The following is a 144,179-nucleotide window of genomic DNA, read 5'->3' on the forward strand; positions in this document are numbered from 1 at the left end:
GATGGGTGATTCTCCACCACATCCAAGCCTGGAGTGGGACATTTGGTGGAGAATCTTTATGGACACCAACCTCGGAGGCATCTGAGTCAAAGTCCTCAGGGACCTGGTCTGAGGATGGGGAGAAGATGTCTCAAGCCCGTTCTGGTCAATATGCATCAGGTGGGAGGCAGTGACTTTCTCTGCCTTCCCCTTTAGATCTTGGTAGGGGCAACATAGGCAAAGCCAGAGGTGCGGAGGTGGAATCTGGTTGAGACCAATGGACCAAGGCTGGCGTTGGACGAGGCCTCTTCAACTGAGCAGGAGGCAAAAAATCATCCGGGGCAGGTGGCTTAGTGTATCTCTGTGGCAGCAGCTCAGGCCCGTAGTCCTCCTCTGGGTAGCGGTAGGCCTCAGCACACCTTTGATACCGGGGTGGGTGGGTGAGGGCAAGGGTGAATACTGTCCATAATAGCACGGTACCTGCTGGTGTTGGTAGTAAGGCTCGGGTACATACAGTGTCGCATATTGACGAGGCTCAGATTCGAAGCCTTCAGTCTCATAGTAATGATGGGAGTCATACCAACAAGCCTTTTGAAAAACTCGATAGGAAAGGTGTTCCTCCAGGAGAGGCTGCCAATACCGATAAGCCTTGGGCTCGGCCGTGGACTCCACATGACAGGTGTTTTGCTTCCTCTTCCTAGGAGTCTCAGACAACATGGAGGTGGGCGGAAATATCAACGCCTGACCTGTCGCTGAGCCTGGTAAGGAACATGGGCTGGCTTGTGCCAACTGCCATACCTCAGCCAAGGTGTCTGCCCAGTCAGGGGAAAGGCATAACTGTGGTAATGGCGCAGTCACTGGCCTCGGGGGAGGCATTTCCTCATCTCCCAGCAGTATGCTGAGGCATACCGAGTTGCGCCGGGATTGAGCCAGAGACAGAGGAAATGGCAAGGCCTTGGCCATGGGCCAGGATGGCTTTTGAGATGGCTTCTTCTTCTGTACTGAGGCTGGAGACGGCTTCAGTATAGATGCCGAGGCAGTTGACCTCAAGCCCAAGGAAGATGCCTTTGCCGCCTTAGGCGAACTGCTGGCCATTGAGGGAGACTCAGAGGGATGAGCCAGCAGTGGGTCCATAACTGAGTCTCGAGCAGGGCAAAGAGACTTTTACCACAGAAAGGAATGAAGGCGCTGCAATCTTAGCTTAAGTGCCGGCTTGGTAAATTTCTTGTAAGTGGCACAAAGGGCTGGCTGGTGTTCTTCTCTCAGGTAAAATAGGAATGGCCATCTGATAACATTATTTTATTTGGGCAGGTGGTACAATGTTTGAAAGGACCTGAAGCGGCCATAAAAATGCTGAAAATGAAAGAACGAAAAATAACTCAGTTTTCCGCTTCTTTCCAACTCGCAGATCTGAAGGGAACATCAACAGTCTGAAGTCGAAAGTACCAGGAGATCCAAAGGTAAGTTTAAGTTTATTTTTTGAAGAAACGAACGCGGGAGCTCCGAAGCCGAGAAGCTGCAGCAGTGGGGGCAGAAACAGATCTGAGGCACTTGAGGCTGGGGTGGGGTTATGAGTAGCATGTGGGAGGTCCTGGCACAATGTGCTTGAGCTCTAGAATGTTCCAAGGCTGCTCTGCACAGGCACAGATTAACCCCATTAGTGTGCATTCACAGAGACCACAAAGAGCCAACTTTTTACTTCATTTGGGTGGCATAAACAATACTTATTATTTATTTATTTATTAAATGTATACCCCACCCATCTAGACACATGTCTACGCTGGGCGGCTAACAATAAAAATAGAATAAAAACAGTATAATAAAATAAAAATCAACAATAATAATATAGTTCAAGGTGGGGAAAAATAAAAAATAATCAATTGATGACAGGAGGGAAAGCCTGCCTAAAGAGCCAGGTCTTAAGTTGGCTCTTAAAAACACCCAGCAAGGGAGCCTGACAGATCTCTGAGGGGAGACTGTTCCAAAGGCCACTGCTGAGAAGGCCCGGTTTCTTGTTCTTTCTCTCCGGGCATCCCTCGGTGTTAGGACCGTCAACTGCCCTTTCTGGCTAGAATGAGTGATTTGGGTAGACCTAGGTGGGAGGAGGCGTTCCGCTAGATATCAAGGTCCTAAACCGTTTAGGGCTTTATATGTCATCATTAACACTTTGAAATCAATGCGGACATGAACAGGCAGCCAATGCAAGGCAGCCAAAGTGGGGGAAATATGCTGATATTTTCTCATCCCACTAAGAAGTCTGGCCGCCGCATTCTGCACCATTTGAAGCTTCCGCATCAATCTTAAAGGTAGCCCCACGTAGAGTGCGTTGCAGTAGTCTAATCTTGAGATTACAAGTGCATGGACCAAAGTGGTGAGCGCCTAAATATAAAGATAGGGACGCAGCTGGGCAATCCGCCACAGATGGCAATAGGCGGAGCGGACCACTGACGCCACCTGGGTTTCCATAGTGAGCGCCGGATCCAGATGGACCCTCAAGCTGAGAACCTCACTCTTCACGGTGAGAGTCACTCCACCAAAAAAGAGGGGGAGTTTCCCAAACCACCAATGGAGAGGCCACCCACCCTCAGGACGTCCATCTTATCTGGGTTCATCCTCAGTCCATTCTCCTGCATCCATTGCAGTACAGCCTCCAGACAGTGCTGAAGGGATGGAACGGCATCCACTGTGGTTGGAGAAAAGGAGACGCAGAGCTGGGTGTCATCAGCGTACTGATGGCACGAAGCCCCACGCCCCCTGATGACCCCACCGAGCTAGACATTTCTTATGTAGAAATACAATTCTTATTAAACTGGCCTGTTTTTTTCCCCTCACAAGAGCCAAAAGGACCTCTTCTTGGGATTCCTCAGACCTGGTTCAGAAGCCTCGAAACTAAGTCTTCCACGAGACTCTAACAGGTAACCACTTCTTAAACCACAGATTTTGACCCCCTTTCCCTCCAGACTCAAGAAAATTCAATTTCATACTGAATTGTTTCAGATCCCACCGCTGCTACCAATTTGTCATGTTCTTGCCTGTCCCTTGGTTGTTTCACTAAGCAAAGGCACAAGCTACATGTTGTTCAGCTGCCACTAGTTGATTACATCAACTTTATTCACTATTAATGACAGAGGTCTGGGCAACATATCATTTAAGAACGAAGTAGAAATTGTTTACTGTTACGTGACAAAAGTCCAGTCAATGTTGCTAACTCTCAACTAAGCAGCCTCCTTTCTCCCCTCTCAACCACCTCTCTCCCCCTCTCTCTCCTAAACGCCCTCCCCAGCAGAGATAGCCCTTCACCCCAGTTTAACCAGGAGCTGCGATCAATGAAGCAAAATAGGAGAAGGCTAGAGCGTATATGGAGGCACAATCTGACAGAAAACAATCAAATAGCTGTCAGGATCGCGACCAACCTTTACCAGTCTAAAGTGAAGGCTGCTAGTCGAGCTTACTTTGCTGTCTGGATAAGCGAAGCTTCCAATCAGCAGGCGGAACTCTTCCGTATAGTCCACAATCTATGGTCATAGTGACTGGCCTCCCACTAGGATCTCACCTGACCAAGTTGCAGCCTTTTTAAAATCAAAAGTGGAGGCCATCTGCCAGGATCTTACCTCCTATTTGAAATCAGTGGATCAAGCAGAGACATCCAGTGCTCCATCTTGCCCGATGAGACTTATCCACTTTCAATCTGTAATGTCAGACATGGCAGGCAGAGTGCTTAATTGCTGTTGTGCCACCACCTCCTCCCTTGACCCTTGCCTGGCCTAGCTAATCAAAGCAGCCAGGCCTATAACATCTGAATGGGTCATGGCAATAATTAATGGGTCTCTCCAGGAGACACTCATTTGGCCCATTAAGAAGAAACCGAGCTTGACGGCAGACGATATTGGCAATTATAGGCCCGTTGCCAATGTTTCTTTCCTTAACAAGGTAGTTGAGAAGGTGGTGGCCGACCAGTTGCAGACTCTTCTGGATGAAACCATTGCTCTGGATCCATTCCAATCAGGCTTCAGGCCACGGCACGGCACAGAAACAGCATTGGTCACCCTGTTTGATGACCTATTGAGGGAGGCTGGCAGGAGCAAAAATGTCTCTGCTGGTCCTCCACAATATCTCAGCCACCTTTGATACTGTCAACAACAGTATCCTCCTAGGGAGGCTCTCCGAGTTGGGAATTAGTGGCCTGGCTTTTGCCTTCTTGTAGGACCATTTCCAGAGAGTGCATATTGGAGAGAGCTTTTCGGTCCCGTGGAGCCTCAATTGTGGGGTTCCGCAGGGCTCGATAATCTCTACAATGCTGTTTTAAACATCTATATGAGGCCAATAGGGGGATAATCAGGGGATGTGGGTCTTCATGTCATCAGTATACAGGTGATAATTCTACATCTCTTTTTTTCCAACAACCGTTAATGCTGTTTTGTCCCCTGAGCGCTGCCTGGGGGGCATTCAGCAATGCATGCAGGAGAATAGACTGAGGCTGAAAACGGGCAAGACGGAGGTCCTTCCGGTGGGTGACCCAGACATCAGTGGTTTAAGAAACTCCCTCTCTTTTGGGTGTGTGTGTGATTCTTACAACCAAGAGTGAGGTTCGCAGCTTGGGTGTACATCTGGACCCACCATGGAAACTCAGGTGATGTCAGTGGTCCGTTCCGCACACTTCCATCTTCAACGAATTGAGGAATCAGCAATATGGGGTTCCAAACTAACTTCATGATGCAGTCTAGACACTCCCTACAGCAGGACTTCAGGAATAATTTCTTCTTCCACATTGTGTGTGTGTGTGTGTGTGTGTGAGAGAGAGAGAGAGAGTAAAAAGGAACAGAGCAAAAAAGGATAGGATAAAATTAACAGAGCAGTGTAACAGCAGGCAGTAAATTATCTGCAAGTGATTGATTCTAACCTATGTAAATGAGAGAAGACAAGGAAGGGAAAAATAGAAATGGACAGAGATGAAAGAAGGAAGCAACATGATGGTGTTGGCATCACTGCAAGTCCTGCCCACTTCTGGCTCTGGCCACACCCACCACCAGCATTGAAGCTTCAGTGGGTTATCCAAGAAGAAATGTGTGTCTTGACAGAAAAGTTCCTGACTCCTGATATTATAGTTTTTAAAAATTCTCAGTCTGAGAACATGCCACCTTGGACAACTCTTCCATCTCAAGCTAGCCAACATCACAGTGTTATTGTAAGGCCAAAATGAATAAACACCACTTTAGCTATCCTGAACTTCCTGCAACAACAAATTAAGGGGGGGGGAGCATATACCAGCAGGTTTCATAGCAGCAGTCATTCAAGTTCACAGCATGGGGTGAGCAGCTAGGAAGGAGAGTTAAATCACAGAGATACACAATATGTTTCAAGGTTTCTGAAAAACATTCACAAACACGGAATTACTTTCAGTGATTTACGAAGAGCACAATATATGGTCTCCTCAACCATAAACACAGGCAAGAGCAGGGAGTTTAGAAATCTACTTCTCTAATGTAATCCTGACATAAACTGGAAAAGATGTCAGGGAGATGTCTGCAGCTATTGTATCAAGTGCTCAAGTTTTTATTAGAAAGGCCAATTTTGACGATCAAAGAACTGAGTAGCTTTAGTTCATTATTTTTTTTGACCATGCAAGGCCATCCATAAGACCAGCTCAAGACTGCACTACAACAAGGCTTCCTGTGTCTAAAAGAATATGCAAAGGTGTTGACTACATGGTAAGAGATAACTCACTATCAGCTTGAAGCCAAAATCTGTGAGGAAGATCTTCTGCTAACCTGTGTTGTCATTTTGTCAATTTTGCACTCATTTACAGAGACTGGAATGTCAACAGGGCATGACAGTGTGGAATATCATCCATTGTTTCAGTTGCAACATGCAATAGAAGCCATTTATAGCCAGTTGTTTATTCTAGAATGATAAAACATATGAAAAACAATGGTGGCATGTTAGAATACTCTTTGATAATCACATTCGCAGGAAGGCACTGGAATCACTTTTAAAAGCCATCTATGGTTTTTAAATTCTATGTCATGCCTCTTTTTCCTGGCACATATAATGCCAGGATCCAAATCTTGTGAAACAGAGGCTTCCTCCCCCGCCCCATCACAGCCATGCATGAAACAAACGAAATGCTAAATGACACAAACCAAACCAAATCCCACCAACCTGTTCCAGAAGGTTTCCAAGCTATTCCTAGTAGGTGTATTAGATATAGAAGGGACTGCAACGAGTAGAAAGGGTTGTTGATTCTGGTGGAAAGAATGGGATACAGTGGAAGTATACCAGTGGATTCCATCCAGTATTCACCAGTGCTGTAAACGTCAGAAACATTTGAAACGAAATTCAAAATGTCAGGTTTACATGACATATTCTAAATCTAGAATTCCATTATATTTAACTTTTTAAATAGGTAAAATGACTGGATAGCTCAGTGATGGGGTTGGGACTTTGATTCCCCACTGTGCCTCCTTGACAGGGGCTGAACTCGATGATCCATAGGCTCCTTTCCAGCTCTGCAGTTCCAAGATTATCAGACTGCTCTAATAGCCTGTGACAAGGTTCGCTTAATACTTTTGACAGTTCTTCTTGTAAATGGAATGACAAGGAAGGAGTTTCATTAAAACAGCTTTTATTAACACAACTCGTAGTTTTGTCTTTATTTTACATAACAGTTTCATTCAACGATAACTTGGCAGGAGAACAGTCCCATAATAACAACGATTTTTCTGCATTTTCCTCTTTCAACGATACGTCTCCCTGAATTTCTTTTGATCTGTTGGAGCCCTCAGAAAACTGCTGTGGATGGCACAAATGGTCCCACAACATGGATGTCGGGACAATTCTCCTTCTGGAGGTTTCTCACCTGGTGATGGAGTTTTTGGGTGATGGACATATTTCACTGGACCTGAGCTCTTTGGGTCCATTCCTCCGGCTCCAACCCTTCAATAATCGGTTTCCCTCTTTCCTTCACATTTATTTTCTCACTGACACTTTCTTTATTCTTCTTGAGATAAGGTGAAGGTTCCCCTTGACATTTAGTCCAGTCATATCTGACTCTAGGGCTCAATGCTCATCCCCGTCTCCAAGCCGTAGAGCCAGCGTTTGTCCGTCGACAGTTTCCATGGTCACGTGGCCAGCGCGACTAGATACAGAACTCGGTTACCTTCCCACTGTGGTGGTACCTATTTATCTACTTGCATTTACATGCTTTCGAACTGCTCAGTTGGCAGGAGCTGGGAAAAGCAACGCGAGCTCACTCCGCCACGTGGATTCGATCTTACGACTGCTGGTCTTCTGACCCTGCAGCACAGAGGCTTCTGCGGTTTAACCCGCAGCGCCACAACGTCCCACCACGTAGTTTAGATAATTTTTACTTATTTCTTTCCTTGGTACAACTTAGGATCCTCTATTCCTTTTTCTTCCCAATCTTCCTCATATACTACAACTTTTTCAGTTTCTGTAGGCTTTTCGTTTATTTCAGTGGTAAGGAAATATCCACCTTCTTTTTACCCGGATTTTCCTTCTCCCTTTCCATTACTTCTAACGCCTCCAACACTTCTAACGACTCTCCCGTCTCATGCTCCTCTCGATCTCCATTCCCTTCTCCCTCACACCTTTCTGGTTCTGGACTTTTCCCTCTTGAGCTTGATTCTACCCCTTTCCTTTCCCCTCTCCCTTTCCTCCTTTGACTCTCCTTTATTTTCATCATCTCCTTTTGATTCCTTTCTTTCCCCTTGTTTTTCTCTAGACAGCTGAGGGGACGGCACACTCTGTCTTTTGTTATGACTTCCCTTCACAGAGCCCTTAATCTTTATTTTCTTGCAGCAATCCTGTCTTTAGAATTTTTCATCAAGGTCTAAATCTTGTGAATTGAACATTGTGAATGACTATGAAAGGAAAAAGGCAACATCTCAGAATTAGCAACAAAAACAAAAAAACTGATGTAGTTGTGTGGTTCATTAGTTTATTAAACTGACATTCCATGAATTAATTTGTAGAAATAATTTGGCAGCCAATGGAATCAGATGTCTCCCAACCCCGCAAATCTCAGACATGATTTTCCGTCAAAAGATGAGACAGTTCTATTCAATGTCTTCCACTGATCTGATGAAACTCTCCACAGTTAATTATTTTCTGGATTTTTAAAACACTAGTTCCTTTCACAATGGAGAGTGCAGGTGGAATAAAAGAAGCAGCTATCCAGAAGCAATCCAGTATAATCATATATGGCCCAACCATAATTCTTTAGTCAACAACTTCTCAGAACTTCTTTCATAGTGAAGAGATGCATTAAGAACAGGTTTGTCTACAAACTTCACCATGCATTTCTCACTGATAGAGGGAGACTTCTCTAGTTCCAAGAGTGTAATATTGTTTGGAGAGGATGAAACAAGAATGTCGCTTGGAACAAACAGTGTTAGCTGAGGACCACGGGCTGGCCAGTAGCGTCCTAAGTTAAAGCCATTGATCCAGACTTGTCCCTGTAAAGAAACAAACCTTTAGAAGGGATTATGCCTAGGGTATAGTTTAAATTTTACTTCAACCAAAACTGAGAAACAGGTAATTCTGCAGTATTTCTTTATTTACTAATTATCAATATTTCCTCCAGTGAACTCCTTTCAGTTTTATCCTCCTAACTACCCTGTGAGGTAGGTAAGGCTAAGAAAGGCAGGGTGACTGACCCGAGGTCACCCAATGAGTTTCATCACTCAGTGAAGAGAAGAACCCATGCCTCCTCAGGTCATAACAATGCTCTATCTACTGTGTCGCACGTGTTCTCTCCATTCTACTTTTAAAAATATAACCTGCATCACAGTGACACAAGCAGGGCATTAAGACAAACAATTAATAGATTCTGTCCATTCCATATCACAACTTAAGTTTTAAACTAGTGACTAGAAGGATATCAACCAGAGCAATCAATAAAAATTTAGACACCCTGTTAGTAATATAAGTGGACGCACCCTCAAAACAGGACAGTAGTAAATCTATAGGGCTACCGTGCAGAGAGACACCTATTAGTGGAGAGATTAACTTCTTTCTGCAATCATCATACATTCTTCAGTGAAAAATAACATGTACAACTGATTCGATTTCTCCATTTCCACAAGGACAAGTTCGGTCATTAAACAGAATTTCCCTAAATCACCCATAGCTGATGGCAATACATTAAAGCGAGCTAACATAAATGCTCTCCTATATTTTGGAATGGACAATGCATATAGGTATGGAGCACTGAAGAGTCTGTAGTTATTAATTTTACTATAGATCAATGGAGAGCAGCGTTTATTAGCTGCAGTTCTTTTTAAAATACATTTTATTAGTTTTTCAATCTACCTACATTCGATTTGTGCTTGTCAAACATTGTGTTACGTGGGTTGCTTACAATTATTCATTTTTTGCATCTTGGTGTCTTCCCAATTGTCCCCCCAAATTCCACACATCTTTCAAACATTAAAACCATTCATATATGTATTTTAGTATACAATATTCGCTACTATCATAATATTACTCTCATAGTATGTTCTCAAAATCCTCTAATCACATACTTAATAAAAGTAATTCCAGTTCCAAATCTATATAATTTGAGATGATTTAACTGACAAACTTTGTATTTTATACCAATGACGAGTAAGTTCCTAACACATAATAGATGTTATCTAGAGCATTTTATAAACATTTTCTTTGTATAATTGTTTAGCCATTTCTATCTCCACATTTTCTATCCTATCTATAAAATATCATATCTAATGCATGTTCATTAAGTACTGTTTGTTTGCCCCAACCTTATATCTAGCTTCAACTATCCTTGGACTCCCGAGTTGTGTGCCAAATGTACTTTTATGACTAGAAACAGGCCAGATGTTGATAGAGTCTCGGGCATGGATACTTAAGCTGAATTTTTGGCTAAAAATGTTCTTCACCCCTGTGGGGTTGGCTCCCCTCGTGCTAACTGATAAGTTTCAGTCCAGATGGAAAAGATCTATGAATGAGAAATTAAATAATTTGGGCCTCTCGAGAAGTGCTATTTTGTTAATGGGCTATACAAAAGCAAAACAGGAACTACGCCAGCACATCACAGACAATGAGCTGCAACACCATGTCAGCATAGCTACGACCCATCCTGGCTTTAGAGATTATGGTCAGGCATTTTTACCTGCAAGCTATTTGAATATTCTGACCCTTCCAAAATATAGAAAAGCTTTTACATTAACAAAGTTTAATGTACTCCCTTCAGTCCTGCTGGGAGGCAGATATAAGAACATTCCCTATGAAGAGGCTTATGTCCTTGTGAGGCTGGTGTGGTGGAGACGATTGGCCATGTTCTGTTGTATTGCTCCTTCTACATGGGTTTCTGTGACACTTTTATTTGTCCAATTTTGCAAAGCATCCCTGGAAGAGATGATGAATACTATACATGCTATCTGCTGGCAGACCAGTGTCCATCAGTAACGATTAAAGTGGCCAGTTTCTGTGCAGCAGCACTAGTCTGCAGGCAAGAAATGGTGCCTTAATCCTCTAGATATATACATCTATGTATGCATATATGAATATGTATGAATTGGGGGTAGGGGTATGCTCCTAACCATTATTTGTGGAATTTGTTTCCCTAAGAGTCTGCCACACATAATGTATATTATAGTTGTATTGATTGTTTAATTCCTTAATTCCTACCTTAAAAAACCACCATATTATGCCTTTACCCTGATTAGTGCTCCCTTAGTTCAATTTAATTGTCTTTTTAAATATATAAGATATGCCCCTTTACAATTCCCAAAGTTAGGTATATACATGCTCTTCAACATTGAGGGCAACCTTCCTATTTTTCCCTTTTCATCTTTCTAATTAATTCCTTCTCTTATTTGTCTTTTTTCAATTTTTGTTTCTGTCCCTCTAAACATTCTGCCATCTTTTGTGTCCTTTGAAACCATTTTGTGCATTTGATTTATCTCCAATAGATCTTTATACACTTGGTCTATCTCCAATAGATCTTCCAGGCTATTTTTAATTAATTCTGCTGGTTTTCTCCCCTTATCTTCCCTTGAAACTCTCATCGGCTCCAATGTTAAAATTGTTTCTCCTAGGTTTTCCCCATTAATTTCCTCCAACCCCTCTTCTGGTTAGCATGCACCATGCACCACCCTCTAATTTCCTTGTTCATTATTCCTTGTCTCCTGTTGACTATAATTCTTCTTCAACTGCTCCTTGAATAGTTTTGCCTCTTCATTGTGGGCTATCACTATTTCTAATATTGCTTCAAGAGTAGATTTTGTTTTCTACCAAAATTGTCCTTGTTGTGTCATTATGTTCCAGCTGTCAAAAAATGTTTTCCAAGTTAAAGTTGTCCAGATGCTTAAAGTAATCAGTCCAATTCCATTAAGCTTGAATCCAGTCTTAGACATAGATAGTTTCCCCCTAAATGACCTAAATGCTCAAGGTCCCATCCAGTTCAGCACCCAGGATACAGTTTATAAATTCCACTTTGGCTAGATTAGGCTTTCTAGGGTTAATTTGTCTGTAGTTCAGTTCCATCTTCAAAGAGAAAGAGAATTCCAAACATCCATAAAACGTTCAAGGTAATTGATTCTAGGCTTTTTCCAGTGCCTTAGATAGTTGTTACACATAGCATAAACAGGTTTTATTTCCCAGAGTTGTCGCCCATAGTGTTTTCAGGAGAAAGATTCTTAGGTTTACAATGACAAATTGATACCGAACTTCCTTCTTTTAAGTATAATTAAATTCCTAATTAATGTCCAATTTATTTTCCTTGCACCTCCTTGTGTCTCCTCCTCTCTCCAGCTTCTCCGCAGCTCAATCAGTGATTAAGAGCTTTTGTTGTTGTTTAATCGTTAAGTCGTGTCTGACTGTTTGTGACCGCAGATGAAGAGCTATGAGACGCTATTTCTGCTGCATGAATTGTCTCATCCAGGGATAGTAAATGAATACAGTTTAAAAAATGTTTCTCACCCAGTGGTAACATGATAAAATTAGGCTGATTTATTGCTTCTTCATTCCTGGCTGCCGACGATTTTCAAGCAAGCTAGTTCAGCTGCTTGTTTCCGCCCGCTGGTTGATTGGGGATTTCCTGGATCAAATGTGGGTAACCGCCGTTCCCCAGTGATCAACAGGCTTCTCCCCCATTTTACCACCTCTTCATGGTGGTTTTAACATGCTGGGGGTCCCAAATAGGTCGGAATTCAGTCCAGGGGATGGAGCTCCGTCCTCCTGCTGCTGTCTCGTTGCATCAAGCCAGAAGTCATTAGCTGCAGTTCTTAAGTGCTGTAGGTACAAATCTATTAATTTCTGAACCACAAGGGATTTAACCACATCTTCTACTGGAAGACCTAACTTAAATAGCTTCTTCTCCATCTCTCTTGACCATTGGGCAATATAGGTAAGCAGTACAGAGAGATAACTACCAGGGGCTGCTGGTAGTTATCTCTCTCTATTGCTTACTTATAGCCACCTTTTAAAGGCCGCAATCCATGCCTTGTATTCAACTAATTGAATGCCCAGTTCCAGATAGACAGCAGAATAACCCACACAAGATGGTTCTATGATTCTATGATTCTAAGATGGAAAGTTCAAGAGTTTCCTTAAGAAGGTAGACTGAAGTTTTTCAACTTAGGCATTGAATCCCAGTATCCAAATAGGGATATGATAAATAAGTTGGGCCAGAGTCTTGGCCTTGTAAAATTGAAATTTGAGATAGTTAAAATGTATATTGCAAAGGAAAATGGGAGATGTTCTTGACAACAGCACTGAGAAACTAAGTTCCCTGATCAAGTTATGCTGCATACTTTCCCTTTGTAAACCATACATAAACCTTTTATAAATTATCATGTCAAAACATTTCCTCCATACATTTTTAAAAAAACATTCTGGTTATAGGCCTACAGTATTAGACTGAGATATTATCAGTCATTTTTCACAAGGTGATAAGAGACTTCAAACCTCAAAGCATTCTTAACAAAACAATTTTCTGCTGTGGCTTTTGGAAAGGCAAAACACAAAAATACTCTCTCCTCTGCTTCCACATGAGTAAAAGGAAAGCCTTTTGCAGCGCTGTTTACTGCTGTAGTGATTGAGGCATTCAGTACTAAGGTATGCTGTATTCTTTGCTATTCATAAAGCAACTAAAACACACACAAAACTATTCAAACCACAGTCAAACCATTTAATAGTATTATTGCACAACCACATTAACTTAATGATTTTATACTCTGCCTTTAAACTATGTTTGGTTAACTGCAAAAATGGCCAGCATCCTGTTAGTTATGTTTGTCAGCATAAGGGCAATGACATAAATCACAATGGTGAATTGCCATTAGTTAAGGGGTTACCACTTATATTCCCCATTGTGTTCCAAGTCCCATAACTGGCATGCAAGCAGGAATAGAAGCAGGGATTCATTAACTAGAAGCAATTAGCCACTGTGATTTATACCACTGCAATTCGGCTGGCGTAAATAACCAATGGCCAATATGATAAAAACAGAAATTGGCTGAATGTTTTATGAAAACAAAACTTACTTTTGTCCATCCAGGAAATGAGATATAGGTGTCCTGAGGCAAGTCAGGGATTCCACTGGGAATGGAAAAATTGCCAATGTAAAAAGAAGGCTCTTGACAGGTTGATATACTCTGGATACTAGATATATCATGATTGAGGCCCTTGCCCACAGCTCTGTCAATGTCCAGGGGATATATCTCCCAACCGGTGAGTGTCTCTTCAGCCAGAGTTATGTTAGATATCAGGCCCTGCAAATAAATTTATCATAAATGTAACAGATAAGGAAGAGCAGAAATTGTTCTTTTAAATATATCCACTGCTATTAGTGTTTGGTATACAACAAAAACATGAAGAAAATTCAGGAAATATTTGTCAGGCAATCACTTTGTTTAACAAGAATTTGTCTTGTTTGAAATTGTCTTAATTTGCACTATTCCTGTTAGGATTTAATTACAGTACCATATTATAAATCAACATTTTGAAAAACAAACAACTCAAATTCATTTTCTCTACTAAAAGAAAAATAATCAGAATTTGGATCTGGATCCATAATTTCTTCTAGGACTACAAGAACACTATCGGAAATTTCTGGAAACAGCTGTGTTGGGCTTGATCTTCTCCAACAGGTTTAGCAGGGTTTTTTTAAAAAAAGGTAAAACAATTATTTTTCAGCTGATTATGCCTTCTACAGATGCAGAATACTGCCATCACCTAAAAGCACTACTGTATACTAAGAATCATACACATCAACAAAAATGTAAATCTTGTTCAATAAGGCTTAATAGCAAAGACGTGGGTATAGAACTGTGCTGTAAAACAAGAAGTAACACAGTCCACGCACAGGCTATAAAAGACACATTTTCTCTTGCTGGCCCCAAATAACATTCTGTTTAAATACATCGAACAAAATGACATTTTTCAAATGCTTAAAAATGGCACACATGAATTTTCAGGAAAAAGAAAAACACAAAGTACATTGAACACAAAACAGTCCCCTCCCCTACCACTATTTTGCCTACTCAACAAGAACTGGAATTATAGGAGAACAGCAGGGGCAGAATATTAAGAAGAACCGTAAATGCAAGTGCAGTCACCCAGAGGTTTTCTTCCCCTCTAGCAGAGTGTGGTCAAATCAGCTGGACAACTAGATTCACACCTAATTTTGCAACCAGTGTATGAGAAGAGCTTGATGGGTGGAAGAGGGGGTGCTCGCGTGATTCCTATTGCACTTCTGAATTTCCCCAAAAAGATTCTGGTCCAGGAGTAAATTTATGCGATTTTGCTCAAAGTTTAGATTATTCAATGACAGTTCAGTCTTAACTCAAAAATAGACTCTAAAAGGGACTTGTTTGTTTGGATAGCACACAGGCTTGCCAACATTCACACCTGAAGGTATTTTAGCAGATCTATGAAACAGAGCACATGTGTAAAAGCTGGCTGCTTAGTACCTGAGCATATCCTTTTTGAAGCTCCAGTTTCAGAGATCCGTTGTGAGATAAATTAATCTAGGATTCTAATCTCACCTTTATGATGCACAGTGTTGCATATGCATAAGTTTCCACATCCTGTAGAAGAACTGCAAAACACTTGAAAGCTAAACTTCTAAAAAAAAGTTATGGCTCACTGAAAAAGCTTTTTTGCATTCTTTTCTAACAGCTTGCAATGTTACTGCAAACCCTTCTCTATCATCTTTTTCTACATAGGTTAATTTTCTTTGTCTAATCCCTTTGGTGTACTTGATCTTACAGAGCTTCTACACTAGGCAAAAGTTAGTATTTCTTATTATTGTTATGGCTGCGGGGAGGTAGAACATGCTGTTATGTGAGACTAGAAGTTGCGATGTCTCTGCTCTTTCTCCCTACCCCCTTAAGCCAAAAAGAAACTCCATGTTTCAAGTAGGCAGTATTGGGGGGGGGGGGAATAGCAGAGTAATTGGCAGCCTTTTGGTCCTAAGAGCAGGGGTATAAAAATTCAAACCAGACTTCAAATTTGTTCATGACAGCAGCCTCAAGAGGGCTAACCTAACCTCTCACAGACATGTACCATCAATTTCTGGACTTTTGAAGAAGTGGAATTGAAAGCTTGCAATTTGTTTAAATGTTAGTGGTCCCATAAAAGGTATCACTCACTTTTACATTTGTCCAGTATTAACAGTGGGAGTTCAGGGAGCACAGTCTTCCACAGTATAACAAACAGGAAAGAATGAAGGGCACAGATCCATACTATACATTCTGGTTTAACTCAAGATATTTGTAAATGTGGAAAGGTGCCAGGCATGCCTCTATATCACTGTAATAGTCCCCTGGATACCTCGCACCACCTAACCAACTGCTAATACCTCCAAGGAGAGGCATTGTTTGAGACAGCCTCTTCTACAGTATGGTGTATGCCAAGGTTTTGATTCCAACAGCCCAATGGTAACTGTACGTCAATAGTAACTGTACATATTGGTAATCTATCAAATCACACGATGTACACACTGGTAAGCATCAACCCGTCTCCCACCATTTTCAACATAAGCAGATGTGATCTGTAGCATCTGTATCTGTATTACCAATCAACAGCTGTGTTGGCATGGCACACTCCATCTCTAGGCATTTTAAAGGACTACATGCTATGTCAAAAGTCTTCCCTCACACTGGGCCTGCAAGAACAAACACCACAAGCACACACACATTTAAAATGCCATTTTATCCTTAGGATGGTTATGTTTATTCCAGGCAGAGGTATACCTTGAAGTCATTGTTGAATCGTCCATAATTGACTCGGCCCATATTTTCTACCAGTAAATCCAAATATGCTCCAGCATTCCCAGTAATGTTTAGCTGGAGTAGCGTGCTCCTTTCAAGGACTCCTTGAGGTACCTGCATGAATAGCAAGACTTAAAATCTGAATCTGTAATGGAGCAGAACACAAGCTACTTTTCTATGTTTTAGCAGGTCTCTGTTTTTAGACATATCTGTACTTCAAAGGAAAAAATTAGAAAGAACTTATTTTGCCCAAATTTCTGTTAGCTCATAATTTGAATTAGGTGAATACAATGATATTTAAAGTAAATCTTTCATATTTCAAGATTTTTTTCTGGGTGAAGAAGAAATAACTATTTCTGAGGAACCTTGAATTCTTTATTTTCTGTGGTCAGGAAGTTTAAACGGCTGACAAAAAGCTAATAATAAGGCTGGCGGGTGTAGTCAGAAAAGTACTGAAAACAACTTTTTGAGTATTCTAATCTTTCTTTTCAAAAAGGTCAAAATACAGTTGAAATGGAGGGGGAAATTGCTCAATTTCCCCCTCCATTTCAACTGTATTTTGACCTTTTTGAAAGTGTCTTTATTACGTCCTAATTTGCTGGCAAATGCTCCTAATATACAGTGGTGCCTTGCATAGCGATGTTAATTGGTTCCAAAAAAAACATCGCTATGTGAAACCATCGCTATGCGAAACACCATTTCCCATAGGAATGCATTGGAAACCAGTTAATCCGTTCCAATTGGAACGGATTGCCGTTGTTAAGCGAAAAAACCCATAGGAAACATCGCTAAGCGAAACAATGTTTCCTTCATTGGAATGTATTGAAGCTGACTCAATACATTTCAATGGCTTTGCGAAGTCAATTTTTGCAAAATTGAGTAGTAGGCATCCTTCAGTCTCGAAAGACTATGGTAGCGTGCTCTGTATGGAGGACTTGGAACAGCGTCTAGTGTGGCTGAGGAGGCCAATTCGAGAGTGACAATCCCTTCCACACTGGAGACAAATCCAATCTGTCCCCTGTCCAGCTACCTGGTTTTGCTTCCTTTGTGACTTCCTCTTTGCCTCAGCCTGCTGGACAAGGGTCTCTTCAAATTGGGAGAGGCCGTGATGTACTGCCTGCCTCCAGGCTGAACGATCAGATGTCAGAGTTTCCCATCTGTTGAGGTCTATTCCTAAGACCTTCAGATCCCGCTTGCAGATATCCTTGTATCGCAGCTGTGGTCTCCCTCTGGGGCGATTTCCCTGCACTAATTCTCCATATAGGAGATCCTTTGGAATCCGACCATCAGCCATTCTCACAACGTGCCCAAGCCAGCGTAGACGTCGCTGTTTCAGTAATGTATGCATGCTGAAAATTCCAGCTCGTTCTAGGACTACTCTATTTGGAACTCTGTCCTGCCAGGTGATACCAAAAATCCGTCGTAGGCAACGCATATGGAAGGTGTTCAGCTTCCTCTCCTGCCGGGCACAAAGGGTCCAGGACTCGCTGCAGTACAGGAGAGTGCTCAGGACACAGGCTCTATAGACCTGGATCTTGGTATGCGTTGTCAGCTTCTTATTGAGCCATACTCTCTTTGTGAGTCTAGAGAACATGGTGGCTGCTTTCCCAATGCATTTATCCAGCTCGACATCTAGAGAGAGGGTGTCAGAGATGGTTGAGCCAAGGTACACAAAGTCATGAACAACCTCCAATTCTTGTGTGGAGATGGTAATAGAGGGAGGTGAGTCCACACCCTGGCCCATGACTTGTGTTTTCTTCAGGCTGATTGTTAGTCCAAAGTCTTGGCAGGCCTTGCTGAAACGATTCATGAGTTGTTGGAGGTCTTCAGCAGAGTGGGCAACAATGGCTGCATCATCTGCAAAGAGGAAGTCCCGCATGCATTTCAGTTGGACTTTGGTCTTCGCTCTCAATCTAGAGAGATTAAAGAACTTTCCATCTGATCTAGTCCGGAGATAGACACCTTCTGTTGCAGTTCCAAAGGCATGCTTCAGCATGACAGCAAAAAAGATCCCAAAAAGTGTTGGTGCGAGGACACAGCCCTGTTTCACTCCGCTTCGGATGTCAAAGGGATCTGATGTTGAGCCGTCAAAAACTACAGTGCCTTTCATTCCATCGTGGAAGGACCTGATGATGTTAAGGAGACGAGGTGGACATCCAATCTTGGGAAGTATTTTGAAAAGGCCATCCCTGCTAACCAAGTCAAATGCTTTTGTAAGGTCTATGAAGGCCACTAAGAGTGGCTGTTGTTGTTCCCTGCATTTCTCCTGCAACTGTCGGAGGGAGAATACCATGTCAGTGGTGGATCTATTTGCTCGAAATCCACACTGTGATTCCGGATAGACTCTGTCTGCAAGCACCTGGAGCCTCTTCAGCACAACACGGGCAAGCAGCTTCCCTACAACGCTAAGAAGAGAGATACCACGGTAGTTATTGCAGTCACCCCTGTCACCTTTGTTCTTGTACAACGTGACAATGTTTGCATCCTTCATGTCCTGTGGTACTCCACCTTCCCTCCAGCAGAGACAAAAGATTTCATACAGTTCGGTGATGATGATCTCCTTACCGCATTTCAGCACTTCAACAGGGATGTTGTCCCTTCCAGGTGCCTTGCCAGAGGTGAGGGAATCCAAGGCCGCATTTATTTCTGCTAGGGTTGGTTCGCTGTCCAGCTCTTCCAAGACAGGCAGGCACTCAATGTTATTTAATAATAATAATAATAATAATAATAATAATAATAATAATAATAATAATAATAATAATAATAATAATAATAATAATAATATAATTTATTGTCATTGTAAGTATATACACAGTATATCATACAACGAAATTCACAGACACCCAGAGACCAGACACATGCACACACATAACATTCCCCAAACACTCCCCACCCACTAGAAATCCCCCACTAAAAATACAAACATCTACACCTCAGTCCAAGTAACACAGTCCAACTAATTATTCACTACTGGTGGTCATTATTATTAATTGCAATTATAGCTCTAGGATAAAAACTATTTAGAAAACGTGTGGTCCGAGTCTTAATTGTTCTATATCTTCTGCCAGACGGTAACAGTTCAAAAAAGTTATAAGCAGGATGGGAAGAGTCTCTCAGGATGCTGTGTGACTTCCTCAGACAGCGGGATGTGAAGATGTCATCCAGGGTTGGTAGCTGGAGCCCGATGATATTCTGGGCAATTTTAATGGTTCTCTGTAGAGCTTTTTTGTCCGCTACAGAGCTACTCCCAAACCATGCCAGAATGCCATAAGTTAGGACACTCTCAATGGTGCTACGGTAGTAGGACAGAAGCAAATGCTGTGATAAATTTAACTTCCCGAGCATTCTCAGGAAATACAGCCTCTTCTGTGCCTTCTTTATTAGCATGTTGGCATTTATAGTCCATGAGAGGTCCTCTGAGATGTAAGTGCCCAGAAATTTAAAACTACCAACTCTCTCCACTTCCTCACCGTTTATGTACAGTGGTAAATGTACATTTCTCTTCCTCCTAAAATCAATTATGAGTTCTTTAGTTTTTTTGATGTTAAGTGTGAGATGATTTTCTTTACACCATAGTATCAATCTTTGTACTTCCTTTCTATAAGCAGACTCATTGTTCTTATTTATGAGCCCCACCACTGTCGTATCATCCGCAAATTTAATAATTGCATTGGTGTTATATAGTGGGGTGCAATCATGTGTGTACAGGGAATAGAGGAAGGGACTCAGCACGCAGCCCTGGGGAGCTCCTGTACTTAGTACCAGGGTAGAAGAATGGTGGGATCCCATCCTTACTGACTGTGGCCTATCTGTCAGAAAATCCTTTATCCACATGCAGATCTCCTGAGGTAATCCCAGGTTGATCATTTTTAAAAACAACCTATTTGGTAGAATGGTGTTAAAAGCAGAGCTATAATCCACAAACAACAGCCTTGCATAAGTTCCCTGTTGTTCTAAGTGGCTCAATACAGTATGGAGTACGATGGACACAGCATCATCAGTAGATCTATTTCTCCTGTATGCAAATTGCCATGGATCCAAAGAAGGTGGAAGACTAGCCTTAATGTAATCCAGCACCAATCTCTCAAAACATTTCATAATAACAGATGTTAAAGCTACTGGTCTATAATCATTGGGAGATACCACAGCTGACTGCTTCGGGACTGGCACTATAATAGATGTCTTCAGGCAAGTGGGGACAGAACACTGCAACAAGGATAGATTGAAAATATCCGTAAAAACTCCAGCTAATTCTGCAGCACAGCCCCTAACAACTCGTCCCATGATTCCATCTGGTCCAGCTGCCTTTCGAATATTAATATTCTGGAAAGCGCGTCTCACATCTGAAATCTGCAGTACTAGTGGTTGTCTGTCGATGGTAGATTCTAGTGATGTATTATGGACAGTAGGTGCTGGAATAATGGTTGTTCCTGTTTCCACCTCAAAACGGCTGAAAAATTGATTTAACTGCTCAGCCAAAAAATCACTGCTGCTACACAGACTGTTTTTGTTACTCTGACCAGTGATTTGTCGTAGGCCGTGCCACACTCTGCGAGTGTCAGAACTTTCAAGGTGTTGTTCAATTCTCTGGCTGTACATAGCTTTGGCATCCCTAATGCCCCTTTTCAGTTTAGCTCTGGCCTCTCTATACTGTAGTTCATCACCAGAATGAAAAGCAGTATTTCTGGCTTTTAATAAAAGGCGCACTTCTCTATTTAGCCAAGGCTTGTTGTTAGAAAACACTCGTACTTGTCTTGTAGTAGCAATAACATCGATGCAGCTTTTGATATAAAACAGTACTGTCGAGGCATAAGTATCAACATTGTCCTCCTCAAACAGTGTCCAATCAGTGCTCCTAAAGCAATCTTGAAGTTGCTCAGTTGCATCCACTGGCCACACTTGTATTTCTCTAATTGATGGTCTGATTCTTTTAACAAGGGGTCTGTACGATGGAATCAAAAAAAGAGATATATGATCTGACTGTCCCAAGCTAGGCAATGGCTTCGTCTTATATCCATGCATGATGTTACAATATACCTGATCCAAGGTATTTTCCCCTCTAGTGGGACAGTCCACATACTGATAAAAGTTAGGGAGGACGGTCTTTAAATTGGCTTGATTGAAATCACCTGCTACCACCAGCACTCCATCTGGGTAGGCCTGCTGCTGTTTGCTGATAGCAGTTAACAAACAACTCAAAGCTGTGGTTGTGTTAGCATCAGGAGGTATATATATTGCTGTTATTATAACAACATTAAACTCACGAGGCAGGTAAAAGGGGCGGCATTTCACTGCCAAATACTCCAAATCAGGAGAACAGTGAATGTCCATTATTTTAACATCTGTGCTCCAATTATCGTTTGTGTAAACACAAACCCCTCCACCTCTGCTCTTCCCAGATTCAATAGACCTGTCTGCTCGATGTACTCTGCGTCCTTGTAGTTCAATTACCTCCCCTGGGATGGAAGAATCAAGCCATGTCTCTGTAAAGATCATAACGCAACAGTCTCGAATATTTTTCTGTAGGGAGATAGTAAGTTCCAACTCCTCAATCTTGTTGGGTAGAGATCTAACATTTGAGACAAAAAGACTTGGCAATGCAGGCTTGTGAGGATTTTTGCCTAACCTCACTCGTAGACCAGCCCTGCAACCTCTTTTCTGCTTGCGTTTTCTCCGTGTTCTTTTCTTCCTGACAGGGAGAGCAGGGGGAGTAACCCCCCGATATGCAGGCCGTCTTAAAAGCTCAGCTGGGATGTTGTAAGTTGAGACCCTCGATTCAAAGTTGCAACAGTCTCTGCCAATAGATAATAATTCTTGTCGACTGTAAGTTACTTGTGCCTGAGCACGTAGAGTCCATAATAAGGACCGATCTCTGGAATGCCTAGCCGCTGCAAATACTTGCGCCGCCATCTTGACCAACAGTTTAATGCTTCTTCGGTTACTACATTCTTTCTGGAATATAGCTCGGAGTAGTGCTGCACCCAGCGTTCCATCTGCTGTGCTCGGTCCTGGATGATCACACCTGTAGTAGACTTCAAGGGAGCAGATTTCTTCTGTAATGGACCTAAGGCCTGCTTGATACCATCATACATTCCTTTGATGTTACCTGTGTCCGCTGCTATCTGTATCTGAGAGCAAAGCTGAAGCCAATAGTCATTGGAGCATCTCCTGGCAGCCTGTTGGACTTGGCTACGAGCGGCTCGAAGAGCTTGCAGGTTGTACTCGCTAGGACAGGCTTTGTATGCTGCTAGAGCTCTTCTCTTATCCTCAATGGCTGGCATTAACTCCTCCGAATGGGCTTCGAACCAGTCAGCCATCTTTCTGGTCTTCTTGCCGAAGGTGGACAAGGCGGTGTTGTAGACAGTGTTCTTGAAGTGTTCCCATCGTTCAGGTGCATTTACATTAGCTGGACCTGGAAGGGTTTCCTCAAGTGCTTGGGCAAATTCCTTCACTTTTCTTTGATCGCGAGTCTTGCTGTTGCAAAATTAAGTGTGTCATAAAAGGGTCAAAAATGGTTTTAAATGCTTGGATTAGCTTCTGCACCCTCTAAAACGGATGCAAAAGTTAATTTGGCTTTGATCTGACTTTTCGTTAATTTTTTCTGAATTTTTCCCCCCAACTTTTGACAGCTGTCAAAATCTGACAGCTCCATTATTTCCTATGGGGGAAGAAAAAATTCACAAAAAATTAATGAAGACTCAGCAACTGTTCTAAATTCTTGGGTTCGTTAGAGGACCCCCTAAGTCATGTGCAAACCTGATTTGGCTTTGATCTGCACTTTCGTTAATTTATGGTGAATTGTTTTCTCCCCCATAGGAAAGCATGGAGCTGTCAGATTTTGACAGGTCCATTGGTTCCTATGGGCCAAAAAAAAAAATTCACAAAAAATTAACGAAAAGTCAGATCAAAGCCAAATCAGGTGTGCACATGACTTAAGGGGTCCTCTAACGAATCCAAACATTTAGAACCGTTTTTGACCCTTCTAAGACACTTTTTAAAATGAAAAAAGAAACATCGTTAAGTGAAGCAGGGGACCTAAAATCGCATTCGTTATGCGAAGCATGGTCCCAAACTTCGCTAAGCGAAAATCGCCCATAGGAAACATCGTTATGCAGAGCATATTATTTTCTAAAAAACACATCGTTATGCAAATTCATCGCTAAACGAGGCAATCGTTAAGCGAGGCACCACTGTACTGTGTTCTCATTCGTCCCTTGACTTCCCCTAATTAATATTGTCTCTTGTCATTGACATTGTGACACACCTTCAAAATATAGTGCAAGGTTAGGGACAATGGCGGGTGTGATGATCGCTCCACATCACTCATGCCATTCATAGTCATGAGCTGATTTGCATGAGCCTATGGGAGGACTGGAGAGGCAGAGTCAACAGCTACATGAGGTTTGGTGGGAGAAGGAGGAGTCAGAGATAAAGTTAGGTTACCTACCTGTAATCATGGTTCTTCTCGTGGACCTCTGTGAATTCACACAAATGGATTTAATTCTGCACCTGCGCAGGATGTTTGGAAAATTCTAGAACTTAGGAAAAAAGAAACAATTTAGTTCCTCCCCCTAGGGCATGGGCTCCGCCTCCTCAACCTTCCTTTCAGTTCCCTAAGTCCACCATTACCAAGAGTAGGTACCAAAAAGAAAGGCAACATGATGGATAGAGGGGAGGAAGAGAGGGATGTGTGAATTCACAGAGGTCCAATAGAAGAACCATGGTTACAAGTAGGTAACCTAACTTTCTTCGTAGTGGCCTCTGTGAATACACAGAAGTGGGTGAATAGCAAGCTTAGTCACCAGATGGAGGGCTGTCACGGTAGCAAAGATGACAGTATCACCCTTCCGAATGCAGCATCATTTCTGGCTCTGACATTGAGGCAAATGTCAGAGGGTTAGATCAAGTAGCTGCTCTACAGATGTTCTGTATCTGTATGCCTCAGTGAAGAGCGGTCGATGTAGAAACTGCTCGGGTAGAGTGTGCCTTCAAATGGTCTGGTATCAGCTTGCCTACAAGTTGGTATGCTAATGGAATTGTTTGTACTATCCATCTCAATAATGTCTGAGAGGAGGCATGAGCACCCTTGTTGGGTCCGTGATAGCATAAGAATAGTTTAAGAAAACGTCTAAAGTGCCTTGTCCTATCAAGGTAGAAAGCGAGGGCTCTTCTCACGTCTAGTGTGTGAAGCTTTCACTCAATCGGTGTGGACGGAGATGGGAATAATGTTGGAAGTGTAACAGACTGATTTAGATGAAAGTCTGATACCACCTTAGGTAGGAAGGAGACGTCCAGGTATAAGGTAACTTTGTCCAGATGCATCTGTAAATATGGAGGGTCTGATCTTAGAGCGGCCAATTTGCTGGCTCTTCTCGCAGAGGTGATTACGATGAGAAAGGTGGTTTTGAGAGAAAGTAGTTTCTCATTACAGGTGGCCATGGGTTTGAATGGCAGTTTGGTAAGCGCTTCCAAGACCAGTTGAAGGGAACCACTCTGGTACAATTCGTTGTGATGGAGGCCTGATGTTTTGTAGGCCATTGAGTAATCTTTTGACAGTTGGATGAGACAAAAGTTTAATAGACCAGGAGCCGGTAGGTTGGTGGGCTATAACAGCTGAGACATATACTTTGATCGTAGAACAGATGTAGGATGAAGGTAAGTATTTTTTTAAGGGAGGTTGGGACTGGTGTGAGTCCCTTGGATTGAGTGAATTTGATGAAGGATTTCCACTTGTTTGATAGAGTTGGGAAGTGGATGGTTTCTGACCATGGTCTAGGATTGCCCGAAACTCGGGAATATCCTCCACGCTGTCAGGTGGAGAGATTGGATGTCTGGATGGAGAATGAGCCTGTCGTTCTGGGAGAGGAGAGTCGGTATCGAAGGTAGGCGAAATATTTCCCTCGTTATCTCCTTGAGGTGGGTGCACCATGGTTGTCACAGTCACAATGGTGCAATGAGTATCGCATCTGCGCAGTACTGGATGATTCTGATGACTGTTTTTAATAGCATAGGTGTAACAGGCAGCCCTGACCTCACCTGTCCGTCACAGCTGGGCAGTGAATCATCAGCCAATGGGGTGATGGAGGGTGGGGCTGAAGAGGGAGGAGTTGGAAGAAAAAGGGGTGTGAAGAGAGTGTGTGAGATCAGAGCAGGGGTGTGTGAGAGAGAAAGAGCTTGTTTAGAGGCCTGCGTGCCTAAGTGGTCAGTGAGGGAAGTCTGTGATTGATTAAATAAGATACAGTGATTGACATCTTGATTAGCTAATTGTGATTTACATATTTTATTTTGTTATCTCAATAAACCTGTTTTGTTTTGAAGGAAACCTTTGTCCTTCTTAAATAGTCATTACAATTGGTGGCAGCGAGAGTGAAGTAGTGTGGTGGGCACTCTGAGAGGCCTGAGTTGGCAGTGACATCAGAGTGGCCTGCTACGTCACAATAAAATTGGTGTCCAGCAGCGGGATTCAAAGATCCAGTGAAGCCTTGACTGGAAAGGTGCCCAGAGCAGGGGTCTTTAGTTAGGGAGGTCTGAGTGAATGTGTGGGTAACCTTCTAGGACTTGTCTCATGGGGAGCGAGTCTAGTAGAAGGGCGCGGGACCTCAGATTGGGGACTAAGACAGGGAAGCTCTGTGGTGACCATTTCTGTGGAAAGAGTGGCCCAAAGCTGAAATCTGTGGCAGTTTGGCTAGCTTGTCCTGAGTTTAAGGGAGAACTCTGAGGGGACAAAGCGGAGCCAAGGGCAGTGAGGTTGAGGGGACTCAAAACAGCTAAGACTGGGGCAGGGGGAAGCTGTGTGTTTAAAATTTTGCTGCCTGAGGCAGAAATAGAAAATTCTGTCTTTGGTGGGAGGCCTAGCTGGAGGCTGAAGCCTAGTAACAGTAGCTAGCTTGCCAGTGGATGAGTGCTGGAAGCTAAATTGTAACACAGACACTCACTGACAGGAGAAAACGTGGACTTTTAAAATCAAGGCTTTTAAAAGTGAATAATAAGCCTTAAAAGAGGAAAATGCCTTTGACTAGAGGCAAGAAAACTGAACAGGTGCCTTGTGCAACAGCAGTTGGATCAGATGAGGAAAATGGGGATTTTGAAGAAGGATTTGCCTCAGCTCAGGAGGGAGAACCCTCAAGGGAAGACCCAAGAGATTTCAGAAAATGGAAATTGGAGCTGGAGATGAAGGCCAAAGCTGAGGAAAGGGCCTTTAGACAGAGGGAAATGGAGATTGCCTTAGAGAAAGAGAGAATGGCTTTTGAACTCAGAAGGTTAGAATTGGAAAATCAGAACAATAATAACAATAGGGGAGCCAACTCTGAGGGGAGTCAGTTATCTAAGGCAGACCTGAAGAAATTCCCAATTTTTAGGAAGGGAGATTATCCAGAATCATTCCTTGTGATGTATGAAAGAGCATGTGAGGATTTTCAAGTGAGGGAATCTGAAAAGATGATTATATTGAGATCCCAAATTAGTGGAGGCCTGGCTGAGATATATGCAGAGATGCCAATCGAGTTAATTAAAGATTATACTGAATTCAAAAAGTTAGTGTTTGCCAGGTATGGCATAAACTTAGAACATCTGAGACAAAAATTGAGGTCACTAACTAAGAAGTCTGAGGAGTCTTACTCACAATTAGGAGCGAACTTGTCCAGATATTTAGACAAATGGCTGTTACAGGAGGGAGTTCAGAAAGTTCAGGATCTGAAAAATGTGGGGTTGGAGCAGTTTTATTCTCTCTTACATGGTGAACTAAAATATTTGGTCAGGGACAAGAAACCCCAGAATTTGAAAGAGGCAGGGGAGATTGCTGATTTCATTTCCCAGATACGAAAAACCAGCTTTTCTGAGGGAAAAGGTGTGAGGAAAACTTGGGAGGACTCTAATAAATATCCCAAAGGACAATTTAAAAACCAGCAGAAGGTTGGTGGCCATTTTGTGGGAAAGTCCAGATGGCAAAATTTGGAGGGAAAAGTAGGAAAAGGTGCTGGAAATGATCAATGGAATGTTAGAACCTGCTTTATATGTAATGAAAAAGGTCACATTGCGTCCCAGTGTGGTAAAAACAGAGAAAATAGAGAATTTTTACCACAAAAAATAAATTTAAGCAAACCTAAAGCTGTTTACTGTGTCCAGCAGGGACAAGATAATACACAAGGGGAGGAGTCAGTAGCCATGGCAACACAAGCAGAGCTCTCTACACCGACTGATAATATTGAATCTTCTCTTCCTTTGGCAGAGATTAGGCACTGCTTTCTAATTAAAACAGATCAAGAATTATTTAAAATGGCTGGGGACAATATTTGTGTTTTAGATAACAAATACATGGCTCTGAAAGATTCTTGTTCAGAAGTAACTCTATGTCACCCAGATATAGTACCTCAGAAATACATTTTGAAAGAAGAACCTATGGCAGTGAAGGGAATAGGACAAGAAACTGTTATTTTGCCTGTGGCTGAATTACCCATTCAATATCGGGGATGGCAGGGAAATTGGCGCGTAGGAATTTCCTCACAGTTGCCATCGGCCGTTTTGATTGGTACAGACCTCTCTGAGCATATTAAGAGAGTTCTAGTTCTAACATGTTCACAACAAGAGCAAGCAGAGGCAGCTGAAGAAGAGTGACAGTCAGGGGAAGGGAGTGACCGACAATAGAGACACAGCTGAGTTATTTACACTTGATATTCCCCAAAACAATACTTTTTCTCAAGAACAACAAGCAGATTCCACGTTAAAATGCTGCTTTGAGAAAGTGTCTGAAATACAGTTAACCCCTGAAACACCTGAAAGGTTCCACAGTGAACAGGGATTATTGTACAGAGAGACACTGGTAAACCCCATGAAAGGAGGGGAAGATATTCAAAAGCAGTTAGTTCCTGTAAAATACCGCCAGAAAATATTAGAAAGAGGACATTCAGATATATTTGCTGCTCATCTAGGAATTAATAAAATCAAACAAAGAATAGCGCAAAATTTCAATTGGACCAGAGATTACAGCTACTGTTGTATGCATATAGATCAGTACCCCAAGACAGTACAGGATTTAGTCCTTTTGAGTTGCTGTTTGGGAGAAAAGTGAGAGGACCCCTTGATTTAATTAGACAGAATTGGGAGCAAATAAAAGAAGATGATCCTGAGAACGTAATCTCATATTTAGACACCCTGATGAACACCCTGAAAAGAAATTTAGAACTAGCAGCTAAGAATCTACAAGTGCAGAAAAACAAAGAGAAAGTGTGGTATGACAGAAAAGCCAGAGAACGAGGTTTTAACCCTGGGGATGAGGTACTGATGCTGAGACCTCTCAAAGGGAACAAATTACAAGTGAATTGGGCAGGACCATTCAGAATTATTGCCAAAATGAATTATCTTAATTACATAATTAAAGAAGATGGAGAACCAGGCAGGAGGGTGGTTCATGTGAATATGATTAAATCATATTATAGAGAGGAAAATAGGGTGTTATTTGCCATGAAAGCAGCTGACAAGGAGAAACACGATTTGCCTTATTGGGAAGGGAGAGGAAAAGTTAGATACAACCCTGAAGAAGTCAAAATCAGCCCTTTACTTTCCCAAGAGCAGCAGAATGAGTTAAAATCCATGTTTTCTCTAACAAGCCTGTGTAAGCAGCCCCTTATTTCCAAAGAGATTTATGGGGGTGCCGGAGACTGGGATGAGTACGAAATCCAGACAAACCTCTGACTGCTGAGCAGAGCCACTTAGATCTCAGCCAGGTCCTGTCTAAACCTCTTTCTCAAAAGCCAATCTCCTTTATTAAGAAAGCAACACACACAGACAAATCCATGAGCTATACTCAGAATAATCTGGCTCTGGAACTTTGGTAGCAAACACACATGGCCAATTAGACATTCAGCTAGTCTGTGCAAGAACTAATACATGCAGATTTAATCATTACTGCTTTATTGAAAAGAATTGCTTTAGAAAAGATTTCAGTTGATAGTAAAATAGTTTAGTAGGTACATTTTCATATCAAGACCAACGGAACACTCCACTCCCCCACTCCAGCTGGAAAAATAAAGAAATAGAATTATGCTAACTAACAAAAAGCATAACATAGTCCATCTCACGTGTCTTGGGTCTTCATAGGTTGATGCTAGATGAAAACCAGTTGACTTCCATCAGTCCATGGTAGGAAAAATAGTCCATTATGGGAAAAGCACGTGTCTACCCTCTCTCAGTCTAACTCCATCTTTTTCCAACTCCTCACCAACTTCCTTCTTCTTCCCAGAATGCTTCATAAGGAACACCCCCTCCTGGGTCTTGTTGTTCCGCCTAACTTTCTCATGAAGCTTCAGTTGTTATCATACTTTGTGGCAGAATTATTTTGACTACGAAAGTCTCTGCTCTCTACTCAGCCTAGCAACGAGATAACCAGAGAGCGAAGCTTCTCTGAAACAGCATGTAAAACTTTCCTACTACAGAGCAGAATTTAAATCAAAATGGATGCTATTGGGACAATCTTAGGACTACATATCCCATTCTAATACACATAAAAACACAAATCATCACATGCCCCCCCTGATTATCGTTAAAATTCAGAGCAGTTAATCTGATCTAATTTTTCGTAATCAAGTATAAGTAACTAAAAAGTAATTCAAAGTAACTAACTGGTTATATATCAAAATTCAACTACAGATTAACTATTACAATACTGAAACATAGCACACTGTTGAATACATTGTTTCAACGTTCAGGTTCATAAGAATCTTCACAGTACATTCTAGAAAGACCATCTGCCACAACATTCAATTTTCCAGGAATGTGTTGAACTTCAAAATCAAAATCTTGCAATGCTAGACTCCATCTCAACAATTTTTGGTTGTGAGATTTCATCTTCTGTAACCAAACTAAAGCTCTGTGATCTGTTTGGAGTGTAAACTTACGGCCCCATAGGTAAGGTCTAAGTAAATTGAGAGACCAAAATATAGAAAGAGCCTCTTTTTCAGGTACTGCGTAACTTCTCTCTCTATCCAAGAGTTTTCTAGAGAAGTATGAGATAGGGTAAAGGTTCCCATCTTCTCCTTGCTGTAACAATACTGCTCCAAGGCCTAATTCAGAGGCATCTGTTTGTAGAACGAATGGTTTGTCAAAATCAGGGGATTTCAGTATAGGTGCATCCATAATCTTAGCTTTTAAAGCATCAAAGGCACCTTGACACTCTGGTGTCCACTTTACCTTGAGAGCTGTCTCTTCTTAGTGAGCTCTGTCAGAGGTGAAGCCAAATGACTGAAATCAGGAATAAATTTCCTGTAGTAGCCAACTAGGCCCAAAAACGAGCGTACCTGTTTCTTAGTTTTTGGAATAGGCCAATCATTAATAGATTGTACTTTAGCTTGCAAAGTCTGAATTTCTCCTTGCCCAATCAAATGACCTAAGTACATGACTTTTCCTTGCATCCATTGACATTTGCTGGCTTTGACTGTCAGTCCTGCTTGCTGAAGTCTGGACAAAACAGTTTCAATGTGAGACATGTGAGAATCAAAATCAGAACTGAAAATGGCAACATCATCAAGATAAGCACTTGCAAAAGGTAAACCTTGTAAAAGTTTGTCTATCATCCTTTGAAATGACGCACCAGCGTTCTTCAAACCAAATGGCAATCTTCGGAAACGGAAAGTTCCCACGTGCGTGATGAAAGCGGTCTTATCTCGTGAATCTTCAGCCAAATCGAGCTGCTAATAAGCATTGTTTAGATCGAGAATGCTGATAAACTTAGCCTTTGAAAGATGTTCAATTAAATCATCCATTCTAGGCAATGGGTATGGATCTGGAACAGTAACACTGTTTAACTTTCTGTAATCAACACAAAATCTTACTTCCTCGAGAATTTCACCCAGAGCGTTACGTTTTGGCACCAGAACCACCGGAGAAGCCCAAGGGGAGAATGACGGTTCAATCACCCCCAAAGATAACAGCTTTTGTATCTCTTGTTCAATCTGGATAGCATGATTACCAATTGCTCTATATGGGCTAGACCGTATGGGCTGGGCATTGTTCTCAGTAGTTATCACATGACTGATCAATTTGGTGTAACCTGGTTTATCTGAAAACACATCTTGGTATTGTTCTAAAATTTGAAATAACCTTTCTTTCTGATCAACGGTACCTGTTAAAACAAGATTATCAGACCATGTACCTGCATCTTGCAATTCAGACAACATATCAATAGGTTCATTTGCAGCATGAAAATATTCAGCATGACATTGGAAAACCATTGCAGATCTATCTTTGTACAGTTTCAAACTATTGACATGGTAAAGAACAGGTTTCTTATTAGAATCCAACATTTTGACAAGATAATTGACATTTCCCAATTTTTGAACAATTTCACCTGGACCTTCCCAGACAACTTCTAACTTAGAAGGTCTGAGTGGGTTCAGAACAAGTACCAAATCACCCACAGAAAATTCCCTGTGTCTGGATCTCTTGTCATGGAACAACTTCTGACTTGCTTGAGCGTCTAACAAATTGTCCCTAGCCAACTCCTGGACAGCCAAGAGTTTCTCTTGAAGTTTTCTAACAAAATCAGCAACTGGCACAGTACTACTTTTAACTACACCTTCCCAATCGGATTTCAGGAAGTCCAATGGTCCTTGTAGATTTCTTCCAAACACCACCTCACTTGGAGAAAAGCCACCTAGTGAAGAATAAGCTGAGCTACGGAAAGCAAACAAAGCAAAAGGCAAAAGATCATCCCAAATGTTTCCATATTCTTGGGTCAAAGTTTTAATCATCCTAAGCAAAGTTTGTTGACCTCTTTCCACCATACCATGAGATTGAGGATGATGGGCCGCGCTAAAACTGATGGTTATTCCACTTATCTCGCAGATCTTACGCATAAGTTCACTTGTAAAGGCTCCTGCTTGATCACAAATTATTTTGGATGGTACTCCAATACGCGAGCACAAGTCCACGATGATTCTAGCTATGGTGGTAGCTGTCAGGTTGCTAATAGCGTAGGCCTCGATCCACCTACTGGCAGAACAGATGAAAGAAATGATGTATTTCTTCTTAGATTTAGTAGGAACAAAAGGTCCTAGCACATCCATTTGCAAACACTGGAACACTTGGTCAGGAATTTCCATAATCTGCATTTCGGCCTTTACCTTGTCAGTTTGATGGCCTGTGCGTTGGCAATAGTCACAAGAACTGACATAGTCCTTTACAGTTTTTGTAATACCAGGCCAGTAAAAATGTTGAGAAATCCTCTTTAGGGTTTTTTGTATTCCCTGGTGCCCACTACTCGGATGGTCATGAGCCATTTCTAGTATTCTCAGTCTATATTCAGTAGGCACGACTAACTGTTGAACAGGTTGGGCATCCATATTGGACTTGGGGTAGTACTCTCGATACAACAGTCCATTTTCTCCCCACAGGAAACTAACTTGCTGATGCGCAGGACGTTCAGCATAGTTGTCTGCTTGTGACCTCAAAGAAGCTAGAGAGGGATCATTAAGTTGCTTCAGTCTAAAGTCCTCTGATCCCTTAGGTATCACCTCCTCTATTGTAGTTTCAGTTTTAGCTGCATTATCAGGTTCGGTCACAAGAGGCTGCTGTTGGGTAAGGTCTCCATCTGAGCTATCCTCAGTGGATTCCTGCTCCAGTTCAGGATTATGCATCTCCCTACTTTGAGAACGCGTAACTACCGACATCGAAGTTGCATTTTGACTCTGCATGTGATCCAAAAAAGCAAGATCATTTCCAAGAAGAAAATCAGGTTTTCCCTCATGGGTTAAAATATGTTTTGCACCTGACCAGGACTTGTAGGTAATTTTTACATAAGCTAGAGGACTGAAATGCTGATCAGTCTCTATAGATCCATAAGTTTTTACTGGACACCTCAGGTTGTTCAAGATCAAGGTGGGGTCTAGAAAATGTCTGCTTATCGAAGAAATGTCGGCACCCGAGTCACGAAAAGCACTTAAAGCCATATCACCTCCAGGTGTGTGAAGAAAAACCACCTCAGAAAATGTGCAGGTTGCCCAGTCCCTTTGTGTAGTTGGTACTATGCAATCAGGATCCATAACAGAAAACCTCTCTCCTGATGCAGTCTCTTTTACAATTTCTGAGGAAATTGAAGCAATTTGTAAGTCCAAAACTCTAGGCACATATTGGTTTACTGCTGCCTGCATTCCACTGGCTTGCGAAGGGGTTACAGTTAGGTTAACTCCTCCCTGACTCTGAGAAGGCACAATGCTTGACTGGTGAGGCACAGAAACTGCATTACTGGCAGCTGGCACTTGCTGAGTTCCCGCTGGCACAGAACTTACATACGCCATCTTGGGTGTGCCTGCTTTAGATCTGCGTGGAGCTGGGACAGGTGTTTTTCTAGCTGGCTCCTTAACTTGGCTAGCTGGCACATTCAACCTTGGGCAATCTCGTCGCAGATGAGAGCCACCACATTCAAAACATTTAAGAGGCGTTTTACTCTGGCTAGGAGCTAGGCTCCTGCGTTGCTCAAATGAACTTTGCCTGGGCTCTTGAGAAAAAGACTTTCTAAATTCAGGCTGACTCTGTCTCTTAGGCACTACTGGTGCAGTCTTTGCCCTAACAGGTAGGTCATCATGGTAGTAAGGTAGATTGCTTCTATCCACACTGGCTATTGAGTTCTCAAACTCCTCTTTTTCCTTCAGCTCATTAACCAAACGCTCCACCTCTTTCTCTCTGTACTGCTTCAATAACTCATCAGCAATGTTCTGATTATGAATAGATTGAGTGTGACAAGCAACAAAATCTGCAAACATCATTGTTAACTTATCCACTGGTGATAGACTCTTGTTAGGATCAGGACCCTCAGCACCGGCTACTGCTGCTGCTGCTCCTGCTGTTTCATCAGGAATGTCCCTGGCTGGCACTGCCCTCCCTGCTGGAGTGCTGGCACCCGCCATTTCCTCTGCCTGATCCATCTGTTGCAACTTAGACCAAGTCTGATCTGGATCAGATCCAAGTAGATCCTGGATATCCTCAGTTGTGAGACTGTACTTAATTCCACCTGTTCGCAATCCCTTAATCTTAATTGTCCTCTGAGTCACAAACTGCTCTCCAGGCAACTCCAAAAATTCTTCTCCTTCTAAGTGTTGCTCCATGCAAGCTGCAACTAACGCAGACGCCAAACTGACCCAAAAGGAAAAATCTCTCCCTGCCCTTGTAGCCGAAACTGTAGGGCGAGGGCAAAGCCATAAAACACTTTGGCAGAAAACAGCCCTACCCTGGAGCTTCAGAAGGGCGACCGTTTACTTGCATGAAAATGCCCACTCATTAAACAGCCCAATTACATAACCAAAGCATTAGTTCTTACAGACTTGGCTTAAAGCTAAGTCTTTTCATTAAGACCCTTAGCTTAAAAGAAAAATGCAATATAGCTAATTTATAGCTCTTCAAAGTAAATAGCGTGGAAGAAACCCCTTTGCCAAGGCTTGGGATTTTCCAGTTGTGAAAAGCACATGCATCGAGATGCTTGCTGCTTTCAACTTAAGCCAAAGTAAACACAATAAATCAAAGCCCGTGTTTCGTGTCACCGCTGCCAACCATGTAAGCAGCCCCTTATCTCCAAAGAGATTTATGGGGGTGCCGGAGACTGGGATGAGTACGAAATCCAGACAAACCTCTGACTGCTGAGCAGAGCCACTTAGATCTCAGCCAGGTCCTGTCTAAACCTCTTTCTCAAAAGCCAATCTCCTTTATTAAGAAAGCAACACACACAGACAAATCCATGAGCTATACTCAGAATAATCTGGCTCTGGAACTTTGGTAGCAAACACACATGGCCAATTAGACATTCAGCTAGTCTGTGCAAGAACTAATACATGCAGATTTAATCATTACTGCTTTATTGAAAAGAATTGCTTTAGAAAAGATTTCAGTTGATAGTAAAATAGTTTAGTAGGTACATTTTCATATCAAGACCAACGGAACACTCCACTCCCCCACTCCAGCTGGAAAAATAAAGAAATAGAATTATGCTAACTAACAAAAAGCATAACATAGTCCATCTCACGTGTCTTGGGTCTTCATAGGTTGATGCTAGATGAAAACCAGTTGACTTCCATCAGTCCATGGTAGGAAAAATAGTCCATTATGGGAAAAGCACGTGTCTACCCTCTCTCAGTCTAACTCCATCTTTTTCCAACTCCTCACCAACTTCCTTCTTCTTCCCAGAATGCTTCATAAGGAACACCCCCTCCTGGGTCTTGTTGTTCCGCCTAACTTTCTCATGAAGCTTCAGTTGTTATCATACTTTGTGGCAGAATTATTTTGACTACGAAAGTCTCTGCTCTCTACTCAGCCTAGCAACGAGATAACCAGAGAGCGAAGCTTCTCTGAAACAGCATGTAAAACTTTCCTACTACAGAGCAGACTTTAAATCAAAATGGATGCTATTGGGACAATCTTAGGACTACATATCCCATTCTAATACACATAAAAACACAAATCATCACAGCCTGGGTTAGCCAAGGGAGTGGTGCACAAGATAGATACAGGAGATGCACCCCCACAAGCAGTAACTCCATATAGAGTCACTGGGCCATATGTTGACAAGGTGCGCAAGGAGCTAGATGAGATGTTGAAGGAGAATATTATGGTTTCATCATCAAGCCCTTGGTCTGCTCCTATAGTCCTGGTGGACAAACCAGATGGAAGTATTCGGTTCTGTGTTGATTATAGAAAGCTTAACCTCGTAACCAAGCCGGATGCTTACCTTATGCCCAGATTGGACAACCTGATAGAGACCATAGGGGGATGTCAGTATATTTCCTGCCTAGACCTAACCAAAGGGATTTGGCAAGTGAGAATTTACCCCAAGGATCAGGAGAAAACAGCATTTTGTAGCCCTTTTGGCCTATTTGAGTTTCGTGTCCTAAGTTTTGGGTTAAGGAATTCACCAGCTACGTTCCAAAGACTTATGGACAAGACTTTGCAAGGGCTTAGCGACTTTACTGTAGCTTATATAGACGACATAGGTGTCTTCAGTCACACCTGGAAGGATCACCTTTGTCACTTAGAAATAGTGCTGCAAAGAATAAAAGCAGCTGAGCTAACCGTGAAAGCGTGCAAATGCCAGCTGGGTAGCCCTGAAATGAAGTACTTGGGTCATGTAGTAGGGGGAGGTAGAATAAAACCCCTGGAAGCTAAAGTAGATGCTATAAGTAGTTGGCCTAGACCCACCATCAAGAAGAAAGTTAGATCTTTTCTTGGGCTGGTAGGCTATTATAGGAGATTTATTCCTAGGTTCAGCGAGATAGCAGCTCCACTGACTGACTTGACTCGCAAGAAGAGTGCTGACAACATCCAGTGGTCCAGTAGCTGCGAGGAGGCGTTTGGGAAACTGAAGAAGGCGTTGATCACCAACCCAGTGTTGCGAGCTCCGGATTTCCATTGCGAGTTTACCATCTTCACAGATGCGTCTAACTCCAGGTTAGGAGCCGTGCTGTGCCAGAGTGACGACTGCGGAGATCTTCATCCAGTTGCTTACCTGAGCAAGAAGCTGCAAAAAGGGGAGAGACACCTGTCCACCATCGAGAAGGAGTGTCTTGCCATTTTGTTTGCGGTCCAGAAACTGAAGCCATATATTTGGGGGAGACATTTCGTCTTATGTACTGATCACTCCCCACTATTGTGACTAAGGACTACCAAAGCCAACAACAGTAAACTGATGTGGGCTTTGATTTTGCAGGACTTTGACTTTGAGGTTCAAGTGGTCAAAGGGACTCAGAACTGTGCTGCAGATGCCCTTTCCAGAAGACCCGAGGATTGAAAAAAGAAAGAAATAATTGGACTTTTAATTTGATATATGTAATAAAAGTTTGATGGGCTTGTACCATGTAAAATTGCTATTGGTTATGTGAACAAATGTTTAAATGTTATACCTAATTGTTAATAATATACATTAAGGTGTGATGAGATGTGTTTTTATGGATAAGCCTGTCTCAATAGAATCCATTTTAAATTAGGATTTCTGTGTAGTTTCTGAGATGAGCCACCGTGGCTATCTCTTATCTAGTTGCTAAGGAGAAACATTCCTGGTAGCCAAAGCATTTCTGTAGCTCTCGTGGGAAGATGGGGCGTGACCTGTCCAGAGGTTTCTTGCCTTTGGGAACTGTGAAGAAGAAGCGATGGGAGAGAGAAAGTAGTGTGTGTTCCATCATGGATTACAAATAGTTTCCTCTGCCATGGACTGAGGGGAAACACCTGGATTGCATCTACAACAGCTTGTGAACCCAGGACACGTGAGATGGACTATGTTACCCTTTATATTAGTTAGCCTAATTTCATTTCTTTATTTTTCTAGCTGGAGTGGGGGAGGAATTATCTGTGCCTTGTATTGAAAATGTACCAACTAAACATTTGGTGTCTTTACTTTAACAACTTTTATTAATAAAACAGTAATGATTGATTTCTATCTAGAAGCATTGTTTCTTGTTCAGACTAGCTGAGGAATATTAATTGGCCTTATATGTTCGCTACCAAAGATTTCTAGAGCCCAGATTAATCTGAGTATATCTCATGGTTATGTCTGTGTTGGCTATCTGGCTTATTAAAGGAGTGTGGCTTTTGGAGAAGAAGGAATAGACAAGACCCGGCTGAGATCCCCTGGGCTCTACTCAGCAGTATTGTGGTTTGTCTGTCTTTCGGATCCATCCCATTCTCCGGAACCCCGCGAACATCTCCTTGGAGATATGGGCGGTGTTTTCGCATGGTGGCAGCGGTGGGACGGAACGCGTGCTTTAGTGTGATTTATGGATTTATGGTGCTTGCTTTGTAAGTGAAGCTGCAGGCATTCTTCCGGAAGCCTTGGCTGAGGGAGTGCGTGCATGCTGACAGGCTGTAAATTAGCCAAATTGCTTTTCTCTTTCCAGCTAAGGATCTTACAGAAAGACTTAGCTGCAGTGAGGTCTGATAAGAAACAGTGCTTAGATTTTAACAGACATTAAACTCTGTTTAATTTGGCTATGAGTGGGCATTTTCAGGCAAGGTAGCGATTGCCTCTTTTGAAGCTCCAGGTAGGGATGTTTTATGGCTTGCCCACACCCTACAGTTTAGGCTGCAGGAGTGGGGAGAGGATTTTTCCTTTTGGAATTGATTGGCGTCGGTGTTGAATGAGGCTTGTATGGAAGGAGACGACTTTCTGCAGTTGCCTAGTCAGCGGTTTGTGACTCAGAGAACAGTTAAGATTGGAGGGACATCTGCTGGTCAGCCTGGCATTACAGTGAAGAAGGCTTTACACCAGGAAATTTTGGAGGCAGTTGAGCATAGCATTTTGACTCGGAGCAGACCTAAGCAAAGGGTCAGTTACAGTTCTCCACATCTACGAAGGGAATTGCAAAAGGGCAATTTGATGGCTGAGTTACCACCTGAGGGAGAGGAGCTTGCCTCTGATTCAGATCAGGCTGAGGACATGGAGGATACCAGCACAGGGGAAGTGCCAGACAGGGGAAGGCCTGATGAAACAGCAGGAGCAGCAGCAGCAGGTGCTGCAGGGCAAGACCCCAATCAGAGTTTGTCAGCAGTGGACAAGTTAATCCTGATGTTTACTGATTTTGTTGCATGTCACTCTCAATCTATTCGTAATCAGGACCTGTCTGAGAGATTACTAAAGGAGTACAGACAGATGAAGATTGCAAATTTAGAGGCTGAAAGGAAGGAAAAGGAAGCTTTTAAAAAATCCATAGCTAGTGTTGACAGAAGTAACCTGCCTTATTACCACGATGGCCAAGATGTCTTAGCATTTTTGGAGCTATTCGAAAGATCGTGCAGAGACCTTAATATTCCTGAGGACTGGTATGTAAAATTAATATCTACCCAGTGCAGTGGTCAGCTTGCCAACATCGTAGCTAAATTACCTGATGAAAGAGTGAAGTGGCGTGTTTTTAAAGAGGCAGTGAAGAAAAAATATGGTTTTACTCCTGAGATACTTCGTCAGAACTTTAGAAAATTAAAAAAACAACCTAATGAGTGTTATTCTGCATTGGCTGATCGGTTAGAGCAACTAGGAGATCAATGGTTGGACTCATTAGGCGTGAGAACCTTCAAAGATTTGAGAACAGTGATGTACATGGAGCATTTTCTTAGTTTGGTACCTACAGAGATAAGGAGTACTTTGTTGGAGAAAGACTTCAAAGACCTGCAGGCCCTGGCCTTAAGAACTGACGAGATTCTTTCCTTTAGGAAGCCTGAACCAGCTGTTTGAGCAAAGACTGCTCCAGTGGTCCCTAAGAGACAAAGTCAGCCTGAAGTTAGAAAGTCTTTTTCCCAAGACCCCAGACAAAGCTCATTTGAACCACGAAGGAGCCTAGCTCCTAGCCAGAGTAAAACACCTCTTAAATGCTATGAGTGTGGTGGCTCACATCTGCGACGTGATTGCCCAAGGTTGAATGTGTCAGCTAACCAAGATAAGGAGCCAGTTAGAAAAACTCCTGTCCCAACTCCACGCAGAAATAAAACAAGTACTCCCAAGATGGCGTATGTTAGTTCGGAGCCAGTGGGAACTATACAAGCGCCAGCCACCAGTACTGCAACTTCTGTGCCTAACCAGTCAAGTATTAGGCCTCCACAGAATCCAGAGGGAGTTAGCACATCTGTAACCCCTTCTCAAGCCAGTGGAACACAGGCCAAAGTAAACCACTATGTGCCTAGAATTTTGGACTTACAAATTGCTTCAATTTCCTCAGAAATTGTAAAAGAGACTGCATCAGGAGAGAGGTTTTCTGTTATGGACCCTGAATGCATAGTGCCAGATGCACAGAGGGACTGGGCGACCCGCTCGTTCACTGAGGTAGTCTTGCTGCACACACCAACAGGCGATATGGCTTTGAGCGCTTTTCGTGACTCGGGTGCCGACATTTCTTCGATAAGTCAACAGTTTCTAGACCCCACCTTGATTCTGAACAATCTGAGGTGTCCAATAAAAACTTATGGGTCTATAGAGACTGAGCAGAAGTATGTTTCTTTGACATATGTAAAAATTACCTACAAGTCCTGGTCAGGTGCAAAACATATCCTAACCCATGAGGGAAAACCTGATTTCCTGCTTGGAAATTATCTTGCCTTTTTGGATCACATGCAAAGTCAAAAGGCAGCTTCGATGCCGGTAGTCACACGTTCTCAAAGTAGGGAGATGCATGATCCTGAACGGGAGCAGGAATCCACTGAGGATAGCTCAGATGGAGACCTTACCCAACAGCAGCCTCTTGTGACCGAACCTGATAATGCAGCTAAAACTGAAACTACAATAGAGGAGGTGATACCAAAGGGATCAGAGGACTTTAGACTGAAGCAACTTAATGATCCCTCTCTAGCTTCTTTGAGGTCACAAGCAGACAACTATGCTGAACATCCTGCACAGCAGCAAGTTAGCTTTTTATGGGGTGAAAATGGACTGTTGTATCGAGAGTACTACCCCAAGTCCAATATGGATGCCCAACCTATTCAACAGTTAGTGGTGCCTTCTGAGTATAGATTAAGAATTCTAGAAATGGCTCATGACCATCCTTCCAGTGGGCACCAAGGAATACAAAAAACCCTCAAGAGAATTTCTCAACATTTTTACTGGCCTGGTGTTTCTAAAACTGTAAAGGACTATGTCAGTTCCTGTGACTTTTGCCAACGAACAGGCCATCAAACCGACCAGGTGAAAGCCGAGATGCAAGTTATGGAAGTTCCCGACCAAGTGTTCAAGTATTTGCAAATGGATGTGCTAGGACCATTCGTTCCTACTAAAACCAAGAAGAAGTACATCATTACTTTCATCTGCTCCGCTAGCAGATGGATAGAAGCTTATGCTATTAGCAACCTTACAGCTACCACCATAGCTAGAATCATCGTTGACTTGTGTTCACGTATTGGTGTACCATCCAAAATCACTTGTGATCAAGCAGGAGCTTTCACAAGTGAACTCATGCGGAAGATCTGCGAGATAAGTGGAATAACCCTCAGTTTCAGCACGTCCCATCATCCTCAATCTCATGGTATGGTGGAGAGAGGTCAACAAACTTTGCTTAGGATGATTAAAACGTTGACCCAAGTCTATGGAAACATCTGGGATGAACTCTTGCCTTTTGCTTTGTTTGCCTACCGTAGTTCAGCACATTCTTCACTAGGTGGTTTTTCCCCAAGTGAGGTGGTCTTCGGAAGAAATCTACAAGGACCATTGGACCTCCTAAAATCTGAATGGGAGGGCGTGGTTAAAAGTAGTACTGCCCCAGTTGCTGATTTCGTCAGAAATCTTCAAGAGAAACTCTTGGCTGTCCAGGAGTTGGCCAGAGACAACTTGATGGACGCCCAAGCCAGCCAGAAGTTCTACCATGACAAGAGATCCAGACACAGGGAATTTTCTGTGGGTGATTTGGTACTGGTTCTGAACCCACTCAGACCTTCTAAGTTAGAAGTTGTCTGGGAAGGTCCAGGAGAAATTGTTAAAAAAATGGGAAATGTCAACTATCTTGTCAAAATGTTGGGTTCTAACAAGAAACCTGTTCTTTATCATGTCAATAGATTGAAACTTTACAAGGATAGATCTGCAATGGTTTTTCAATATCATGCTGAATATTTTCATGCTGCAAATGAACCCATTGATATGTTGTCTGAATTGCAAGATGCAGGTACTTGGTCTGACAATCTTGTTTTAACAGGTACCGTTGATCAGAAAGAAAGGTTGTTCCAGATCTTAGAACAACACCAAGATGTGTTCTCAGATAAACCGGGTTACACCAATTTGGTCAGTCATGTGATAGCTACTGAGAACAATGCCCAGCCCATACGGTCTAGCCCATATAGAGCAATTGGAAATCATGCTACCCAGATTGAAGAAGAGATACAAAAGATGTTATCTTTGGGGGTGATTGAACCGTCATTCTCCCCATGGGCTTCTCCGGTGGTTCTGGTGCCAAAACGAAATGCTATGGGTGAAATTCTTGAGGAAGTAAGATTTTGTGTTGGTTACAGAAAGTTAAACAGTGTTACTGTTCCAGATCCTTACCCATTACCTAGAATGGATGATTTAATTGAACATCTTGCTAAAGCTAAGTTTATCAGCATTCTCGATCTAAAGAATGCGTATTGGCAGTTAGATTTGGCCGAAGATTCACGAGATAAGACCGCTTTCATCACGCACGTGGGAACTTTTCGTTTCCGACGATTGCCATTTGGTTTGAAGAACGCTGGTGCTTCATTTCAAAGGATGATAGACAAACTTTTACAAGGTTTACCTTTTGCAAGTGCTTATCTTGATGATGTTGCTATTTTCAGTTCTGATTTTGATTCTCACATGTCTCACATTGAAACTGTTTTGTCCAGACTTCAGCAAGCAGGACTGACAGTCAAAGCTAGCAAATGTCAATGGATGCAAGGGAAAGTCATGTACTTAGGTCATTTGATTGGACAGGGAGAAATTCAGACTCTGCAAGCCAAAGTACAAGCTATTAATGATTGGCCTATTCCTAAAACTAAGAAACAGGTACGCTCGTTTTTGGGCCTAGTTGGCTACTATAGAAAATTCATTCCTGATTTTAGTTATTTGGCTTCACCTCTGACAGAGCTTACTAAGAAGAGACAGCCTGTCAAGGTGAAATGGACTCCAGAGTGTCAAGGTGCCTTTGATGCTTTAAAAGCTAAGATTGTGAATGCACCCATATTGAAGTCCCCAGATTTCGACAAACCATTCGTTCTACAAACAGATGCCTCTGAATTAGGACTTGGAGCCGTTTTGTTACAGCAAGGAGAAGATGGGAATCTTTACCCTATTTCCTACTTCTCTAGAAAACTCTTGGAGAGAGAGAGAAATTACGCAGTACCTGAAAAAGAGGCTCTTTCTATATTTTGGTCTCTAAATTTACTTAGACCTTATCAATGGGGGCGTAAATTTACTCTTCAAACAGATCGCAGAGCTCTAGTTTGGTTGCAGAAGATGAAGTCTCACAACCAAAAATTGTTGAGATGGAGTCTAGCATTGCAAGATTTTGATTTTGAAGTTCAACACATTCCTGGAAAATTGAATGTTGTGGCAGATGGTCTTTCTAGAATGTATGGTGAAGATTCTTATGAACCTGAACGTTGAAACAATGTATTCAACAGTGTGCTATGTTTCAGTATTATCATATTTGCTTTGTAGTTGAATTTTGATATATAACCAGTTAGTTACTTTGCATTACTTTTTAGTTACTTATACTTGATTACGAAAAATTAGATCAGATTAACTTCTCTGAATTTTATTTGTAATCACGGGGGGCATGTGATGAGATGTGTTTTTATGGATAAGCCTGTCTCAATAGAATCCATTTTAAATTAGGATTTCTGTGTAGTTTCTGAGATGAGCCACCGTGGCTATCTCTTATCTAGTTGCTAAGGAGAAACATTCCTGGTAGCCAAAGCATTTCTGTAGCTCTCGTGGGAAGATGGGGCGTGACCTGTCCAGAAGTTTCTTGCCTTTGGGAACTCTGTGAAGAAGAAGCGATGGGAGAGAGAAAGTAGTGTGTGTTCCATCATGGATTACAAATAGTTTCCTCTGCCATGGACTGAGGGGAAACACCTGGATTGCATCTACAACAGCTTGTGAACCCAGGACACGTGAGATGGACTATGTTACCCTTTATATTAGTTAGCCTAGTTTCATTTCTTTATTTTTCTAGCTGGAGTGGGGGAGGAATTATCTGTGCCTTGTATTGAAAATGTACCAACTAAACATTTGGTGTCTTTACTTTAACAACTTTTATTAATAAAACAGTAATGATTGATTTCTATCTAGAAGCATTGTTTCTTGTTCAGACTAGCTGAGGAATATTAATTGGCCTTATATGTTCGCTACCAAAGATTTCTAGAGCCCAGATTAATCTGAGTATATCTCATGGTTATGTCTGTGTTGGCTATCTGGCTTATTAAAGGAGTGTGGCTTTTGGAGAAGAAGGAATAGACAAGACCTGGCTGAGATCCCCTGGGCTCTACTCAGCAGTATTGTGGTTTGTCTGTCTTTCGGATCCATCCCATTCTCCGGAACCCCGCGAACGTCTCCTTGGAGATATGGGCGGTGTTTTCGCATAAGGAACGTTGGAAATGGTAAGGTATGTAAGTGTAAAATATAATGCAGGTAAGAGGTTTATTTAAGGGTTATGTAATTGTTTGATATATTGATTGTTTAATTGATATGATGTATTGTTGTTGTGCTCTGTGTTCATGAGAAGAAAGCACTTTAGCTTTTCTCCCATGAAACAACTTATTAAGGGGGGAGGTATAATGTAACAGGCAGCCCTGACCTCACCTGTCCGTCACAGCTTGGCAGTGAATCATCAGCCAATGGGGTGACGGAGGGTGGGGCTAAAGAGGGAGGAGCTGGAAGAAAAAGCGGTGTGAAGAGAGTGTGTGAGATCAGATCAGGGGTGTGTGAGAGAGAAAGAGCTTGTTTAGAGGCCTGTGTGACATATAACAGCTGAGACATATACTTTGATCGTAGAACAGATGTAGGATGAAGGTAAGTATTTTTTTAAGGGAGGTTGGGACTGGTGTGAGTCCCTTGGATTGAGTGAATTTGATGAAGGATTTCCACTTGTTTTGATAGAGTTGGGAAGTGGATGGTTTCTGACCATGGTCTAGGATTGCCCGAAACTCGGGAATATCCTCCACACCATCAGGTGGAGAGATTGGATGTCTGGATGGAGAATGAACCTGTCGTTCTGGGAGAGGAGAATCGGTATCGAAGGTAGGTGAAACATTTCCCTCATTATCTCCTTGAGGTGGGTGAACCATGGTTGTCACAGCCACAATGGTGCAATGAGTATCGCATCTGCGCAGTACTGGATGATTCTGATGACTGTTTTTAATAGCATAGGTATCGGAGGGAACAGGTAAGTGAGTTCTCCGGACCAAGGTGTCATGAACGCGTCTCCTAGTGATGATGCGTCTATGCCGGCTCTCGATCAGTACCTGAGGCACTTGGTATTGTAACGGGATGTGAAGAGGTCTATTGTCGGTTGTCCTCATCTGAGGCATATGTCTTGGAAGACTGTCTCATTCAGGGACCATTTGTGTGTGCGAGGGGGGAGTCTTCTGAGGCGATCCACGAGATAGTTGTCTTCCAATGAGATACGGATTGCTTGAGGGAAAATGTGATGCACCAATCCAAAAACTTTATGGTTAGACGAAGAGGGGTGGTGAGCGGGTTCCTCCCTGTCTGTTTACATAATGCATAGCCATAGTGTTGTCTGTTACGAGCTGAACTGCTTTCCCCTCGATACGCGGGAGGAAGGCTTGAAAAGCATTCATGATGGCCAACATTTCCAGTTGATTTATGTGAAGCGGGTTTTTTTCCTTTTTTGTCCACAAGCCATGTATCCGAAGTTCTTGGCAATGAGCCCCCCCTCCCAAGGGGCTGGCGTCTGTTATCTGTATTGAGAGGCAAGGTGGCTCGAATGGTCTGCCCATTGATAGGTTGTGGATGGATGTCCACCAAACAAGTTGGTCTGTCAGGTGTGTTGGAATCAATAACTTCTTCAGCGAGCTGTCCATTGAAGGGTCGAATTGAGAGAGGAACCAGGATTGGAGTGTCCTCAACTTCAGTCTGGCATGGATGTCATGGATGCCTTAAGACCGAGAGGGTGTTGTATGTCGTGGGCAGTTACGAGCTTGTAAGGCTGGAACCGTTGTACTGCCTTTTGGATTTTTAAGATTCTTTGGAAGGGCAGGAATGCTTTTACTTGCATGGCATTGAGTTGTGCCCCGATGTAATTGACAAGTTGGGAAGGCTCTAAGTGGGACTTTTCCCGATTTATTTTCAGGCCGGGTTTGTCTAAGGTGTCAAGTGGCTGTGATGGCGTTGTGGCAGGATTGGGCAACCAGGAGCCAGTTGTCGATGTATGGGAAGAGTTTTACTCCCTTGGTATGGAGGTATGCCACCACGGGAGCCATACACTTTGTAAATGTTCTGGGGGCTGTTGAACGCCCGAAGGGGAGAGCAGCAAATTGATAAGTGCATTTTCAAACCTGAATCTGAGGAATTTCTGGTGAGACAGATGGACTGATACATGGAAATAAGCGTCCTTGAGATTGATGGTGACAAACCAGCTCCCCTGGGATAGAAGAGGGAGAATGGAGTCAAGGGTTAACATACGGAACTTTCTACAAAGTATGTATTCGTTAAAGTCTCTAAGGTCCATGATGGGTCAAATACTTCCATCCTTTTTAGGGACTGCAAAGTATTGAGAGAAATATCCCTCACTTAAGTCAGAAGATAGAACTCTGACTATAACACCTTTTCTGAGGAGGGATGATATTTCCTGGTGCAAAAGTACAGAGAGAGGGGTGGGCCTAATGGAATTTGGTGGAGGGATTTCTGAGAATTCTATTAGGTAGCCTTTTTTAATGATAGCTAGAACCCACTTATCAGTTGTAATCCTCCGCCATTCTGGGAGGAATGGGGAAAGTCTTGTGGGGCTATTGAAGGAATTAGGTGAACTGCTTACCCCTGCGCTGAAATTTGCGAAAGGGTTCTCTGGAGCACTGGTTCTTAACCTTGGGTTACTCAGGAGTTTTGGACTGCAACTCCCAGAAGCCTTCACCACCAACTGTGCTGGCTGAGATTTCTGGGAGTTGCAGTTCAAAAACATCCGAGTAACAAAGGTTAAGAACCACTGGTCTGGAGCCTTGGTACTGTTGCTGTTTGAATTGCAGGGGGTTGGTTTGTGGTGGCTGGTAAGCCCGCTCATACAGCTGTTACTTCGTGTATTGAAAGAGCTGATACTGCTACTGCTGTTGGTAGGGGGGCCTCTTGTAAGAAGGCTTCTGGTATTTGTATGGTTGGTACAGTATGTATGATTTGGCCGTCTTTCTCATCTTGTGGATGTTTTCCATTACGTCATCCATTTTTGAATTAAACAGCCCTGCGGCGTCAAAGGGGAGGTCTTCAATCTTATTCTTGGTATCATCCACGATGTTAGCCGCCCTGAGCCAAGCATGTCGCCTGACTGCTACCGAAGCTAACATGGCTTTAGAAGCTGTGTCAGCAGCATGTTTCGTCACAATCCTCTGTTGCTTAGCAAGAGTATTGGCCTCTGTGTAGATATTCAGAGTTTCAGCCTTTGATGGTTCTGGTAGGGCTTGCAGCACGGGGAGAATCCTGTCCCACAGATGTTTCTGATAGTCGCCCATCGCTGCCTGGTAGTTGGAAATTCTGATCATCAGCTCCACTAGAGAGTAAAGTTTTCTCCCCAAGGAGTCAATTTTTCGTCCCTCTCTGTTTACAGATGTTGTAAAGGACCTGCTGCGGGACTTGTACTGAGTGGCCTTGACCACTATGGAATTAGGGATTGGATGTTTGACTAAAAAGTCTGCGTCCAATCCATGCGTCAAATCGTGGGATTTGTAGAGTAGAGGGCAGCTTATCCCATGACTCTTTAATGACCTTAAGGAGCGCTGGGATGAGGCTCAAGTTAGGTGGAGGTGACTTGTCCTGGTCCATGTTATGGAATACGAGCTCCTTTTCGTGCTGTGCTGATAACTGAGCATTTTTTTAAAATTTTTTAATTTTATTTTCAAAACTATTGGGTAATGGGGAAGGAATACAAAAGGCAAAGGGCAGTGGGGGGGATGGAAAAAGGGTTTTGAGAATAAGAAAACATCAAATGCATAATCATTCAATCTTACATATCAAATATATAAACATCTAATCTATTCATGTTCCAATAAAGGTTCATCTTTCTTCTTCTTTTTCTTCTTCTTCTTTTGACTATTTTGTCTATGTATTAACCTCTTTAGCTTTCAACTTATACGTGTAATACAGCTTAAATCTATGTTATTCCCACAGCATCAGAACACCAAGGCCAATTGTGAAATATATCCCCTCTTTCACCCTCCTTTTTTCTTGAGAATGCACTCAGCAGACCCAAAATAATATAAATCCTGCTCTCCCCTCCCCTTTCCTCCCTGTGCTTGTTTTGTTTCTGCGACTCTTTTTTCTTCCATATTTTAAAAGGGGAAACAATATCATTCAAAGTTTGCTTTTCAACCTCAATCGCTACATCTCTTACTGGGTGGTCCTCCATCCCTTGTATATTATCTGATATCTTCATCAATACAGGCGGTTCTGAGATCTCTTTTTGGTGTAATTTAACCTCTGCTACCTTCCCTCCCCTAGAGCCTCCAATCACGTCTTCCATCTGGTCAATATAATAATTTACCTGCATAAATTTTTGCAACAGTGACATCTGAAAAGAAGTTTTCCAGTCTAGCCACCGATCTGTATTTTTCTCAGGGGGAGGTTCCATTTTCTGTTCCACTATTTTCACTTAAAATTCCCTCTCCCCTTTACCCCAGTACACATCCAATATTTCTAATATTTCACCTTACAACTATACCATATTAGCAATAAGATAGCAGGTACATTCAAGTAAGAGATGGAATCCAAAACATAAATCTCTCAAGTGTCTTTGTAGTCGCTAATATCTTCAGACCGGTTGCTTCTTTTTTTTCCCTTCTTTTCTCTTCTCCAAGTTTGTTTTAACCTTCACCCGGCAAGACTCTATTATTAGAATGTCATTTGTCAAGATCCCAGTTCAGTTCAAACCACATAGCCCCCAGTTCACAGCTCACAGTCCGTTTCTTCCTTTTACTTCCAAAGACTTCCTTCTCCTCCCCCGAACAGGGAGATCCAGCAGAGTCCCGGCAATATATTATTCATGGAAAGCAGAGTCCCACACAGTCTAAAAATATATAACCACGGAGGAAAAGGGGTCCAAAGTGAACAGTTTGCAACAGAATTTATTTTTTCAAGGCCCGTCAGTTGATTCTTCAAGAGTTATTTTTCCTCCTTTAATGGAGACACGAGCTATTTCTGCCTGGCTGTTCCTTTCGAAATAACCCGACCTTCAGCTTGGGTAAAGCTGGAATGCTAGGAATGCCGCTCCTTATCTCATTTGGTCATAAATTTGCACACAATCACTTGTTCTTCATTTAATGAGGTTTTTCATAGAACAAGGGCTTCCACTTACTTTGATGTATACTTTCGCCGTGCTTCTGTTTTCTTATTCTCGGCGAACGGAGCTGTCTTTGGCTAGTTGCCAAAAATGGCGCCCATCTTCGTCTGTGCTGATGTGAATTTCCAGAAGAAAGACAAATCGAGTTGCTACCCAATCTTCTAACTTCTGTGGCTCACCAGCTGCTGCAGAAGGGTCTCTCCTGACTCTTCCTTGCCCCCCCCCATTTCTGGAAGGGTCCCAGACCGAAGTGGTTCTAGCTTTCCCCGGGAGCTATTCCCGAGAGCTGCTAGCTTCACCAAGATGAAGCTCCTCCTCCCTGATAACTGAGCATTGAGTTGCACGGTCCTCGCCATATGCAGTATGACTTGGGTGTAAGATATGTAGTCTTCTGAAGATGAAAAGGGGTGACTGTTCATGATATCCTCTGGGGGATGTTGAGTGTCGGATGCCCCTGACGAGGATGAGCCTTCCTTATTGGAAGAAACAGAGGACCTCGAAGGTGAATGGTGGAAACTTTTCACGCAAACCCTAGGGTGGGGTTCGACATCCGACTGTGTGGATGCCGAGAAAGGCTCAATATCAGGCGCCTGGCGGCCAAAGTAAAGCGTGGTTGTGTCTACTGTAGGACGTTGTTTGCTGTGCTTAAGGCGTTTACCCAGTACTATGGTTTCTGGTACCATAGTTCTCTTTCATGATGGCTTGACTTGGGGGATAGGAACATCCCCTCAATGTCAAGTACGGGCTTCCGGCAGAGGTGGCATGGAAGGGTACCAAGGTGGTGGAGGATAATTAAATCCCCTGTATTCTTCTTGGTATGCGTAGCCATGGTACGGGTATGGCTGGTATCGATCATAAGGATAGCTGTATTGTGGCGACTCCTCGGGATGGTGGTATTGGCCCTCATGGCCCCATGGTTGGTATGGAGAAATATGCCTTTGTTTCTCTGTTCTCTTTTTTGGAGTGCATATAGCGGACTCCTGCTCAGATTCGGCATCGGTATCTGCCCGCCCTGAGGATGGAGGGCTAGAATGGGCTACAGTCAGGCTGGATGGTGCATCAGCCTCACCATAGCCTGAACTTGGAGAGAAGCTGAGCAAAGCATGAGGTGTTTGAGCTGGAGGAATGGCACGTCTCTTGAAGATTCCTCCAAATGCACTGGAGCTGGAGGGAGAGGAGTAATGGCCGGTTTAACGGTTGTCTTTTGTTTTTTTAATTTTCTCTTTATCTTTTCTCTTTTTTGCAGATTCAGCTGGCCTTAGAGGAGAAAGATGTGGCTGATTTTTGAGAGTTCTTGGACTTGGTAAGTTAAAGAAGTCTTGCTAGACAAAGATTGTGCAGCTGGGCTAGGGGCAGACTTTGCAACCTCCGATCGTGGGGGGGGGGGAGAGAAGGAATAGGCTGCCCTTCCATGCTGGGATTAAGGGTCTTTTCATAGAGAAAGGACCTTAGACGTTGCAGTCTTAGCTTAATAGCTTGTTTAGAGAAGCTTCTGCATGCGAAACACGACTGGGTCTGATGGGATTCCCCCAGGCAAAAGAAGCACAAATCGTGTCCGTCAGTCAAAGGAATTTTCTGAAGACAAACGGAGCACTTCTTAAAACCGCAAGGGGCCATAAACAGGGGAAACAAGGAGCAAAATAAAGGAGAGGGAATCCGGGCGGTGGGAGGAAAAAAACAGTGAAAGAATGTAGAGTGATTCTATTGCTATAAAGAAACAATAATGTCAGAAATAAATTAAATTAGGAATATTAAAAAGCTATAATCACTTTCCTTAATCACTCTACTGTTCCTTACATCCTATCCTAAAGGCGAAAAAAAGGAACTGAAAGGAAGGTTGAGGAGGTGGAGCTCGCGCCCTGGAGGGGGAACTAAATTCTTCTAAACGTCCTGCACAGGTACAGAATAAACCCATTTGTGTGAATTCACAGAGGCCACTATGAAGAAGGACTGGTTAGTCAGAGAGAGGGGGAACAAATACTGAGAGATAAAGCTGGTTAAGAAAATAGGTAGAGAAGGTGGCAATGATATAGCAAAAGAAGTATGTACTGAAAGAACTGTTAATGATTTGCTTGTGTATAATGTGTATCTGAAGGACTTCTGTTATTATTCAATCTGCTTCATGTCAATAAATAAGTTCTGTTTGTGTTCACAAGACAAGTGTCCTGACCAACATCATTTATATTGTGGATTGAGGTAATCCACTGGTGGCAGCGAGAGGAAAATGTGATGGGAGCCTTTGGGAGGGCAAAACATGCAGGTGCCACAAGGGCGAATGCCACAGTGGGCTCTCCTCCTTGACTACCAGGTGGGCCCAAGTGAGAAGGGCAACACCAAGCGATCAGTCATGCTGCATTTCCAAGGTACTTCAAGTCCCTCAGAAGCACGGTAGGAGGACAGCAAGCCCTTGCCATCCTCCTAGTTTTGCAACAAGGATTCTTTGTCCCACCACCAGCTGATTGGTGCTTCTAAGGCTCTCTAAGCAACATGATAGCACAACTCAAGTGTGGAAATGATTTCTAGCTTCAAGCTTGAGAGGAAAGCTAGGGTTTGTTCCTGTTATGTTACAAGTTATTTCTTTTGTAGCAATCCTGACACGACCAGATAGGCGGGATATTAAATAAATAAATAAATAAATAAATAAATAAATAAATAAATAAATAAATAAATAAATAAATAAATAAATAAATAAATAAATAAATAAATAAATAAATAAATTTAGATGTGCAACTCTGATGACAATACTCTGTCCTTCTCCAGACCCAGCCACAAGAGTGGGAGTGGTGGTGGCTATTCGGCGGCCAGATTCCCACACTCAGGTACTCCAAGGGAATGGGATGCCATCAAAAGGCATGTCTCTCTCTCTCTCTTGTGAAGCCCTCTTCTCCATTCCACTGAAGCCTGTCCCCTTCACTATCAGTTTCCAGTTCAGCTGCTTCAGAAAAACTCTGAAAGATCTCTGAAGCACTAAGCAGTAGGAAGCTCAAGCTTTGACCTCTGATTGCTGACTTTTCTGCAGTACATGTTCAGCGTTTCGGGGGAAGGCATGGGGCCTTGTGGACACATGAGTAATCACTGCTGGCCAGCAGTTTCCCACCCTATCGAGGAAGAAGACAGGTGAAATATATATATTGTTCTTCATCAAGGTCACAGAGGTGGGTGGGAGTAACTCATGCACCACAACAAGGGAATGGTGGATCAGTCATGCCCTCCAAAATGTCTGGAGGAGAAAAGCCAAGCAGAGCAAAACGGCCCCCAGTAATAAGAGCAAGAAAACTGGAGGTTCTGACATCTTGACCCTTACCCCATCCACAGAGACATAAGCACGATCATGAATTCCATCAAACATTGAAGAGAGTGGAGTTTCCTCACTACAGTTTCTTGGTAACTTCGTTCTATACAATACAAACCCAAAGTACTGGAAGAAAAAAGAGAGGAGAATGCCAGGTGGAGAAAATTTTGCTCTGACAAATCAGAAACAAATGAGAAAACAGACAACAGAACATTCCCAACTTTAATATAAATATTTCATACGCTACATAGTAAAATATGTTGGTTTTAAAAATTCAGGTTAACAAAAGTAGAAACATTAGCCAGAATCTTACTGGGAATTTACACTATTATGTATGTATAAATCATTGTGGCAAATTGCCACTAATTAATAAGATGCAAGTTGCATTCCTGGTCACTTAACTAGGGATGACAGCAGCATTAATTAAAAGCAATCCATTACCACAATTTATATAGTTACACTTATGCTGAAATCTCCAATGGAATTATGGCCAACAGGTGCATAATGTTCAATTATTTTGTTCATCCCCTGTGCAGCCATATTTCCGCACAGTAATTTAAGTGAAAACTGTTTCATTTTCAGTTTTTGTGTTCATGTTTATCTAACCATAAAGATGGCACTACAAAGGTTTATCTAATGAAGTAATATAAGACAATTATACAGGTAGAGGGTACTTTGCATATAAACTTCTTGTTGTTTGATCCTCTTTACAGAAGATGAAGTACAAATAAAGTAACTAACAATTTTCTGCCCTTTTATGACACCCGAAATCTGCTTCTAGGTGAGGTTGCCTCATTCTGCTTCTCTGTTGAGATACCGTAACTGTCTATTCCTCATATCTAGTCTTCCCTCTTGGTAATTAATGTTACCTTCCAGGCCCAGAAAAGTACACTGATTAGAATCCTGTCTCCCAACCTCCAAATTCTTGTTCATTTGGTCCGTTAATGTTTATTTGTTTGTTTGCTTTCTTCCCTATATCCTGAGATCTCAGGGTGGAGTACAATAAAAATAATTTAAAACAACTGAATACTTTAACACCATTACTTTTTTTAAATAAGTAAAAAAAAACTTCCACAGCCTTGTTCAATCATGTTTTAACTTGGTGCTAAAATGAGGTTAGTGTCAGTGTGATTCTAAGCAAAGAGCATGCCATAGCTGAGATGGTACAGTTGAGAAAACCCCCAGCATGTCTCCAGATAGTGGATCCTTCTCCATGGTTGGACACCGAGGAGGTCCCACTTCAGCAGATCTTAGTGCTGAGTCAGGTGTATATAGGAAGAAGTGTTCCCTCAAGTATCCCAGTCCCAAGCTGTTTAGGGCTCTATCCTTGTTCTCAAGGCACTCACACTTGCATCATCAATCCCTTCTGCAACAACAACACACCCCACTTTCGTATTTCTCCCTTCAGTCCATCCAAAAGCTATGCTTATCAGAGTTTAATCTCTCACTCTTTGTGGAGGGCACAGAGGATACAACAGAACCAGGTCTTCTCAATGTATTTACAACCTTGACTGAAAAAAACTATAGTGCAGGATGAAACAACAAGCCAAATTCACAAGTGATGTAAATAATCAGTTTTTATTTAGATGAATTATTATACTTAACATAGTAATTTAATAAATGATAAAAATGCTGACTCAACACTCTTCTAGAACACATGCTTACCTGTTTCACTTGAACAAATTTTAAAGGGTACATGCTTTTAATTGGTCCAGATGGTGATAAGTCATTTAAAAGTTCCCTCACAGCACCCACCTATAATGCAGCAATGACAAGCTATAATTTGTAACTGAAGTGAATACACAGAAGAAAACAGCATTTCAAAATTATTACCCTGGTAAGAGATCTGCTTAAAGATTTTTAAAAAGCATATATAATAACAATAAATCACCATCCTCATAATCAAAAACAGCTCCATCAATACTGGTATATGAAGTATAGTGCATTATATATGAAAAAGGAAAAATTTAGTTATTTTGCATATTAGTGCTCATTTCACATTTAATTAGGCTAAAATCCACTACCAGTTGGTTCCATAGAGTGTTAATCCAATAAGTGCATAAGATTAAAAAAATCTGAGCACTTTATAACCATCCTTGCAGTTTGTATACATGTTTATCTTTCCAAAATCTAGAAGATGTGCCTCTTTCAAGAATTATTTTAAAGACATTGACATTGTAACATCTAATGCAGGGATAGACACCACATCATCCCCCAAATGAGCAAAACATTAAAAAAAAATCAAGGATGACTGTTACCTGGAAGCACATTTCTGGATTCCTTTTTATGGGTTTTGGAAGGATTAGGGGTCTTGAGTACATTTTACAAGAAAACGTCTATACCTGAAGGCTGCTAGGATCCATAAACAGAATTTATTTTCAGTGGGGGAAGAATTCTGTGGCTGCAAACAACAACCCTGGGGTCTGCATGCCAAACTTTCCCCATCCATGATCTAATGGGATATGTACAGTTCTTTTATAATGTTTTTCAACTGTTTATTATAAAGCACACCAGAAAAAAATCTTAATGAATTTACTCAGTTTAATTGACAAAGCTACAGATGCCCATTCTAAGCTCAAAAATCAGACCTTCACAGAGTTCTAAAATATTTACAATTTGCTGATAAAGTAAATTGGTACTTCTATGTTTTGTGAAAACTAGCAGAACCACACACTGTATGCACAAGCAAATTCATCTACTGCAAAATATTGTTCATTTACCTTAACCAAAGGAATGTCTCCATAAGCAAATTTGGGGGTTGTTGGAGGTACAGGGCCTTCTGGTATTTCCTTGTACTAAGACAACAACACAAAAACAAAATCACAGTCTTTGCCATTCATTGCCCATATTCTCAGGTAAAAAAGGAGATAACAACATCACTTCAATCTATAAAGAGTGCTGTGACACCTTGAAGCCTAGTAGATTTATTTTAGCATAAAATTTTGTGCATTCCAATTTATTTCTCAGATGCATGAACCATTTTACAGCTCCATACACACACAAATACACACACATATACATATAGTGGAGCCTCGCTTGACGATTACCTTGTTAAACAAAGAATCCGCTTGACGATTAGGTTTTTGTGATCGCTTTTGTGATCGCAAAATGATGTTCTAATAGGAAAATAACGCTTTACGATGATTGGTTCCTTGCTTTGGGAACCGATTTTTTGCTTTACGACAATCAAAACAGCTGATCGTCAGGTTTCCAAAATGGCTGTCCACTGTGCAAAATGGCTCCCCGCTGTTTTTAGGACGGATTTTTCGCTATACAGGGAGCAGAAAATGGCCGCCCTATGGAGGATCTTCGATGGACGAGCAGGTATTTCACCCATTGGAACTCATTGAACAGTTTTCAATGCATTTCAATGGGCTTTTTTATTTCGCTTGACGACAATTTCGCTCTACAGTGATTTTGCTGGAATGGATTAACGTTATCAAGTGAGGCACCACTGTACATAACACACAAGAGAGAGAGAGAGAGAGATCGCTCAATCAAGAGATAGATGTGTATGTGTGCATGTGTTTGTGTAGCAGAGCAGAGCAGAGCATGGCATAGTGTAGAATGTTGTGGAGGGCAAACAGTATGGAAATGAAATGCAGGAAATGACTATAATACAGTGGTGCCTCGCTTAACGAGTGCACCGTATAGCGATGTTTCCGTATAGCGATCCCTTTTTCGGGATCGCTATACGGAAACATACCCGATCTTCGCAATGGGGAAAACCCGCATTGCGAAGATCGGGTATTGCGGCGGCCATTTTGGAGCCGCCGAACAGCTGATCGGCGGTTCCAAAATGGCCGCCGGAAGCCCGGAAATGGCTGCCGGCAGCCATTTTCGCGCCCTGCCCTCGCTTAGCGAAGGCGCGAAAATGGCTGCCGGCACCTAGAATCCTCGCTGAACGGGTAAGTAACAAAGGTATTGGAACGCATTAAACGAAGTTTAATGCGTTTCAATACGTTTCCCCTACCCGCTTAGCGATGATTCCGTATAGCGAGGGTTAATCCGGAACGGATTAACCTCGCTATACGGGGCACCACTGTATTATTAACACTGGCGATTAAAAACCAGGCACTCAAAATATCACAACTGTTATTTTAACAGAGAGACCTGGAATGTGACAGAAGTGGAATGCCAAATTTGTTCCACCCAGCTTATCACTTGGCTTATTCATGCCTCACGATACAATCTATCTACCAGAAAAAGTTCTTTGCTACAAGACATGTTATGATAACTGGATTTACAGAGTTGCAGATTTATTTGACAACCCACAGTAATGCTGAGAACCAAGCTGTCTAGGCAACCAATATTACAAAAACTAAAGATTAAAAGATTCAGTGAAATGCTCTTTCAGACTCTAGATTTTCTACAATTGTAAGACAAACATGCATAAAACAGTTTATTGTGGACACCTAAGTCTGATCAAACTGACATATTACTAAGAATTATACACCACAATGGCCCAAATCCTGTTGCTTAGCGTTATAAATGGCATTACAATAGGCCCACTGAATCAATGGTGATTTAGTGAGTCTAGCCCTCTGTAAGTTCCCTTGATTCAAAGGGCTTAGTTTAGTTGCTTACTACTTTAGTTACTTACTAAATAGATTTTAAAAATCCTGGCTAAACGATGCACAGTAAAACCTGTTTCCTTTTGACTACAAACTGAGTCTTTTTGAAGAGGCCACCAGGGCTTTTTAATTTGACATCCTTTAACCAAATTTAACTGAAGAAATATTACACAACATTGAAAACATGGTATGCAAACATGCTTCTTTTATACAGGGGGAGAAGGACAGAATGGAGCTGAAACCGATACAAATATGCAGTGTAACCACACCCTTATTTTAGCATAAGTTGCAACTAGAGTTGGCCTAATTGAATCAATGGAACTTGAGGAGTTGACTCACCAGATACCCCCAGATTCAATAGGCCTATGCTATTGTGACTTACTGTGCTAAGCAACAGGATTTCAGCCATTATGTTACAATCATAATATAACTTAGTTACACCTTTGTTATTGAAAAAAATTAATTGCGAACAACTAGTTATTGTACCTAGTTACTTTCTGAGTAATTTTGCTCAACTGAAACATACTGCAACAGAGCTCAGAGGCACCTAGCAGCAGTTTTTCAATTCCATTGTATATTGAAAACCAAGATTAGCGCAAGACAAGATACACCAAAAATGCTTTAGATGGAACTCACCATGCTAATGACTTCCCTGATAGCAAAATACTTCTCTGTGAGATCTCCTGCTTCACTCAGTGGGGCATCATAATCATAGCTAGTAGGCTGTGCCAAATAAGGCATATTTGCTCCTATAAGGAGAAAGGAATATAAATAGTACAACATCTCATAGATTTTAAATTGTTCTTTCTCTATTCTGAACATCTTTGTTAACTACTTAAAAATACAGAGATATATGGCACTTCAGTGACACTTCTGATTCATAAGGGGCTCCACAGACTACAACACCTGCTCTTTCAACAATGAACAAAGCTATCTCTTTCACTGTAAGAATACTCAATAACAACCTAAAGAGAGCATTCTAACCTGAAGCATTTTCCCCCCTCACGCACTTGGCCAGCTAGGAATTACTAATGCCAGGTATCCCACACAAGTCTAAATCCTTGGTATTAATATGAATTTCTAGTTTCTAGAATTTCCCTCAGTCATCCTGGCATGAAATATGGAACTAGCTTCTCTCACTGTTCCTATGCTTTGTTTGTCTCATGCTGTAACCCTGAATGCTCAACTTCACATCATAGCTTCCCAGCTAGTAATGTTTCTGCATTTAACAGCAGTTTCAACTGATACTTTGTCCTCAGTTTCAGAGAGTAATAGGACCTTATTTCTACCTGCTTCAAAATTATCCTCATATGCTTCCCCCTTCTTCCTAACAGAAACAGTCATAATATTTAAAGTATTAAAACTGTTTAATTGAATGTTAAGTAAGTTAAGCCAACTACATAGAGTTCTTACCATTCCAATAGCCAAAATTAGTCCCTCCTATGAACATGTACCTGAAAAGAGGAAGCACATACACTCAAGGATACTGCACCAGAAATGGTTGTGGTCTCAATTGAACAGATGCTGATGAACGTACATGTTAACATTTGCACCACTTGCGAGGATCTCATTAAGACTTTTAGCTACAATTGATGATGGTATAGTAAAATGTTTATGACCCCAGTGATCCAACCAGCCAGTGTAGAATTCTGAATTAACCTGAAATGGAAAAAAAAAGTCTAAGGCTTCCATCACGGAGGCGGGGGAGAAACCACGCAGTTATTTACATGCATTACTCATGTGCAGGTTCAAGAAAGGCACCTCATTGCTTAAACCACATGCCACCCTCACAGAACTTCCTAAGCATTTTCACAGTGACATTTTACAGTGTAAAACTGGAGTTTTCTACAGATGCTTTGGCTTTCTTCTTTTAGAGAACACCAGAGGAGGAGAGAGAGGGGAGAGTGTGCAAGCCCAAAACTTGCTCTGGCTTGTGCACATAACACTAAGCCATAGCTTGGTGCTACCTCATATCCAAACCACAGGTAGACAACTAACAGGAATTATTAAGTATACACGAAGGCAGGGCTTTGTCTAGGGAAGGTATCAGAGCTTTCACAAAGAGACCCTTGTTTCTTGAAATAAATTTTTTGAAAGCTTCGTTTAGGAAAATATTTATTTACAGAGGTTATACATCTCTCTGTAGAAGAACTGTGACGAGCCACTACATCCTCAGGTTGTTTCACTAGCCTGAGGCCCACAACACGTTCTCTCCTTTCTGCTGCCATCAGCTGACCTCTGTCAACATCCTTTAATTAGAAAGATTGAGGTCGAAGCTGAGTATAAAGTTGAACAACACAGGTTTATTGATTACAGTTGACTTAAACAGGTTCTTCACAGACTTTAATGTATTCATTAGATTAGTAACTTGTTTCACTCTTAACTCTCTTAGTGCTCTATAAGTTCCACTCTAAACTCCTAACTCTGCCACACACTCTAACTACCACAGACTAACTTCTTCAGACTCTCATCTCAGTCTCTCACTGACTGAACTTCCCAGACTCTGACTCACCCCTCCCTTCTAGTTTCTCTGGCTCCGCCTCCCAATAGCTCCCATTGGTACATGCAAATAATCTCCTACATGAGCCAAGGTGATGGCTACAAGAAAATATAAAGCTATGTAAATATATATATATATATATATATATATATATATATATATATATATATATATATATATATATATATATATATATATATATATATATATATATATATATATATATATATATATATATATATATATATATATATATATATATATATATATATATATATATACACACACACACACACACACACACACACACACATACATACATACACAGTGGTGCCTCGCTTTACGAGTGCCCCGTTTAACGAAAAAATCGCATAACGATGGCTTCGTTGCCATCGCTTTTGCGATCGCACAACGATCTTGCCTATGGGGAAAAATCGCTTTGCGATTTTTCCCCATAGGCACCATTTTCCCCCAGCTGAGCGGCGAGAGCTTTGAAGCCCCGCTGCTCAGCTGGGGGAAAATGTCGGCAGTGGGCTGCGGCCTCGGAAGGACCCCGAAGCCACCGTCCCCTGCCGACAATTCCCTTCCGAGCTCCGGGGACAGGCTGGGGGGTGGACCGGGAAGCTTGAAGCCTCTCCGCGCCGCCTACCCCCACCGTTCCCGGACTTCTGGAAGTCCGGGAACAGCCTGGGTAAGCAGCGCGGGAAGGCTTCAAGCTTCCCGATCCACCCCCCAGCCTGTCCCCGCCGCTTAAAGCCTCCTTGCGCCGCCTACATAGCCCGTTCTCGGACACCTAGGTGTCCGAGAACGGGCTGGGTAGGCGGCGGGGAAGGCTACCGGCATCGGGGACAGGCTGGGGGGTGGACCGGGGAGCTTGAAGCCTCTCCGCGCCGCCTACCCCCGCCGTTCCCGGACTTCTGGAAGTCCGGGAACAGCCTGGGTAAGCAGCGCGGGAAGGCTTCAAGCTTCCCGAACCACCCCCCAGCCTGTCCCCGCCGCTTAAAGCCTCCTTGCGCCGCCTACCTAGCCCGTTCTCGGACACCTAGGTGTCCGAGAACGGGCTGGGTAGACGGCGGGGAAGGCTACCGGCATCGGGGACAGGCTGGGGGGTGGACCGGGGAGCTTGAAGCCTCTCCGCGCCGCCTATCCCCGCCGTTCCCGGACTTCTGGAAGTCCGGGAACAGCCTGGGTAAGCAGCGCGGGAAGGCTTCAAGCTTCCCGATCCACCCCCCAGCCTGTCCCCGCCGCTTAAAGCCTCCTTGCGCCGCCTACCTAGCCCGTTCTCGGACACCTAGGTGTCCGAGAACGGGCTGGGTAGGCGGCGGGGAAGGCTACCGGCATCGGGGACAGGCTGGGGGGTGGACCGGGGAGCTTGAAGCCTCTCCGCGCCGCCTACCCCCGCCGTTCCCGGACTTCTGGAAGTCCGGGAACAGCCTGGGTAAGCAGCGCGGGAAGGCTTCAAGCTTCCCGATCCACCCCCCAGCCTGTCCCCGCCGCTTAAAGCCTCCTTGCACCGCCTACCTAGCCCGTTCTCGGACACCTAGGTGTCCGAGAACGGGCTGGGTAGGCGGCGGGGAAGGCTACCGGCATCGGGGACAGGCTGGGGGGTGGACCGGGGAGCTTGAAGCCTCTCCGCGCCGCCTACCCCCGCCGTTCCCGGACTTCTGGAAGTCCGGGAACAGCCTGGGTAAGCAGCGCGGGAAGGCTTCAAGCTTTCCGATCCACCCCCCAGCCTGTCCCCGCCGCTTAAAGCCTCCTTGCGCCGCCTACCTAGCCCGTTCTCGGACACCTAGGTGTTCGAGAACGGGCTGGGTAGGTGGCGGGGAAGGCTACCGGCATCGGGGACAGGCTGGGGGGTGGACCGGGAAGCTTGAAGCCTCTCCGCGCCGCCTACCCCCGCCGTTCCCGGACTTCTGGAAGTCCGGGAACAGCCTGGGTAAGCAGCGCGGGAAGGCTTCAAGCTTCCCGATCCACCCCCCAGCCTGTCCCCGCCGCTTAAAGCCTCCTTGCGCTGCCTACCCAGCCCTTTCTCGGACACCTAGGTGTCCGAGAACGGGCTGGGTAGGCGGCGGGGAAGGCTACCGGCATCGGGGACAGGCTGGGGGGTGGACCGGGGAGCTTGAAGCCTCTCCGCGCCGCCTACCCAGGTCGTTCCCGGCTCAAGCTCACAGTCATATTTTGATTTATCCTCACAAGAGGCCTGTGAGGCTGATGAGGCATTGAAATTACACCTAGCTTAGAGACACCATTACTATGCAAAGATTCAAACCTGGCATTCCTTGTCCAAAACAAAGACTTAAATTATCACCACATTGGCTCTTGATTCATCTGGGACAAATCTTCCTGACAACTTCAGAAGTAGAATTTGAGACAACAGGAAAGAGTGGAGAGGGCAAAAGGCACAAACTGAGGTGGCATCAGAAGCCCTCTAGAGTGACTCATATAAAGTGAAGAGACACATAAGTGCAATATTGCTTTGAAGCAGAACATTTGTTCCTCCAGATATTTTCCCCTCAAACTCCCAAAATTCCTAGCCAGGATGGTAAAAGATTGTAAGGAATATGGAATCCAAAACATCTGGAGCTCCAACAATTCTCTGCCCCTGAGCTAGAGGTTCTATACAATTTGGGCGCCTATTTCTTTTGACTGAAATATAACAACATCCCTAGTTAAAGTTCACAGAAGAAAGATCTTGTAAAGTATTTTATGGTTTTGTCCAGCTTCTGATGCAGTTAGCAAGTTTTTTTTACAGACTCAGGGCTCTCTGCCATTCTTGCCTCACAATACTGTATATTTCCACAAACGTTAATCTTGGAAGCTAACATTAGGTGTCCCTTCCTTGTTTCCAGGATTCAGACTTCAATGTTCTGGAGTTCAGCAATTGATATGATGCTGGCTATTTTCACGTTCAACCATTTCCAAGGAAGGCTTTCATAAAATAATGCCTTCCCCCATACAACAAGGTCTAGGACTACCTGGACCAGTTAAACACATTCCTGCGTTTGGGGAAGCCGGATAACATCTGCCATCCACAGACACTGGGTGAGAGACCGTGTGGCTGTGGCTGGGCTGCTGCTGGCTGCCAGCTTTTTTGAGGGAGCCTGGCTCAGTCTCCCTCTGCCTTGCAGGACTGGGACCTTGCTACTCCTGGCTGCCCCACCCCTTCCTCGACATCAGCCACCTGGCTCAGAGGGAGAAGAGGCTTATAAGCCGGAGCTGCTTTCAGGGCCCTACTGGATTGGCATTCCTGAGAGATGAAGTTCCTCCTCATGTTCAGCTTTCTAACAGAAGCCTGAAGGTTTTGTGCCAATACTGACTGGTATTTGGAGCTGTTCATAATTCCCTTTACCTTGACTAAGATCCCTGTCCCAGCTGAAGAAAAGCAGCGCCAGAACATGATGCTGCCACCACCATGCTTCACTGTGGGTATGGTGTTCTTTTGGTGATGTGCAGTGTTGTTTTTGCACCAAACATATCTTTTGGAACTAGGGCCGAAAAGTTCAACCTTGGTTTCATCAGACTGTAATACTTCCCCCCCCCCACATGCTTTTGGGAGACTTCAGATGTGTTTTTACAAAATTTAGCCAGACTTGGATGTTTTTCTTCGTAAGAAAAGGCTTCTGTCTTACCACTCTACCCCATAAGCCAGATATATGAAGAATATGGGGATTATTGTCACTTGTACCACACAGCCAGTACTTGCCAGATATTCCTGCAGCTCCTTTAATGTTGCTGTAGGCCTCTTGGCAGCCTCCCTGACCAATTTTCTTCTAGTCTTTTCAGCAATTTTGCAGGGATGTTTAGTTCTTCGTAATGTTACTGTTGTGCCATATTTTCTCCACTTGATGATTACCATCTTCACTGTGTTCCATGGTATATCTAATGCCTTGGAAATTCTTTTATACCTGTCTCCTGACTGATACCTTTTTAACAATGAGATCCCTCTGATGCTTTGAAAGCTCTTTGCAGACCATGGCTTCTGCTGTAGGACGTGAAAATGTTAGGAAAGACCTACTAGCACAGCTGATCTTTATTTGGGTTTCCTCAGAGACACCATAAATTTATTTATTTTATTTATTTATTTATTTTTGGACGTATATACCGCCCCATAGTGCTACAAGCACTCTCCGGGCGGTTTACAATTTCATTATACAGGCTACACATTGCTCCCCCCAGCAAGCTGGGTACTCATTTTACCGACCTCGGAAGGATGGAAGGCTGAGTCAACCTTGAGCCGGCTACCTGGGACTTGAACCCCAGGTCGTGAGCACAGTTTTAGCTGCAGTACAGCGTTTTAACCACTGCGCCATGAGGCTCTTTAAATGATGGCAGTGGTGTACTGACTCCTACTTAACATGAGTTTGAATGTGATTGTTTACTGCTGAACACAGCTACATCCCCAGTTATAAGAGGCTGTGCACACAGATGCAACCATATTATTTCAGCTTTTTTATTTTTACTTCCCTCCACCTAAAAGATTTCAGTTTGTTATTCAACTGAGTTGTACAGTTCATCGGTCTCATTAAAGGTGGCAAAAGCTCTGAAATGATTTGTCTTTGTCTTATTTTTTTACATCATAGACACTTGACATTTAACAGGGGGGTATAAACTTTTTATATCCACTGTAGGTTAAAGGGCCATTTCCCAGCCCTAAAGGTAAAAGTAAAGGTTCCCCTTGACAATTTTTGTCCAGTCGTGTTCGACTCTAGGGGGCGGTGCTCATCCCCGTTTCCAAGCCATAAAGCCAGCATTTTGTCCGAAGACAATCTTCCGTGGTCACGTGGCCAGTGCAACTTAGACACAGAACGCTGTTACCTTCCCTGTGGAGAATATATCAACTTCACCCTACCTCGATGAGCAGATCCTGGCAACAGTCACACATGCATTGGTAACAACCAGGCTGGACTATTGCAATGTGCTATATGCGGGGCAGCCTTTGAAGATAGTCTGGCAACTGGCATAGAACCAGGCTGCGCGGCTGGTAAGTGGTGCCACTGCACAGACTGATATCATGCCGGTTCTGAAATACTTATACTGGCTGCCAGTTGTTGCTTGGGCCCAATTCAAAGTGCTTACTTTGACATGTAAAGCCCTAAACGGCTTAGGACCTGGTTACCTAAAGCACTGGTTCTTAACCTTGGGTTACTCAGGAGTTTTGGACTGCAACTCCCAGAAGCCTTCACCACCAACTGTGCTGGCTGGGGTTTCTGGGAGTTGCAGTTCAAAAACATCTGAGTAACAAAGGTTAAGAACCACTGACCTAAAGGACCGCCTTCTTCCATACTCTAAGATCAGGCCAGGAGGCCCTTCTGAAGGTGCCATCCCTGAAAGAGGTAAAGGGGATGGCATGTTGAAATAGGGCCTTCTCAGCTGTTGCTCCCCAACTTTGGAACGCCCTCCCTATAGGGACCTGCTTGGTTCCGACACTTTTGGCTTTTCTGCGTCAGGCAAAGAACTTTCTGTTTAGCCAGCATTTTAATTAAATAGTATCCTTTAGTTCACTATATGAGCAGCAGGATCTATTAATGTTAAATTGACTGTTTTAATATAGGGTATTATTATAATACAGTGGTGCCTCGCATTACAACGTTAATTCGTTCCAGCGAAATCGCTGTAAAACGAAAACGTCATAATGCAATTTTTAAAAGCCCATAGAAATACATTAAAACCCAATTAATGCATTCCTAGGGGCTTGAAACTCACCGTCCAGCAAAGATCCTCCATAGCGTGGCCATTTTCGCTGCCTGTGCAGCGAGGAATCCATGCCAGAAAAGAGCGAGTGGCCATTTTGTTTACCCGGCGGCCATTTTGAAACTGCCGATCAGCTGGCCGAAAATCATCGCTTTGCTTCGGGAACCGATCATCACAAAGCGAAATTCCCCCATAGGGAACATCGTTTTGCAATCACTTTTGCGATCGCAAAAACATCGACGTCTAGTGATTTCGTCGTCAAACGGAGCGCCTGTTAAGCGAGGTACCACTATACTGGGTATTTTAATGGTTTAAATGTTTTTCTAAAGTTTTCATGTTGTATGCTGCTCAGAGACCATTGGTAATGGCGCGGCTAAAAATGTGGTAGATAAATAAATTGATTGCCCAGCATTTTGGTCAAAGTGACTCACAATTACCTCAAAATGAAGATATCTTAGGTTCATATTGCTTTTTTAAATGGAGAAGCTAGTTCTATTTTTAAAGGTTATTCTTCCCCACCCACTTCAATCTTTTCCCAGCCACAAATAATTATCTCTTACACTTTTATCAGCTCAGCTGCTTTCACTTAAGATAACAGCACTGAACCCCTATAATATAATTATATGCCTTGCTGTACCTTCAGTCAAGCCAAACCAAGTCCCAAACATCCCTCCAAGCCAACCCTGCTGCCCATACAAATTTGCTACCAACAATATTTGTACTGCTACCATTTCACCGAAAATAAGACCTAACCTAAAAATAAGCTCTACCCCCAAAATAAGCCCCAGTTAAGTGAAACCCCACCCTCCACCACTGTGCAGCAACCAGAAGATGACATGACTGTATTTGAATAAATATAGATTGTTGTACATGAAAAAAATAAAACATCCCCTGAAAATAAGCCCTAATGCATTTTTGGAGCAAAAATTCATGTAAGACCCTGTCTTATTTTCGGAGAAACATTTATTTATTTATTTATTTATTTATTTATTTATTGGACTTATATACCGCCCCATAGCACTACAAGCACTCTCCGGGCGGTTTACAATTTAATTATACAGGCTACACATTGCCCCCCCAGCAAGCTGGGTACTCATTTTACCGACCTCGGAAGGATGGAAGGCTGAGTCAACCTTGAGCCGGCTACCTGGGATTTGAACCCCATGAAACATGGTATGAATTCAAATTTAGTCGTAAATCATAAACACATGGGGAGAAAAAAACATACCAATGGACCTTTAGGCTCACTTAGTCTTTGAGTTAAAAATGCTGCTGTGACATTGCTCCCTGCAAAGAAACAAAGTCAAATGTTACTCTTATTCTTTACTGCTTAAGGACTACACCTCTAGCATGCACAGAAACTGGATCTGCTAATTGGGTATAGCACATACACTACATGTCTAAATCAATCAATCATGACAAATACCATAGAAAACAAAGGGCTACTTGATGGTGTGGCTGAATAGAAACTAGAAGGAAGTAGTATGAAAACATAAAGCAAATTAAGGAAGAGCAAACGACAGCACAAACATGTTAACAGGAAAAAGCTTGCTCAAATTCAAGCAGTAGAGATTTGAGTGACTTGAATCTTTGCTAGACAGACACACAACAGGGACACTAACTTGGTTCAAGCTATATAGGCTTAACTAACATGTCATTTGAATGATCCTGACAGTCTTAACCTCAGGATGAACAAAAAGGCCTGAGGTATCCCCAAGACATTGTGGAACATTTACCACATTTACACTGTACACTACACTGGTGGTAGAGGATATTTTCCAGTATCCTCCTGTGTTAACTTGCTCTCTGTAGAGTAGGGACTGGCAATCTGTAGTCCTCAAGGTGTTAGACTCATTTCTCACCACTGGCTATGGCTGATGCAAGTTGCAGGCCAACATCTATACACTTTCTCTGGCTATGCTCTAAACAAGTTACACTGCCGGCACTTGCAGCCAGAATGCGGCTGGGGTACGTCACAATGGTGGGGGGGGAGAGAGGGAAGGAAGGAGCGGGAGGGGAGGGGAGTGGGGGGCTGTGTGACTGCATTGCTCCATCCCCGTCAATAGGGAACCCCCTCCTGGCCCCATAAAGCCACCGGAGTTGAAGTTGGCAGCCTCTGCTATCTGAGATCGTAGCTGCCAGTAAGCACGCTTGGAGCGGGGCTGTGGAGGATGGCTAGGGCTGCCCCCCAATGTGGCCCAAACCAAATTTATGTGCAGCCCAAACTAAATTTTCATCTTCTAATGTGGCCCAGGGAAGGTGAAAGGTTGGACACCCCTGCTCTAAACTAGTGGTTCTTAACCTTTGTTACTCGGATGCTTTTGAACTGCAACTCCCAGAAACCCCAGCCAGGACAGCTGGTGATGAAGGCTTCTGGGAGTTGCAGTCCAAAACTCCTGAGTAAACCAAGGTTAAGAACCAGTGCTCTAAACAATGTTGAGTTAGGTCAAACAACAGTGTGACCGATTTGGTCACATGGAGCTTCTCATGTTCCTAAACAACATTTGAAAACATCCTCTACACCATTTCTTAGAAATATACCCCACTGCGCCCTAGGTCCCTATTGTACATGTGCAAACTTAGGATGGCCACCAACCTGGTCCAAAATCCACAGTTGAATAAAGACCCTGAAGAGTGCCACATCGCAAGAAATTTTTGCCTGCACCATCAGTGGTAAACAGTACCACTTCATTCCCAAGGTACTGGCGAAAAAGATTCTGCAGGTAACGAAGGTAATCAAAATCACAGGCAAAGTAACTTCCATATTCATTTTCAACCTAAAAAATAAATGCAAATAAACAATTATACAAAATTAAATAAGAAAAAAAACTGACATCCATCAACTAGAGCAAACTTGAGAGATGCAGGACATGCTAAAATGAAAGGATAAAATAAATGAAAAATATCCAAGCAAATGTTCCTAATCCTGTATATCAAAATCCAAGTAAACCCCAAAGAATTAGAGTAAAAAGCAAATGAATATGGTCCATTTTGCATTATAAACTCTCCCCTGCAGGCTTTCTAGGAATTCTGTGACATTTTCTCCAGAGCATCAGAATGGCCTCCAATTATTGTTTTTTAAGGTGGAGAGAGGGGGTCAGTTTTCCCATCTTCATGAAATTTCTTCTCTAGATTTTTTTTCCTGGCTTTACCCAGTTTGGATTTTTTTTTATTTTTTGCAGGTTAACTGTCTTATATAGACTGTCCAGTAAATATTTCTTTTAATGTATTATATTCCCTTGTCATGACTTACAAGCAATTTTTTGCCATGCACACACTGCTCTCCTTAGCATCTGTTTCTGGAGCTATAGGATATATAAGTTATTTTCCTGAAGCCTTCTATTAAATTGTCAATGCTGCCACCTTTTGTTTATTATAGGTTTAGCTGTGATTTGGGGTTTTTTTCAAGAACTACATTATATAGTAATTAATATAAAATTATTTCTGTTGCAAGTTACATTATGGAAATATTTTAGATGAGTAAATCATGCTGATCAATGCAAGATAAAACTTGCATTTGGCAAGAATAAATCAATTCAGACTCCTACTTCCCACTTCTCTGAATCTTCCAGTGCACTCCTATGGACAATTACTCAAAAGTAAGTTCAATGGTATGTATCCTTAGATTAGTGTGCCTGGCTCAGACTGAGGTATATAAAGATGCAATATTACTCTTATAGGTTTATGGGCCAACATTCAATCCCACATGTGCTAGAATGCTAGCCTCTGAGATGAGGTAAACACTGTGTCCCAGGTTTTGATTATCAGATGTAAAAATTAACATTTTTCTATTTTACATCTCTAGCTTTGAGCAAGCTGCACAGTCCCAGAGCACACCCAGAAGAAGGTAACGGTAAAACAATTTCGAGTACATTATATCTAGAAATATCTGGAAAAGACTGCCATAAGTTAGAATCAATTTAGTGGCACACAACACTACTACTACTACTACTACTACTACTACTACTACTACCACCACCACCACCACCACCACCACCACCACCACCACCACCACCACCACCACCACCACCAACAACAACAACAACAACAACAACAACAACAACAACAACAATAATAATAATAATAATAATAATAATAATAATAATAATAATAATAATAATAAAAATAAAAACCACTGGTAGGTATCCAGTATGCTGTAGATGAAAGAGTAATGGACTGGACTTAGGAGACCTTGGTTCAAATCTCTGCTTGGCCATGGAAAGTCACTGGAGTGGTGGTAGAATTGGCAAAACCACTCCTTAAAAATCTAATTTACTTTGAAAGCCCTATTAGGGTCACTATATATCAGTTGCAACTAGATGCCACATAAAATGCACATACATACATACCTTAATCCTTTAGAATTCCCCAGAAATCATGGGTTTATGAGATCTTAAGTCACATAAACAGCATGTGTGGAAAGAGGGTGTGTGATGCCACCTGACATGCAGTCACAACACCACTCTGCAATATTCAATATTACTACTAATCCTTCTTACTACAGATACCACAAAAAGGGTGAGTAATGTTTTTGGCATCAGGGAATATGAAAGAAAAGGCTTACTTGGGGCTAAAGAGAAAGGAATAGGAGGACCCCACCAGCAGGGTGCCTAAGAGCTAACAGTAATGGGAATCTGAAGCTGTGTGTCATCTCAGCTGAAGATTGTGTCATCTCAGCTCAGCTACAGAAACCAAACCAGGTACTGACAGTAGAATGGGCAATCACTGTAAAGCTTCTGGAATCATCTGTTGCTTTTCTGAGAGAAATCAACAGCTTTTGCCTATACAGCTAATGAAGCTTTAGATCTGGGTTTCCACCACCAAATGAACAAATAGAATGTAAAGCAACCCAGTGTCTACAGCAGAAGCTGAAAAACCACAATTGCGGGTGGAATTTGAGGGCCTGCAAGGTCACAAAATGAGGAGAGACAGAAAACACAGTAAAACTTAAATGACTGGATCATAAAGTTGTTCTCCTTTTTGTCAATTGCTCTTTTCATTTGGACTTGGTCATGTGCTAATAAATATCTTTACAGATGGCAATGCTTCAGTTCTACATAAGGAACTGATTACAGTGGTGCCTCGCTTAACGATTGCCCCGCATTATGACGAATCTGCTTTACGATGATCTTTTTGCGATCGCAATTGCGATCGCAAAACGATGGTCTAAATGGGGGAATTTCACCTTGTGATGATCGGTTCCCTGCTTCAGGAACTGATTCTTTGCAAAACAATGTTTTTTAAACAGCTGATCGGCAGCTTCAAAATGGCCACTGTCTTTCAAAATGACCCCCTGCTGTTTTCTAGGGATGGAGGTATGGAGGATCTTCACTGGATCATGAGTTTTTACCCCATCGGAACGCATTGAAAGGGTTTCAATGCATTTCAATGGGGTTTTTATTTTCGCTTTACGATGTTTTCACTTAATGGCGATTTTCCTGGAACTGATTATCGTCGTTAAGTGAGGCACCACTGTATGTTGTGATGGCTGGTAGCCAGACAAGGGATGGCAAGAGAATGATAAGATGGAAAATACCATTTTTTAAAATGCTGGTACAAATAACTATGGAATTTAGCACTTGCAGAGAAATTAGTTAAAAGAATCAGAGACCATTCCCATTTGATCTGGTTTCCTTTAATTCATTTTTCTCTTAAATTAGACTGTGGAAACAAATTACAAAATGTCATGCTCATGACTGGGTAAACCCATTCAGTTGATTGTAAGGTCACAAAGGTCATTGTATCTCTTCAGTTCAGTTGCAAGGGTAAAAACTATAGAGTCATAGATTTGGAAGAGACCACTGAGGCCATCCAGTCCAACCCTCCACCATGCGGGAACATCCATCAAAGTACTCCCAACAGATGGCCATCCAGCCTATGCTTAAAAACCTCCAAACAAGGAGACTCCACCACACTCCGAGGCAGCATATTCCATTGCCAACCAGCTCTGACTGTCAGGAAGTTCTTCCTGATGTTCAGATGGAATCTCTTTTCCTGTACTTTGAAAGCATTACTAAATGTCCTAGTGTCTGGAGCCCTGGAAACAAACCTGTCCCCTCTTCAACATAACATCCTTTCAAATATTTAAACATGGCTATCATGTCCCCTCAACCTAAACATTCCCAGCTCCTTAAGCCACACCTCATAGGACGTTGTTTCCAGACCTTTAACCATTTTAGTCGCTCTCCTCTGGACATGTTCCAGGTTGTCAACATCCTTTTTGAACTGAGGTGCCCAGAACTGGACACAATTATGTGTATATTCACTGGAGGCTCTCATATGTTGCGTTCACTGTACATTCTGCAATGGCTAATATGCTGCTCTGTGATGCTACAACTCTGAGTTATTACATCTGGATACTGTGACTTCCTGTCTTCAAAAAATATTTTAAAGCTGGGGAAACAACTGGGGTAAGCTTATAGTTTCTCTAGCAGATGTGTTTTAAGTGCTCTAAGTGCAAATACTGTACAACTGGTAGATCATGCACTAAAAGCCATTGGAAGCATTTGCTTTAATGATTATGGGCATCCTGTGCAATTTGGGAAACCCTCCAGTCCTGCCTGAATTCAAGATTATATGCCATAGTGGGCATCAATGACCAATTCCAAGAGGAAAACTTTTTAGGAATTCTTTCAAGGAGAAAGAAGGGGTAAAAATATTTTAAATACATACATCAAATAAATAAATCGTACCAAATAAGGTTATTAGCAGCATTGAATTTTAAGTAAGCAAGCAAGCAGTGCCTTCTGTGCCCTAAAGTGATAGTGCTTCTTTTGGTTCAAACCTCATTTTACCTGCACCATAATGATTGGGCCTCCATTCTGATAAAGGTGAAGCTTCATCTTTGGTAGTAAGATTCCCATCCACCTCCCTACAGCTGTCAAGTAATCTAGAAAACGATGAAGGAGAGAAGGTACATGGATCTCAAATCAACATTTTATAGCATCCATTTATTTATAGAAAGGAGTCACTCATGTTATGTATTATAAGTGGTACTCATAAAAATTCTTTCCCAAGCAGTATCAGCTCAGATACTATCAACATGTGAAATTCAGTTTTTGATGGCTTGGAGGAGTGTGTATGCATTCCTTAGCAATGCATTGTATTTCAACTTCCATTTCACTGTTGTCTATTTAGCTCATTTGGAAACACTGTTCTGGAATTATTTAGTCGCCTTGCATTTTACCCTCTTAAATAATCTGGCATTATGCAAAAACTTGGCTACTTTGCTGTTCACCTCAGCTTCAGATAACCTATGAATTAACTCATTCAAAACAGACCCAAAGAGGTTCTTGCAGGGCTCTGCTACAATCTTCCATCAATTTCATTTATGTATTTGCTTATTCCATTTTTATCCCACCTTTCCACTAAGTAAAACACTCATGTTGCCCAGTACATATTGCTAAAAACAAATTAAACAATACACTCACTTCAAATCATCATCATAATCAGAAAGCATGAAAAACATTTGAAAGGTAGGATTAAAAACATTATAAAATATTTCCTTCATTTTTACTTTTGACTTTTTTTCCTAAAGCTGGCTTTTCATCATTTTGCTACTCAATGGCTGAAATCTGTTTCCATAACTTATGCCTGCATAAGGCTGACAACATCATCAGCAGGGGCAATGTTTTTGGAAATGAAACCTTTCCTACTTCTGTTCCAAGACTCCCACAGCTCCTGTGGGAGCTATGGGACAGAAGTAAAAAAATGTTTTATTTCTGAAAAATTACTCCTGCTGATGACACCATCAGCCCTATGTTGCCATAAAGAACAGAACTGTGGCCAATGTTTACTTTATTTATTCATTTATACCGTGGCTTCCTCCCACAATGAGAGTGCACGGTTGTCTCCCCACTGTATCCTCATAGCCACCCAGGGAAATAGACTTGGCTGGAAAACAGCCACTGGCCCAAGCTCACCTGTGCGCATCATGATGGTATGGTGATTTAAATCTGAACATCTCCAGCATGAGTCCATTAGCATTAATCACATTAATTACTGCACCACAGTGATTCCCCCAAACATTTCAACTTGGACAATTTGAACATCCAAACCAAAAGCTATTTCTCCCCCACTGTGCAATCATTTCCAAACTCCTCTGTCTAAGGGCAACCTAAAGAAATATTATGACATATTTCTTCTCATAAGTTCAGACACAGTAGCCAGAAGATTTTGGAAGCTGTAGTCCAAAACAGATTTTCCAAATTCTGCATAATTCCATATCTGAGAGAAATTACATAGTATCACATGCCTGCAATTCACATGTATTATGTAATCCTATTATTCCTCCACATTCTACTTCTACATAATGCAGTCCTAAATACACATCCTGAGTATCACACAATGTTATTTATTCTGCTTACCCGAATCAGAAGATCTAAGAACAATAGATTCTTTTTCTAATAACCAGGCAGGTAGACCTCCCTAAGAGGAAAGAAAGAACCCAATAAAAATATTTGTTTTGTGAATTGTGTATATATGCTTCCTGGAAACATCATCTGTAATAGATCGGCAAGAATACTAGCCATGGCCTTTAAAAAATATTAAGACGAGTTTTGTGAGCTATTGGACAGAATTGGGATGCTTCCACATGCGGCTTTTATTCTACAATCATCCTACCTCCATTGGAGACAAGCTGAATTTAATGCAAGAATCTCTGCCTTGAAAAAGTATGTCAGACATGAAAACTAGAAAAATATTTACCATGTCCCATTCTGCACATATGTAAGGGCCTGCTCTCAGTATGACTAGCAAGCCAACATCATCAGCAAGCTGCAGGAAATACTCAAGATCTCTATCACCAGTGAAACTGTAAACTCCTGGTTCAGATTCATGGAAGTTCCATGGCACATACCTGCAAAAATGTTACATACATCACTGTTACCCTCTAATGTTACAATGATGACAATTAAAACAAACCAGCAGCAGTATCAGCACACCAGAAATAACTGCAAGTAGCTACAACTAATTGTGGTGTAGATGTTTCTGTGAGCACATCCAGTCTGTGCAGCCCTGGGCAAGCTGCATAGTTCCAGGGTGCCCCCAGAAGCCGGGCGTGACAAACTACTTCTGAGTATTCTCTTCCTAGAAACCCCTAAAAGAAGGATCAACATAATTCAGAATTGACTTGATGGTGCATCATAAGGAACAACAGGGAAGGAGGAGTTATTTTCCAAGTGAATCAGAAATCATGCCTTATTCAGAGAAAGTCCTTTACATATGGAACCCTGCTCATAGTTCATATGTCAGCTGGGGCTTCTGTGTACAGAAATGTACATGGTCCTTTTTCTTCTGCTTTGTAAATTCATATCATTGTTTCTCCTAAAATCCAACTTCATGGTTTTGAAAACTGAATGCCTTACTATGAGTTTCCTTCACAGCATTTAATAACAAAATAGTGATGATAAAATTAGTGCCTAAGTGGCATTCATTGGAGCTAAGGCCATTAAGCTAAACATTGAGGAAGAAGGGAAGGCAGCTCTACAGGACTGCATGTCAGATGTTTCAGTTCTTCTGAGGAAAACTGACTAGCTCCCTTGAGGATATTGGGTTTCAATCAACTGGCTTAGATCTTCTGAAGAAAAAGGCATAATTCCCCTGAGGAAACCAGGTTTTAATTAACTGATTCCTGTGCACCATGGAGGTTTCCTTTTCTTTTTACTTCCTGCTCAACAGAAGAGCACACAGCACTCAAAACTCAGGATCTGTGTGTCCAGTGGTGGAACAGAAATGTATTAAACTTATTAAAACAATCCCATATCATATCAGCCACGAAATTAAAAGACGCCTGTTTCTTGGGAGGAACATGATGACAAACCTTGACAGCATCTTAAAAAGCAGAGATATCACCTTGCCAACAAAAGTCCGAATAGTCAAAGCTACGGTTTTTCCTGTCGTGATGTATGGAAGTGAGAGATGGATCATAAAGAAGGCTGACCGCTGAAGAATTGATGCTTTTGAACTTTGGTGCTGGAGGAGACTCTTGAGAGTCCCCTGGACTACAAAGAGAACAAACCTATCAATTCTAAAGGAAATCAACCCTAAGTGCTCACTGGAAGGACAGATCTAGAAGCTGAGGCTCCAGTACTTTGGCCATCTCATGAGAAGAGAGGACTCCCTGGAAAAGACCCTGATGTTGCTTTTGGGTTTTTCACTTGCATCCGGCTTCTTGAATATGGTTTCTTCTGACAATAGCAGAGCACATGTTGTTGTTTAGTCGTTTAGTCGTGTCCGACTCTTCGTGACCCCATGGAGCTGAGCACGCCCTCCTGTCTTGCACTGCCTCCCAGAGTTGGGTTAAATTCATGTTGGTAGCTTCAATGACACTGTCCATCCATCTCATCCTCTGTAGTCCCCTTCTCCTCTTGCCCTCACACTTTCTCAACATCAGGGTCTTTTCCAAGGAGTCTTCTCTTCTCATGAGATGGCCAAAGTCTTGGAGCCTCAGCTTCAGGATCTGTCCTTCCAGTGAGCATTCAAGGCTGATTTCCTGCAAAGTGGATAAGTTTGTTCTCCTTGTAATCTAGGGGACTCTCAAGAGTCTCCTCCAGCACCACAATTCGAAAGCATCAATTCTTCGGCAGTCAGCCTTCTTTATGGGCCACCTCTCATTCCATATATCGCTACTGGAAAAACCATAGACTTGACTATGTGGACCTTCTTTGTTGGCAAGGTGATGTCTCTGCTTGTTAAGATGCTGCCTAGGTTTGTCATCGCTTTCCTCCCAAGAAGCAGACATCTGTTAATTTCTGGGCTGTAACCATCTGCAGTGATCATGGAGCCCAAGAAGGTAAACTCTGTCACTGCCTCCATATCTTCCCCTTCTATTTGCCAGGAGGTGATGGGACCAGTGGCCATGATCTTAGTTTTTTTGATGTTGAGCTTCAGACCATTTTTGGCACTCTCCTCTTTCACCCTCACTAAGAGGTTCTTTAATTCCTCCTCACTTTCTGCCATCAGAATAGTATCATCTGCATATCTGAGGTTGTTGATATTTCTTCCGGCAATCTTAATTGCAGTTTGGGATTCCTCCAGTCCGGCCTTTCGCATGATGTATTCTGCATATAAGTTAAATAAGCCTTGTCGTACTCCTTTCCCAATTTTGAACAAATCAGTTGTTCCATATCCAGTTCTAACTGTTGCTTCCTGTCCCACATATAGATTTCTCAAGAGATGGATAAGGTGGTCAGGCACTCCCATTTCTTTCAGAACTTGCCATAGTTTGTTGTGGTCCACACAGTCAAAGGCTTTTGCATAGTCAATGCAGCAGAAGTAGATGTTTTTCTGGAACTCTCTAGCTTTCTCCATAGTGCAGCGCATGTTAGCAATTTAGTCTCTAGTTCCTCTGCCTCTTCGAGATCCAGCTTGTACTTCTGGGAGTTCTTGGTCCAAATACTGCTGAAGCCCGCCTTGGAGGATTTTTAGCATAACCTTGCTAATGTGTGAAATGAGTGCAATTGTAAGGTAGTCAGAGCATTCTTTGGCACTGCCCTTCTTTGGGACTGGGATGTAGACTGATCTTTTCCAATCCCCTGGCCACTTCTGAGTTTTCCAAACTTGCTGGCATATTGACTGTAGCACCTTAACAGCATTATCTTTTAAAATTTTAAATAGTTCAACTGGAATGCCATCAACCTCCACTGGCCTTGTTGTTAGCCATGCTTTCTAAGGCCCACTTGACTTCACTCTCCAGGATGCCTGGATCAAGATCAGCAAGCACACTATCTGGGTTACCCGAGACATCCAGATCTTTCTGGTATAATTCTTCTGTGTACTTTTGCCACCTCTTCTTGATGTCTTCTGCTTCTTTGAGGTCCCTACCATTTGTCCTTTATCATGTTCATCTTTGCACGAAATGTTCCTTTAATATCTCAGATTTTCTTGAACAGATATCTGGTTTTTCCCTTTCTATTATTTCCTCTATATCTTGCACTGTTCATTTAAGAAAGCCCTCTTGACTCTCCTTGCTATTCTTTGAAAGTCCACATTCATTTTTCTGTAACTTTCCTTATCTCCCTTGTATTTTGTTTCCCTTCTCTTCTCTGCTACTTGTAAGGCCTCGTTGGACAGCCACTTTGCTTTCTTGCATTTCCTTTTTTTGCGATAGTTTTTGTTGCTGTCTCCTGTACAATGTTACGAACCTCCATCCATAGTTCTTCAGGCACTCTGTCCACCAAATCTAGTTCCTTTTATCTCTTGACTCCCTACTTTAGCATTCTAATCCCCTATAATGAGAAGAACATCTTTATTTGGTGTCAGTTATAGAAGGTGTAAGTCTTCATAGAATCGGTCAATTTCAGCCTCTTCAGCATCATTGGTTGGTGCATGAACTTGGATTACTGTGATGTTGAAAGGTCTGCCTTGGATTTGTATTGAAATCATTCTATCATTTTTGAGACTGCATCCAAGTACAGCTTTGTTTTCCCACTCCTTTGTCGACTATGAGGGCTACTCCATTTCTTCTATAGGATTCTTGTCCACAATAGTAGATATGATAATCGTCTGAACTGAATTCTCCCATTCCCAACCACTTTAGTTCACTGACGCCCAGGATGTCAATGTTTATTCTTGCCATCTCCTGTTTGACCACATCCAGCTTACCAAGGTTCATAGATCTTACATTCCAGGTTCCTATGCAGTATTTTTCTTTGCAGCATCGGAGTTTCCTTTCACTTCCAGGTGGATCGCGTTTAGTCAGAACTCTCCACTATGACCTGTCTGTCTTGGGTGTCCCTGCACAGCATAGCCCATAGCTTTTCTGAATTACTCAAGCCCCTTCGCCATGACAACGCAGCAATCCATGGGGGGGGGCAGAGCACATGCACCTATATAACTTTAGCACGCTCTCTCAGATCAGAACCACACTTCAGAGGAGCTATGGCAATGAAAAATAATATTGTCCGCAAAACTAGCAATGTTTCCACATGAGACTATTGATTTACCAACTAGCTGACATTGTTCCTGTGAAACAGATCATGGAATAAAAATCAAATGTGCCTTGTTGCCAAGAAATGGACATTGGACCCAGAATTCAACTGTTGTTCTACAGCTCCAGGTAAAGCATATTTCTAGACCTCAAGGTTAGAAGACTAGGCTGGAGAATATATGAATAATGCCTGGTGAAATGTAAAATCAAACGGGAATGAGGATTTCCAGAGGCCACATGGTAAGACTTGAATGCACTTTTGACTTTCCCTATGATGACTACAATTTAAAGCTTTACAAAATAATCAAGTGCATGCAGCTTTTCTAAATGTGCACCGTTCATATAAGCAGCAGAATTCATTTTTTATTAATAGGATATCAGGATTATCTTCTAACTTCCACATTTTCACTTACTGTAATGTACCATGTGTACAATTTTGCTCTTTTGCAACACTGATATATCAAGCTGGTTTCAATCTGTCACTGATTCAGAAATTTATGTTTCCTTCTGTTCTCCTCAGCTTGATGCAAGACAAGGAAATAAACCCTGACCTGAACATATATACACAGTCATTTTAAGTTCTAGAAACAGAAATGCCATTGAAAAATATTTACATAACATAGTTTCCAGAACGTTTGTCACACAAACACACAACAGAACACTTTATAGGTTTCATCACCACCTTACATGTGACCTATAAAATGACTGCAATACAAAACTCAAGAGATAGCATCTTATCTTTAGAGGCTATCCCATCCCTTCTAACTGTAGTTTGAGAACCTACGTTTGAATGGCATCAAGGCCTGCCATTTTCATCTTCAAGAGGCGGTCTTTCCAATAGTATTGGGGAATACGGGAATAATGGATGCTGCCTGATATGTAGCGGAATGCTTTGCCATCCTTGAGAAAGCTGTTGCGGTTATAATCAATCTCAAAGCTCCTCTGGGATAAAGTCTGTAAAGATAAGTTAAGTGGACAGAAGCTTTAGGTTTAGGGAATAGGAGTCAGTTTCGCAGAAATACACATAGCCGTTGCTTAGATCATACTGGGAGAGAGAGAAAGGACTCCACATCCTCTTAGCTCCAATCAGAACTTTATAATCACATATATAAAAGACAGAAGCCACAGCTATGCTTATCCAGTATCATCACAATAATAGTTTCACCATTATATCCCACCCAACCTGAGCATCAACACTGATAACCTCTACCAAACATTATGTGCCATTAAAGCAACCCTGATAGGGCAAGGTAAATGAGATATTTAAGGAGTAGCTTTAATTGTTCCATACCTCCAGTGAGTTTCCATGACTAAGTAGGGTTTTGAACTCAGGCCTCCTGAGTCCTAGTCTGTCACTATCCACTACACCACATTGGGTATCCCAAAAATTTATTACTGCTAGTAAAGTTAACACACACTAACAATTCCTGATTATTTCAATGAGTCCATTGCAAATGTGGCTAAATCTGGATATACCAAAATAACCTCTAAAAAGATGGAAAGCAGCACAATGATTTTGACTGATAGTACCCTGTTTCCCTGAAAATAAGATCTAACCTGAAAATAAGCCCTAGTATGATTTTTCAGGAAGCTTGTAATTTAAGCCCTACCCCCAAAATAAGCCCCAGTTAAGTGAAACCCACCTTCCACCATTGTGTAGCAACCAGAAAATGACATTATTGTAAAATAAAACATCCACTGAAAATAAGCCCTAGTGCATTTTTGGAGCAAAAATTAATATAAGACCCTGTCTTATTTTCAGGAAAACATGGTACTTCCAGAAAGAGGGCTCCTACTCCACCATATTTCCACCTCTGTTTTCTTCCATCTCAGGTTCCCTGGAAGGCATTATTTCATAAGTCTCTCACTAGCATAATGATTTTAAAATGAAAAAGAAATCAGAAAATATCAAACAGAGTTAATTTGGACTACAGTTATTTCCTGGACTACATATCCTATGGACTATAAGGGCTAGACATTTTGGGAACTGTAGTCTAAAAATTCATATTTCCAAACTCTGCCAGCAAAGACTAGGCCATTCCCAATGTTCTTCTGTTGAATGGGAAGGTCCAGTTCCTTTACAGTAAAGTCTCACATATGGGAGTGTAGTGTAGTGATTACTGTCATGTATGAGGAGCCTGGATTTAAATCCCCACTTGGCCATGAGAGTTTAGTTGGTGGCCTTGAGCCAGTCACACAGTCTCAGCCTGACCTTTCTCATAAGACTGTTGGGAGGATAAAGGGCAGAGGAGGACACCCAGGATTGTTGCCTTGAACTCTGGATGAAACTCAGGATAAAAATGTAAACAGTAACAATGGAAGTATCTGGAAGACCAAAATAAACAGTCAGCAAAAGGGCTCATCCGTCCTCACATCTATAACTGAAGAATTTTTGCCCCTCTGGCACAGAAATGATGTATTTTTTTTCTTTCATAACCCTGTCTTTCTTCAATGAGCTCAAAGTTAACCCAGCTATATAATGTAACAAATAATGTCCCACTGGATTTAGCTCCAGATTTTCAGTATTCTCATATGTGGTAAAATAGACACATCTCATAGCATATTGTTATGGATTCGCTTTTTATTCTCGGAATAGTTGACAGGAATTGACCCATTGAAGGAATTTCATAGTACAGTGGTACCTTGACTTACGAATGTCTCTACTTACGAACATTTTGAGTTACAACCGGCTCCGTTCACAAAATTTTGCTTCGACTTGCGAACTGAGCTTCGACTTACTAACGAAAAAAAACTTTCCTGCCCCTTTTTTTGACCTAAGTTCATCTTAGGTCAAAAGAAGAAAAAAATTTAAAAAATTCTCCCCCTAGTGGTAGAATACAGATTAACCGGCTTTGCATTAGTTCCTATGGCAGTGGAGGCAAACCTTTTTCGGCTCAAGTGCCCAAAATGAGGGGGTGGGGAAGAAACCAGTGGCTGCCGTGCCACCCAGAATACCAGAACCGGAACAGGAAGTGGCAGTTTCAGGGGGAATCATGGGGACAGACAGGAAGTTAAAGGGGAATCATGGGGACAGACAGAAAGTTAAAGGGGGAATCATGGGGACGGACAAGAAGTTAAAGGACCCAGAACAGTAACAGAAAGGGGGAATCCCAGCTGCAGCCACTTCAAAAGGTCTGTTGCGTGCGAGAAGGGCTTCGCGTGCCAGCTGTGGTACGTGTGCCATAGGTTTGCCATCCCTGTCCTATGGGAACTAATGCCTCTACTTGCAAACAGCACCTTGACATAAGAACGAAAAAAAGCCAGAACAGATTAAATGGTTTTCAATGCATTCCTATGGGAAATTTTGCCTCAACTTATGGACTTTTGGATGTACAAATGCCATTCCAATATGGATTAAGTTCATAAGTCAAGGTACCACTGTAGAGGAGAGGTCTGGCCTCGCTTCAACTCTTCATATGAAGAACAGGAATCATGTGGCTAATATAGATGCTGTTGGACTGCAACTTCTATCAGCCCTGAAAAACACAGCTACCAGTGAGGGATGACGGGAACAGTAGTACACTAGCATGTAAAGGGCCTGCTTTGTAGGATTTCACAGTTGATGAGTAAGTCCCACAGTGATTACCAAATTTGAAATCCTACACTGATTTCCAGTTTGCTACTTGTACCAACTCTGTTATTGTTACCTTGCACGTTGATAACTGAAATTATCCACAGCCTAATAGCTTAACCAATGACTAACAAACCATCGTCCCTTTGTCTGTTACCTGTATCCACATCTGGTCATGAAGCCATGTAGAAATAAAACAGTCACAGTCTCGCTCTTAGGTCTGAGGAAGCAGACTTGATCCATGAAAGGTCACATTAAAACAGACCAGCTGTTCTTTATGGTTCCACATTTATGACTGTTTTTTGTTTTGTTTTGCCTGATATCCTTGCATAGATTATTATGCTAATTCCACGAAAACAGTGCCCATGGTACAGGGCTATTCTAAATGTTTAGACAAAAGAGAGCATTCATACAATGTTACTTATATATCATCCCTATCGTGTTTTCTTGATTTTTCTGTGGGCACATTATAGCACATTATCTAGCATCCCTCTGACTTTCTCTACAGTGGAATAAATTACTGAGCCATATGTTGAACATAACTTGATGAACTTGCTGCCTATCTTTCTCATCTACTTGGCTGCTTCCACCATGGGAGTTCACCGCAGCTGCTGCAGTTAGCAAGATTATCTTGCTGTCCTTGATTAAAGTAGCTTTTGAAAGAGTCAGGGTTATTGCACTTCAAAGTCTGTGCCCCAGAGGCATTAATTATATATTGTATGGGATTGGATCTCTTACATTTGACACAAGGCTTTTTGCTGCTGTATGCTTCACACAAAAGGCTTAGAACAGCTTTTTATCTAGCCACTGCGACTGAACTTCGTGTGAAGACATCAGCACCCAGGACATGGGAATGTGTGCACCTCCAGACACTGATGGATCACAGCTCCCATCCCTCACTATTGGCTAGTACTGTTGGAAGGTGCATCCTAACAACATCCACACCAAGAAACAAACAAGCAAACAAAACAGTAGCCCTTGAAAGGGATCTAAAAAGGTGCAGGTAGGAAATGATCAGGACAGACCGGTTTGTGATTGCCCACACATCCCATAGTTGCAGGGAAGAGAAGCAAACCAGCCTTTCCCCAGAGCAGATCAAAGATCAGGTAAATCCCTGTCTAGCTGCATCTTGAACATGAGCCTCTTTTCCTGAACAATGTTTGTATGAAAATTGAACTCCACAACCTTAGTAGTTCAGGAAGGAGAATGAACATGTGCCATAGTTGAAAGCAGTTACAGGTTTATTGAGGTAGCTAACAAATATAAAATGACAAATAAGTTTGCATACAAATCGTACGATTTAGTCATGGTCTCTAGTTAGACTGATTAAAGTGCAGGTAATGTAACAGATGAACATGAGTTGCAAAGGGCAACCTGAATGTTGAAAACACAGTGGCAGCAATCAAGATATCTACAGCCGAGGTCTCCAACCCCCGGTCCACAGCCGAGTCCCGGGCCATGTCCTTGGCAGGACCGGGCCACGGAGACAAATCTTCTGCCCCCCCACATGCCCCCCTCCATGCACACACACATCCCCACATGTACACACAGGTGCCCTGCCCACACGTGCATGCACGCATGGCTGCCCTGCCCCAAATGCATGCACAAGCACTGGTGCCCCGGCCCACCAGCACATAGGTGCCCCACCCGCCCACCCCACCCCTGCAACCCTCAACCAGTCTGTGGTTTGGAAAAGGTTGGAGACCACTGATCTACAGGAGACCCCTTTCTGCTCATTGCTATTCACACTTGTTGAAAAACAGCCCTGACAATTGCTTTGTGTTTGGGTAAGAAGTGGCTAACTGATGAAAAAAGTCAGCTTCTCAGATTTTCTCTTGAATGGTGTCACTACAGAATACCCTCAGAAGATGGTATCCTGTAGATCAGTGGTCCCCAACCCTGGGCCTCCAGATGCTCTTGGACTACAACTCCCAGAAGCCTTCACCACCACCTCTGCTGGCCAGGATTTCTGGGAGTTGAAGTCCAAGAATATCTGGAGGCCCAAGGTTGGGGACCACTGTTGTAGATCATCTTGATGGCTGCCATTGGTGTTGTCAACAGATTGCCCTTTGCCATGTAAAGCTTGGCATCCTTTCTCCTGTTGGTAATGTGGGCATGATATTGTGCAACGATATTGGGCCATTTCCCGGCTTTTTGAATTATGGGTATAGAAACACAGTATCCCACATTCATAAACCAGGGATTTTGAAGAATTAAATAATCTCACCTCTATGGAAGTCACTGTTGCAACCTAACTCACATCTCCTGAAGCGTCAGTGACATGGGGATACGCATAAAGCAGGGGGTTAAATCAAGCAGCCCTATAGGCTCCACAAGCCTGTTTTGTTATCCCTAAAGCTCTTGGGATTTTTCTCTGGGGATTTTTGTTTGTTTGGCTGGTTGTGGTTGTACTCATGTATTCATCTATAAGACACACAGAGGTTACCTAAGAGATAACATACAGAAAAGCATTCAGTCCTTCAGAAGCACTTGGTACATACAGCTGACAGCTAGATGGGAGTCCATAACTCGACTGAGGCACTATAAAATCCAATAAACAAAAATCCTCTATCATACTAAGGACAGCAATTAATACAATTATAATTGAGGGCTTGGCTGTTCCTCATGGACTGCAGGGTCAAACCTGTCCAAAGTTTTACATTAATTATATGTAGTAGTCATCATCCCAGTATATTTTAAGTATTTCCATGGGTATTAAAGAATGGGTATATCTGGGGGATGGGATGGGGGAATGAAAGAGGAAGGCATTTCCAGCCCTCTGTTGCAGCTATCATCATCTGAGTCCACAGATTTGAGTCTTGATACCAGATTCTTCAAAAAATAATCCATTGTGCTTTTCTGTTTGGCTGGTTGATTTTGGGCTGTTATTTTGTCTGTTCTCTCATTTTAAGATGAGATAACATTGAGAATGTTATCATCTAAAACTAGAAGTGCCTCTGCTATTGAAGTGGAAAATATCCTCCCCCCCCCCCCCCCAGTTATCTGGTTTGTGGTGAAATGGGTGGAAATCAGAAAGGATCTTTCAATCACCTCCTCATTTCACATAGTGAAACTAATATCCAGACATTTCTAAGGGCAGGAAAATGACTTCTATAGCTCCAAGCTTGATTACCTTGAAATAAGGATTGAGATAATAATTATATGGTACTTTGAGAAAACAAAAACACATATACATTCTACTTTCTTCCCACTTACAAACTGAAGTATCACAAAAAATGAGACAAGGCAAAATTCTGAGGTGTAAGGCAACTGAGTACAGTGGTGCCTCGACTTTTGACCATCCCTACTTACGACCAGCTCCGGTCACAAAATTTTGCTTCGACTGTGGCCGGAGCTTCCAGTTATGAACACAAAAAAGGCAGGGGGAAAGGGCAGGAAATTCAAATTGCTAATTGTAGGTGGTGACGAGGCTGCTTCTTTGCAGCTCTTTCGCCCCAGCAGTTAGAGTGTGCAATCGAAGGAGGCTGTCTGATAGGGTACGGTGCTGTTTTCTGCTTTTTAAAAAACTGTTCTGGGTGGGCCTTACGGCGTGGTTTTGGGCTGGGGGGGTGTATGTTTCTGTGTTGTGTTGTTGTTTTGTTTTTTGATGTGTTTTTTTTCAGCCCCAGCACCTTCCGGGCTTTCTTTGCTATTTTTTTTTATTTTTTATTTTTAAAAGCCCCAGCAAAGGAGCTTGCTTAGCTGTTTATTTTTTGTTGTTGTTTTTTTAAAGCCCCAGCATCTTCCAACCAGGCTTCCTGTGTGCTTTTTCCCCCCAGAACAGATTAATCGTGTTCCAATGCATTTCAATGGGAAATGGTCCTTTGACTTATGACCATTTCGAGTTAGGTCCATCTTCTGAAACGGGTTATGGTCGTAAGTCGAGGCACCGCTGTACCAAAATCAGGGAGTACCTGTTGTTGCTGTAGGAACTATTGATACTCCACTGCATTGCCTACACCAAGTGAAAATACTCTTTGGACCTCCAGATGTTTTGAACATCTATTTCTAGGAGTCCAAGCCACTAAGGGATTCTGGGAATGCAATCTGATACATTTGATAAATGAAATGTTCCCCAATTCTGCCTACCTTGTCCTCTTAAGTGCAACACAAAAATTCAGAACTTCACTGATATTATAAGGAATCCTTCTCGGTTCAGCAACAACTAAACATAATTAGGTATGGGGAGAAAGGGAAGGAGTGACTGCAGCACATCACAGTTCCAGTTCTCTAAGACTGACTATGTTCCTCTTTTCTCCAACAGCAATGGCAGTGTGAGAAACCACAAACTGATAATTACCCACAAAAAGAAAATGAAAAAATCTGTCACCCATATTTAAAAAAATCAGTCTTTGTGTAGGCAACATATGAAGGGAAAAAAGTCTAATTCACAAATGCAGACAGTTAACACAGTTGTATTCACAGCAGTCCCATTGTTCTCAAAAGGATGGCTATACCACTGTGTAATGCTTTTTGCCTGATATCCAGTGTGGTGTAGAAGAGGATAGAGTTATGAACTAGGACTCAGTAAGACCTGGATTTAAATCCCCTCAGCCATGGAAGCTCATTGGGGGTGTGGAACTGATGATAACACTCCTTAAATACCTCACTCACTTTGAAAGCCCTGTTAGGGTCCCTATACGTTAGTTTTGACTTGACAGCACATTGTAAACAATACTAATAAAGAGTCTAGCATGCCAACGTAACTGCAGAAGAATATAAAAGCAGAGGAATTGCTTTTGAAAAGTTTGACAGCAACACATTTTAACAAGGAATAAAATTAAAAACACAGCAATTATGGCACATGCTCAGATCTAAATGGAGAAGGCTATAAAGTAATTGGACGGAAAATGCATTTTCAAATATCTCTGTCAATCTGGCTGCTTCCACATGACTCTCTTTCACATGACCACAACCTCCAAAACAGCATTCTGGAATAAATGAGGATCGGATGTTTTGCACGCATACGGCAGCAAAAGTAAAAACTGCCTCCTCCTACGTCTTCTCTGTAGCGTTAGAAAAGCTCCATTCAAACTTTTCTCGTTCCCGCGCTTAGCAAACGCATCTGCTCAGCCTCACCGTTCGTGTCCCATACTGTCGCTTGCCCCTGCCTACCACATATGCGTTCATTCAGTTAGGGAAGCTAGCTGGGAGCGGCAGTCCATTAACACGGCACCCCACAGCTCTCTACTCCATTGAAGAACTCGACACAAGGAGTAACGAAAAGACAAACATGGAACAGTTCAGCAACAAAAATATACTTACTGGTAATCCAAACCCTGCATGCAGAAGCAGCAGCAGCAGTAGTAAAAGGGGAAACATGGCAAGAATCGAAGCCAGCAGGAAAAGAAGAAAAAACGACTTGCAGTTGGTAAGACCCAACCCACTTCTTAAGCCTCATGACTTTGGCATCAGCTGACGAGAATGGAACTTCCGCCCCAGCTTTTTCTTTCTTTCCTTCCTTTTTTTAAACAACTGGTTAGACCAGAGAAAGGCAACCAACCAAGCAAGTAAGATGGTGAGAAAAGTGAGCGAGACAGAGGAGCCTTCGAGATCACTCAGCTCGGCAGCTTCCTGCTGTTCCATAAAAACATTTCCAGAATGTATGAAGTAGAGATCGCAGGTTGAAGCGTCACCTACGTTGCCTTTGGATTTCTGAAAAGCGGTAATGTCTGCCCATCTCTACCATTAGATTTGATTCCTGAATTTCAAATTCATAATTTAACATTCTTAAAAGCACAAAAGGATACTAAAATATTTTAAATTAAAAATAAACAGAGGTAATTTTGCTTGTCAGAAATATGATTTATTATCAAGAGAAAAACAAAACATCAAATTTAATATGGCAGATGCTGCTACATTTTCACAGCAAGTGGGAAATGTTAGATTTGAGCTATGAAAGTCCAATGTAAATATGCTTTGTAAATATATGCCTATTCAGTGACTGGAATAAAATGAAGCCAGTAAGAGGATTTCTAAGAGTTAAAGCTGCTGTTTATAATTTAATTTAAAAACACTGCTGTCAGTCTCTTCCCACACATGCCAACCCAGTTCTGTGCCTAGTCAACGCTGCATGCTTGCTATTCCCTATGTTTTGTTAACAGCAAATGGTTTTTTTAAGGAGGGAAATGAAAGAAGTAGATTTTTCCTACATAGCCTTTGGCAGTGTAAATCAAGAAACAAATTTTAGCTGAGTGGATACAAGTGGAATGGCTTTTTCAGGTACACAATGATCAGATGTGTCTGCTGACTCTTTTCTTCTGTAATGTGGAAAATTGATCCAGAAACAACACTGCAATATGGTTCCTGTTGTAGAGTTTTGAATTTCTGGTAAAATTCTGCTTCACATAAGAAGTACAGAAACGTACATAGGAGAATAGCTGCAAGTTCCCCAGAGTTCACCCCTTTCTTAATTGGTACTTGAAGTCTCAGTCACTCACTCTGAGACATTTGTAGGAGAAAGAATAAAAATTATTTATTTACATGGTTGTTGTGGGTTTTTCCGGGCTCTTTGACCGTGTTCTGAAGGTTGTTTCACCAGTCTCTGTGGCCGGCATCTTCAGAGGACAGCACTGTGCACTGTTATTGAATGATTATGTACATTTTTGTGTTTTATTGTTTTAACTTGTATTGGAAGCCGCCTAGAGTGGTCCGGTGGTCCAGATAGGTGGGATATAAATAAAAAAATAAGAAAATAAAATAAAAAGAACAATCTTCAGCACACGGCCAAAGAGCCCAAAAACCCCACAACAATCATTAGATCCCGGTCATGAAAGCCTTCGCGAATATATTTATTTACAGTTGCTTAAAATTGCATAGTTGTGTTTGCTGCTTTACTGCATATATATTTAACAACCACTGGTCTGCTATTTCACAAATATCATCTTTTGGCAGGGGATGGGCTGCACCTCACAGCTGTTGGCAGTAATGCTTTTGCTAAGAGGCTCACAAATCTAATCAGGAGAGCTTTAAACTGAGTTCTAGAGGGGGGGGGGGGAGACTGTAGTTTGCAGGGCAGAAATTCAGCAAGTGCTGGTGAGAAAAGTCCAGCAGAGCAAGTAGTACTAGAGAATAACAAGGGGAAAAAACACACACATGGTCCTAAATGTCTCTACAATAATGCACAAAGCATGGGAAATAAACAAGAAGAACGGGAACTCTTAATACAGCAAAATAAATGTGATATAATAGGTATCACTGAAACCTGGTGGGATGAAACTCATGACTGGAATGTAGTTGTTGGGGGAGGGAACTATTTCGGAGAGAGAGACCTAGCAAGAAAAGAGGAGTAGCAGCAGCTTTATATGTGCAGAATGTTTATACTTGTTAAGAGATCCAGGAAGCCAGGTTGAGAGCATCTGTGTAAGAATTAATGGGGAGAGAAACAAGAGGGATGTCATTGTGAGGGTATACTACAGACCCCCAAGTCAGCCAGAAGAGTTGGATGATGCCTTCCTGAAGCAGATGGCAATACATTCAAAAGGGAGAGGTGCAGTAGTAATTGGAGATTTGAACTATCCCGATATATGTTGGCAGTCAGACTCTGCAAAGAACATCAGGTCCATCAAATTCCTCACTTGCCATGCAGATAATTTCATGGTCCAGAAGGTGAAAGAAGCAACAAGGGGATCAGTTATTTTAGATCTGATCTTAACCAACAGGGATGACTTGTTAATAGGGTCGAAGTGATTGGATCCTTAGGTGGGAGTGACCACGCTCTCTTGGAGTTTGTTACACAGTGGGAAGCCAAGTGTAGCCAGACATGTGTTCTAGCTTTAAGAAGGCCAATTTCAGTAAATTTAGGGGATTACTGGCTGTATTTCCATGGACAAAGATACTGAAAGAGAAGGGAATTCAAGATGGATGGGAGTTTCTTAAAAGGGAGCTATTAAAGGCACAATCTAAAACTGTTCCAATAAGAAGGAAAAACAGGAGATGTCTAAAGAAACCAGAATGGTTGACTAAAGAACTTTCAATTGAACTAAGTGTTAAAAAAGTATAAGAAATAGAAAAATGGGGAAAACACCAAAGAGGAATACAAGTCAATAGCGAGTATATGTAGGGGGCAGGTAAGAAAAGCAGAAGTGCAGAATGAACTCAGACTTGCCAGACAGATTAAAATCAATAAAAATGTTTTTTAGTTATGCCTGCAGCAAAAGGAAAAACAAGGAAATGATAGGGTTGCTGCATGGAGAAGATGGTCAACTACTAACAGAGGACAGGGGAAAGGCTGAACTTCTCAGCACCCTCTTTGCCTCAGTTTTCTCCAAAAAGGAAAATAGTGCTCAACCTGAGGAGTGAAGAGAAGATTATGTAGTGGGGGAAATGCAGCACAGAATAGGTAGAGAGGTAGTACAGGAATACCTGGCTACTCTAAATGAATTCAAGTCTCCAGAGCCAGATGAATTACATCCAAGGATATTAAAAGAACTGGCAGAAGTAATTTCAGAACCATTGGCAATAATATTTGAGAATTCTTGGACAACAGGAGAAATCCCCACAGACTGGAGGAGGGCAAATGTTTTCCCTATCTTCAAAAAGGGCAAAAAAGAAGACCCAAATAATTACCACCCAGTCAGCCTGACATCAATGCCCATAAAAATTCTAAAGCATATCATTAAACAGACAGTTTGTTATTTCTTAGCAATGCTGTCACCACTAAAAGTCAACACAGGTTTCTCAAAAAGTCATGCCAGACTAATCTGATCCTTTTTTTTTGATAGTTACAGGCTTGATAGATGAAGGGAACACTGTGGATGTAGCATATCTTGATTTCAATAAGGACTTTGACAAAGTTCCCCATGATATTCTTGCAAGGAAGCTAGTAAAATGTGGTCTAGACAGTGCTACTATTTGGTGGATTTGTAATCAGTTGACTGACCTAACCCAAAGGGTAATCACCAATGGCTTCTCTTCATCCCGGAGAGAGGTAACTAGTGGGGTGCCTCAGGGTTCTGTTCTGGGCCCTATGCCATTCAACATCTTTATCAATGACTTGGATGAAAGAATAGAGAGTATGCTGATGATACCAAATTGGGAGGGGTTGCTAATTCCCCAGAGGACAGGATTAAAATTCAAAAGACAGGAAAAAAATGAACTGCACAGATATAGGATGGAAAGCTAGACAACAGTACCTGTGAAAGGGATCTAGGAGTCTTGGTAGACCACAAACTGAACATGAGTCAGCAGTGTGATGCGGCTGCCAAGAAAGCCAATGCAATTCTTGGTTGCATCAATAGAAGTGTAGTGTCTAGATCAAGGGAAGTGGTAGTACCATTCTATTCTGCTTTGGTCAGACCTCACCTGGAGTATTGTGTCCAGTTCTGGGCATCTCAATTCAAGAAGGATGTTGAAAACCTGGAACGTGTCCAGAGGAGGGCGATCAAAATGGTCAAAGGTCTGGAAGCCATGGCCTATGAGGAGTGGCTTAGGGAAATGGGAATGTTTAGCCTTACAAAAAGAAGGTTAGGAGGGGACATGATAGCCATGTTTAAATATTTGAAGGGATGTCATGTCGAGGAAGGAACAGGTTTGTTTTCCACGGCTCCAGACACTCGGACAAGGAGCAATGATTTCAAACTACAGAAAAAGAGATTCCACCTGAATCTCAGGAAGAACTTCCTGATAGTCAGAGCTGGTCGGAAGTGGAATATGCTGCCTCAGAGTGTGGTGGAGTCTTCTTTGTTGAATGGTGCTATAGTAAAGGATGATGCTTTAAAACAGGCTTGTCCAACCAACGGCCCATGGGCTGCATGCGGCCCAGGTCAGCTCGTAATGCGGCCCAGTGCAAATTTTTATTTTTTAAGAAATAGCGCGCTGCCCTATAACACAGTGCTGGGTTCTAATCCCTTCCTTCCCGACCCTTCCCCCTCTAGTGTGAAAGCAGAGGCTTACTGCAAAACCGACTCCCGTCCCACCCCACCTTGCCCCAGAGACTCATGGCTCGGGTCGATCGCGTCATGGCCCTGATCCGCTCCAGCGCCCAGGTTCAGGTCTCCCTCTCCAGCTCACCCCCTTACACCCCGCCGTGGCAGCGGCTATCGTGGTGCTTCTCCCATCCCAGCGGGAGGAGGAGCTGCCTCCGGATCCCCGTCTCCCTCCTTTGCTCTCTAGCGGCCGCCAACCAACCACCCAGTCCTGCCTCTTCTCTGCGTGCACGCTTCCTTTGTTTCCTCCCTCCCTCCATCTCCTCTTCCCATGGACAAGCACTCCCTCCTGCATTCCCGGCCCCCTACAGTTGTGCGTGCGATGGTTGGGCATCCCCCACCACCTCCCGTTCACTGCCCCCAACACAGGTTTGGCGAGGGATCTCGAAAGAGGGGATGCCCCAGAAGGCGGATCTTTCTGCCGCGTGCGTGTGTGTGATGGTGTCCCTCGGGAAGAAAAGAGCTCAAAGCTCCTATCATCCCCGTAACACAGGCTTGGACCTTTGGGTAGCTGCTGGGCGGGTGCGCGTTTGTATGCAAGTCTCTTTGCCCTTTCCAGAAGCCAGCGCCAGCCGCTTTCTCCTCACTCACTCCAGTCCCCTGCCACATTCCGCCCCGGTGTTGCTTCTTATCCATCACTCTATTAAGCTCCCTTTTCATATGTATCTTTTCCAAGCCCGCTGTCACTTCCAATCAAAGTGGTTTGCAGGCTAGCCCGGGTTTCCTTTCGCACCCATTCCTGTCCGAGTCAATCACACGCAGACATACACACATGCAACACATACCAGTGTTGAATCATCGGCTATTCCAGGAATTCCTTAAATTTATGGATGCTGAGTATGGGGACATCATTTACTTTTCTGAAGTAAGATGGTTAAATCGAGGGAAAATGCTCGCAAGATTTTATGATCTGAGAAATGAAATCAAGTCATTTATGGAATCTAAAACAAAATGTGTGCCAGAACTTGATGATGAAAACTGGGTCACAGATTTGGCATTTTTAGTCGACTTGGCCACTCATTTAAATGAGTTAAACATGTGTCTTCAAGGTGAAAACCAATTGATCAGCACAATGTTTCAAACTATAACAGCATTCAAAATGAAACTGAAACTATGGCATTCTCAAATGAAGGCAAAAAATTTGATGCATTTTAGCACAATGGCTAAGCACACCTCTGTGAACATGGAAAAATATGCAGCCTTGCTTTTCAATTTGGTACAGGAATTTCAGAACAGGTTTCAAGATTTTAGAAAAAATCAGACATCTTTTTTGATATTTGCAACTCCATTTTCAGTGGACATTAATATATTACCTGCCAATTTGCAAATGGAATGCATAGAGCTCCAATCTGACATTCAACTGAAAGAAAAATTTGACCATGTCTCTTTAATGGACTTCTATAAGATATATGTTCCCAGAGAAAAATATTCTTCACTTCACAATTATGCCTTATTCATGTCATCGCTATTTGGAAGCACCTACATTTGTGAGCAGCTATTTTCAAGGATGAAGCAAACAAAGAATAAAACTAGAACCAAAATATTTGATGAGCACCTTGAGCATTCACTGAGAATTGCAAGAAGTTCCATCAAAGCAAATATGGATGCATTGGTGGCTGAGAAACAATGTCAAACATCTCACTAACTTCATTTCCAAGTAAGTTTAATATGTTAACTGTGTTTTCTATGGTTTTTTTTTTTTTTTGGATGATCAGGTATCGTTACTGTTATTTTATTTTATGTACCAAAATTTTCATCTTTTTTTATTTTTTATTTTTTAACAAGAGGGGTGACAGAAAGGAAAAGGGGAGTTGAGGTTAAAGGGGAAAAAGAGAAACAATCACATACTAACATCCATTCTATACCTATTGCTATATCAAAATTCCACATTGCTTTATTTACTCTTTTCTGCCTTCTAGGTTTAAGTTCACATTTCAATATATGCTATCCATACATTGCCTGTTGATTTAGCCCACTTATAAAATAAGTCCCATCTTTCTGTTTCCTTTTGTAAAGGACAGTCCTTCATTACTTCTGATAAAATGTCCATTTCTGCTATTTCCCATATCTTCTCAATGAGATCTTCTTGTTTCGGTATTGTCGGACTTTTCCAATTTTTGGCATAGTGAATTCTTGCTGCAGTAACAATATATATAACTATATGTTCCTTTCACTTATCTATGTTATCAGGTATCATACTCAATACGAACAATTCTGGGTTTAGTAGCACCTTACAAAGCAATATTTGTTGCAACACAGCATGTACTCTTTTCCAATACTGTTTCGCTGCTCTGCATGATCACCACATATGATAATAGCTTCCCACCTGTGCTTCACATTTCCAAAACATATTCAATACATCTGTGTACATCTTGTATATATTCTCTTTAAAATTAACTGATCTTGTAAGCTTTATATTATTTTGCCATATTTTCAACCATTGATCAATATCAATATTATGCCCTATGTTTTGTGCCCACTTAATCATACATTCTTTAACAATTTCATCTTGCATTTTAATTTCTAACAGATAGTTATACATTTTCTTAACTATTTTATCTTTTGAACCTAATAAAAGCTTATCAAACATTGTTTGTTCTGAGTAGAAACCTTCTTTTTTGTCTTTTGTATATCTAGATTCCAACTGTGCTCTGGACCACCAGTCTATATAGATATTCTGTGACTCTAGCTCTTATTTAGACCTCAATTCACCATCTTTTTAAAATAAATCTTGGTATCTTAAGTTTTGCTTTTGTCATAAGATTAGATTGTGTAAAGGCCTCTATAGGTGACACTCATACCGGTATTTTACAGTAGGTTTGTTGTATAATCTTTCTCCACATTCCCAATACAGCTTTTCTTATCATATGTAAATGAAAGTGCTTTTGCTCCTTAAGCGGGCTAACCTAATTGTAAATCGTGCCCTTCCAAGTTAAGTAATCTATCATTTTCCAAACTTATCCATTCTTTTATCCAATCTAACATACAGGATCTATAATACAGAACCCAATCTGGAAGGCCAAAGCCACCCCTCTGTTTATCATCTTGCATTTCCTTAATTTTAATTCTTGGTTTTTTACCTTGCCATATAAATCTCATGATTATCTTATTAAATTCTTGGAAAAAGGACTGTTTTAATATGATAGGAATTGACTGAAAAAAATAGGATTTTGACAAGGCGTTCATTTTGATCGTCGCAATCCTTCCCAACAACGATAATTGTAATTTATCCCATTTCTCCAAATTGTTCTGTATCTCCTTCATCAATTTCATATAATTATCTTTAAATAATGTGCCCGTCCTCTTTGTAATTTGTATCCCTAGATATCGAATTCTCTTTTCCTCTTGGAAGTTCGTCTTCTCTATTAGCTTTTGCCGTTCTTGTTCTCTTATATTTTTAGTAAGCATTTTTGTTTTCTTTTGGTTTATTCTCATTCCTGCCAAAGTTTTTCAACATTGCCATCAGGTCTTCTATTGAATGCACTGGATCTTCCAGTATAATGACTAAGTCGTCTGCAAAAGCCTGAAGTTTGTAATTTTGGCCTTTTACTTTCAATCCTTTCAATTCCCTTTTATCTCTGATTTGTTCATTTAGTATTTCTAGAGTCAAGATAAATAATAGTGGAGAGATTGGACACCCCTGCCTGGTACCTTTCTGTATTTGTATTTCTTTCGACAGCTTGCCGTTAATTCTCACTTTTGCTTTTTGTTGAGTATATATTGCTTTAATTAACTTCAAAAATCTTTCTCCAACTTGCAGTGTTTCCAACAACGGTATCATAAAATTCCAATTAAGATTATCGAAGGCTTTCTCCGCATCCAAGAATATCATGGCCATCTGTTTCTCCGGGTGTGCTTCATAATATTGCAAGGGGTTTAGGACTATCCTTATATTATTTTTCATCTGTCTTTTTGGAAGAAACCCAGACTGATCTTGATGTATTAAGTGAATTAAAATTCTTTTCATTCTAGTTGCCAAGATGGTCGCATATATTTTATAGTCCACATTCAACAATGAAATCGGCCTATAATTTTGAATTTCTTTATCTTCTGTATTTTCCTTATGGATGTGAGAAATTGTTGCCTCAGTCCATGTTGTTGGTATTTTCCCCTCTTCTTCGACACATTCTAACAGCTTCTTAAATGGCTGAAGAAACACCTCTTCCAGTTCTTTATAATATTCCGCTGGTAATCCGTCTGGACCTGGTGCTTTCCCATTTTTTTGCTTTTTGAGGGCTTCTATGATTTCTGCATATGTTATAAGCTCATTTAAGGACTGAATTTGATCTTCGGTCAATTTCTTTTAATTGTGCTTTAATATATATTCTTTCTGAGTTTCTATGTCGACTTCTTTTTTCTTATATAGCTTCCGATAGAAATCCTCGGCAATCTTTTTTTAATTCTTCCTGTTTAAATTTGTCCAGTCCTTTTTCATCTTTCAAAATTCATATTATTGTCTTCTTCTCTTTCCTTAATTTATATGCTAACCACCTTCCCGGTTTGTTTGCGTTCTCAAAAAAGTTTTGCTTTGCAAATTTAAACTTCTTTGCAGTTTCTTCGGTGAGTAATATAGTTATCTGGTGTACCCATTTTATCTTCTCTATCAGCTCTTTATTTGTTGGATTTTGTTTCAACTGGCTCTTTTTTCCGTCTTACTCTTTTTTGTTTCGCTGCAAATCTTATGGCTATTCCTCTAAAAAAGGCCTTACTTGCCTCCCAGACCATAAACATTGAGGTATCTGGTCTCATATTTTGTTTATTTTAAAAATCCATTTCTTCTTTTACTTGAATTCTTCATTTTTAAAGTGTAATATATTCAGCTTCCAATTAAATTCTCTTGGTCTGCTACTTACTTGTAACAAAATTGGATTATAATCTGCAAATGTATTGGGTAAAATATTTATTTGTTCCAATTCTTTCATTAAGTTTACTGACATCCAGCAAGCATCAATTCTTGACCATGATTTGTGCCTATTAGAGTAAAAAGTATAGTCTCTTGTCTTTGGATTACATGTTCTCCATGCATCTACAATATTTATTTCTTCTGCCAGTTGTAAGAAATTTCTTGGAATTGTGCTTCTCTTCTTTTTACTTGTTTTTCCTGATTTTGTATCTAGTTCCCTATCAAAGACGACGTTAAAATCTCCAATTACACAGTAACGATCATAATCTTTATTTGCCAATTCTCGTTGCAGTTGTTTGTAGAAATTTTCTTGATTTCCATTTGGTGCATAAATATTGACAATTAACAATTTCTTTGATTCTCTTTGAATTTCCACCATTAATATCCTTCCATCATCTGAGGCAAAAATTCTTTCTTGATATAAATGGCTATTTCTTCTTTTTACTCACGTCTGAAGCTGCAAATAGTTTTCCTAAGCTTGGCATTCTAACAGTTTCAGGTCCTTTCTTTTCACATGAGTTTCTTGGATGCATATAATATCAGATTTCTGTTTCTGCAATTGTAAAAAGATCTTTTTCCGCTTTTGGGGTGAGTTTAGGCCATTTACATTTACTGAAAAAATCTTCATCTGTTTTCTAGACATCTTGTTGGGAATTACTATCTTTTTGTTTTTTCTTCATCATACTTCTAGTACATCTTGGCTCCGTTGATTCTGGTTGTGGTGATTGCATTAACTTCTCTCGGGGACCTTCTTCTGGTTTCTTATAGCCAGGTATTTTCAACATCTTATTTTTTTCCATAAAGTCTCGCGCCTTCATCGGGGATGTTATATTATATTTCTGTGTATTGATCGGGAAAAATAACCCTTCTCGTGTTAACCATCTATATGAGATTCAATTTTGCTGGAGTAGCTGTGCCAGAGAGGAGTGTTCCTTTCTTCTCTGTCTCACTTGCCATGGAATTTGTTTTAGGACGTTGATTTTCCTTTCTTCAATTATCAATCGTCTGTCTTGTGACGTCCTTAAGATCTTGTCTCTGGTTGCCTTCTTTGTGAATCTCAGATGAACTTCTCTGGGTAGCTTATTTTTTCTAGCATATGCTGTACTCACTCTGAAGGCCGCTTCCAGACATTGGCAGAATTCCGCTACATCCATCTCTATTGCGGGCGCCAAAGCTTCACTCATTAATGTCTCCAGGTTTTTCCCTTCCTTTTCTGGTACATTTTGGAATCTTAACATTTTGGTGGCCCTCTCCATTTCTAGCGTTATTAGCCTGTCTTCACATTGCCTTTGATTTCTGTCCGTCAACTGTACTGTTTCTTCAGCTTTGTCCAATCTGGCATCTGTATTTTTCATTTTTTTCTTCTATATCTTGTGTTTTAGTTTTAATTGCTGTTACCTGCTGCTTTGTCTCTGTCAGCTCTAGCTTCATATCCCTCATTTGATCTGTCATTTGGGTCAAGTGTTGATTTATTTGATCAAATCCTGAGGTTAATAGATTTTGCATAGTTATTTGCCACTCTTTATCTGATTTTTCTGATTCCTGAAAAGTTAGTTTCCCTAAAGCTGATGTTTGAGCTGGGGATGTTCCAGGTGTTTCAGATTTTGGTTTCTTTGCTGCCATTATGATTCACTATACAACCCAAATATAAACCCACTATCAACCTCCTCACCTATACCTTCCCCAATCTTTACCCAGTATTACAGTGTATAAGACGCTTAATGTATATGATTAATAATTCTATTTTAAGAAGTCGGGTACCAGAAACTACACCACTGAGATTGATGCAAGATACTCAGTTTTCTTTATTAACGAAAGAATATTTTGAGAAGCTCATGAGTACCATGCTCAGCCAACAGACGGCCCATTTTGATAGAAAGTTTGATGAAATTAAGTCTGATATTTCAGCCCTGAAAATTAAAGTGTCCAACCTCTCCAAACAACAGGAGAACAAGAATTTACAATTGGGGCAAATGAAAGAGGATATGACACAGCAAAATCAAGAAATACAGAAGACATCTGTATTTCCACCAGGACAACTTGACAGAGTGAAGAATATTGTTCTGGTAGAGAGTGAGAGGTGGAGGCAGCAGCATTTTCTCCTGATTGCCTCAATATTTTATTTTAATTTAGTCTTTTAAACCTTTTAATCTTTTTATACACAGCTTTGAATAGCTTTTATCTTTTCAGTTTTAGATAGCTTTTAACATATTTGGTTTTAGACAGCTTTTAAAGTTTTATAAAAATTTTGAACCAGCTCCTTTGGAAGAAGAAAGGGATGGTTATAAATAGAGAAGCTAGAGATTCTATTCTGCGGATATAAATAACCTGGCTCTTATCAGCGGCTTTGTCAACTCTGTTTATGCCTATGATGATAAAGGAGCAATAATACAAGGAAAACAAATACTTCTGGCCTTGGGAGAAAGGAAACAGATTATTGGACTACAGGACTTAGCTGAAATTCAGTGGAAGCAAGAGAGAGGCGCTATTTCTCTGTGAGTAACAGAACAACACGGTTAAACTAAGAGAATTTCGGAGGTTGTTGACTATTCCTATTTTCAGTGGATATTTACATTCTACATTTTACATGAAATATAAATACTTGATCTTACCTTATCTCCTCCAGTGTTGAGGCAGAGACAGCGTGGTACCCCGATATCAATTACACCTGTCTCAGACTTGGGAGCTGGAAGGACAGGTGGAAGCAATCAGCTTTCTAAAACATTGCAGGCCCAGGAATGTGGCCACAGCATTTCCCAGTCTTCTACTTCCTTTAAGAACTTTAGCACATATAGTGCCAAACATTCTGCTAAAGCCTATCCTGTGGCTCCAAGGAAACCGAAGCAAAGCAAGATAACTGACTTTGTTAGTTCACTGAAACCCTTAACAATTAACATAGAGAATTCTGTTTTTACTTATATTGACTTATCTGACAGCCTTTTGACAAACGGTCAGATACTGAAAAGTAGCCAATCAATTGGAAGCTTGCTAAATAGCACAGTGCATGTAGATTTTGGCAAGTTAAGACTGTCAGATTTTGCATCAGATCTGGTTTTGGGTCCAGACTGTCTGATGTTGCCAAACAACTCCGGGACCCTTAGAGAGCAGAAGTTGAACTGTGTAAATGCTGAAATGCCAGAAATTAAAGACACTACACCAGTATCAGGGGAACATGATTCTTCTCAATCTTGTAAACTAGTCTCCTTGGACTGTGATAAAGCAACTCCATCAAAGGAACCAAGTAGCTGTAGAATACTGGGCTTTTTATCAGAAATCAGAGACACATTAAAGGAAATAAATCAATCTGTTACCACTATAGTAAGTCATCTGATGGGAAATAAGTTGCATCTTGCAAAAAATACAGTGGACCAGTTGAGCCTGAGTCAGGCTGAACATACATGATGTGCATCTGATAAGATAAACAATTACAGTCTGTCTCCAAAAACTATGGACAGAATTGACAAACTTTCACTAGAATAATTACTTTTATGTGTAGGTTCTCAGACAGATGCTCAGGGAAACCTTGTTGCCACGGCACCACCTACAGCAGACTCTCTAAAACCTTTGTCTGCAACAGACTCTTCAAGTGCAAAACATTATCCTCCAGGTAAGGATCCTCCAAAGATCTGTGGAATGGCATCAGCCCTACACTTGGCGAAGGCCAAGCCCAAACCTGTGAAGGCAAAGGAGGCTCAGAAACAAACATCCAAAAAAAAAAAAGAATTAATTTTAAACCCTTATTTGAACTAATAGAATCGGCAGAGTGTAGTGCAAAAGGAAAGGATCCCAGCATTAATATCCAGCAAGCTGAAAGACAACCTAAGGACTCTCAGAGAGAGAAACTTAATTCCAGGAGGCCTCTTATGGATAGTGGCACCAAACAACTTAAGGACACCAGAACTTTGGATTTAATCCACTCCTCCAAGCAGAGGGCTCAATCCTCTAACCAGGGCTCACAACAGCTGCAGCTGCAGACAAAAAGTACCTTACCCACCAACCAATCCAGTGTGAATCTGGATTTGGCTGTAGGTTATCAAATACCAGTCATTATAAGAAATAGGGGCTTGAATCCAAGATTTAAAAGGAAGAGAAGTAGATAGAATGATGAGATTTTAGGGTGAGCTATGTCATTCTAAACAGTCCTTCAGCCAAAAAATTGATTACTGCATGGATTGACATGGTGACAGGTGCTATTCTTTGCAGGTGAACCCATACAGCCTGGAACGTGGAGGTCTTGGAGAGAAACCCCGTGGCGCCATGCATAATATGTTCAATGTCTCAGGAAATGAAGATAGCATGCAAACTCACCTTAATTTAGTTAGGTCATCTTCTCCCTTTCATTTAGAGCCATACTTATCCCACGGCTTGGGTAATGACTCTCCACCTCCTCAGCAATCCGACTTGGAGGACCCCATGTTCCGATATAAGAGACCAGCAATTAAATTATTGTCTTGGAATATTGCGGGCTGGCAGACGAAGGCCTCTGATCCTGCCTTCATTGAATATATTTGTAACTTCGATATTATTCTATTACAAGAAACTTGGTCTTTAATTGAGCCAATGTTAAATGGTTATGTGGTATATTCCATTAATGCCTCTCCCAGCATTAGAGGAGGACAACCCAAGGGTGGTATGGTAACTTTTTTATCAACAAAGCTACAGGCAACAGTAATGGCATGGGATTTTTCCAACAGGATAGCTTCTGCCTTGATTCTGAAGATTGCTACATGTTTGTTACTATTTATCAATGTTTATTATTCCTCTGCAGCAATTTTGTGTGATGACAGATGACGTGGGTCAACTTAGAGAACAATATCAATCATTTTGCACAATTGTATCCTGATGCTTCTATAATAGTCGCTGGGGATTGTAATGCCGGAAGAGGTAGAAATGATGAGACAATTTCTGCATGGTTCAATGTGACCTTCCCAGAACCTATTTTTCCTCCAAATCTTAATCACAGGCAATTTAAAGATTGTGGTTGTAACTATGCTGGTCTACGCTTAATTATATGATTAATACAGTGGTGCCTCGCTTAACGAGCGGCTCATATAGCGACGAATCCGCATAGCGATCCCCTTTCCGGGATCGCTAATGCGGAGGCATCGCGTCCGCCTCTATGGCCGAAACTCGCATAGCGAAAATCGGTAAGCGTTTCGCTTACCGACCTTCACTTTGCGCCCCGCGGATCAGCTGTTCGGTGAGTCCAAAATGGCCGCCGGAACAGCCGAAATGGCCACGCGCAGCGTTTTCGCGCCCTCCCCTTGCTTACTGAGGGCGCGAAAATGGCTGCCGGCTATGGGAAGACTTCATTAAACGGTGAGTTTTCTGCCGATTTGGAATGCATTAAACGATGTTTAATGCGTTCCAATGGCTTTTTTTGTTCCGTTTAACGAAGTATTCACATAGCGAAGGTTAATCCGGAACGGATTAACCTCACTATGCGAGGCACCACTGTAATTCTATTTTATCCCTTTTAAACAGGTGCATAACTGCAGATAGACCAGGTGAATTTACCTTTACCTCTTTAGCAGCTGCTTCCACAATAGATTATGTTTTAGTCTCTAGGGACTTGTTGGATCAAATACATGATTTTAAGTTAGTACAGGGGTGCCTCGACTTACAGCCGTCCCTGCTTACAATTTGAAGGACTCTGCCTCCTTCTGGAATATAGTAACAAAGGGAACACCAACTTGCACTCCCAAACAAGATTTCTATATATTGCCTAGTATATGGTAGGAACATTTTCAAAGTAGCATGCTACAATATCTCAGCATAGTTTTTCATTCTTCAGGATCCTGGCTTACTCATGTAAGCCACGCGGCAATGAGCGCCCAGAAAAATACTGTAGCACTAACAAGATTTTTTCATACTGATGGGGGTAAACATGTTCCATCGGTGATACAAGTTTTTAAGGCCAGGATTATTTCACAAATGCTTTGTGGCTCTCAAATTAGTCTACGCTAATTTACAACCTCTGGAAATTGTTCAGACCAAATTTGCGAGAGCCATCCTTGGAGTTCCATTTTGTACTTCCTATGTGGCTCTTCACTTAGAGGTAGGGTTAATATCCATTTAAGCAGTGGTCCCCAACCTTGGGCCTCCAGATGTTCTTGGACTTCAACTCCCAGAAATCCTGGCCAGCAGAGGTGGTGGTGAAGGCTTCTGGGAGTTGTAGTCCAAGAACATCTGGAGGCCCAAGGTTGGGGACCACTGAATTAAAGCACGGGCTAAAGTCCTTATGGTAAAATACTGGCTTAAACTGATTTTTTCATTAGAAGGCTTGGCCCCACTGATCCTACTAGATTCTTTTCAGTCGGAGTGAAAGAAACATATAACTGAAGAGATATTGAAAATTGGCTTTTTTCCCAGTATAGTAATGGGTCTCACTGATGCCATCAAAGCAGTGAAGTTAAGGGTATGGGATATTGAACTACAGGATCATGTTGGCCAGTTAGGGATGTCTAACATTTTAAAGAAATCTGCTTTTATCACCTCCTCGTATTTAGCTAGCACTATGTCATCTAAAGCCATAAGGGCTTTTACGCTAGCTAGGCTTAATGTACTACCTTCTAAGCTTCTGGAGGGAGGATTTCAAGGTTTCCCTACATCAGATTGTCTCTGCCCTTGTAATAGTGATAAAGTTGAATCAGTTGGTCATGTTCTCCTTTTCTGTACTTGCTATCGGGATCTACGTATGGAGCTTTTACTACCAATTATCTTTAAATCTCCCGGGAGATCAGAGGAGGATTATGTACAGATGCTACTTTCTGACAACACTCCTTATATTACAAGACAAGTGGCCAAATTTTGTGCTGCAGCAATGGTTATTCGTGTTCAGATGTTTGGATAGGTGATTTTAGATGGATAATATAATGCTTTTAATTTAACACTGGCTGAGGTTTTACTTATACCAAGGATTTGGTCCTGACCCGACCAGATAGGCGGGATATGACTAAAATAAATAATAAGAATAATAATTTATGATGTTATTAACTGGAAAGTAGGGGTTGTTTTATCATGTTTTAATGGAAATTCTATAATTCTGCCTGATTTTACAATTATATGTATGTATTTTATATTGATTTGGTTTTACTGGTCTTTGACCATGATAAAGTATTCATTAATTCAGAAAACAGCGAGAATAGCAAAGAAAATGAAGAAAAAAGTAATAGAACTTCAGAAGGACTTAGAAAAAGTTGAAACCAGATGAAACCAACATGAAACACCAATGACTCAAATCCACATGGAGAATCCATCACATATTCAGAGAATACAGAATGTACCAGAAACTCAAAATGAAGACCTCTTAGAAGTTACAACTGATTTACTATCAGACTGGGCGAATTGTGAGAAGGATGAAATTAAGTGAAATATAGATGCGGCCAAAAGAACATCCTCAGTATTTATTAAAAGAAATAATCTCGCAAGAGAGGTACAAATTAGATAATTAAAACCACATAGAGATAAAATTCTGAAAGCAACACAAGATAAGCAATATATAAGAGAAGGAAGGACTCTGAAGACATTGAAACATATCCCATGGGAAATAAGAAATAAAAGGAAAATGTATTAGAATGGATAAAGACTATCAGCTACATAATCAGTAATTAGAATAACAATATATCTGTCTGAATTTGATTTTCCCCTCTCGCTCACTGTTTATATTTCTTTCTGATATGTAGAAGAGAATGTATAGAATTACTATAAAAAATATTGATCTGTAATGTGTCTGTTCAAATCCACCCCCTCTGAGGGTACCCCTATCCCAACTGCCCCTTACCTTACCCTACCTTTATAAGGAAAATTTAAAAAAAATTTAAAAAGAGAGAGTAAACAGTGACTGGCAACAATTATCAGAGTAAAAATAAGATGGGAGGGCATGATTTAGGGAAGGTTATGATGTATTAAGTGTAGGGGAGGAAGGGATACAATAAAAGAAGTTGTAGCAAGTGTCTTCCTGGACTTTCTGCTGGAGGCTCAGCAGCCAGAACCCTCAACACACAATTCCTCCTGTGACTTCTAAATGTGACGCTAAGTGCACACTTGGTGCCTCACTTTGCATGGCAAAGAGGCACTGCCTTTGGCAAGGTATCGCCTTTAATATGTCTGCAGAATAAAGAGACACAAAACAGTCAAGGATCCCAGGTTCTCCATCTCCCAGGTTTTCTTCCCCCAACAGCTTTATCCAAAAAAAAAAAAAAGTAGGCAAGCATTCCAATATATTTTTAGGACACAGATTTTTTTGGCCTGGATCCAGATGGAGCACGGTTATGTGCATGTTTTGTGGTTTGTTATATTCACATTTAGTTAAGCATGTCTAGCGAATTTGGTTGGTTTCGCTGATTCTCAAGTTGTCATTCTGGCTCTTTTATAGAACAAAGAATTTAGACTCACAATGTGTAAAAGGATGTGGTTACTTTGGATCTTACATAACTTCTTCTATCTCTGTCATATATTTTGTGATAGTTGAATCTAGTCGTTATGGCTTACATGGCAATTGGGCCATTTTGTGGAATATGGAAACTTGACTTAAACATGGTTGACATGGAAGTTCTACGGTTAGCTGTATTACTCCTTTCTAGTCATGTGCAGTTGATAAACTTACTTGTTGTGCCCTCCATGGGAGTTGCTATTCTGGAAAATGAGATTAAGCACTAGAATGAAATACCTATAGATAGATGCTTTGTGACTTGTTGCATCTTTCTATTTAGCCAGTATCAGTATGGTTGTTTTGTCCTCCTCAGAACTTGCTGTTCTAAGGGGTTTCTGATTTTGAATACAGACCAGAATATTTTTATTTCTATTCCTATATCTCCAGTTTCATAATCTCCAATCCATGAGCACAATTTGTTGGATATGTTCAAATATATTTCTATGTTGTATCACAGAATAGAGATTTTTTTACTTTGAACAGGTACAGGAATGTGATTTATATACATGTACTGTACATCAGCTAGCAACATCATATTGTTCAATTCCAGAAATGCAAAATGGCTTTTCATTCTTTCAATTGTGCAGATGTGGCATCTCAGAGGTCTTATGTCCTTCTGCTGTCTTCCTTTGTTCCCTTGGGGCAGGCTTGCCAGCCTTCTTGCACATTGAAGCTGAGCTGCAAAACATAATCAAGGAAGCAAAAGCCTAAAGCAGAGACTGGGAATGAAGGAAGCACAGCCTTTTTACACTATAGCTCCCAGAATGTTTCAGATCTGAAATAAAGGAATTGCAATATTTTGTAGTTTGACTCCCTACATGTATTGCACACGGTGATTGATATTCAGGTCATATCCAGACTCCTTCTGATACCTCCGCCTCATAGGGAGTCCTCTCTTTCCAACAGGAAGAAGAAAATGTTAATGGAAGAGAAATATGAACCATTATGATCATATTGTGTATTGAAAAACTGGATACACCTGAAGGAGACAAGAGAAAAGCATGAAGCAGCAATGTGGTGAGGCATACACCAATATCCTAATTTTAATATTTTTAGAGGTTTCTTCTTTTAGAGCAGTGATCAGGAATAGTAATTTACCCCAAATAGGGTAAAAATGAAAATCCTGGGGGTAATGAGCAGATCATGGAACCCAAGAAAGTAAAATCTGTCACTGCCTCCATATCTTCCCCTTCTATTTGCCAGAAGGTGATGGGACCAGTGGACATGATCTTAGTGTTTGTTTGTTTTTTGATGTTGCGCTTCAGACCGTTCTTTGCACTCTCCTCTTTCACCATCATTACGAGGTTCTTTAATTCCTCCTCACTTTCTGCCATCAGAGTGGTATCATCTGCATATCAGAGTTTGTTGATATTTCTTCCGGCAATCTTAATTCCGGTTTGGGATTCCTCCAGTCCGGCCTTTCTCATGATGTATTCTGCATATAAATTAAATAAGACAGGGGACAATATACAGCCTTGTCGTACTCCTTTCCCAATTTTGAACCAATCAGTTGTTCCATATCCAGTTCTAACTGTTGCTGTCCCATGTATAGGTTTCTCAGGCGATAGATAAGGTGGTCAGGCACTCCCATTTCTTTAAGGACTTGCTATAGTTTGCTGTGGTCCACACAGTCAAAGGCTTTTGCATAGTCAGAACTAGCCTATCTTTCAATCCCCTTGCTCTCAGCACCACTGGCTGGGTTAGGCTGGGTCTCACCCTATTTATCTTACGATAGGTCACCCCTCTTCCTTCCCAATATGGCCATGCATGTTTTCGCAGGGTCTTTTCCCTTCTCTTGTTTTGGACAAACCTTGCTCTCTAGCCCCAAACTTTGGCTAGATAGGTCTGACCTCTATCAGGTGTAACCGCATGTGGGCGTGCATCCCCAGTGTCAAACCTGTGCACTACACCCCTGGCTACTTTAGGCTTGTTGGAAAAATTATGCTTGACCCCCTGAAGCACAGCTCTAGCTCCTTTTTGGTTTTCTGGGGAAACTGAGGTACTGACTTGGTCCTCCTCTGAGGTTTATTTGAGTTCACACCTCCCTTCCCCACAAGGTAACTCAAGTCTTTCCTTGTCTGCCCCTTTCAATGCTAGCAAGACAAGGTCTCCTTTCTCATAGAAGGGCTTGATTATTTCCCCCTGGTCCACTATCCTGCCTGTCTTTCCCTCTACCAGGTTGATGTAGTCTCCCTTGTTCACTTGGGAGGTTGCTTGCATCATCTTGGAAGGGAAATATGTTCCTAAAACTTGATAAACTCAGAAGCTCACCTCCTGCTACCCATCTGCCTCAGCAGAGCCTGTACACTGTTCTGAGCCTCAATATTTCTCAGGGGAACTGTTTCAGGATAACGTATCACCCAGTCAACAATATTCAGACAAACTTTGTTTCCCCTCAGGGTAACTCTGGGCAACAGTTCCACTGTGTCTAACCCAATGCTATGGTCTGGGTTCACAGCTTGGCGTCAGATTTGCCACTGCAATCACCTTGCTTTGGACTTCCTTCACACCTCCGGCCCAATCCTTCTAACTACTCCTCCATTTCAGGACAGTAAAGGTCTTGTCCTAATCTCTGGCGAGTGTTTGCCCAATCTGTATTAGCTGCAAAGCTACCAGTGTGTTCCTGTTCCTCTATCCCCACTTGATCTGTGAGAGGAACAATCATTTGCTTGAGGTGAGTCTCCCCTCCCCCACTGGGATTCACACAGGCCTCACTGTCCAAAAGGTCTTCTTCTGGGAAGAACCTTTCAGGACTCTCAGGGGTTAACGGTTCTTCAGCAATGTTCTCAAAGCATTGTTTCAGCATGGAATCTGCCTTTTGTTCCTGAGTGAATGTGTAGCTTTGGGGATTATTAAGCTGAATTATCTCGGCTGAGTCACTAATGTCTGTCATTATCTCTATATGACTTTCATTTTCTTCCTCAGCTGTCCCTACATTTTCTTTTTGGGAACGAGTCAGAACTAAAACCTTCTTCACATGCTCAGAGAAGTCAGTACCAATCAAAACAGCTGATGGCAATTGCGAAGAAACACCAGTCCTCCATTTTCCTTCCCACCCCTGATATCTGATGGCTATTTCAGCCACTGGCAGAATGACAGCTGCCTCTCCTATTCCCTTAACAGACGTGTTCCCCTTTCAAAATATATTCTTGAGGGACAATATCAGGATGACATAAGGTTACTTGAGAGCACAAGTCCTTCAGAGCCATATATTTATTGTTATCAACATAAATATTGTCACCTGAAGTTTCAAACAGCTCCTGGTTCATTTTAATTAGGTAACAATGCCAAATTTCTGTCACAGGAAGATCAGGTTCTCTGTTCTCAGCTTGTGTAGAGAGCTCAGCTTGTGTTGCCATGGCGCCTAACTCCTCCCTCTGAGTTGTAACTTGGTCCTGCTGTAAACAGTATACAGCTTGAGGCTTAGGCAAATTTCCCTTATGAGGCCCAACTTCTCTGTTTTTACCACACTGGGTTGAAATGTGGCCCTTTTCCCCACACAGAAAACAGGTCCTAAAGTTCAATTGATCTTTACTCTTAATGACTTTTCCCTCCAAATTTTGGTTCCTGGTCTGGTTCTGAGGGCTTGCCCACAAAATGGCCCCCAACCTTCTGCTCGTTCTTAAACTGCCCTCTGGGATATTTATTTGTGTCCTCCCACACTTTCCTCACAACTTTTCCCTCATAAACACTTGGTTTTCTAATTTGGGAAATAAAATCAGTGGCCTGTCCCGCCTCTTGCAGATTTTTGGGTTTCTTGTCCCTGACTAGATACCTCAGTTCACCAGGTAGGAGTGAATAAAACTGTTTGATACCAATGATGTTTTTAAGATCTTGTACTGTTTCAACTCCCTCCTGTTGGATCCATTTATCCAGGTATCTGGTCAAATTTGCCCCAAACTGCGAATAAATCTCCTCAGGTTTCTTTGTCAGAGCCCTGAACTTCTGTCTCAAATGCTCTGCATTGATGCCATACCTGGCAAAAACTTTTTGTACTCATCATAATTTTTAATTAATTCCAAAGGCATCTCAGCATAGATCTCAGCTAGGCCTTCACTAATTTGAGATCTCAGCACTATCATTCTTTCAGATCCCCTCACTTCAAAATCTTCACATGCTCTCTCAAACCTCACCATAAATGATTCAGGGTCATCCCCCTTTCTAAAGACTGGGAATCTTTTCAGGTCTGCCTTTGACAAATGTCTCTCCTCAGAGTTAACTCTGCCATTGTTGTTATTATTGGCTTGACCTGCTAGCTCTAGCCTCCTAATTTTAAATGCCATACACTCTCTTTCTAGTTCAAAATTCTGCTATCTCTCCTCAGCTTTGGCCTTCATTTCTAGCTCCATTTCTCTCTGTCTAATTTCCATCTCCATTTGTTTCAACCTAAATTCGTGTGATTGAGCTTGCTCCATTTTCCAGTTTCTGAATTCGATAGAGTCTTCCCCCCTTGAGGTGCCCAATTCTTGATCTGAGGTAAATTCTTCCTCAGAATCCCCATTTTCTTTATCTGACACAACTGCCAACTCAATGGATACATTTTCACCTTTCTTTCCTCTGGTGGAAGACATGTTTCTTTACTCAGGCTTGTTATTCAGTTTTCAAGCCTCAATTTAAAAAGCACATTTTTTTCTGTCAGTGAGAGTGTCTGTGTTATAAAGTAGCTTCCCCAGCACTCATCCACTGGTAAGCCACTGTGTCTAGGCCTCTGTCTTCCAGCCAGGCCTTTCCCCAAAGACAGTTTCTCTCCCTGCCTCAGACACCAAATAACCCTAAATAACAGCTTCAACCTTTCACAGTTTTAGCTGACTTGAGCCCCCCTCAGCTTATCTGCCCTTGGCCTTCGCTTTGTCCCCTCAGAGCCCTCTCCCTTGAGCTCAGGACAAGCTAGCCAACCAGCCACAGATTCTGCTTTGGGTAACTCTTTCCAGAAATGGTTTCCACAGAGCCAGTCCCTATCTTAGCCACCCCAATCTGAGTTTCAGAGCCTTCCCACTAGACTTTCTTCCCTTGAGAAAAGTCCTAGGAAGTTACCCACTCGTCTACTCAGATTCCCTGACTAAAGATCTTCTCTGCTCTGGGCACCTTTCCAGTCCAAGGCTTTATTGGACCAAGCACATATCCCACACGCTGGACACCAGTTATGTAGCGGGCACACTGAAGCCTCTAACAACTCAGGCCTCCAGTATGTGCTCACTCCTCTTCTCAGGAAGCTGCCACCAGGTATTGCTGATCCAATACCAAATATTCAATGACACTTGTATTTACATTAAAACTTAAACTTGTTTATTTGATTACATAAAAGAAATAAGTAAATCACAAGCAGATAATCAATTTCTTTCAATCACTGAACTTTCTGATACACAGACCCTGCTCTCACTGACTCATTAACACACTGCCTTCTCACTCAGATCTCTACACTCTCTCTCATCTCTCTTCTCAAACAATTTCCCCCTCACATACCTCATACACCCAGCTCTTCCCCCTTTAGCACCACCTTCCGTCCCCTCATTGGCTGCTGTTCCACTGCTCAGCTGTGACGGACAGGTGAGGGCAGGGCTGAAAGCTACACCTTGTAATGAGGGTGAAAGAGGAGAGTGCAAAAAATGGCCTGAAACTCAACATCAAAAAAAGTAAGATCAAGCCCACTGGTCCCATCAGCTCCTGGGAAATAGAAAGGCAGGATATGGAGGCAGTGACAGATTTACTTTCTTGGATTCCATGATCACTGCAGGTGGTGACAGCAGCCCCGAAATTAAAAGACTCCTGCTTCTTGGGAGGAAAATGATGACAAACTTTGACAACATCTTTAAAAGCAGAGGCATCACCTTGCCAACAAAAGTCTGAATAGTCAAAGCTATGGTTTTTCCTGTAGTGATGTATGGAAGTGAGAGCTGGACCATAAAGAAAGCTGAAGAACTGATGCTTTTGAATTGTGGTGCTGGAGGAGGTTCTTGAGAGTCCAAACCTTTCAATTCTAAACGAAATCAACCCTGAGTGCTCACTGGAAGGACAGAGCCTGAAGCTAAGGCTCCAATACTTTGGCCATCTCATGAGAAGAGAAGACTCCCTGGAAAAGACCCTGATGTTAGGAAAGTGTGAAGGCAGGAGGAGAAGGGGACGACAGAGGATGAGATGGTTGGACAGTGTCATCGAAGCCACCAACATTAATTTGACCCAGCTCCAGGAGGCAGTGGGAGACAGGAGGCCTGGCCTGCTCTGGTCCATGGGGTTACGAAGAGTCAGACACGATTAAATGACTAAACAACAACATCAAGGCTGGCTGGATAGCTCTGTGGTTTAGGTTTCTTGGCAGTGGATTCCCCACTGTGCCTTTAGGGAGAAGAGTCAGCCTGTGTAGCCTTGGGCAAGCTAATCACATGACAAGTAGAGTTTGATAATTTTGCTTCTTGGACATCAGCTCCCGCTAGTTCCCTAAGCAGCCTAGCCATAGATCAGAATCCTCTGATGTCAGAATGAGGTCACAAGCTGGAGAGGTTTTGTTTCTCTGCAAACTGAGAGGCAGTTAACAGTCGGTCTGAGCTTTTAAGTAGCTTTTAACAAGATGGATCTTCCTAGTAGGTCAAGATAAGGGTTGGAGTTCGGCTATATTAGCCCTTGTCAGTTACTGTGGCATAGTGGATAGATTATCAGGCAGGGATTCAGGAAGCCAGGGTGAAGGAACGGAGGTTGTTGTCTCTCCTAGGCCACTAAACCCCTCAGAAAGAGGCAAAGACAAACCTAATCTGGAACATCTATACCACAAACTTCTTGTTCGGATTTCACAAAATAGGGATATGATCCCTTCCTGGAAAGGAAAAAGTTTTAGAAGGACCTGTTGAGTAGGTTTTTGCTTTTCTGCCTCTCTAGCCATGAGCTTCCAAAAGGTCCCTTTTGGGGCCACAACTCCAAAGTTCTTAAGCCGGGAGGAATGCCAAACATCACAAGAGGGCAAGACCCTCTTGAATAAGTGGGAATCAGTCCCTGAGTGACCCTTGGTCTGTGGTTTCTTTCCATCTTCTCCTATGAAATTAATGTGTGTCTTCTTCTTTCACAGGGGAAAGAAGGCCATTAGGTTGAGTAAGGCAGCCAATTTGAAGTCTCCACAAGGACTACACCATATTTAATGTTTACTGGTGGCTCCCAGAGAGGTTTGTGGGGGTAGGATTTTCCACTTGAGAGGTTCAAATGATTTGGCCTGTCCTCCATACCAGACACCTTGATTTTAACACAAGTGAGAAAGAGAGGCTCCTTCATTGTGTAAATACTGACAAATATTATTATATACATCTAGGATGAAGAAACAAGGCTTCAATCGGTGGAGGGAAAGGATGTCTTCTTAACTGGCAGAAAAAAGCACCTCATTGCATGAGCAGGATAAACCAAATAATCTTGAGGAACCCTGTCCTGAAACCATGCCTGTAAATATCCAAGCACCTTTTCCTTGGGGAGGAGACCTCTTCATTCCAGAGCACAGAAGAAGTTGAGTGGAGTGATTTCATGAGCACAGAAATATTTGGCTTTGACTCTCTGCCTTTTTTCTATTGGTCATTTTTACAAAGACCTGTGTTGGAGAGGACATTGTGACACAAACAACATGCATAAAATAGATTTGCTGTTCCAATGGCTTTGTATTTCATACAGCTGTCTGCCAAACACTAATGCCGGGGACTGAGCTCCTGCCAAACCATCTTTTCATACAGTGACCCACAACACTGTAAGGAATTGGAAGGAAACTGGGACTTGTGGTCATACAAAGATGGATTCTTTAGGTTCTGTATAGTTTGGATTTAAACCATTGAAATGTTCTCATGGGATTGTTGTTCCAAGTTTGCTTTGCCTAGCACCAAGATAAGGAGCAAGGTTTGAGAAGAAGACCAAACACCACATTCCTCTTAACTGGGATGAGATAAGACACCTGCAAGATCTCATGTGATATAGGGGCGGTGAACTGTGTTACACCCTCATGATCCTAAACTGGTTGATAGCTTGGAAGTGTCAAAAAGAAGGTGGTCCAGAGACGTGTAGAAAAATGGTTGTTTCATATATGTGACATGTTATTGTCAGATATGAGAAGAAAAAGGTTTTTCTTTTTGAAAGAGAAGGGGGGGAGATTAGCCCAGCTTTTCTAGAATGCTAAGATGTAGAAAGTGCCAAGATGATTACTTAGCTTAGTTTAATTGTTATTATTTTAATCTAGAAATAGTAAACTTATTTGAATCATGGTAACTGCTTGGATATGATTATGCTTTATGCTTTTAAGCTACAACTGTATTTTAATGCAACTACTTTATTTTCTTAATAAAAAATTATTCTTCAACAAAGGGATTGTCTCTTGAACAGCAGGACTACACCTAAATCCAGTGGAGAGTGGTCACTAATTGCTACTACAAATAGAGGTCCTACCTAGCCAGTCTGTTGTGCTATCTAAGGAAACACACAGTCAATGCTTAATTGCCTTGTAAGCTGGCAAGAAGCTCTATTTCAGGTCGAGCTTGCCCATAGGGCAAGGATGATGCACTTCTAAGGTTTAAGGACCTGTCTCAGAGTAAAAGTGGTGGTTGCTTGCGCCTACAGTGACTCCTTGCCCAAGACACATTCTCTTTAGGGAAAAGTGATTCTGACAAACACAAATGGCTGTGTGGTAATTTCGTCAAGCCATAGATGACGAGAAGAAGGCCATACTAAGGTAAAAATTGAGCTTCAGTATTTGATCGACAGCCCTGCTGATTTTGGTAAGGCTTGAGCGAGCAGGAGCCAATGTTAAGTAGTAGACAGAGTGTTGGACCAGGACCTAGGAGACCTGGGTTCAAATCCCTGCTTCTCCATGGAAATTCACTGGTGTTTAGTCGTTTAGTCGTGTCCGACTCTTCGTGACCCCATGGACCAGAGCACGCCAGGCCCTCCTGTCTTCTACTGCCTCCCGGAGTTGTGTCAGGTTCATGTTGGTTGCTTCGCAGACACTGTCCAGCCATCTCATCCTCGGTCGTCCCCTTCTCCTCTTGCCATCACACTTTCCCAACATCAGGGTCTTTTCCAGGGAGTCTTTTCTTCTCATTAGATGGCCAAAGTACTGGAGCCTCAGCTTCAGGATCTGTCCTTCCAGTGAGCACTCAGGGTTGATTTCCTTTAGAACTGATAGGTTTGTTCTCCTTGCAGTCCAGGGGATTCTCAAGAGCCTCCTCCAGCACCACAGTTCAAAGGCATCAATTCTTCGGCGGTCTGCTTTCTTTATGGTCCAGCTCTCACTTCCATACATCACGACAGGAAAAACCATAGCTTTGACTATTCGGACTTTTGTTGGCAAGGTGATGTCTCTGCTTTTCAAGATGCTGTCCAGATTTGTCATCGCTTTCCTCCCAAGAAGAAGGCGCCTTTTAATTTCAGGGCTGCTGTCTCCATCTGCAGTGATCATGGAGCCCAGGAAGATAAAATTTGACACTGCCTCCATATCTTCCCCTTCTATTTCCCAGGAGGTGATGGGACCAGTGGCCATGATCTTAGTTTTTTTGATGTTGAGTTTCAGACCGTTTTTTGCACTCTCCTCTTTCACTCTCATTACAAGGTTTTTTAATTCCTCCTCACTTTCTGCCATCAGAGTGGTATCATCTGCATATCGGAGGTTGTTGATATTTCTTCCGGCAATCTTAATTCCGGCTTGGGTTTCTTCCAGTCCAGCCTTCCGCATGATGTATTCTGCATATAAGTTAAATAAGCTGGGGGACAATATACAGCCTTGCCGTACTCCTTTCCCAATTTTGAACCACTCAGTTGTTCCATGACCAGTTCTAACTGTTGCTTCCTGTCCCACATATAGGTTTCTCAGGAGACAGATAAAGTGGTCAGGCACTCCCATTTCTTTAAGAACTTCCCATAGTTTGCTGTGGTCCACACAGTCAAAGGCTTTCGCATAGTCAATGAAGCAGAAGTAGATATTTTTCTGGAACTCTCTGGCTTTCTCCATAATCCAGCGCAAGTTAGCAATTTGGTCTCGAGTTCCTCTGCCTCTTCGGAATCCAGCTTGTACTTCTGGGAGTTCTCGGTCCACATACTGCTGAAGCCTACCTTGTAGGATTTTGAGCATAACCTTGCTAGCGTGCGAAATGAGTGCAATTGTACGGTAGTTGGAGCATTCTTTGGCACTGCCTTTCTTTGGGATTGGGATATAGACTGATCTTTTCCACTCCTCTGGCCACTGTTGAGTTTTCCAAACTTGCTGGCATATTGAATGTAGCACCTTCACAGCATCATCTTTCAAGATTTTAAATAGTTCAACTGGAATGCCATCACCTCCACTGGCCTTGTTGTTAGCCAGGCTTTCTAAGGCCCACTTGACTTCGCTCTCCAGGATGTCTGGCTCAAGGTCAGCAACTACATTGTCTGGGTTGTCCGGTATATCCACATCTTTCTGATATAATTCCTCTGTGTATTCTTGCCACCTCTTCTTGATGTCTTCTGCTTCTGTTAGGTCCCTCCCATTTTTGTCTTTTATCATGTTCATCTTTGCGCAAAATGTTCCTCTAATATGTCCAATTTTCCTGAACAGATCTCTGGTCTTTCCTTTTCTGTTATCTTCCTCTATTTCTTTGCATTGTTCATTTAAGAAGGCCCTCTTGTCTCTCCTTGCTATTCTTTGGAAGTCTGAATTCAAGTTTCTGTAACTTTCCCTATCTCCCTTGCATTTTGCTTCCCTTCTCCTCTCTGCTATTTCTAAGGCCTCGTTGGACAGCCACTTTGCTTTCTTGCATTTCCTTTTCTTTGGGATGGTTTTTGTTGCTGCCTCCTGGACAATGTTACGAGCCTCTATCCAAAGTTCTTCAGGCACTCTGTCCACCAAATCTAGTTCCTTAAATCTGTTCTTTACTTCCACTGTGTATTCATAAGGGATTTGGTTTAGATTATACCTGAGTGGCCCAGTGGTTTTTCCTAATCTCTTCAGTCTAAGCTTGAATTTTGCTATGAGAAGCTGATGATCAGAACCGCAGTCAGCTCCAGGTCTTGTTTTTGCTGACTGTATAGAGCTTCTCCATCTTTGGCTGCAGAGAATATAATCAATCTGATTTCGATATTGCCCATCTGGTGATTTCCATGTATAGAGTCGCCTCTTGTGTTGTTGGATAAGAGTGTTTGTGATGACCAGCTTATTCTCTTGACAAAACTCTATTAGCCTTTGTCCTGCTTCGTTCTGAACTCCAAGGCCAAACTTCCCTGTTGTTCCTTTTATCTCTTGGCTCCCTACTTTAGCATTCCAGTCCCCTAGAATGAGAAGAACATCTTTCTTTGGTGTCAGTTCTAGAAGGTGTTGTAAATCTTCATAGAATTGTTCAATTTCAGTCTCCTCAGCAATGCTGGTTGGTGCATAAACTTGGATTATTGTGATGTTGAATGGTCTGCCTTGGATTCGTATTGACATCATTCTATCATTTTTGAGATTGTATCCCATTACAGCTTTTCCCACTCTTTTGTTGACTATGACGGCTACTCCATTCCTTCTACGGGATTCTTGTCCACAATAGTAGATATGATAATCATCTGAGCTGAATTCGCCCATTCCTGTCCATTTTAGTTCACTGATGCCCAGGATGTCGATGTTTATTCTTGCCATCTCCTGTTTGACCACCTCCAGCTTCCCAATGTTCATAGATCTTACATTCCAGGTTCCTATGCAGTATTTTTCTTTGCAGCATTGGATTTTCCTTTCACTTCCAGGCACGTCCACAGCTGAGCGTCCTTTCGGCTTTGGCCCAACCACTTCATTAGCTCTGGAGCTACTTGTACTTGTCCTCTGCTCTTCCTCAGTAGCATGTTGGACGCCTTCCGACCTGAGGGGCCCATCTTCCAGCGTCATATCTTTTAGCCTTTTGTTTCTGATCATGGGGCGTTCTTGGCAAAGATACTGGAGTGGCTTGCCATTTCCTACTCCAGGTGGATTGCGTTTAGTCGGAACTCTCCACTATGACCTGTCCGTCTTGGGTGTCCCTGCACGGCATAGCCCATAGTTTCTCTGAGTTACTCAAGCCCCTTCGCCACGACAAGGCAGCAATCCATGAAGAAGAAATTCACTGGGGAACCCCACTATGTCTGCTTTCCCTTCCCTCCCCCTTGCCTAAGTATTGCAGTCTTTGGTGTCACTCTGTTTCAGGATCCCGTTCCTTCTCAGCAGAGCTCCCCCCCTCTCTCCTTCCCTTCTCACCAGCCTGACTCGCTGTGCCTGCCAGGGCCCCAGTCCTTTGGAACATCTGGAACCTGGGTTGTTTGTTGAAATTGGGAAATGCCCCAGGATCCCATTATCCCAATTGGTTAATTATTATTATTATTATTTATTATTTATTGAATTTATATCCCGCCTATCTGGACTATAAGTCCACTCTAGGCGGCTTCCAACATACAATAAGAATAAAATACAATTAAAAAACATGTGCATAAACATAAATAATAATTACAATCACAGCAGACAAAAAGGAATATAAAGAAAATTAGAAAAAGGATCAGGAATTGATTGGAGGGAAGGCCTGGATGTATAACCATGTTTTTAATTGGGTTTTAAAAACACCCAGCGTAGGGGCCGCGCGAATCGCTGGAGGAAGGTTGTTCCAGAGGCGAGGAGCCACCGCCGAGAAGGCCCGGTTTCGTGTCTTCTCCTTCCGGGCCTCTCTCGGCGTCAGGCTCCTCAGCCTCACCTCCAGACTCGCGCGGGTGAACCGGGTAGACCTAGGTGGGAGCAGGCGTTCCGCCAAGTATCGAGGTCCTAAACCGTTTAGGGCCTTATAAGTAAGCATTAAAACTTTGAAGTCGATGCGGAAACGGATGGGCAGCCAATGCAATGCGGCCAGCGCTGGAGAAATGTGTTGGTATTTTCTCACTCCGGTAAGGAGTCTGGCCGCAGCATTCTGCACCACCTGAAGTTTCCGCATCAGCCTCAAAGGCAGCCCCACGTAGAGCGCGTTACAGTGGTCTAATCTTGAGATTACGAGCGCATGCACCAAGGTAGTGAGTGCCCCCGTGTCGAGATAGGGCCGCAGCCGGGCAATCCGCCAGAGATGGAAAAAGGCGGTACGGACTACCGACGCCACCCGTGTTTCCATGGTAAGCGTCGGGTCCAGATGTATGCCCAAACTGCGGACCCCACTCTTCGCGGCCAGAGTTGCCCCCCCAAATGTGAGAGAGTCCCCCAAGCCGCTAACCACGGGGCCACCCACCCTCAGAACTTCCGTCTTGTCCGGGTTCAGCCTCAGCCCATTCTCCTGCATCCATCCCAGTACGGCCTCCAGGCAGCGCTGAAGGGACAGGACAGCGTCACCTGTATCAGGTGAAAAGGAGATGTAGAGCTGGGTGTCATCAACATATTGGTGACACGAAGCCCCACATCCCCGGATGACCCCACCCAGCGGCCTCATATAGATGTTAAACAGCATTGGGGAGATGATCGACCCCTGTGGAACCCCACAATTGAGACTCCACGGGGCCGAGACACTCTCCCCAAGCTGGACTCTCTGGGGACGGTCCTCCAAGAAGGAACGGAGCCAGGCAAGAGCCGAGCCACCAATTCCCAACTCGGAGAGCCTCCCCAGGAGGATACCGTGGTCGACGGTATCAAAGGCCGCTGAGATGTCGAGGAGGACCAACAGAGACATTTTTCCCCTGTCGGCCTCCCTCAGCAGGTCATCATACAGGGCGACCAATGCCGTCTCTGTACCGTGGCGCGGCCTGAAGCCCGACTGGAATGGATCCAAGGCATCTGTTTCATCCAAGTATGCCTGAAGCTGGTCGGCCACCACCCTCTCCACCACTTTGCTCATGAAAGAAACATTGGCGACGGGCCTATAATTGCCAATTTCGTCCGCCAGACCTGTGCCCTCCCATTTCCTCCAGGAGCCCCATCTCACCCCCCACCCTTGGACCCCCAGACACCCTTACCTGACGGCTGCAGCTGCTGGGCTCCAGCATATGTGGGGCTCCCTACTCCCCAACATATCTTCATTTGGGCTGAATCGAAGCCCATGGCTTGGCTTTGTCCAAACAAATTGGTCTCCAATTGGATTGTGTTGGACCCCAACACATAAAACTGTGAGATCCCTCCATCAAGCCTTCCTTGAACCTCCAAATCTTCATCCTGAAGAAGACAGGCCAAAGGGCTGGTGAGTGGAAGGGAGGGGGCTTGGAGTCCGTCAGGAAGATGGGAAGGGTGAAGTGCTCTCAGGAGTAGTGGAGGGAGGGGGAATGTTGGAGACTTAAAGGGACATGATGGAGAGTTGAGTTCTTCCCTGGCTTGGATTGGTATCCTGGCCAGGGAAGAACTCTGGGGTGGTCGTAAAGCTTCCCTCAGATTTGAGGTGAACTTTATGATGCACCATCGTTGTTACCTGGATCAAACCATGAGAATTCATAGAAATCATAGAAAAGTGAAGTTGGAAGGGGCCTACAAGGCCATCAAGTCCAACCCCTCTGCTCAGTGCAGGAATACAAAGCACATCTGCCAGGTGATTATCTAAGTTTTTGTTGAATGCCTCCAGGTAACTGGTTCCACTATCTTACTGCTCTAACAGGAAGTTTTTCCTGATATTTTGTTGAATGCCTCCAGGTAACTGGTTCCACTATCTTACTGCTCTAACAGGAAGTTTTTCCTGATATTCAACCAAAATCTGGCTTCTTTTAACTTTAGCCCATTGTTCAATGTCCTGCATCCTGGGATGATTTAGAACAGATCCTGCCCTTCTTCTGTATGACAGCCTTTCAAATATTTGAAAAGTGCTATCATATTACCCCACAGTCTTCTTTTCTCAACACTAAACATTCAGCCTTTCCTCATAAGGCTTGGTTTCCACCCTCCTGATCATCCTTGTCACCCTCCTCTGAACTTGTTCCAATTTGTTAGCATCCTTCTTGAAGTGTGGTGTCCAGAACTGGACACAATACTCAAGGTGAGGCCTAACCAGTGCTGAATAGAGGGGGACTAGTACCTCACGGGATATGGAAACTATACTTCTATTAATACAGCCTAAAATAGCATTAGCCTTTTTTGTAGCCACATCACACTGTTGGCTCATATTTAGCTTATGATCTACGACAATTCCAAGATCCTTCTCGCTTGTAGTTTTGCAGAGCCAGGTATCCTCCATCTTAATTTTTTATTCCCTTTTTATTAAAACAAAAACAATTACAACAACAAAAATACAAAAATACAAATAATAGTGCTGTTTGAGACTACATTTTAATGTGCACCCCATACCACGGGACCCCATTGAACAATTTTTATTGCAAATTTCCTTTCCCAAATTGTATAGATTGTTGCTTAGAGGCTTTCCTCTTTACTTTCACTAATACAAATTCAACAAATCTACCCCAAATAGCATAAAAACATTAGAACTTATTTCCCCTCTTTTCATCTTGAGTTCTGTAGTCAATTTATCATTTAATGTGATGTCCCATACTTCACTGTACCAATCTTCTAATTTAATATCATTTTGTCTTTCCAAAACCTAGCTATTAATATTCTAGCACTTGTCATAAAATTGATCAATTCCTTTGAGTAATAATCCAAATTTACATTGTCAAAAATTGACAATAAAGCAATTTTAGCATTACATTCAACATCGTTTCCAAATATATCACGTTTCCTTAAAAATTAGTTTCCAAAATTTCTTAACATTTTTGCAATCCCACCACATATGATAATACGTACCAATTTCCTCATCACATTTCCAACAATTATATTCAATTTTACAGGAGTCAAATACCATCTTAAACAGATTTTTAAAAATTTTCCTTTATTCTTATCAACATTAATCTTAAAACTCTCATCCTCCACATTTTAATCCAATCCTCTGTTTTAATTTCTGTCTTTAAGTCATTTCCCAAATTAATTTTAAACCTTCTGTTCCCCATTCTTTTTTGTCTTGTTCCAAAATTATGTTATACATTCTACTTACTACTCCCTTCATCATTAGATCTTTCTGCATATCTTCATGTGATGACAGAAATTGTTCTTAGTACATTCTCTACATTTACCATTAGTTTTCAACCAATCTTTTGTCCAAGTATCTAACTGAATAAAATAGTACCATGATAGTTTATTAGTTTGAAGTTTAACCATAATCAACTCCTTCAGTCTCATTTTACTCATCCAGTCCTTCAGTCTTGCAACACTTTTGTCCTTAAACAATTCTACTAAACCCTTTAAATTTTTTGGAAAACTTTCTATGTCAGTCACTAATTTTAATGGTGAAGTTGAGGATAGAAATATATGGAATAAACATAGATTCTCTTTATGTTTATTCCATATATTTAACATATTTCTTAAAAAGATTTATTGTATTTCTCTTTACTACATTAAACAAGTACCTTTCAACATTCCCATTTATTTCAGAAGATTCCATTTCCCACCAAATTAATGTTTCTTTATTATAAATGCTATAAATCTTAATTGATTTGCTATACCTGTATAGTAATTTTTTAAATTAGGGATACCTAAACCTCCTTTTTTGAGCCTTATACCAATATCTTTTTTTTATTCTAGATTTTTAGCTTGATTACAATATCCATTAATTAATCCCTGCCAGTATTTAAAATCTTCTTCTAATTATATTGGGAGCATTCTAAATAAGAAGGTAATCTTTGGTAATATTTTCATTTTTGTTGTAGCAATTCTCCCAAACCATGATAATTTCAATTTAGAATACTCTTGCAGTTTATCTTTAATATCATTTTTAATTTGTTAAACATTTTCTCCTTTAAATTGTGAGTCGTTCTGACTATATTTATACCTAAATATTTAATATAATTACATATTGTAAACTATATTTATTAACAAACATTTCCTGTTCCTGTATATTATGATTAAACATCATTATTTGTGATTTTTGCCAATTAATAATTAGTCCTGTTATTTTCTGAAATTTTTCTAAATACTTTTTAATATTGCCCATACTCTCTAATGGGTTTTTAAAAGTCAATAATGAATCGTCAGCAAACAAATTAAGCTTAATTGTATCTTTTTTCGCAGTCCTTTAATCATCATTTCTTATTGCATTAGCTAACAATTCTATAACCATACAAAACAATATTGGTGAAAGTGTGGACAGCCTTGTCTTGTACCTCGGCCTAGAAAAATCAGTTCCGTTAAACCATCATTAGCTATTACTTCTGAATATAATTGCTCTATAACCCCTCTAAATTTTTTGCCAAATCCCCAATCCCTTATAAGAAGTTTTAATGTTGGCCATTCAACACAGTCAAAAGCTTTAAATATGTCTAATGATAAAACTATTGCTTTTATTTTTTCTTTTCTGTTGCATATATAATGTTTAAAACTCATCTGATTAAATTATCCATTTTTCTACCCTTAATAAAACCACACTGGTCTTCTTTAATATTATCTGCTATAAATCTATTTAATCTATTTGCTAATATAGCTGAAAAAAATCTTAGCATCTTGCTTTATTAGAGATATGGGTCTACAAGATCCCGGATCTGTTTGATCTTTATTTGGTTTTAGAATAAGAATTGTTAATGAATGCTTCCAAGAAGCAGGTATTGTCTCTCCTTCCATTATTTTATTATAAAACATTTTAACTTAGGTATCAAAATAGAACTATAATGCTTGTAATATTCTGGACCTAATCCATCAGGGCCTGGTGTTTTACCATTTTTCAACTTATTGATAACTTCAGCAATTTCTTGTTCATTAATCTCTTCTTCTAGTGTTCTTTTATCATCTTTCAATAATTTAATTTTTAATTTCTCTTTTATATAATTTTCTATATTTTCTTTATTTACATTATTTCCTTTATATAATATCTGAAAAAAATCATGAAAAATCTTCAGTTTATCTTTCATTATATTACAATTCTTACCTGTTCTGTCTTTAACTATTCCTATTGAATTTTTCACTCTTTTATTTTTACACATTCTAGCTAATAATTTTGAATTTTTATTTGTAAATTCAAAAAAGTCTCTTTAAATACATCAAATCTCTCTGGACTTTCTCTGTTTCTAAGTTATCTAGTTCCTTTCACTTAGCGTGAAATTTCTACCAAAATTCTTCAATCTTTTTCTTAAAAAATCTGGTTCTTTGTGTCCTCTGTGAATACACACTAATGGGTTAATCTGCGCCTGAGCAGAGCAGTCTTCCGTAATTTCCACAACTTTAAGCACTTAGTGCTGGGACCTCCCCTATGTCTGGCTATATACCTCCACCTCCCGCCCACTGCTTCAGTTCTTTTTCTGACCGCCGCTATAGCAGCAGCTTCATTTGGAACCTCACAAGTAGAAACAAATCTTTCTTTTTCTTGCCTTTTCCTTTCTTTCCCTTGACCTCCCCTTGTTCTTTACTTATAACAAGTTGTTTCTTTTGCCTGGGGGATGCAATACTAGCTGACATTAGCTGTTCTTTGTTGAGGCTTTACAAAGCCTTTACAAAGCTGGCGTTTCAACCCTCAGGGCTTTTCTCTTAAAGAAATAATATCTCTTTTACCTTCTTTATAAAGCCACCCCCAGGCTGGAGAGCAACAGCTTTTTGTCTGTTTGTAATTTCCTCTCTTAGCAGGATAGAAGAGGACAGCTTCTCAGCTTGCCCTTGGCAGAACCGGCTGCCTTCCTCGCCTGTTGCTGATTCTCCTGGCTGAGCTACGACCTCTCTGGAATTTGGCATAGAACAGCCCTGTTTCAAGGGGCTCGTTCTTTCAGCTGTATTGCAGTGAGCAGGGCCTCTGTGGCCTTAGGACAGCCCTGGAAGAAGAAGGGCCTGTGTAGGTCCTGCTCCCCACTTCATTGGGGTACAGCTTCTTCGGAGCTCATTCATACAGCTGTTTTGACCCCACAGGAGTTAGGGCTCTGTCGCCCTGTCCCTAGGAGAAGAAGGGCCTCCTATAGTGCCGGTCACCTTCCCTGACTGTCAGTGATTCTTCCTGACATGGGAAGAGCCTCTGAGTGAGAGTGCCGCACACCAACCCTCCTTCGTGCGCCTGCTCATGTAGCTGCAACTTCTGGAGAGAGCTGCACACCGAGGCTGTAGATATGCCGGCGACATATGGTAAGGCTTGAGTTTCTCTTTGGGGATACAATGGGCCCCTTCAGCTCCTGCAGCTAGCCCTGCGTGTCAGCGCTTTGCCTTTCTGGGGTAACACCCTTGGGTGTTTGGTGTAATGGCCCTCGTTTATCAAAGTCTTGTTCACACGGCTGCTATTTCCAAAACCAGTTAAGTGCTGAGGCAAGAGCTTTCTGGCAGCATTTGACAGCCCTAGTTTTGCCTTTGAAAAAGGGGGGCTGCAACTCCCACCACTAGCCCTGCTAGTCGGTGATATTTCTGCCTGGGATAGCACCGGCTAATTTGACACAAAACAGCCCTCTTTATCAATGGGCTGGCTCACAAAGTAGCCTGCGGCCCCGTCTCAGCTGCCAGTGCCCACATAGGCTCATAGGGAAAGGACTCACAAGAGTCCACCCGAGAACCCTGCCGCTGTTAGGTAAGCCTGGGTAATTTTCCTCAGGTAGGTCCTATCTCGCTGATAAGGTTGCATAGGACCAGTCCCTTTTGTTTGGGATAGGAGCTATGAGCCCTTGGCCACCATTGCCATCCCACTCTACCTGGCATTGTTCTGAGCTATGGGCTATGGAATGCTTTATGCCTCCACACATGCTTCACAGATGTAGTGCTCCCTCAAACTTGGCTCCGGTAGCATAATGTTCGCAGCTTCAACCGAACCTGCTGTTAACCCATTCAGCCTTCTCCGTTCTACAACTGTTGAGCCCGTGCTTGGTCAGGCTCATTCAGGTTTGGGACTCACATGAGTCACAGAAGGGTGGAAGAGTTTCCAACCAATCTTCCTACACCCCTCTCGGTTGTCGCAGATGGTCACACTCCTTTACAGTTAACAGATGAGGAGTTCTGTGGTCGGCGTTGTTATTTATTTTTGGCCGCCGTGTAGCCACTTACTCCTCTGCCATAGGGGCTTATCACCACTTATGGAGTTTGGTGCTGCCCACCCTGCAGGTAGCTCCTGTGCACGCTTACAGTTCAGGCCTTCCACATCAGTAGGAGGCACTGTTGCAGGTGCGTCACGAGTGCACTGCTGTTTGATACGCATCTAAGCAATTGACGGGTTAGGACCTGCCGTTTGTTGGCGTATGGCTTTTAGTCAGAAAATGGTTGTTATTCTTGATAACCTGCTCAGGCTCTAGAAGGCGACAGTCTTTTGCACCATAAAAACTGCAAGAGCCTGAAGATGTTCCCATCAGCCTACAGTGTTCTGGGAACGTTTAAAGCCCCAACCCCATAGTTACCAGCCACTGCCCCTATACATGTGTGTAGGACTGCAAAACTGAGCGGTCTCTTTACTTCTCTGTTGTTGACCAGTACTTTCTATCGTAGCTACCAGCTTTGCCACTATCTTTGATATGTCCTCTGTCACAGGCCGCGTTAAACCCCCACCAAAAAAAAAGGGAGAAGGATGGAAGCCTCTGGCCCATCCTTGATTTTGGAGCCCGAATTCTTTATGACTCTATGCAGTTCCCGTTTGGCTTCCTTGGACTCTGTTATTCACTAGTTACGTCCAGGGGGTTGGTTTGTCGTAAGATGCTCATTTTCATGTGGGCATCTGGTTGGACTGTGACCGCTTTCTCAGGTTTTCAGTTGGGAAAATCACTGTTTACCCATGGTTGGTTCACTGACTCCTGGTCTCTGAGTCCAAACCACAGGCTGGTGAGCACACATACTGGGCACTGTCCCTTTTGTCAGCGTGAGGACTATAGGTCAACATAGTGAAGCTGACTTTGTACCTTACACATGGTGTAAATTGTATTAATATGCCTTTGGATGCTTTCTTGTAGCAGGATTTTCTCCTGACAACAAGTTTGTGGCAATGTTTGACTGTTGTGCTTCTTTTTTTCTTCAGGCGCTTGGTTCCTTGCCCTACAGGTCCAGCGATTCCTTGGACTGATGGCATCTACTGCAGCTGTGGGACAGCTTGCTCGACTGAGGCTGCAGTCCCTTTAATCCTGGTTTCTTTCACTCTTTCAGGTACCTTTACCTTGTGACCACTGTTCCGTGTTGCTCCAGGTGACTCCGGAAGTCACTGAGCACCTGGATTGGTGGACGCTTCCCACACACACACACTACAGTTAGGGAGACACTTTGGTTTCTTGACCCAGTTAGTTTGGTCAGTAGCAGATACTAGCCTGCTAGGCTGTGCGGGGCTTGCCTATGCCACCATGTTGCCCTTGCCCGCTGGTCCTTGATGATAACCAGTCTGCATGTTATTGTGCTGGAGCTCCTGGCACTTACTAAGGCCTTTTGTGCCTCTGAGTCCCTGCTCTGGAGTCGGGTGGTCCAGGTCGCCTCAGTCTAGCCCGCTGCAGTTTCTTATATGAACACACAGGGCGGCACTCTCTAGTTATGCCTTCTTCTGAATGGTGTTATGCCCGCCACATTTATCCAGTGGCTGTACACGAGCAGGCCCTCGACTGTTCCATTTTTCTTTGCCTGTCATTGATGGGGTTCTTCAGACAGGGATGCTTTTGCATCTCGATCGAACTAGTAGTGTGCCATGTTCAGCTCCTTAGGGGGTGCCTTCCTGACCAAGGGGCATGGGGCCTCCTACACAGATTTCAACTTTCCCCCTCTTCAGGCCAGGTTGTTCGAGCTCACCATGGGTGCGCAACTGTCATGCTTGGTTGCGTCACTAGCTTGGTTCTTGATCCTGCTCCTGGGACCTGCAGGATACATCACACTGAACATGGTCCCTCACCTACGGTCTCAGGACACAGGTGGATGGTTCATTTGGGTGTCAGGTTCCCCTACCTGTCGGCTGGGAGTCTTCCCCAACAATAATAGATGTGCGCCATCATCCTGGCATACCTTCTACCACCTTGACGTACTCCTGTTATGGGCAGGCGTTCTGTCCCTTTGCATCAAGATGACATAGGCCTACTAGGCCACCATCTCTGGATGCACTCCTTCAGTTTCTCCTTCACTTGTTTTGCCTGGCTCTGGCCCATTCTACCTGCAAGCTATTTCTCTGCAGCCCAGAGAATATGCATCCTGCCTATGGTCCACTGACACCTCAGTGGTCTCTCCAGTTAATTCTTTGGCAACCGTCAAGGCTGCCTTTCTCCTGGCAGTAACCTTAGCTTGCTGGGCTGGAGGACTGCTGCACTAGCAGATGGTCCTCCTTTCTGCAAAGTACCCCTACGGTCAGGCCTTACCTTGCCTATGGTATTTTTCTATCTTCCATTTGAACCAGCTAGCTGTCCTTCCTAGTTTCTTCCCCACACCATTTTCACTGCTGGAAACAGCTCTGCACGCTCTAGACATGCAGCGTGCTTTGCCATATTATGTGCATCACACGACCACTTTTCAGGCCTCACAATGTTTCTCTGTCTCCTTTCCTGGCTCTCCTTCAGAGCACCGGCTTTCTCTTAGACCTTGCCTAGCAGGATAGTCCAGACCATCAGCCTTCCCTTTGGTTTGGCACGGACTGTTCTTCCAAGATCAGTGAGAGTTCACTCTACTAGAGTAGTAGCATCCTCAATGGCCTTTCTCTGTCACATGGATGCCACGGATGTCTCCCTTCATCTTGCCCTACCACCTGGTTGCCCAGCTTAAGCTTCAGGCTGCAGTAGAGCGAGCTGTCCTGGCTTCTGCACTTTCGTGATGTCCCTCCTCCTGGTTAGTCAGCTTGCTAGTCACCCATTAGTGTGTATTCACAGAGGACATGAAGGAGAAAAGAGGTTGCCTACCTGTAACTCTGGTTCTTCAAGTAGTCCTCTGTGAAATCACACGTCCCACCCTCCTCCCTGCTGTTCATCACGTGTGCCATGGCATATTGGGCAGGGGTGGTTGGTTCTTTAAGAATGAAGCACTGGGCTGGAGGCGGAGTTATATAGCCAGGTGTAGGGGAGGTCCCAGCACTAAGTGCTTAAAGCTGTGGAAGTTACAGAAGACTGCTGTGCTCAGGCGCAGATTAACCCATTAGTGTGAATTCACAGAGGACTACTCTAAGAACCAGAGTTATAAGTAAGTAACCTCTTTATCTAAATTTTTCAGGTCCTCTTCCAATTTTTTCACATTTCTCTCCTTAATTTTTTTTGTTTACAGGATTCCCTTATTGTTATTCCTCTTGAAATTACTTTCATTGTGTCCCACAACAGGCCTATTTTAGCACCTCCTGTTTCATTTATTGTCCATATTCTAACTATTCCTTCTTTATATTTTTTCTTATCTCTGGGTGCTGTAAAATATTATTATCCATTCTCCACCTTTTAGAATCTTTATAATCTTTTTTATTTCAATCTCTATTACATCAATGGATGATCTGTTATTTTAATAGAATTAATTTCCGTATTAACTATCTTAGAAATTAGATCTTGAGATATAAATATATAGTCTATTCTAGAGTAAGTGTTACGTACCACTGAAAAATAAGCATATCTTTTTTGAGTGTGGTGAATGCAGTTTGGCTGGGACACATTTCTCTTCGCCTTTCCCTGGATTTTGTGAACTGTAAATAATAGAATTTGGTGGTTCTCAGGAGAAGAAGGGAGCTGACGTGGTCGACTGGACTAAGGAGTATCAAGGGGTTAATGAAGATCGCAAGACGGCCTTCAAAGACAACTACTGGACAGTTTGAGACTTGGTGATTGTTGTTTTGTCTGTCGCATTGCGGACTGCGTGTAAGTCTGATAATAGAGCTTACTGAACTCAGGAGAAGAAGAAGGAAAAAATTGCCATGGTTCTATTTGACTCTGTATTTGCTGGGTTAAAAGTTAATCTTACATTATAATATTTGGATAAAGATTGGAGGGAGATCTAAGGGGAGGTTTATGATGAGGGGTCTGGATTGTTGATAAAATTGTGGAAACAGTGCAAGGATATTTAAGGGGTGATTATTGCAGTTAAGGGTATAGTATTCTCTATACAAACCCCAAAGCCTAAGATGGACTCCAGAAATTCAAGATAACAAATGGAGACTGGCTCTGTGCAATCCCAAAGTTTTGGAACAGTGGTACAAGAAATAGAAAGGGAATGGCAGATTAATATGCGAAGGATAATAATAGGGTTTCAGCAAGTGAATGAAAATCTTAGTAAAATAGAAAATTTGATAAAAGGGATGAAAGAGGGGACAGTAGATGCCATACAAAACTTAAATGAAGATGTACAAACTTTAGAACCATCTGTATTAGGCATGACTCCAGGTAACATAAATGGGATAGAGAGTTACCCAGTGACCTATGCAGCTTCCAAAATTAAAAAACATTATGTCAAACATCTCAAGGAAGCAGAGATACTGAAACCAGAGAATCTTATGGTGAAAATATGGGAAGTGAAAAAAATGGATATGTCAGATGGGCTGAAAGACCGTTTAATTCAAAAGGAAAATGAACGAAGGGATGTATGGTATAAATGGCAGCAGTTACCAGACAGTGTTGGAGTAACATAGAATAAAACTAAAATTAAATGATAAGATAAAAGCAGGAGGGTAATCAAATGGTGAAAAAGCAAAAAGTTGATTTGTATTTGTAATATGAATTAATTGGATGATGGTATATTTTATGTTCTCCTATCCCCCCAAACCCTTTTTCCCTTTTCCCTATTCCCCCCTTATTTTCTGTATTCTCCATCCCTGTTCTTAAATAAATATTTAAAAATGGAAAAAAATAAGTATATCTTTTTTCGTCACCTTTCAATTCTCTCCAAATATCTTTCAGCTGGTTATTTTTTACCTTTTTGCTTAATATTGTATTTCTTTGATAAATATCATTCTGACCATAAAAGGTTTTATCTTTTATCTTACGCATAACCATATTAAAATCTCCTGCCATAATAACATAACCTTTCTTTACCTTTCCCAATTCTTCAAAAACCATATCATAAAAATCTCACTGTTTATTTTTAGGTGTATAGACATTAACCAAAGTGTATTCTTCTAACCCCATTTTACCTTGTATTATTATATATCTACCATTACAATCTTTTATTACCTTATCCACTTTGAATTCACAATTTCTAAAAATTATAATTTCCACACCTCTAGATTTGGAAGTTCCCATTTTTTTCATAAATGTCTATATTGTTCATCTTTAATTCATTAACTCCATTTTCTGATTGATGTGCAGAAAGACAATATCCAGCTTATTTTTCTTCAAATATGCTTCTATTCTTCTTCTTTTCACTGTTGATCCCAGGCCTTTCACGTTCCAAGTCTTATTCTTTTACCCATGTATATTCAAAATTTCTTCCATTAGGTCCTGTGTGTAACCTTCCCTCCCACCAAACTACCAAAAATAAACTAAAACATAAAATAGACATAATAACACCCAATAGTTTGCAATTACCAATTTCGTGAACATATAATTTTACATCCTCTCCACCATGATCCCACGCCATAAGCATGAGCGAAAGGGGGGGGGGAGATGCCACCACCATCCGGCAGAACAGCGACCAGAGCTTTACTTCCAATCTTTTTATTTAACTTTTGCATTTCTAAATAATAATAAAGTAACAACCACCCCCCTTAAATCACTATTTTAAAAAGGAAATTAAAAAACTCAGTTTTTAATAATATTAATAATTTAAATTTTGTTATTGCTTTTACCATCTAAAATTAGTATATTTAATATGATTTAATATGATTATATGAATGTGATTTGTATAGAAACAGAAAAGTGAAGAATAAGAATAAAGAAATAGTCAATATAAATGATTAAGGGAAAGAAGGGGATAAGAAATATTATGTATGTAAGAAAAAAATTAATAAGGGGAAGAAAGATAAGTCCATCTTCTTCCAGACATCAGGTTGTTTCTGGTTCAGCCTTCTATTTCTTTACTTGTAGTTGGGTTAACTCCTGATTTCCTTCTGCCCAGATTTTCCAAGCTTTCAAAAGTTGTATACCTTCCTCACAGGAATAAATTTTAAACAGAATCTTATCTTTCCAAATTTTCAAAAAAATAGGATAACCCCACTGATATCTGAAGTTGTTTTCCTTCAGAACTGCTGTCACAGTCTTCATAGATCTTCTCCATTTCACTGATTTGTTGCATAGATCCTGGAAAATCTGTATCTTATTGTCCTGATAGACCAGCTGGTCTTGTTTTTGTTTAATTACTCTCATGAGTTGTTCTTTCTTTGTGTAATTCAAAAACTTTGCCATCACTGGTCTTGTTCTGAGACTTTTTGGGTTAGCCATAAAATATGCTCCATCTTGTAATTGTTTCTTTTTCTGACATGCACTTATCCCTGTTGAGTTTCATTCTGTTGTTTTCAGCCCAGTGCTCCATCCTATCAAGGTCATTTTGAATTTTGTTTGCCTTCTAGGGTATTAGTTATTCCACCCAATTTTGTATCATCTGCAAATTTTGAGAAGCATTCCTTGCACTCTCTCATCCAAGTCATTAATAAAATATTGAAGAGCACTGGGCCCAGGACTAAGCCTTGAGGTACCCCACTAGTTACCTCCTCCCAGTTAGAGAAGGACCCATTAATCATCACTCTCTGAGTACGATTCTGTAGCCAATTTTGTATCCACCTGACACTTGTTTTGAGATGACGGTATTCGTATTTGTATATGAATACAAATGTCCCCAGACAGGTGGCGTTAATGAGTCCACTCACCGATCGGACGCAGATGATGTGATTCGACGAATGGAGTTGCAGTGCATGATCAGCTTGCTACTCCTGGCAGGAGACGGAAGGACAAGCCTCGCTGCAAGGTCGAAGAGTGGTGAGTGGATCGCACACTGCATCACCATTCATAGAATTTTGCCATCCGTGTCCGCGGTGGATTGGTGACTGGACTGTCCAGCCCCATGTAGCTGGACCCTCATTAAGGCCACCACTGCAGGGATATTCATATTCATATACAAATACCCCATCTCTACACTTGATCTATCCAGCCCACAGCCAGTTAGCTTGCTAATCAGGAGATCATGGGGCACTTTGTCAAAAGCTTTGCTGAAGTCAAGATATACTACGTCTACAGCATTCCCGCTGTCTATCAGGGAGGTGACCTGATTTTAAAAAGAGATCAAAAATGATTTCAATGGGAAGCTATTGAAATCCACAAACATCAGCAGAGCTTCAACAAAAAAGTAAGTCTAAAACTCAACAAAGCCTGGCTCCCAGCACTGAAAAACACAGCCTGCAAAAAGTCAATGAACTATACCCAGCCACAAGGACCAGTGATCACTGTGCACAAAAGGCTAGCTAATTACACCCATCAATCACAGTGACAGATCATATCTCCCCCTTATCACAACAATACACCCACAGCAAAAAAATACGCTGATCACCATAATCACCCAGTCTCCTGAAAAGGACAAAAAGCTGACCCCACAGCTATAAATACTCAACTATCTCACAAACTGCACCAGAGCACAGACAGAGTTCTGACTCCTGTCCTCTGAAGATGCCAGCCACAGAAACTGGAGAAATGTTAGGAAGAAAAACCTCAAGAACATGGCCAGACAGCCCGAAAAACCTACAACAACCATCAGATCCCAGCCATGGAAGTCTTCAAGAATACAAAGATCACATTATTTTGGCAGGATTTGTTCTTGACAAATCCGTGTTGACTTCTAATTATTACTGCATTGTTTTCTAGGTGCTTGCACAATGACCACTTTATGATCTGTTCCAGAATTTTGCCTGGAACTGACGTCAGGCTGACTGGCCTGTAATTCCCAAATTCCTTTCTTTTTCTTTTTCTTTTTCTTTTCCTTTTTTTTAAAGATAGGGACAAAATTGGCCCTCTCTCTAATCCTCTGGCACCTCACCCATCTCCCGTAAGTTCAAGAAAATAATGGATAGCAGTTCTGAGAGTTCTTCAGCCAGTTCCTTCAATACTCTCAGATGCAGTTCATCCAGTCCTGGAGATTTGAACTCGTTCAAGGTGGTAAGGTATTCCTTGATTATTTGCTTATCTCCAGTTGCAATCCTGTCCCCCCCCCCCTTGCACTTCCAATTTGTTTGGAAGTTCATATTCTGACTTATGGGAAAAGATTGAGCTAAAACAGGAATTGAGCACCTCTGCCTTTTCTTTGTCCTTTGTTACCATTGGTCCATCTCTATTGTGGAGTTGTGCCACTATGTCTTTTGTTTTTCTTTTGCTACTCACATACCTGAAGAATGCTTTTTTCTTGCTTTTAGTGTCTCTAGCTAACCTCAGATCATTCTCAGCTTTTGCCCTCCTAATGCCATCCCTGAATTTCCTTGCTACTTGTCTACACTCCTCCTTGGTGACCTGGCCTTCTTTCCATTTCCTGTACATGTACATTGGTGTTTAGGTCCTCCCTGAGCTTTTTGTGAAGCCACACTGGCCTTTTTTGCTGCCTTTCCTTTTTTTTCTTGTTGGAATTGTTTGTAGTTGGGCGTTTAGAAATTCCTTTTCTTTTAGAAGCTCCCACCCTTCTTGGACTCCTTTTCTTGTTAGGATCTCCTGCCATGGGACCTTACGTATCCTTATTCTGAGATTATTAAAACTGGCTTAAAAATCTAGCAGACCTGTGTGGCTACACTCTGCTTTCATTTCCTTTGAAATCAAGAATTCTAGAAGGACATGGTCACTCTCGCCTAGAGTTCCCCTTACTGCCACTTCCCCCACCAAGTCATCTCTGTTGGTCAGAATCAAGTCAAGAATAGCAAATCTTCTAATCTCTTTCTCCATTTTTTGTAGGAGAAAATTATCAGCCACACAAGCTAAGAAGCTTGGCACCTTGGCACTCCCATTTGCACAGCACGGCCAAAGTTGGGTAAGTGGTTGTGAGTGGGAGGGAAGAGCAGCCCACTGCTCTCACAACTGTCCTCTGGCTTGGATGGTGATCTGGGCGCAAGGTAGTGCACCACAGCCCTGTTCCCAAACCAGGGATTCAAGTTTGGCAGGTCTTTCTTTTCCCTGACACTTGAAACCCTGCTATGACCAAGGAGGAAGAGTTGCTGCAGTGAGAACTACAGAAGGGAGGGACGGGAGTAATGCTTCCCCCCAGATCCTCTCTGAAATAGTTGTATTCTGTATTGGAGGACTGTGGGGGGAAATGACCCAAGGCAGTGCATGAGCACTGATGACAGTGACAGTCCCTTTCTGTTCATATAAGATCTTAGATGGGAAAAAGATGGGGAAGTTTACCTTCTGTGCTGGGTCAGCCTGAAGGGAAGAGCTTCCTGCAGTGTAGGGACAGAAGAGGGCTGACTCCAATCTCTTCTCCTGCTCTGTTGACCCTGCAAAGTGAGGAGGCACCCTTCCCAAATTGAATGGGGAATTTTACAGGCCCTATGGCCAAGGCAGACCATTCAACATCACAATAATCCAAGTTTATGCACCAACCAGCATTGCTGAGGAGACTGAAATTGAACAATTCTATGAAGATTTACAACACCTTCTAGAACTGACACCAAAGAAAGATGTTCTTCTCATTCTAGGGGACTGGAATGCTAAAGTAGGGAGCCAAGAGATAAAAGGAACAACAGGGAAGTTTGGCCTTGGAGTTCAGAACGAAGCAGGACAAAGGCTAATAGAGTTTTGTCAAGAGAATAAGCTGGTCATCACAAACACTCTTTTCCAACAACACAAGCGGCGACTCTATACATGGAAATCACCAGATGGGCAATATCGAAATCAGATTGATTATATTCTCTGCAGCCAAAGATGGAGAAGCTCTATACAGTCAGCAAAAACAAGACCTGGAGCTGACTGCGGTTCTGATCATCAGCTTCTCATAGCAAAATTCAAGCTTAGACTGAAGAGATTAGGAAAAACCACTGGGCCACTCAGGTATAATCTAAACCAAATCCCTTATGAATACACAGTGGAAGTAAAGAACAGATTTAAGGAACTAGATTTGGTGGACAGAGTGCCTGAAGAACTTTGGATAGAGGCTCGTAACATTGTCCAGGAGGCAGCAACGAAAACCATCCCAAAGAAAAGGAAATGCAAGAAAGCAAAGTGGCTGTCCAACGAGGCCTTAGAAATAGCAGAGAGGAGAAGGGAAGCAAAATGCAAGGGAGATAGGGAAAGTTACAGAAACTTGAATGCAGACTTCCAAAGAATAGCAAGGAGAGACAAGAGGGCCTTCTTAAATGAACAATGCAAAGAAATAGAGGAAGATAACAGAAAAGGAAAGACCAGAGATCTGTTCAGGAAAATTGGACATATTAGAGGAACATTTTGCGCAAAGATGAACATGATAAAAGACAAAAATGGGAGGGACCTAACAGAAGCAGAAGACGTCAAGAAGAGGTGGCAAGAATACACAGAGGAATTATATCAGAAAGATGTGGATATCCCGGACAACCCAGACAATGTAGTTGCTGACCTTGAGCCAGACATCCTGGAGAGCGAAGTCAAGTGGGCCTTAGAAAGCCTGGCTAACAACAAGGCCAGTGGAGGTGATGGCATTCCAGTTGAACTATTTAAAATCTTGAAAGATGATGCTGTTAAGGTGCTACATTCAATATGCCAGCAAGTTTGGAAAACTGAGAAGTGGCCAGAGGATTGGAAAAGATCAGTCTACATCCCAATCCCAAAGAAAGGCAGTGCCAAAGAATGCTCCAACTACCGTACAATTGCACTCATTTCGCACGCTAGCAAGGTTATGCTCAAAATCCTACAAGGTAGGCTTCAGCAGTATGTGGACCGAGAACTCCCAGAAGTACAAGCTGGATTCCGAAGAGGCAGAGGAACTCGAGACCAAATTGCTAACTTGCGCTGGATTATGGAGAAAGCCAGAGAGTTCCAGAAAAATATCTACTTCTGCTTCATTGACTATGCGAAAGCCTTTGACTGTGTGGACCACAGCAAACTATGGCAAGTTCTTAAAGAAATGGGAGTGCCTGACCACTTTATCTGTCTCCTGAGAAACCTATATGTGGGACAGGAAGCAACAGTTAGAACTGGTCATGGAACAACTGAGTGGTTCAAAATTGGGAAAGGAGTACGGCAAGGCTGTATATTGTCCCCCAGCTTATTTAACTTATATGCAGAATACATCATGCGGAAGGCTGGACTGGAAGAAACCCAAGCTGGAATTAAGATTGCCGGAAGAAATATCAACAACCTCCGATATGCAGATGATACCACTCTGATGGCAGAAAGTGAGGAGGAATTAAAGAACCTTGTAATGAGAGTGAAAGAGGAGAGTGCAAAAAACGGTCTGAAACTCAACATCAAAAAAACTAAGATCATGGCCACTGGTCCCATCACCTCCTGGGAAATAGAAGGGGAAGATATGGAGGCAGTGTCAAATTTTATCTTCCTGGGCTCCATGATCACTGCAGATGGAGACAGCAGCCCTGAAATTAAAAGGCGCCTTCTTCTTGGGAGGAAAGCGATGACAAATCTGGACAGCATCTTGAAAAGCAGAGACATCACCTTGCCAACAAAAGTCCGAATAGTCAAAGCTATGGTTTTTCCTGTTGTGATGTATGGAAGTGAGAGCTGGACCATAAAGAAAGCAGACCGCCGAAGAATTGATGCCTTTGAATTGTGGTGCTGGAGGAGGCTCTTGAGAATCCCCTGGACTGCAAGGAGAACAAACCTATCAGTTCTAAAGGAAATCAACCCTGAGTGCTCACTGGAAGGACAGATCCTGAAGCTGAGGCTCCAGTACTTTGGCCATCTAATGAGAAGAAAAGACTCCCTGGAAAAGACCCTGATGTTGGGAAAGTGTGATGGCAAGAGGCGAAGGGGACGACCGAGGATGAGATGGCTGGACAGTGTCTGCGAAGCAACCAACATGAACCTGACACAACTCCGGGAGGCAGTAGAAGACAGGAGGGCCTGGCGTGCTCTGGTCCATGGGGTCACGAAGAGTCGGACACGACTAAACGACTAAACACACATGGCCATTCTGCTCAAAACCAATCACCCTGTTTTCTACTCCTGAAGGGAAAGCCTCTCTTCTGAACAGCTGCAGCTCTTTCCTGTCCTGCACCTGAATCTCCATTGGGTACATAACTTAGAGATTCAGTCTTACTCTCGTACCATAGGTTGTTTTGGGACGCTCTGAAAAAGAGGAAAATATTTCATCTAATAAATGGTGTTTTAGGGTGTGACGTTTACCCCATGGCCCCTGCTTGTTTCACGAAACACAGAGCTCACCTGAGTATCCCAACATGCCCTTTAACATGCTGCCACCAGTTGATGTCTTTATCAACCTATATTTCCTATGAAAAGCTGTGGTCCATTCAGTACTGAACTTTTAAACAGAAATAAGTTTATTGATTACAAATTGTCTTAGGACTAGTTCTTAAGCACATTCTTAAAGTTACACGAAGCTTCAATATTTTACTTTAGCCTCTTCTATCTTAATTAATACAGGTTGTCACGATCAGCTTCCTCTAAAGGAGAACTTGAATGTTCAGACAGAGAGTAATTAGAAGTCTGGGCACCCTCATGCAGCTGGGTTGAGTCCTAGGTGACCTCAGCCAAGGCATGCAAAAGACTTCCTCTTACAAGTCTGCCCTAATACTTGCTCAACCTTAGAAAAAATCAATAAGAAATTACACATGAGCTGTGTAGTCCTTAGACCCACTTGGCTCAATAAGGTAGGACTCAGTAGCTTAATGTGGCTTTGCTTCCCCCTCAGGTTATTGCTAAGACAGCTTCACTGCTCAAGAGACCAAAAGATTTTATCATTATTATTTTTATTGAAAATATATAGATTTACAGAATAAAGTCAGTTTGATGCAAAAGCATAGTATATTACCGTTTTCAAGGCTTGATACAAAATAGAAATGAAGCAATAATTCCCTTTAATTACAATAGCTCTAAAAATCCCTAAAAATCTCTAAAAACTTCCTTAGGGTAGGCAAAAGGTAAAAAGCCCCCCTTCCTTTCTTCCTTGTCTCCCTACATTCCCTTCAGTCCTTTACCTGCACTGGGCAGCAGGCAAACAGACCTAGAAAAACTATGATGGATAAAAATTGTAGAACAAAAGAAAGAATCTCTGCACATAGTAAAAGTTCCTTTTTCAAGCTTCTTGGAACCACCGTCTCTCAAGCTGTCATCCAATCATGGCATAAGGTTATGGAAACAGTCCCTCCTTCTCATGAGAAACAGGTGTTGTTTTTCTCAGTCTCCTTCTATGCCACAACAAGTGTCTGGTCTTATCTTGTAATGGCTTGTTCAGGCCTAAAGGAAAACATTCCCGCAGCCCTCTGGAAATACACTCCCAGGATGCAAAATCCTTCATACACAGAACCAATATGGAATCCATTTTACATTGATCACAACTACATATCCCATCTTCAATACATGATTTAAACCACATAAATCAACCCATGACACAGGTCACACTCTGACTAATCACTCCTTAAACACTATCTCTGCCTCAAACCCCAAACTCTTTCTTCTTCCTTCAAAACTCTGTCTCGCTGACTAAACTCCCTAGATTCTCATTCACCCCTCCCTTCTAGTTTCTCAGGCTCTGCCTCCTGACAGCTGTCATTGATACATGTGAATACACTGCTGAATAGTTATGCCAGGGGTGATCGCTGTTGTAAAAGCGAGCTTCCTAAGAATCTGCTTTTACACGGAACAGAGAGGTGTCCGGAATGATCAGTTCCTTATCGGGTAAAACTGGGTCCTTTAATTTTACCCTAGGCAACTGTTTCACCCCTTCTCCCAAGTCTGATCCGATTTCTAGAAAGAACAACTTCCAGGAGTTCTAGAATATTTAATCTTCCTCCTCTCTTATAGGTAGGACCCTAAATTGGTAGCATGAACGTGGCCAGATTAAACAAATCAGTAGCTTATGGTCTATTGCAAGAAGCCAACGTTCAGACAATCAGCCTTTTTATATTTTATTAGAAAAATAGAGATTAGCTATAAATGAATTTAAATGAGCAAAACATGACATCTTTACATAAACAATCATTTCCAAAAGACCTCAGCCATCACCACAAGACATTTTCCTCTATAAAAAACCAAAATAACAAATAAGCTAACTACATTTCCAAACAGAGTTCTATCTTACTGTTAATTTGAAAAATAAGATCCTTTTGTAGCTTTTCTTCTGTCGTTCATTCTTCCGTGCTGGAATTCTCTTGCTGCGTTCGGGCAGTCGTCCAGGCTATGCCTCCGGCCATCTCCTCCTTGGCTCTCTTCTCTCGTCCCATCTCTCTTAAATCAAGAAGTTATGTCCTTGTTCTGTCTGGGATGAGATTGTTGCCTGGCGACGAGATAAAGGTCACCTTGTTCTTCATAGCTTTTTTCTTCTACTGAAAAAGAAACTGACCTTGGCCATTCTTAATCTCTCTAACTCGCACCTGGTCACAAACGGATTTCTAACTTAACTTTGCTCCTATAAAAATAAATCCCTATTCAACTTTCATAATCAAATTCATGACAATCGCTACAACTCCTCCCCCCTTAAAAAGTTTGTTTTATGAGGGGAAAACTTACCGGTTTATCTTCTTAAACAAACAAGACATTTAATACATTTATTCACATTCTGACCATACTTATAACTACTTATACACGCTTGCCATATGGGCTTCTATTAAGTAATACATTTACTATTTAAACTTACCATATTATACAGTCCTGGAAACCATACATTCATAAACATTTTCCTCTAGATTAAATCAAACATTACAGAAAAAAACATAAACATTTACATTTTCACTTAATCATGGGGGTCTTCTGGACAAACCATCCACTACCACATTTAAAGATCCCTTGATGTTTTTAATTTGAAAGTCATAATCTTGGAGAATCAAGGACCATATGGTCAGTTTGCTACTGTTAATTTGCAAAGTTCTCAACCATATCAAAGATGAGTGGTCAGTGTACAGGGTAAACTTTCTTTTCCATCTGTATGGCTTACGTTTCTTCCAGGTCCATATGATAGACAGGTATACCTTCTCGATGGCAGACAAATGTGTCTCACAAGGTTGAAGTCTTCTGCTGGTAAAAGTCACTGGGTGTAGACTCTCATTGTCATCCACTGTGGTAAACTTCTGCTTAAAGGTTGTAGGTGCATTCTGTTCCAGTGACGTGCATACACTCCTGGCAGGAAGTGGCAGCTGTCAGCAGGTGGAGTAACCCCTTATTCTGCCCTTTCGCTTAGAGGTAGAGCATAAGATCAAAGAGTTATTTCAGCCAATCCTGGTTACGATTAGGTAACTAATATCCTATCTGAATTCTAACAACATACTATGTAACTCATGCTAAGTCAATAAAAAGAGCTCTCGGGGCGTTGCCTGTAGGTTCTGCTGCTTTGGACATCCACGCTGTCGACTCCTTTGTTCTAAGGCAATTAGCCTTCCTTTGTTCTGTGATCACCCACAATCCACTTGGCACAGTCCAGCTCCAAGCGATGCTCAATGCACCCACACAACTGAGAAATTCCCGATTTGAGTTTGGTGCAACAAAAGACTGGTTTTGAAGTCTCTTCCAAAGATTGACAGTCATCTGGCACTCTGGTGTCCCCTGGATTTCCTCCGCTTGCATTTTCCAGGTGAAGCCTGCTTTCTTTCTGGCTTGTGGCTTCACTTTCTCAGCTGGGGAAAGGGTAGGCAGTTTCTCCTCCTCCTCCAGAACATCTATGGCTGCATTCTTCTTTGAGATCTTATTGCTCTGGCTTTCACTCACCCATAAACTCGCCCACAGGAACTTTAGTTGCACTAAGTGAGGAAATACTATCACGGGTCACCTTAAGATTCACCGACAAATTTCTTTTAGCTGAAGTCTCAAACACTTGGCTTATTTCAGAGGTGTTGAGACTTCCATTATCTGGTTTCTCGGGCAAGGGTTTGCCTAGCAGGATTTTAAGTGCTTTTGCAGCTGCTTGTTGAGCCCTCTTTAAGCTTGTTAACAGAGCAGCTTTAGGTAAAGAGGTAAACGCTCACAAATCAGCCACATCAATAACTGCACGACGTCCAACAAGTAGCTCAGCCACCTCAGAGTCCATAAGAACAAGCATTGTGCAAAGGAACAAGGTTTTCCCTGTCCTCCACATGACCATCAGTGCTGAAGGCACTTAACCACAGACACAGTATTGCATCCTGCAGCAAAGTGAAGTGGTGTTAGGAAATCTTTTGTCTTTTCGTTAATGTGGTCTTTTTTTAGAATCAGCTCACAGACTAACTTTCTTTTGGGATATGGAAATGCAGCAGCACAATTCAAAACAGTCTCATGAGTTTGGAGTGGTTTGAAGTTCACCATTCTCAAGAGAAAGGTATTTTTTTCATAAGAGCAACATCCAGTTCCTTAGCAGCCTGTAGCACTGAGTGACCTTTAAATTTATATGCCCATCGCTCTTTTAACTGAGGTGTTGGAGTCCAATCAATTGTACTTTTATTGTGGTAATGCAACAATATAGGGTCAGTACCATAACTTGGCAAGAGAGAATATACTTCCTCTCTGTTCTTAGCATCAGCTTCATGTAAAGAAGTGAACTGCCACAGATCCATGGCATTTACCCATGCATCCAGCTTTACTAGAAACTTTGTTACCATTTTTCTTAGGGGAACTGCCTCAGGGCATCCAGTGGCATAATCTATACTAGACTGGATGAAATAATCTCCACATCTAGTTACCCTGGGCAAGGGTCCCGCCATGTCCAGACCCGACCATTGGAATGGGTTTGAAACAATAGTTAAAGGGCACAGTTCAGCCCTAGTTTTGTCACTTCCCATAGCCCTTCTCAGGCACATATCCCAAACTGGACAAAACTGCTTAACTTGCTGACCCATTCCTGGCCAGTAAAAGTTCCTTGCAACCCTTTGTTTAATCCACGGTATTCCCATGTGAGCTCCAAAAGCTTTGCGCTTTGCTTAAAATCTTGACTCTATATATTTCAGGCACAATAAGTTGTTTGAGGTTTCCATCTCCACCCCTCTGAGGTGCTAACAAAAACTTCCCTATATAACAGATTGTTATCTATTACAATGGTGCTGCGCAAAATGAATTTAATTCATTCCGCTGTTAATGTTGTCTTGCGAAAAATTCATCTTGCGAAACGCGTTTTCCCATAGGAATGCATTGAAATCTAATTAATGTGTTCCTATGGGCAAAAAAAGTCAGAACAAAGTCACATTTGGTTTACAAAGGGTTTATTAAGTGCTCTTTAAAGCCACACATATCGTGCAGATGATTTTAAAAATTTCAGTCAAAAAAACTTTTTTAACATCATTGAAAAACATTTAAAAATAAGCAAACATGAGGCAGGAACAAAAAAAGGAAAACATTTGTCTTGCGAAGCATGGCCATAGGAACATTTGTCTTGCGAGTCATCAACCCCATTGCCAAAACCATTTGTCTTGTGAGTTTTTTGTCCTGTGAGGCATTTGTCTTGTGAGGCACCACTCTGGGAGTGGTGATTTCTCAAAGCCCTGCGTAAGGGTGGTATCCTCCTTCTGTTCCTTATCAAATGATGAATTTGACTTTTTCATAAATATACCTTCTGCCATTTCATCCACGTCAGAGTTTTCTTTTAAACTGGGGCCTTCCAGGTTACTTTAAGAAGTTAGGGATTCCAATTTTCCCTCAGGGATTGTTAACTGCTCTCCCTGGGAATGTGTTACTACGAAAGCACTCTGCATGTGCTTAGATCTAATCCAATCAAAAAAGGTGTGGGTATTTGATCAGAAATTGCTACATCCCAAATTCCAACCCAGTCTTCATAGTTTATCTTTACTTTAGCCACAAGTAAAATTACTGGCATAGAACCTTGATGGTAACAATTTGATTTGAAAGTATTTGTTCTTTAGGAACCACATCAGGATGACATAGGGTTAAATGGGAACAGGTATCTACAATGCCAACATAAGATATCTCATTAATACTAATTTTCTCTCCAGAGCTCTGTAGTAAACTATTATTTGCCTTTATAAGAAAGCACTGCACAACTCTGGCTTGTGGCAGATCAGAATTTTCTGTTGTGTTGCCATGGAGACAGAACCATTGTTACAACCTCCTTCAGTGGCTCCCACTGGTTTTATACAGTAAATCTTTTTGGTCTATCATCTTTTCCATTTTTATGCTGGTTAAAATCCCTATTTTTTTGAGTCTCACATTGAGCCCAAAATGACCTTTCTCTCCACATGCATAGCATTGTTTACTGGTCTTGAGTTTTTAAAAAAGGGGCATTGTTAACCTTTCCCCCAGTGCTATTGTGTTCCAGGTGACTCTGATCTGTGGATGAGGGCTTGTCTCTAAAATGGCTTTCAGTAGCTTGGGTACTTCTCATGTAATTTCTACTGGGTGGGGGCCTTCTCCTGTCGTCCCACACTTTTCTACCAATTTTTTCACCTCAGAAAATTGAGGATCTCTAATCTCACTGATGGAATCAGCATATTCAGATGCCTGTAATACATTTTTAGGATTTTTGTCTGTGACGATTGCCCCACTTCACTCCTGTCACTCATATTCAGGATCTCATTTGCATGAGCCTATGAGAGGAGTGGAGGGGTGGAGTTAGCAAATATAAGAAGGTTGGGCAGAAGAGATGAAGGGAGGATATAGAATTTGCAGAGAGAGAGAGAAGGAGATAGTGAGAACAGATACTAATAAAGATAAGCTGGTCAAGGTTAATAGAGCAGGTGGTGATTGGTTATGTGGCAATATATGACATTTTAATGATTTGATTATATGCATTGAATAAAGAACCTCTGTGATTCTGATTAAATTTAACACCTTTCAATAAAAACGTTCTGTTGGCAGTAACCAGACAAATGTCTAACTAAAGTTCTTTTTATATTGTGGATAAAAGAAATCCACTGGTGGCAGTGAGGAATGGTAAATGTCACATGGTAAATGTCACATTGTCTTTGACCAAATAACACAATTCCACGGGCAGGATGGAATAAAATTGTTCTAAACCAACCACATTTTTCATTTGGTCTAGAGAAATGACATTTTCACATTCCATCCATTTGTCCAAACATTGAATCAATTTAACCCCCACTTAAGATTCTTCAGACTTTTTGGTAAGGGAGCAAAAATTTCTTCTAAGGTGTTCTGCATTTATGTCAAATCTAGAATATACCATTTTTCTCTATATGCCTCAAAATCTCTAGCCTGCTCCAGAGGCATCTGAGAATAAAGCTCAGCTAAATCTCCACTTATTTGAGATCTCAACACTATCATCCTTTCATCATCCTTAATCTCAAAGTCCCAGCATGCTCTCTCAAATGAAATGAGGAAAGATTCAGGGCAACCTCCTTTCCTATA

General features: G+C 41.9%; 1 protein-coding gene and 1 long non-coding RNA gene across 3 annotated transcripts; one reads left to right on the top strand and one right to left on the bottom strand.

Moving 5' to 3' along the window:
• Positions 1-7,919: 7,919 nt before the first annotated feature.
• Positions 7,920-87,144, bottom strand: GLB1 (galactosidase beta 1). 2 transcript variants are annotated; one of them, XM_073003558.2, is made up of 16 exons: positions 87,020-87,144; positions 78,968-79,137; positions 73,962-74,112; positions 73,622-73,682; positions 72,050-72,144; positions 67,852-68,032; positions 66,484-66,542; positions 58,602-58,723; positions 58,478-58,518; positions 57,701-57,813; positions 55,211-55,285; positions 54,156-54,245; positions 52,503-52,616; positions 16,218-16,349; positions 13,506-13,733; positions 7,920-8,453 (listed from the first exon to the last, which is right to left on the bottom strand). In XM_073003558.2, the coding sequence occupies exons 1-16, from the start codon at positions 87,074-87,076 to the stop codon at positions 8,193-8,195; spliced, it is 1,950 nt and encodes a 649-aa protein (XP_072859659.2). In that variant the 5' UTR covers positions 87,077-87,144; the 3' UTR covers positions 7,920-8,192. The 2 variants fall into 2 exon arrangements, with proteins under 2 accessions (XP_072859659.2, XP_072859660.2); XM_073003559.2 differs by lacking the exons at positions 52,503-52,616; positions 54,156-54,245.
• Positions 87,145-87,279: 135 nt separating this feature from the next.
• Positions 87,280-113,341, top strand: LOC140708205 (uncharacterized). The gene is made up of 3 exons (XR_012088392.2): positions 87,280-87,419; positions 105,924-106,034; positions 112,075-113,341. It is a non-coding gene; the product is annotated as an uncharacterized LOC140708205 (long non-coding RNA).
• Positions 113,342-144,179: the final 30,838 nt, after the last annotated feature.

Source organism: Pogona vitticeps, chromosome 6 (assembly GCF_051106095.1).
Source record: "Pogona vitticeps strain Pit_001003342236 chromosome 6, PviZW2.1, whole genome shotgun sequence".
Classification (NCBI taxonomy): Eukaryota; Metazoa; Chordata; class Lepidosauria; order Squamata; family Agamidae; genus Pogona; species Pogona vitticeps.

What these genes read in the sequence shown, in the direction of transcription:
- GLB1 (XM_073003558.2), bottom strand. Translation starts at nt 87,076, where the DNA reads ATGTTTCCCCTTTTACTACTGCTGCTGCTGCTTCTGCATGCAGGGTTT. An exon ending in AGTGGTGCAAATGTTAACAT is followed by an intron (nt 58,519 to 58,601) that starts GTACGTTCATCA and finishes TCCTCTTTTCAG; the next exon opens with GTACATGTTCATAGGAGGGA. An exon ending in AATTTGTTCAAGTGAAACAG is followed by an intron (nt 52,617 to 54,155) that starts GTAAGCATGTGT and finishes TTTTTCTTCCAG; the next exon opens with TACTTTGGGTTTGTATTGTA.